This window comes from Mobula birostris, chromosome 3, assembly GCF_030028105.1.
Source record: "Mobula birostris isolate sMobBir1 chromosome 3, sMobBir1.hap1, whole genome shotgun sequence".
In the NCBI taxonomy this organism is placed as follows: domain Eukaryota; kingdom Metazoa; phylum Chordata; class Chondrichthyes; order Myliobatiformes; family Myliobatidae; genus Mobula; species Mobula birostris.
In genome coordinates, this window is record NC_092372.1 from 118881837 (window position 1) to 119026015 (window position 144179).

The 144179-nt window shown below is 41.3% G+C and overlaps 1 protein-coding gene across 3 annotated transcripts; it reads left to right on the top strand.

The window, feature by feature from the left end:
• Nucleotides 1-15996: 15996 nt before the first annotated feature.
• On the top strand, nt 15997-120351 carry csde1 (cold shock domain containing E1, RNA-binding). Of its 3 annotated transcripts, XM_072253257.1 has the most exons (21): nt 15997-16099; nt 24195-24543; nt 38455-38599; nt 39950-40148; nt 44045-44154; nt 48648-48746; nt 56521-56618; nt 62086-62167; nt 63205-63333; nt 64295-64420; nt 65319-65531; nt 65786-65926; nt 67398-67562; nt 86043-86150; nt 89350-89525; nt 95997-96109; nt 102868-102987; nt 104109-104287; nt 107136-107299; nt 116724-116856; nt 119362-120351. In XM_072253257.1, exons 3-21 carry the CDS (start codon nt 38462-38464, stop codon nt 119407-119409), a joined length of 2541 nt encoding a protein of 846 aa, XP_072109358.1. In that variant the 5' UTR covers nt 15997-16099; nt 24195-24543; nt 38455-38461; the 3' UTR covers nt 119410-120351. The 3 variants fall into 3 exon arrangements, with proteins under 3 accessions (XP_072109358.1, XP_072109359.1, XP_072109360.1); XM_072253258.1 differs by lacking the exon at nt 48648-48746; XM_072253259.1 differs by lacking the exon at nt 38455-38599.
• Nucleotides 120352-144179: the final 23828 nt, after the last annotated feature.

A 144179-nucleotide genomic window follows, 5' to 3' on the forward strand; every position in this document is an offset into this window, starting at 1 on the left:
CAGAATCGAAAAGGGTGAACACAGGACTGAAGGTGTTATATTTGAATGTGTGCAGTATACGGAATAGTGTAGATGAACTTGTAGACAGTTACAGATTGACATGTAGGATGTTGTAGGCATCACTGAATCGTGGCTGAAAGAAGACTACAGGATACACATTGTATCAAAAAGACAGGCAGGAAGGCAGAGGGGGTGGGATGGCTCTGAGGGAAAAAATGAAATCAAATCATTGGAAAGAGGTGACATGGGGTGGGAAGATGTTGAATCATTGTGGATAGAGCTAAGGAACTGCGAGGGTAAAAAGACCCTGATGGGAGTTGTATACAGACCCCCCCAAACAGTAATAAGTATGTATTCCACAAATTACGTGATAGAAAATGCATGCCAAAAGGGCAATGTCACAATAGTCATGGGGGACTTCAATTTGCAAATAGATTGGGAAATAAGGATGGTGCAGCATTCCAGGAGGGGGAATTTCTAGAATGCCTACAAGATGGCTTTTCAGAGCAGCTCGTGGTTGAGCCCACTAGGGGATCAGCTATTCTGGATTGGGTGTTGTGCAATGAACCAGATTAGAGAGCTTAAGGTAAAAGAACCCTTAGGAGAAAGTGATCATAATATGACCAAATTCACCCTGAAATTTGAGAAGGAGAAGCTAAAGTCAGATGTATCAGTATTACAGTGGAGTAAAACGAATTACAGAGGCATGAGAGGGGAGTTGGCCAGAATTGATCAGAAATGAACACTAGCAGGGATGACAGCAGAGCAGGAATAGATGGAATTTCTGGAAGCAATTTGGAAGCCACAGGGTACTTGTATCCCAAAGAGGATGAAGTATTCTAAAGGAAAGATGACACAACTGTGGCTGAAGAGAAGTCAACACCAACATAAAAGCAAAAGAGAGGGCATATAATAGTGCAAAGATTAGTGAGAAGTTAGAGGATTGGGAAGCTTTTTAGCAACGAACAAAAGGCAATTAAAGAAGTTATTAAGGTAAAGATGGAATGCGAAAGGAAGCTAGCCAATAATATTAAAGAAGATACCAGAAGTTTCTTCAGATACATAAAGTGTAAAAGAGAGGCAAGAGTGGATATTGAACCACTGGAAAACAATTCTGGAGAGGTAGCAATTGGAGGACAACAAACTAGCGGATGAACAGAATAAGTGTTTTGCACCGGTCTTCACTGTGGAAGAAAGCAGCAGTACAGTGGAAGTTACAAGGGTCAGGAGGCATGAAGTGTGTGAAGTTACCATTACTAGAGAAGAAGGTTCTTGGGAAACTGAAAGGTCTGAAAGTGGATAAGTCACTTGGACCAGATGGAACACACCCCAGGGTTCTGAAAAAGGTGGCTGAAGAGATCGTGGAGGCAGGGCAATTGGCCAGGGTCTTCACAGACACTCTTAATCCATCCCTGGCCCAGGCAGTCATTCCCACAAGCTTCAAGGTCACCACCATCGTGCCAGTGCCAAAGCATTCCACTGCCACAGACCTGAATGACCTCCGTCCAGTTGCACTCACCCACATCATTGCAAAGTACTTTGACAGACTGGTTCTATCACATCTGAAATCCTGTCTGCCCACTACCCTGGACCCCCATCAATTTGCCTATTGCACCAACAGGTCACCAGAGGATGCCATCTTCACGGCACTTCACTCTGCCCTGACCCACCTGCACAGTCCAACTCTTACGTCAGAATGCTGTTCATTGACTTTAGTTCGGCATTCAATACTGTGATCCCCTCCAAGCTGATCGCCAAACTTCGCCGGTTTGGTATCAGCTCATCCCTCTGCAATTGGACATTGGACTTTCTGACTAACAGACCCCAATCAGTTAAGTTAGACAACCTCTCCTCCTCCATTCTCACCCTGAACACCGGCGTGCCTCAGGGCTGAGTGCTGAGCCCTCTTCTGTACTCCCTTTTCACCTATGACTGCATTCCTTTATATGGTTCTAACTCCATAATCAAGTTCGCAGACAACACCACAGTAGTTGGCCTGATCAGAGGGGATGACAAGACGGCCTACAGGGATGAGGTCCAGCACCTGGCTGCATGGTGTGCTGACAACAACCTGACCCTTAACACCCAGAAGACCAAGGAGATCATTGTGGACTTCAGGCATGCTAGGAGCCACACTCACATCCCCATCTACATGAATGGAGCTGTAGTGGAGCATGTATCAAGCTTCAAATTCCTTGGTGTCCACATTTCCAAGGATCTCACCTGGTCCCTGAACTCCTCCATCCTGATCAAAAAGGTGCAACAGCACCTTTATTTCCTGCGGAGCATCAAGAAAGCTCACCACTGTCCCAGGATACTGATGGAATTTTACTGCTGTACCACTGAGAGCATACTCACCAACTGCATCTCAGTGTGGTATGGCAATTGTCCCGTATCAGACTGCAAAGCACTCCAGCGTGTGGTGAAAACTGCCCAGCAGATTATCGGCACCCAATTGCCCACCATTGAGAACATCTACCATAAACGCTGCCTGGGCAGGGTGAAAAGCATTATCAAGGATGCATCTCACCCTAACCATGGACTTTTTACTCTCCTCCCATCTGGTAGGTGCTACAAGAGCCTTCACTCCCACACCAGCAGGCACAGGAAGAGCTTCTTCCCTGAGGCTATGACCCTGCTGAACCTCACATCACAGCGCTAAGTAGTATTGCATCCATATTGTACTGTCTCAGTAGTTTTATATTTGTGTGCTGTAGCACTTTTTAAATTCACAGTTATTTTGTAAATAACACTGTTCTTTACATTTCTGGTCAGATGCTAAGTACATTTCATTGGCTTTGTATCTGTACTCAGCACAATGACAATAAAGTTGAATCTAATCTAATTAGTAATGAGCTTTCAATAATCACTAGGTTCTGGGATGGTTCTGGAAGACTGGAATATTGCAAATGTCACTCCAATTTTCAAGGAGGGAAAGAGGCAGAAGAAAGGAAATGATAGATCAGTTAATCTGACCTCAGTGGTCGGGAAGATGTTGGAGTCGATTGTTAAGGATGAGGTCTAAGCATACTTGGAGGCACATGGTAAAATAGACCGTAGCTAGCCTGTTTTCCTCATTTGTCTTGCCTGACAAATCTGTGGGTATTCTATGAAGAAGTAATAAGCAGGACAAACAAAGGAGAATCAGTGTACTTGGATTTTTTATAAGGCCTTTGACAAGATGCCCATATGAGGCTGCGAAACAAGCTACAAGTATTACAGAACAGATTCTAGCATGGATACGGCTGTGGCTGATTGGCACGAGGCAAAGGGTGGGAATAAAGGGAGCCTTTTCTGACTAGCTGCTAGTGACTAGTGGTGTTCTTCAAGGGTCTGTGTCAGGACCGATTCTTTTCACATTATATGTCAATGATGGAATTGATGGCTGTGTTGCAAAGTTTTCAGATGATATGAAGGTAGGTGGAGGGGCAGGTGGTTTTGATGAAATAGAGAGGCTACAGAAGGACTTAGACAGATTAGGAGAATGGGCAAAGAAATGGCAGGTGGAATATAATGTTCAGAAGTGTATGGTTATGCACTTTGATAGAAGAAATGAAAGGTTAACTATTTTCTAAATGGAGAGAAAATACAATGATCTGAGATGCAAAGGGACTTGAGAGTCCTTGTGCAGGATTCCCTAAAGGTTAACTTGCAGGTTGAGTCTGTGATGAGGAAGGCAAATGCAATGATAGCATTCATTTCAAGAGAACTAGAATATAAAAGCAAGGATGTAATATTCAGTCTTTATAAAGCACTGTTGAGGCCTCATGTGGAGTATTGTGAGTCAGGTTTGGGCCCCTTATCTTAGAAAGGATGTGCTGTAACTGGAGAGGGTTCAAAAGAGGTTCACAAAAATTATTCCAGCATTGAATGACTTGTCATATAAAGAATGTTTGATAGCTCTGGGCTTCTGTTCACTAGAACTCAGAAGAATGAGGGGTGACCTCATTGAAACTTATCGAATGGTGAAAGGCCCTGATGGAGTGGATGTGGAGAGCATGTTTCCTATGGTGGGAGAGTCCAAGACCAGAGGATACAGCCGCAGAATAGAATGGAGATGAGGATGAATTTCTTTATCCAGAGAGTGGTGAATCTGTGGAATTCTTTGCCACTGGCAGTTGTGGAGGCCAAGTCTTTATGTATATTTAAGGCAGAGGTTGATAGGTTCGTGATTGGTCAGGGCATGAAGGGAGATCAGAATCAGAATCAGGTTTATTATCACCGGCATGTGACGTGAAATTTGTTAACTTAGCAGCAGCAGTTCAATGCCATACATAATCTAGCAGAGAAAGAGAGAGAGAGAGAAAAATAATAATTAAAACAAAACATAATAGTAAATAAAAAAGTAAATCAATTGAGTATATTGAATAGACTTTTTTAAATGTGCAAAAACAGAAATACTGTATATTAAAAAAGTGAGGTAGTGTCCAAAGCTTCAACGTCCATTTAGAAATCAGATTGCAGAGGGGAAGAAGCTGTTCCTGAATCGCTGAGTGTGTGCCTTCAGGTTTCCGTATCTCCTACCTGATGGTAACAATGAGAAAAGGGCATACCCTGGGTGCTGGAGGTCCTTAATAATGGACACTGCCTTTCTGAGACAGCGTCCATGAGGAAAAGGCAGGAGATTGGGGCTGAGAGGAAACTTGGATCAGCTATGATAAAATGGCAGAGCAGACTTGATGGGCAAATGGTCTAATTCTGCTCCTACATAGAGACATAGAAAACCTATAGCACAATACAGGCCTTTCGGCCCACAAAGCTGTGCCAATCATGTACTTACTTTAGAAATTGCCTAAGGTTACCCATAGCCCTTTATTTTTCTAAGCTCCATGTACCTATCTAGGAGTCTCTTAAAAGCCCCTATCGTATCCGTCTTCACCGCTGCCGCCGGCAGCCTCTTCCACGCACTCACCACTCTCGGCAAAAAACATACCCCTGACATCTCCTCTGTACCTACTTCCAAGCACCTTAAAACTGTGCCCTCTCGTGCTAGCCATTTCAGCCCTGGAAAAAGCCTCTGACTATCCACATGATCAATGCCTCTCATCATCTTATACACCTCTATCAGGTCATCTCTCATCCTCCGCCGCTCCAAGGAGAAAAGGCCAAGTTCACTCAACCTATTCTCATAAGACATGCTCCCCAATCCAGGCAACATCCTTGTAAAAGTCCCCTGCACCCTTTCTATGGTTTCCACATCCTTCCTGCAGTGAGGCAACCAGAACTGAGCACTGTATAGCTGCAACATTACCTCTTGACTCTTAAACTGAATCCCATGGTTGATGAAGGCCAATGCACCGTGTGCCTTCTTAACCACAGAGTCAACCTGCGCAGCAGCTTTAAGTGTCCTATGGACTCGGACCCCAAGATCCCTCTGATCCTCCACCCTACCAAGGGTCTGACCATTTATACTATATTCTGCCATCGTATTTGACCTACCAAAATGAACCACCTCACACTTATCTGGGTTGAACTCTATCTGCCACCTCTCAGCCCAGTTTTGCATCCCATCAATGTCCCGCTGTAAACTCTGACAATGCTCCACACTATTCACAACACCCTCAACCTTTGTGCCATCAGCAAATTTACTAGCCCATCCCTCCACTTCCTCATCCAGGTCACTTATAAAAACCATGAAGAGAAGGGGACCCAGAACAGATTTCCAAGGCACAGCACTGGACACCAACCTCCATGCAGAATATGACCCGTCTACGACCACTCTTTGCCTTCTGTGAGCAAGCTAATTCTGATCCACAAAGCAAGGTCCCCTTGGATCCCATGCCTCTTTACTTTCTCAATAAGCCTTGCATGGGGTACCTTATCAAATGCTTGCTGAAGGCAGTGCGACAGTGTGACCATCAGAACCATGTTTCTATTCCTTTTCCAGCTCCAGCTCCAGCTCCCATTCACTTGCATTATCTTTGATGCTCTGGAGACTCGTTTCAAGTTACGTTTCCACATTACCTAGGCAGCGTAGAAAATGCCTTCAGCCCATTCTATTCTCCTACCACCCATCCTATTCTCCTACCGCCCACCTGCACTAGTAGCAATTTACAGCAGTCCAATCACCTCACAGAACATGTTGGCTTGTGGGAGGAAACTGGAGTGCCAGGGGGAACGTGAACTCCACATGGACAGCACCAAAGTCAAGATTGAACCTGGATCTCTGGAGCTGCGAGTTATCCACCAGTAGTGTTAACCACCATGCCTCGGTGCAACACATTGTGCCATTGTGCAGAGCGGCCACACCATTCAGAGTGCAGGATATGACCAGATGATTATCTAAAGCGTACGCAAATCTAATAGGAGGACAAATGAGAGGGATCCAGGCTCCTGCTCATGATGACACAGGGCAGTGATTCTTATCATCAATGTTCCCTGTAATTTGTGATGACCAGTGTGTGCAAAAATCTTCTGCTGTGCAATTTTCAGCCCAGTGACAACATATACACACTGAATATACATAGAGGGATTCATTTTAACAGCTAGTAAAACACTGACAATAAGAACTTTGAGCTCCTCTGGGTTTGATTGTTTTTGCTCTCGTTCATCTGCTCTCTCACCAAACATATGTCTTAATGTGATTTGCTTGCTAAATGACACTTTAAGAAGTCAGGTTTCCAAATGTCACTCCACTTCTTCCCACTTGAAAATTCTCCAGCAACTTTTGCATCGTGACAATACACGCAGGTAACACCAGTTTCTGTATTGTACAGAAATATTTCTCGTAGCTGCACGTTCCTGACCTCAAGAGCTTTCAGTGTAGCAGTTTCTCCTGTTTCATTAAGCCATTCCTCTTTACATGAACCAGCAGGCCTTTTCAACTTCACATACTTTGCTTCCTTGGAATAGTGAATCAATAATTTCTTCAATAAAAATAGTATAAGTCAGCCAGTTCTAAAATCTGCAGATAAATCATCACAAACTCTACGTTGCCAACACTGTCTGCATCAGAAACTGGAAAAGGAAATGTGATTGTGTACAATCATGAAATATACTTAACATGCCCACGAGGTAGAGCACGACAACCTTTTGTGCGCAATTTAAATTCCTTTGTGCACATGCACACGTTAGAGGAAACATTGCTTGTAGTACCTCAGTATTTTGGGTTTTGCCTTCTGAAATGGCAAAGGTTGACATCATACGATGCTTTTTTTCTGTAATATGGACATTGAACAATCATCAATAAGTTTCCACCAAAGACTATCCAACTATTGCAACTGCAGCATTGAAGCATTGAAGACGATAAGGCACAGGAGCAGAAATAGGCTACTTGGCCCATCAAGCCAAATGGTTGATCCATTTCCCCCTTAACACCATTCTCCTGCCTTCCCTCCAAAGCCTTTCATGCCTTGACTAATCAAAAACCTATGAACCTCTGCCTTAAATGCACCCAGTGTCTTGGCCTCCACGGTCGCCTATGGAAAAGAATTCCACAGATTTACCTCCCTTTGGCTAAAGAAATTCCTTCTCATCTCTGTTCTAAAAGGATGTCCCTCCATTTTGAGGCTGAGCCTCTGGCCCCAGACCAGCAGTCCAATATCTAACCTCTCTTTTACTCTTTATATATCTGAAGAAACCTTTGGTATCACTTTTGATATTATTGGCTGGCTTACCTTCATATATTATCTTTTCCCCACTTATGATTTTTTTTAGTTGTCTTTAGTTGGTATCTAAAAATTTCCCAATCGTCTAACTTACCACTAATTTTTGCTCTATTATATGCCCTCTCTTTTGATTTTATGTTAACTTTGACATTGTTGTCAGCCATGGTTGTGTCATCCCGCCTTTAGAGTACTTCCTCTTCTTTGGGATGTACCTATCCTGCGTCACCTGAATTGCTCGCAGAAACTCCAGCCACTGCTGCTCTGCCATCATCCCCACTAGTGTCCCCTTGCAATCAATTTTGACCAGCACCTCTCTCATGCCTCTGTAATTCCTTTTACTTCAATGTAATACTAATACATTTGACTTTATCTTCTCCTTCTCAAATTACAGGGAAAATTCTATTATATGATGATCACTAAGGGTTCCATTACTTTAAGCTCCTTAATCAAATCCAGTTCATTACACAACACCCAATCCAGAATAACCAATCCTCAAGTGGGCTCAACCACAAGCAGCTCTATAAAGCCACCTTGGGGACATACCGCAAATTCTCACTCTTGGGATCCAGCATTAACTTGATCCTCCCAATCTATCTGCATATTGTAATTCCCCCATGACTAATGTAACAATGCCCTTACAACATGCTTTTCCTATCTCCCACCATAGTTTGTAGACTACATCCTGGTTACTTTTCAGAGTCCTGTATATAGCTCCCGTCAGGGTCTTCTTACCCTTGCAGATACTTAACTCTACTTACAAGGATTCTATATCTTCTGATCCTAAGTCACCTCTTACTAAAGATTTGATTTCATTTTTTACCAGCAGAGCCTCTCCTCCTCCTTAGCCTATCTGCCTGTGCTTTCAATAGATAGTGTATCCTTGGATATTAAGCTCTCAACTCTAATCATTTTTCAGCCATGGTACCCACAACATCATACCTGCCAATCTCTAACTGCAGTACAAAATCAACTAACTTATTTCATATACACCTTAAGTCCTGTATCCGACATCCTTTCCAATTTTGTCCCATTACGCTTCACCTCATCTCACTGACTGCAACCTTGCCCTATCACCTGCCTGATCTTCCTGGCATTCACTATACACTAACTCTTCTTGTAAACCATATCCCTACTCTCAGCCCTACCACCCCGGATCCCATCCCTCTGCCAAATTGGTTTAAACTCTCCCCAACAGCTCTAGCAAGAATTTCAGTCCCCTGGATTCATCCCTTTTGTACAGGTCATACCTTCCCCAAAGGAGATCCCAATGATCCATAAATCTGAAACCCTGTCCCCTGCACCAGTTCCTCATCCATGCATTTATCTGCCAAATCATTCTGTTCTTGCCCTCAGTGGTGTATGGCACAGGCAGCAATCCAGAGACTGATACGCTGGATGTCCTGCTTTTCAACTTTCTACCTAGCTCTCTACATTCTCTCTTTAGGACCTCTTCTCTTTTCCTTCCTATGTCATTGGTGCCAATATGTACCAAGACATCTGGCTGCTCACCACTCCCCTTCAGAAAGTCATGGACATGATCTGAGAGGTCCCTGATCCTGGCACCCAGGAGACAACATACCACCTGCGTCTCATCATCATGAATGCCAAAGCTCCAATCCTTCAGTAAGTTTCAAGCCCATTCCTGACTAGCAACTGTCTTGTCCTCAGAGACAATGAATTTCAGGATCTGTTCAAGTGTCCGAACTATCGTATAAGGGTGCTGTATTGCAACAATGGCTAGATTTAATACATCTCTGTGAATAGATATTCATTTACGTCATACAGTAAAATAACTATGAGTGTGAAAGATGATGTAAAAATGAGATTGGAAGGCAAATACATTTAAGATAGTGAGCCACACTGAGTTAACATAGGAACATAACTTCAGTATGTAGTGTGTCGAGTATCTCCATGTGACCTGCTACTGTCCCTGAATTATAGAGCAGCTGTCTTGCTTCTAAATATATCAAACCACATCACAAGCACCTTCCTTTGATTGGAGGTTAATGCCATTGCCATGAGCCCGACCAAACAGCAACAGGGCATTCACACATTAGCTCTTGTTACTAAGACCCATAACTGAGGATTTTCAGCAATAATACATTTATATTTCCACTCTTATCTTCTGGTTGAGAATCGGGTGAACAATCAAAGGCCGGACCGAAGGTTGGATTTGTTTCTCTCGCTTCCCCTTGCTTGACCTTACAATGCATACTTTCCAGATCATGTTTATGTTTCTGCACTGGAGGTACAGTATGTCATTGCTGCACACTAATCTGGTAACCTAGCAATGGAAGTACATATTGTGCAATCTAAAGGGTCATGCTTCAAGCAAGCAAAACAAGGATTTTTCCATGCATACACCAAAAGGAATAACTATTGTGGCAATATTCATTTTCTGAGTTTATGAACATTCATGTTTATTATCTCAACTGGACATTTGTACCATGATGTTTGGATTACTAAAATAAATAATTACATGGACAAATATTCTCAAAGTAGAGAGCAGATGCAATTGTGTCTTTCCCTCCAAAGTAATTTCAGGACCTCAGAATTCTTCCTGATGATTAAATGTTCACACAACAACATAGTTCAATAAGTTGTGATGAAATTGCAATGATTTCTAGATACTATTGATACTACCATGTGTATTTTAACACATAAAATACAAACTCAAAACAAAATCCTCAGAATTAAAGGATTTTATAAATTTTTGTATTGTTTGTATGATTTGCCTCAACCTTGTGGGAACAGACACTGGGTGCTCCAGGCATCTCAAAATGAACTAAAAATAAGACCACAAGATATAGGCGCAGAATTAGGCCATTTGGCCCATCGAGTCTGCTCCGCCATTCAATCATGGGATCTGATTGAAACGTATAAAATCCTAAAGGGATTGGACAGGCTAGATGCAGGAAGATTGTTCCCGATGTTGGGGAAGTCCAGAACAAGGGGTCACAGTTTGAGGATAAAGGCGAAGCCTTTTAGGACCGAGATTAGGAAAAACTTCTTCACACAGAGAGTGGTGAATCTGTGGAATTCTCTGCCACAGGAAGCAGTTGAGGCCAGTTCATTGGCTATATTTAAGAGGGAGTTAGATATGGCCCTTGTGGCTACGGGGGTCAGGGGGTATGGAGGGAAGGCTGGGGCGGGATTCTGAGTTGGATGATCAGCCATGATCATAATAAATGGTGGTGCAGGCTCGAAGGGCCGAATGGTCTACTCCTGCACCTATTTTCTATGTTTCTATGTTTCTAATCTCCTCCTCAACCCCAGTTCCTGGCCTTCTCCCGTAACCTTAGATGCCATGTCCAATCAAGAACCTATCAATCTCTGCCTTAAATACACAAAACAACCTGACCTCCACAGCTGCATGTGGCAACAAATTCCATAAATTCACCACCCTCTGGCTAAAGAAATTTCTCCACATCTCTGTTTTGAAAGGGCGCCCCTCTATCCTGAGGCTGTGCCCTCTTGTCCTAGACTCTCCCACCACGGGAAACATCCCTTCCACATCTACTCTGCCTGGGCCTTTCAATATTTGAAAGGTTTCAATGAGATCCCCCTCATCCTTCTAAATTCCCTAAGCCCTTTGAGTGTTATGTGAACTGCGATTGTCGTTTCATTTTCATGGTTAGCAAATTCCAATTTCTAGGATTAGTTATTATTATTTAGTTTAGTGTACACAAGCTGCTTAGGGACCCGGCCACCATACTGTCATGGAGAGAGAGAATTGGGAGAGGGAGAAATTAAGCTGATTATGGTGTAGCCAAATGCCCGTAGTGAGGACTACAGGAAACTGATACACACACGTGTTTAATTTGAGTGATCAAAATCGTATTTCTGTCCTATCGCTCATTTAGCTCTGTTACTACTGATTATACACATTGTAATTTGAAGGTTCACTGCAGAGTGAAGAATAAAGGGCTAAACATGTAATGCTCAGGGGGAAGGAGCACTTCACTGTCTTGGCTGAGATGTTAAGCCTGCCTTCATGCAAGGTTCTCTGGTGCTACTTTGAAGAAGAGCAAACTGTTCTTTCTAATTCCCTGACCAATTTTAATTTCTCTATCAAGGTCATTAAAACAGATTGTGTGGTTATTCTGACATTACTCTTTGGCAGTAGCTGAATGCAACATATCCTACATTACTGCCAGTTCAAAAACATACACTGCTGGCTGTTAAACATTTCTGGGTGCCCAGGATTGTGAAAGATGCTCTAGAGATGCAAGTCTTTCCATTAATTTTTTACACAAGCCTCCAAGTTCATTGATTCTGTATGCATAATTATAAGTTGGGGACTTCCGTTGAATGATTTTCAATCCATTCACTTGGATGTCTGTTGGTAAATATCTTAAGACACAGAAATATATATCAGGTCAGGGTGAAGCTAAGAAAGCAGTTATTTGCAATATCAGGCATATTGTAATTAAAGGTCCATTTATTCAGGAGAGTGCAATTGCAGTTTAACTTGCTGGACCTTGCTCTATCACCAATGCACACTCAGAATTGTGCTTGACATTCAGGAGCACTGAGAGGATTCTCCAGACCCTGGAAAAAAGGGAGATGGGAGTTCAGCAAAGATCACAAGGCATTGACAGCTGTTGGTATGAGCTGCAGCGGCAGTCAAATGAATATCCTTTCCCAAATGTCACATGCTATCTCCCGAGGATTGTCAAATCAAGAACATGGCCCCATCCTGATTAGATTTTTAGGCTCTGCCATCTGAGAAACAAAAACGTCCTCATGGATTCACAGGAACATTTTCAAAGAGGAAAATGTAACAGACATATATTTTGGAAAATGATCAAAGGTTTTGTCAAAAGGTTAACGGGAAAAGAGACACAAGGGCCATTGAATCATGTGGCATGGAAAGAGGTCCTTTGGTTCACCGCATCAAACACACCTTCCATTTATTTTCCCCACAGCCTGGCATGGAAACACTGACACCCTCGAATGGAAAATCCTACAAAAAGTACCAGAAATGGCCTCATCCATCACGGGTAAAGCCCTCGCCACCAATGAGAATGTCTGTACGAAATGCTGTCACAGGAAAGCAGCATCTGTCATCAGGGACCCTCACCACCCAGGACCTGCTCTCTTCTCACTGCTGCCATCAGGAGGAAGGTACAGGAGCCTCAGGACTCACACCACCAGGTTCATGAACAGTTACTACCCCTCAACCATCAGGCTTCCGAACTGAAGAGAATAACTTCATTCGCCCCAACTTTGAAAGGTTTCCCACAACCTATAGACTGACTTTCAAGGGCTCTTCATCTCATGTTCTCAATATTTATTGCTTATTTTTTATTTATTTGCAATTTGCTGTCTTTTGAACACACAAGTTGGTGCAGTTTTTAATTGATTCTGTTATGGTTATTTTTCTATTATGGACTTATTGCGTATGCCTGCAAGACAATGAATCTCAGGATTGTATATGGGGACATATATGTACTTTGTTAATAAATTTACTTTGACCATTTACAGTGACTCCCTTCCCAGATTCTGCCACATGCCCACATCTGAGGGGAAATTTATGGTGACCAATCTGCACATCTTTCGATACGAGAGGAAATCTTGGACGCCCACAGCAGATAAACGTTACTCCACACAGATCACTGGAGATCAGGATTGAAGTCATGTCACTGGAACTGAGGCACTGCTCTACTGGCTGTGAAACTGTGCCTTTCGTTTTTTTTTCTGGTGGACAAATTCATTATGGTGCTTCATTGCAGGAAGGATGTAGAAGCTTTAGTGAGGACTCAGAGAGGATTTACCAGCTTGTTGCCTGGAGTATAGAGCATGTCTTAGGGGGATAGCTTTAGCAAGCTGGGGCTTTTCTCTTTGGAGCAAAGGAAGATGACAGGCAATTTGACAGAGGTGTACATGATACAGCCAAGGCCTATATCCCAGTGCAGGAATGACTAATACAAGGGTTCATAACTTAAAGGTATTTGGAGAAAACTACAGGGGGGGGGGATGTAGGAAAGACATTATTTTTACACAGAGAGCATGGGGTGGTGGTATAGGCAGACACAGTAGAGTCTTTAGTTAGGCACATGGATAAAAGTAGATTGCAGGGATATATGAAAGGGAAGGGTTAGGCTGATCTTGGAGTAGACTTTGAGGCCAGCACAACTTCATGGACCAAAGGGCCTGCACTGTAAACACAAAATAACCTGCAGATGCTGGGGTCAAAGCAACACTCACAACACGCTGGAGGAACTCAGCAGGTCGGGCAGCATCCATGGAGAAGATCGGTCAACGTTTCGAGCCAAAACGTCGACCGATCTTTTCCACGGATGCTGCCCGACCTGCTGAGTTCCTCCAGCGCGTTGTGAGTGCTGCACTGTACAGTACTGTTCTGCTTTGTGACTGATACCATTGGTTCACGAAGAGGTTTCGGAGGTCAGGCACAAAACCGGTGAACATAAGGCCATTAGTCCTAAAGTAATTTAATTTGCTGATGACAGAGCGCCAAATCAACCTGTTCTGCTGCCTTGAAAATTACAGTGCTGGAGGAGGTGCAAGGGGGATAAGGCAATGGAGAAATCTGGCAATAATAACAATTTTAATCATGATTATGGCTTCATCAAATGATATTGTAGGTGAACAACCTGGTTCCGTTTCAGAAGGTTGCCGAGGTGAGGGATCTTGTTATCAGCTCAGTGGAGTTGGGAAAAACAACTAGTACTGCATGCCATTCCGGCAATCTGAACGAGGGAAGAGTAGAACAGTGAAGCCATGCAAGTTTAGTATTGTTGGATAGTTTATCTGTGGAAAACATAGTACAGAGACCAGCCTACATCAACAACCTGGTACCTTGGCATGCCCTATCTTGAAAGCAAGTAGATCCTAAGACCCTTAGGATTTCCAGCAATGCTAATGCTAGTGTCCTTACAATAGTGCTCTATAACATTAGTTCTTCACAACTCATCATAAATAAATGCTCTCAGAAAGAAACATATGCACTATTCTTCTGTAGACTGCTATTCAAAACACAAGTGTAATGCCAATACTTTCTTTCCACATTGATGCAGTTATAAAGAAGGCAAGACACCGGCTATATTTCATTCGGAGTTTGAAGAGATTTGACATGTCAACAAATGCACTCAAAAACTTCTGTAGTTGTACCGTGGAGAGCATTCTGACAGGCTGCATCACTGTCTGGTATGGAGGGGCTACTGCACAGGACTGAAAGAAGCTGCAGAGGGTCGTAAATCTAGTCAGTTCCATCTTAGGTACTAGCCGACAAAGTACCCAGGACATCTTTAGGGAGCGGTGTCTCAGAAGGACATCGTCCATTATTAAGGACCTCCAGCACCCAGGGCATGCCCTTTTCTCACTGTTACCATCAGGAAGGAGATACAGAAGTCTGAAGGCACACACTCAGCAATTCAGGAACAGCTTCTTCCCCTCTGTCATCCGATTCCTAAATGGACATTGAACTCTTGGACACTACCTCACTTTTTAATATATATTATTTCTGCTTTTTACACAATTTTTAATCTATTCAATATACATGTACTGTAATTGATTTACTTATTTATCATTATTATAACATTTTTTTCTGTATTATGTATTGCATTGAACTGCTGTTGCTAAGTTAACAAATTTCACGACACATGCCAATTATAATAAACCAGATTCTGACTTAAGTCCATCTGGAGAAGTGTCCAGAGGTTATTTGATCAAATAGCAATTTTAAGTGTATACAGCTAACATAAGAGCAATGTGTGCCTAATCTCTCCTGTACCAGAATTCTACTAGAAATTTGAGGATTGGTTAACAGCCAGGCTTCACTTCTTTATACATTAACCTATCCTAAATGATATGTACACGCTTTGGTTTGAACAGCTCCAAGGCTAAGGAGCTTTCCCTTTTTACTGGCAACTTCAGCATCATATCCCATTACAGGATATAGAATCCACCGACAACAATGCGAAGTCATTTTGTATTCCACCTTCAAAACGACTTGTGGAGAACGACTAAACTGTATCACGACACTCCAACTGAACAAACGAATCCACTTGAAAGAAAAGACCTCCTGGTACCAAGTTAATAAGCTGCCTTACTAATCCTGCCCTGGCAATAACTCTCTGCTTCTCTCTCTCCACAGATGCATGCTGTCTAGCATTTTCAGCTTTTGTACAGAGTGAAGAGGATAAGTGGGATGTTTGTAAATGTAGATACACTTGAATTGTAGCTTTGGAACCGGTAATGCAGGGAAAGTCGATGCTGAAGTATCCCTGGCCGGGACAGGCACGTACACGAGCATGGTACGCTCACGCCAGCCAGCCGCAACCGCGACCCGCCCGGGACACACACGTACACGAGCACGGCACGCTCACGCCACCCAGCCGCGACCGCGGCCCACCCGGGCTCGCGCGTGATTTGGCCGGGGCCCCCGGACACTATCGCGAGATTTTGATTTATTCCGACGTAATGTGCCGTGCTGCTTATGGCGGCGCTGGAGTGCTTCTGCTGTTGGGGTGAGTAGTGGCGGATAAACGGCTCCCGCCGGTTCGTCCCCTCTTCACAACATCACTGGCCGTGAAGGCGGTAAGGCCAGCGACATGCGGCAAGGAGCGGCGAGTGTTTGGCCGACGGAGGGTGGTGGCAGGGTTTTCCGGCCCAGCACGGCCTGGCCCGGCCCGGTGGAGCTGCGCCACCGTGGGGGAGCGCCTGCTGTTTTTGTTCGTCATGTTTCTCCGCGCTGGTGGCTGACAGCGCTCCCTGAGTGGTCCTGGTGGATACATTGGGCGCTGCCCGTTCCCTCCCCCTCTGGGGGCTCATTTGGCTTCTTTAGACGTTATTTTGTCCAGTCGGAAGCCCCCACCCCTCCCCCCATGAAATTTTCTTAACGTGTGTGGAGAGCCCCTTTTTATGGATTGACGTTGATAAATGTAGCCGAGGACCAATCGGGTCCTGGCAAAGAGGCAGGACTTCCTGTACTTAAGCTGCTCTGTCTTCGTTTCCGGGCTGGTGGGCGTTCGGTCATGAGTTTAGACTACAAATACCATCGTGCATGGCGCTTGCTTTTTCCCCTTTCCGTTCGGCATTGATCCTATGCCCAAGTAGGTGGTATTGCGCAACCCTGTTAGTAGGCTGTAAACAGACCAGCGGGGCCGCAGCTTCACCGAAAAACTGATTAATTCGGTTGCTTTGGATTTGTTATTTGTCATTCTAATGCATTTTCGGGATAAGTACAGAGCAAACGTTTGGGTAGCGTTGGAGCCGTATGTGTTTGATAACGAAAGGTTTCGTAGAGTTATAATTGTTGAAATGTGAACAATATTCAAATACGTGCATGAATTATTTGTCTTGTAACTATAAATAATTTCCAAGATAAATTTTAGAATTTTTTGTTGATGAGTACGGGCATACTAGGATGGAAGCAGGATGGATTTTTTAAATGGCTGAGATGTCTAAAGGCTGACACAGCACATAACGAACGAACGTCGATAATGTTGGGCTCATGAGCATTGAGTTAGAGCCACAGGTGAGAGCTGAGTAGCTGGTCACAGGCGTCAGTGTCTACACCCCGGTACACCGCTTCGAAGGGGGGGGGGCGGGGGCGGGCGCGGCCTTGTACCTTGGTAAGATGAGGACGAGCCTGTCCTAGTATACGGAATCAGTTAGAAAGGCTGGGCGATCGGTGAGATCCAGGAAGGCTTGCCAGCAACGCTCCGTGGAAAGGGAAGAGTGTGACAAAGTTCAGAAGACGTCATGATCATCCACTGTAACTAAGGAAGACCCCCACTTTAAGAACTCTCCCGCACAGATTTTCTGTCACCGTCAGACAACGATGGACAATGACTATAGCTTTAAAGGGTAGGCAGTCTAGGACACAAGGAGCAGCTTAAAGGGCGAGATTGCATAATCAGAATGTTTATTATCACTGCCTAATATGTGGTTTGTTTGCAGCACCATTACAGGGCAAAGATGTAAAGGCCATTACCCATTCAGAAACTGATGGTGCAGGGGAAGAAGCTGTTCCTGTAGTGAGTGTGGGTCTTGTGGCCCCTGGACAGTAGTATTGGAAGATGGCATGTTCCAAATACTGAGGGTCCTTAATGATCATACTGCCTGGAGGCATTGTCTTGAAGTAGGAAGGATGTCCCTATGATGGAACTGGCTGTCTCCAGTCCTTGTGTTCCTGTACATTGGAGCCTGTATACCAGGCTGCGATGCAACCAATGCTGTCCACATTACACCTTAGAGAAAAATACAAATGTCTTTGATATACCAAATCCCCTCATTCTTCAAAGTAGAGCTACTGCCATACCTTGTTCATGTCTGAGGCCCAGACAGAGATGCTGACCCTTTGAAGAGGACTAGTGTGATTTTCTGTAATCTGCAATCAATCCGAGTCTTATGTTGAGTGCAGGGCCCTTGATGCAACACCACTCAACCAGCTGATTTTTCTCCTGTATTGCCATCTGACATTTCACCAATGTTGTCTGAATTTATAAATGGTGATTAAGATTTGTATATCTGGTTGGGGTGTGTACTTTATCCTTGTGTCTGGATTAACAGGTATTGTGTTGGTAGGATTGTCATTTTGCTTAAAGGGATTCACTGGTGGTCTGATTCCTGGGATCTAAGGATTTATGGTTTGCTGATGCAGCACAGTAATAGGCCCTTCCAGTCCAATGTGACCAATTAACCTACTGACCTGTACATCTTTGGGATATGGGAGGAAAAGTACCTGGTCACAGCAAGAGCATACAAACCCCTTATAGTCAGAAGCAGGATTGGACTGTTACTGGCACTATAAAAGCATTATGCTATCCAAATAGACTGCCCTAAATTATGTTGTTCTATTATCAAAGTGGTACAGTTTGGATTTGTTTCTTTTGAAATGGGAGATATTCTTGAAGCATACAAGATTCCAAGGGGGCTTGATTGGATAAATGTTGAGATGTTTCTACTATGTGGAGTGTTGAACAAAAGGACATTCTTTTAAAAACGACATGTTTAGTAAGTCTCCTGAATTCCCTCCTCCCACACCCCCAAGGGTGGTGGAAGTCAGATCATTCAATAAATTTAAGGTGGAGAGGGATAAATATTTGAAAGTTCAAGCATTTTGGGATTGTGATGAACTGGAGGTTAGCGTAGTTCACCCATATTGAATGGCAGGGCAGATTTGAAGAGCTGTGTGGTTCTCTCCCTCCTTGATTTAAAGATGCTCGTGAGAAGGCTGCTAGATCTGAGAACCAGCAAATCTTCTGGTAGAGTTCATTTGTGCATTGGTAATAGAGTTCAGTTTTTGTTTCATCGTTCAGTTGTACAGTAGGGTGTCTCTTCTAAGATCAAATGTATTTACTGTTTGGCTCCCTGAGCTCATAGCTTGAGATCACTTGCGAGCAGTTAAAAGGCAATGATGCCTTGAGTTGAAATGTGAGTAACGTATATTTTTGAAAAGGCTATCTTGTTTAATCATTGTCTAACTAGTTTTTATTCAGTGTTTATTTGGAAATTGAATTTAAATTGCTAGCTGCTGTGATACATTTATGCTTCTTTCAAGGCCAGTAGTTTTGGGGATGTCTGTATCATTCAGCGAATTGCCCATCAAGCCACTGTGATCTTGCTACAGATTGTGTGGAGGCTATTGCAATTTCTCAAAACTTTTCACCTTGATTGTCAACCTCCAACACTGCCATGCCCCTCCCTATTTCTGCATCTCCAGCTCCACACACTATTTCCAATATACTTTTAATATCAAATTTGGAAAGCTATTTGTTTAGAAAGTACTAACCTGGTTTGTTATAATTGTAAGATCACAAATTACTGAATTTCAGAAATTTTACTTCACATACCATTCTTTTTCTTACTTGTTGCACGCCACCTTTTATAATGTCATCCTTGATTATTGACAACCTTTCCTGCATTCTGGGTATTTAATCTTGTGCTGGAGTATTGTCATTGTAGAAATCATTCAAATTATGGATTGTTCTATCCTTTGATAGAACTCTGGGTAAATTTTGAAGGTGTGGCATTGATGTTGAATTTGTTTTTTTTATCATAATTGTTAGAAATCCAATTTAACAAGTGCCAATTAAAATCTATGCACAAACTCAGTTGTCATAACATTTTGAACATGAACTGGAGAACAAACTTAAGGATATTGGGTTTGTATTTTTTGGTTTATAGAATTTTGGGTAGTGTAGAGACTCAGCTTGGCACCTTGAGTGTGTCTCCCTGATGAAGTTTAAGGGAATGGGGGATTCTCAGATCCCTGTAAACAATGGATTCAGTACTGACTATGTCTGTAACTGCAGTGTGTTTGAATAATGTCTCAGAGCTGCCTTCTTTGGAGCAAGATGATTAAAGTTCACTCAGATCCACATCAGATGTCTCTGGGCTTCTCACACCTTTTGATTTTGACAAAAAGCAGTACCTGATGGAAATTAGACAGAACATTCCTTTCTTAATTAAAGCACAAATTTGACAGATGTTCTTATCTTTGCCATTAAGTTTTGGCTCCAGCAAACCAGGTAGGACATTCCTTTCTTTAAATTAGGTGGCTGGAATGGTTATCAAACTGATTGTACTTTTGTATCAATAGTCCACTGACTTGGCCAGAATAGTTATCAAACCGATTGTTCTCTGTATCACTAGTCCACTGACTTGGCCAGAATAGTTATCAAACCGATTGTTCTCTGTATCACTAGTCCATTGACTTGGCCAGAATAGTTATCAAACCGATTGTTCTTTTGTATCGGTGGCCTTATAACTTCTGACAATTCTGACATCGGGCAGTGAACTTGTAGAACCGCCGGGGAGATGAGAAAGGGTCTCTCCCTGATGTCGGATCCAAGTTCACTCGCCGGCTGAGCTCGAAGAAGTAAACAGGTGAAAAGATAAGTAATGATCTTTTTGTGCTGTCGTTATTTGATCCAGCAAAGTTACGTTTACATCCCAATGATAAACTGGGGTAATTCATTTTAGTAATGTGATTTATGATGCTGATACTCAGCAGTTTTCCCAAGAATCAAAATTGAAACTAATTTTTAATTTGCATTACATTAAGAAAATACAGATAGTCTTTGAATCTCCTGGCTTATTATCTGGCTCTTGCAGTTTGTTAATAATAGGCTGCATTTCCTCTAATACCATGGTTTCCATCATGAAATAATATTGGTCACTAGAATTATACCATGTACTCAATAAAGTTTTGCACTACCATTTTGACACTGAAAGCAAAGAACATTAGTTTACTGAAATGAGTAGGCCAAGTGAATTAATATTTCCTTGAAGCACTTTAGGTCACTCCCATTATCCTTCACTGGTGTCTGTCTGCAAGTTCAGATATGATTTATGACCTGGTTATACTTGTACTCCTTCAACCTGGACATGGCCAGAAGTGGAACTGCTTTAAGGGATACATCATTTTGACCACTAGTAAATCTCATCTGACTTCTCTTCCTGATCTTTGCACTGCAGGCCAGAAGCCTGCTCCGGTTGGCTTTACTTGCCTGATACTCCATTTAAACCTGCCTGAGTGGTCAGTGATCATTTTTCAGTCTGACTCGCTATCCACTTTAAATTAACCTGTTTGTTGCTAAATGGATTTGCAGAATTAAAATTGCTGCCCAAATGGGTTTTTGCGAATCATGGCCTCCCTTTCTCAAATCCACGGCAATCTGTTTTCTTGCATGGTTATGGCATTTGCAAATATATGGCAGATTGTTGATAAACATGAACAGAAGGAAGCCTAGGATTAATTTATTATGACTGAACTCAACTGGGATGCAGTCTAAATCGAGACTCTGCATTTGTTGGCTTCTGCCATGTTCCAATGACACCCAGTCAAACTTGTGGAATAGCTGGTTTAGTTTCTGGAGAAAGTCAATATTGACTAAAACTGCTTTTCATTTAGTGGGCAGGATATGTCAAGTATGGAACCAGTAAAGGAACAAACTGTATTAGACAGACTGTTGCATTTTTTTTGTGACTTAAGGGAGGGAAATTGTGTTTACTTTGTCACTTAGACTGGAGGTTGTGAATTTCCTTTTACAATAATATGAAGAAGATTGACTAGATTAATTTCTGTCTTGTTGATGTATAGTTCCAGAAATGTACTGTCTTGTCTTTCAGGTTCAAGTGATAATCCCATTGTAATGTTCCAACCACTGAATTTTTCACCTGTTCTTCAGGAAATTCTATTGTACATTCCAATTTATAAAGTTTATTGAATCAATTTTGCAGATGCTGGAACTTGGGTAAAAACTGAACCTTGATAAACATAAGAGCGATTGATATGTGGTGAAGGAATTATAATTCCTTAGAATGGGACTATATTAGCATTTCAGATCTTTTAAAAGAACAGAAGGAAACAGAGCCTGCAGAGTGACTTAGATAGTTTAGGGGAATGGACAAAGAAGTGGCAAATGAAATACAATGTTGGAAAGTGTATGGTCATGCACTTTGGTGGAAGAAAGAAACAGGTAGATTATTATTTAGATGGGGAGAGAATTCAAAATGCAGAGATGCAAAGGGACTTGGGAGTTCTAGTGCAGGATACCCTAAAGGTTAACTTCCAGGTTGAGTCAGTGGTGAAGAAGGCAAATGCAATGTTGGCATTCATTCCTAGAGGTATAGAATATAAGAGCAGGGTTGTGATGTTGAGATTCTATAAGGCAGTCATGAGACCACACTTAGTGTTCAGTTTTGGGCTACTTATTTTAGAAACGATGTACTGACGTTGGAGAGGGTTCAGAGAAGATTCGCGAGAATGATTCCAAGAATGAAAGGGTTACTGTATGAAGAATGTCTGGCAGCTCTTGGGCTGTATTCCTTGGAGTTCAGGAGAATGAGGGGGGATCTCATAGACACATTCCAAATGTTAAAAGGCTTGAACGGATTAGATATGGCAGTTATTTCCCATGGTAGGGGAGTCTAGGACAAGAGGGCATGACTTCAGGATTGAAGAATGTCTATTTAAAACAGATGCAGAGAAATTACTTTAGTCAGAAGGTAGTGAATCTGTGGGATTTGTTGCCATGAGCGGCTGTGGAGGCCAAGTCATTGGGTGTATTTAAGGCAGAGATAGATAGGTTCTTGATTAGCCAGGGCATCAAAGGGCATGGGGAGAAGGCAGGGGAGTGGGGATGACTGGAAGAATTGGAGCAGCCCATGATTGAATGGCGGATCAGTGGTGGTGTGGCTTGGATTATGCACGACTTTGCAGAGTACTTAGTCTTAAGAATATAGGGTGGTGGAAAGGGCAGATTTATGGCTGGATGAAATTTCATTCCAAACAGTGCAATATAGTTAATAAACAAAAACATCCTAATTTTCTTAATTTTAGCTCTAGTCTTAAGAACCATACAGGGTATGGGGCAGTACATGGTTAACATCTGGACAGGATCATGACTTACAAATTGGATTAGTATTTGGGAGAGGGAGCAACTGCAAAGGTATAGCTGTGTAAGATTAAACTATAATCCTCTTTTAGGAGAACAGACAAGACACCCTTGCTATTCCTTGCTATTGTAATTAATTCCACAATGCTTTTGAACTCATCATGGTGTTGAATTGGAAGAATTTTTATTTTGTTTTTTCAATGATTTCAGTTTAAATGTTTTGCATTTTAGGAAAAGAGCTTTAGTTTCCTCGTTCATCCAGTATTTATTTATTTTCATGATCAGGAGCATGATAGTTGCTCTCCATTTACTTGCATTAACTACCCTCTGGTATTTTAACCCAGTTACTAATTTCCAGAAGTGATCTTAGATTGGCAAATTTGTAATTGGGGGGAGATGAATTGGAATGAAATGTAATCCTGTCCCTGTTTAGCATCTGCAAGAAGATGCAGTGCAATTGAAGTCACTGACCATGAGCTTTTTCCCCGTTCTTCCTTTCCTCACCCATGTAATGTCTCATGGATATTAAGACAATACACGTGAGGAGAAATCAAGCTAACTTCTGATTATAATTTATTTTGCCACCATACAAACCTGGGTATTGCAAGAGATTGGAACAATCAATAAGAATTAAGTAGATGTAGTATTTTAATTTCAAACGGTTTGAGTTTTGCTTACTGATGTGCAAGATGCAGTTAGTCTGCAAAATGCTCTTGTTCTTTACAGCAGATATAGTTTCAGTTGCCTGCAAACTTTGTTTTTGATTGGGTGCCTTGGTGGTGTAGTGGTTCACATGACACTATTACAGCTTGGGGACTCGGAGTTCCGAGTTCAATACTGGTGTTATCCATAAGGAATTTGTACACTCTCAGGGGAATGTGTGGCTTTTCTCCTGGTGCTCCTGTTTCCCACCACAGACCAGACATTCCATTCAATAGATTTACTGATCATTGCAAATTGTCTCACGATAGATTGATTAAATTGGGGGGTTGTCCGGGGTTGCTTGGTGGTGCAGTTCAAGGCCTATTCCACGCTGTGTCTCTAAATGAGAACATTTTGTGTTGGCAATTGACAACTGGGGACAAACATTATTAAATCTGCAAAGGTTCCTTGAACCAAGATGTTGAATCTGATTCTTCCTTTATGGATGCTGTTTAACACTGAGTGCTTCTGCTTTTTGTTTATCAATTTAACATTGATTTTATTATCTTTCCAGTATGAAGTGAAATAGAACTGAATTTACCATCTGAAACTGCTGCTTCAAGTTCAGATCACGTTGACAAATAAAAATAAGCTGAAACAACCAAAGAGCAAACTGCAGCTAAAGAAAGCTTGATCTGAAACCGAAGTTTGTGCCTACTCAACAGCCTACAAAGAGCACTTCCCACCGCTGCTAGACCTTCTACACTTCTTGTTGCTGTCCTGGGATGCTCTCTAGTGCAGCAAGAATAGGAATTCTCTGCTAGCTTAGTAGATCCTGTCTCTCTCCACCCAGCATTTGTAAACTTCGAGCGTGCGATAAACAGATTAGACGGCAGTGAAAGTGCAATATTCAACATTTCAAGGTATGTTATCCACTGATTTTAACTTGACGGTAAGCAAGTCTAATTTGAAATGTTTGTATCATGGTTGGGGGGGGGGTGGGTTGGTTAAATCAATTTACAATATAGAGAAACGTTTTTACTGAGACCATTTTACCTTGGGTTTTCCTGTAATTTTTATGTTCCTGTAATTAAGGCATTGATGGGTCAAAGGTGGACATTTAATGGAATTAAGGGTATTGCCAGTAATTGAGGAAAATGTGAGGACTCATTTGAAAGTGGGTATTAGTCCATGTGGGTATTTATTTGAACTGCACCTGCCCTTTTTAAAGACTGATCTCCAACAAGATAGACGCAATTGGCTAAGTTTGCCATCAATGAACTTGCTAGTTGACAAGACTAATCAACTTTGTATCATTGACCTAATAATCATGTGATGTTCGCAGCTTACTCATTCTCAATTATGCAAAGTCAATATCAATGGCAATAAACTTCATTGCTGACATCAGATGTCCAACATGTAATCTCAATAGAATGAATGATGGAGTTGATCGGCTCATTTTGTATGATCTGTTTCTAGCTTGTAAGCAATCTGTTCTCAAAACTGGTAGTTTTCAAATATTCACAGAAAATAAAGGCAGAAGAGTAGACTGTTTGGCCTGCATTCATGATGGCTAGAAATGAATTTTGGGTTAATCCCATTATCCAACTCCTGGTTCATATACCTGCTGGTTGTTGTTCTTTACGTCTTCATTTAGAGACTTTCTAAATCTCTTTTCTGCTCCTCTATCCTTGAGCAGCCATGTTCAATGTTGAGTCAATTTCTTTTCATGATTCTCTAAACCTTCTAACAGTTAAATCTAGATCCACACAGGACAGCCATGTAGACACATTGTTTTCCACTTGCTCTTGCTCCGTTGAACTTCATACCTCCGTCCTGCTTCCCCTTAGTCATTCCCTTCCTACTTAACTCTGGGACATCTTTCATATCCCCTCTACCATTTCCATTGCAGGGGTTTTAGTAAAAGTTTCATCAATTTGAGTGCTGACCAGTAAACAGGAAGCATATTCATCCACCTTAAGAAATGGCAAAGCACTTATGCTTAGATGAAATTCGGAAATAAGTCTGAGAGATGAAACAATAAACAGTTCAGTGAAGATGGTGAACACTGCAAATTCACTGCATTTTGCAGTTAGTATTTAATTCAGTTTTAGATCTCATTGGTGATTGGCAGTTATTGAAGTTTTGAGATATTCATAGACTCTTGACATTAACCAGTTAGCAGATTGTGTAAGCCACCAGGTTACCATTTTAAGTTTGCTCTGCTAATGCCATGAAAAATTATATTCCCCAAATTTAGTTCTAACACAGCATAGAAAAGCTTGAATACGAACTCAAACTTTCTTTGGTTTGAATCATTCAGTGTTAAAATTCAGTTGCTACTAGCATGCAATAGTGCAATTATGAGCATTCGTTGTCATGACTATTGATTCAGTTAATATGAATATTGAAAAATTCTAGTCAAGTTTGAGTTCTTTTGGCTGTGTTCTTGAACTTCTATCTCATGGCAGATAAAATGGTAAAATGGCAGGAGTTTCTGCCAGCTAAATTTACTTTTTGAAAAGAGTATTTTCTATTGTCATGCTGCTGGGAACTTTCAAAATTGGCAATACTTCTGTCCATTGTGTAAAAAAGCATTTTTTAACATGCAAGTCTTCCTGCATATTTGCTCAGTGGGCATTAAGATTTGGCCGAAGGTAAAGCAAGATAAGTATTACAATAGGTAACATTGATGACAAACTATGTTGCTATGTTTTAGCAGTATAAGTGACTTCCTCTGCATTTTGTTGGGGGTTCTCATTCCTAATTCTCTTGCATTCCAAATAATGCAGTATGATGTGTTTAAAATCCTAGTGCACTTCATCCCTATGTTAAGGCAGTGTTCTGTTTGTAACTCGTCATTTGCAAGTTGGAGATACAGCCATGAACTGAGTTTTCAAGTGGTATAAGATACCTGTAGAAGACAAATCAATACCACTGCCTCCCAAATGCTCAGCATATGTGTGGCAATACATACAGTTGCAAGAAAAAGTTTGAGCCCTTCACAGTAACTTAGTTTTCTGCATTAATTACTAAATGTGGTCTGATCTTCATCTAAGTCACAGTAATGAACAAACACAATCTGCCTAAACTAATCACAATAACACAATTATACTGGCATGACCAATTATTCTTTTCATGTCTTTATTAAGCACATTGTTCAATCATTCAGTCTAAGCTGGAAAAAGTGTGAGAACCCTTGATTTAATAACTAGTAAAACCTGTGGCAGCAATAACCTCCACCAAATATTTCCTGTAGCTGCTGATCAAACTTGTACAACAGTGAGGAGGAATTGTAAACTATTCCTCCATGCAAATCTGTTTTAGTTCATCAATATTTCTGGGATACGTTGACTCTCTTTCAGGTCATGCCACAGCATCCTAACTGGGTTAAGGTGTGGATTCTGACTTGGCCATTCCAAATCATGAATTTTCTTTTTGACCCATTCTGTTGTTGATTTACTCGTGTTTCAGATCATTGTCTAGTTGCATTATCTAACTTCTAATCAGCTTCAGGTGATGGACTGCTACCCTGACATTCTCCTGTAAAATGGCTTGATACAATTTTGAATTAATTGTTCCCAGCCCAGGCCCTGAGGCAGTAAAGCAGCCCCAAACCATAATCTTCCTTCCACCATGCTTCACAGTTAGGGGTGAGGTTTTGATGTTGGTGTGCAGTGCCCATTTCCCTCCAAACGTAGCAGTGTGCATTTCTGCCAGAAAGTTCAACTTTAATCTCATCTGTCCACTGAGTATTGTCCCAGAATTATTGTGGAACATCCAGGTGGTCTTTGCAAACTTGAGATGTTCCACATTGTTTTTTTTTCGGAGAGCAGTGGTTTCCTCCATGGTGTCCTTCCATGAACGCCATTCTTGTTCAGTGTTTTCTTATTGGACACATGAACAGAGACTTTAGCAGTTACTAGAGATTTCTGCACTTTTTTCTGTTACCTTTGGGATCTTTTTCACTTCCTTCAGCATTGCATGTTGCGCTCATTGGCGTGATCTTTGCAGGACGCCCACTCCTAGGGAGAATAGCAACAGTACTGAATTTCTCCATTTGTAGATTTCTCACCAAGGACTGATGAATATTCAGGTCTTTAGAAAAGGCTTTATAGCCTTTTCCAGCTTCATGCATCTTCACAATTCTGAGGACCTCTGAAAGTTGTTTTAATTGAGGCATGTTGCACATAAACAGTTTCTGGAAAAGCAAGCTCTATCAGTAACCTGACATTGTTTGTTTTATAGGACAGGGCACCTCTACAACCCACACCTCATCTCATCTCATTGATTGGAACACCTGACTCCAAATGGCTTTTGTAGAAGGCATTATCCCTGAAGTTCATATACTTTTTTGAGCCTAGACTGATTATTTAAATGGTGTACTCAGTATTGACGAGAAGTAGGAGTTTGTGTGTTGTTAGTTTAGGCAGATGGATTTGTCCATTATTGTGACTTAGATGATCGGACCACAATTTATGAGTAATTAATGTAGAAAGCCAGGTTATTGCCAAGGGTTCACAGACCTTTTCTTGAAACTACAAGTTAGATGCTCATATGCTGGCAATGTCCTGTTGATGCTTGCAGCATTGGCATATTTGAAGGGAAAAGAAGACTTGTAGGGAATGGGTGTAGATAATTGGAATGCCTAGTGTAAGATTCAGTTCTGTTTTCAAAAACTTATTGGGTGTTGTAAATTTCATCACCTTTTAAATACTTCTGGTACCATTGTGTTCATTGTGAATAGTAGTAGTTTTTTGGTGTCCTACATTTCTTGATCTTTCAGATTTAATTATTTGTTAATTGAGTAGGATTTCTGAGTGATCCATGAACACTGTCTCACTATTCCTTTTACACTAATTTTTTTTATCGTAACTTGTAATTTACTTTAAGATCATAAGACCTTACTGCACTGTACTACTACCATAAAACAAATTTCACAAATGTCAGTGACAATAAAGCTCATTCTAATGTTTCAGTACATCAGACTGAGGCTTGTTGTCACTGTTACTTTTAATACAGAATTTTTTAATTACTTTGATAGGGAATTTTTCCAGTGGTGCAAGCACTTGAGGTTGTTCATGGGAGGGCTTGGATTTTTTGCTCTTTGAAGTGGCAGAGATAACTGGCTTATTCAGTCGGCAGCATTCCTGGCCTTCTGGAGTTGCATAACTTGATCTTGCGAGTAGTACGTTTGTAAATGTTACTTAACTTTGTACCATGTACTGGTCTCTCCATCTGGTCCCTATAGTTCAACAAATTTAAACTTTCCATTATTCATGAGAGTGCATGTGAAGTTTTCTACTTTCCACTTATTTACCGAGCCAAAATTTCAAAATCTGCATTTCTAGTAAAACATGAGCATTTTTAATTTGTAGCACTTTTTCAGTGTCATTTCAGATGAATGGAGTTAACCTACAGTGCACAAAAGTAATCTTTTTGATTTAAAATGGTGGAAATCATACCTCATCTTGCTCCCTGTTATGATTGCTCCCATGTTCTTAAAGACTACTTTGATAAGGATGATACTGCAGGCAGATCCTATACTCATTTTGAAGTTTTTATTTTCCTTGGCCTTTTATGATGCCACTGCCACTGTGTGGGTACAGTAGAGGAAAATGCTTGTTGGAACTTGGGCCATCCGAAGAGACCTATGTATGTGTGCAGAAGTTTCTATGCATAATATAAGATTCCAGGTTAGTCTAACCTACACTTGCACTCTTTCCCTCAATCAAAACCTTAGCAATTCCACAGGGGAACTATCGCCTTCTATCTTGTATCCCATTCAACATGGTGTTCAAATTTGAAATAAGCACACTTTAGTGGGTGCAGAATCCAGGCTTCTGAAGCTATATATGGTTTGTAACTTGTTTCACAGTTAGTACTATAAAATTCACTGTAGTGTTCAAATGACCCAATAGTTAAGTATGCTTGAAAGTTGTGCATTTTGTTTGTATAGGGGTTGCTTAATTCAAGCTATTGGATTAAACTACTTTTTTTAAAAATGGTGTTTTTAAATATTAAGCCTCAGCTAAGGCTTCAGTTAGTGCTGTCTCTTGGTTAGAGTGAAATAAAATTGGAAACAACAGGAATTCTGCAGATGCTGGAAATTCAAGCAACACACATAAAAGTTGCTGGTGAACGCAGCAGGCCAGGCAGCATCTCTAGGAAGAGGTGCAGTCGACGTTTCAGGCCGAGACCCTTCGTCAGGACTAACTGAAGGAAGAGTGAGTAAGGGATTTGAAAGTGGGAGGGGGAGGGGGAGATCCAAAATGATAGGAGAAGACAGGAGGGGGGAGGGATGGAACCAAGAGCTGGTCAGGTGATTGGCAAAAGGGATACGAGAGGATCATGGGACAGGAGGTCCGGGAAGAAAGACGGGGGTGGGGGAACCCAGAGGATGGGCAAGGGGTATATTCAGAGGGACAGAGGGAGAAAAAGGAGAGTGAGAGAAAGAATGTGTGTATAAAAATAAGTAACAGATGGGGTACGAGGGGGAGGTGGGGCATTAGCGGAAGTTAGAGAAGTTGATGTTCATGCCATCAGGTTGGAGGCTACCCAGGCGGAATATAAGGTGTTGTTCCTCCAACCTGAGTGTGGCTTCATCTTTACAGTAGAGGAGGCCGTGGATAGACATGTCAGAATGGGAATGGGATGTGGAATTAAAATGTGTGGCCACTGGGAGATCCTGCTTTCTCTGGCGGACAGAGCGTAGGTGTTCAGCAAAGCGGTCTCCCAGTCTGCGTCGGGTCTCGGCAATGTATAAAAGGCCACATCGGGAGCACCGGACACAGCATATCACCCCAGCCGACTCACAGGTGAAGTGTTGCCTCACCTGGAAGGACTGTTTGGGGCCCTGAATGGTGGTAAGGGAGGAAGTGTAAGGGCATGTGTAGCACTTGTTCCGCTTACACGGATAAACTTATCCACTGATGTCTACTATAAGCCTACTGACTCTCACAGCTATCTGGACTATTCCTCTTCTCACCCTGTCTCTTGCAAAAAACGCCATCCCCTTCTCGCAATTCCTCCGTCTCCGCCGCATCTGCTCTCAGGATGAGGCTTTTCATTCTAGGACGAGGGAGATGTCTTCCTGTTTTAAAGAAAGGGGCTTCCCTTCCTCCACTATCAACTCTGCTCTTAAACGCATCTCCCCCATTTCACGTACATCTGCTCTCACTCCACCCTCCCGCCACCCCACTAGGAATAGGGTTCCCCTGGTCCTCACTTACCACCCCACCAGCCTCCGGGTCCAACATATTATTCTCCGTAACTTCCGCCACCTCCAACGGGATCCCACCACTAAGCACATCTTTCCCACCCCCCCTCTCTCTGCATTCCGCAGGGATCGCTCCCTACGCGACTCCCTTGTCCATTCGTCCCCCCAATCCATCCCCACTGATCTCCCTCCTGGCACTTATCCATGTAAGCGGAACAAGTGCTACTTATGCCCTTACACTTCCTCCCTTACCACCGTTCAGGGCCCCAAACAATCCTTCCAGGTGAGGCAACACTTCACCTGTGAGTCGGCTGGGGTGATATACTGCGTCTGGTGCTCCCGATGCGGCCTTTTATATACTGGCGATACCGGACGCAGACTGGGAGACCGCTTTGCTGAACACCTACGCTCTGTCCGCCAGAGAAAGCAGGATCTCCCAGTGGCCACACATTTTAATTCCACATCCCATTCCCATTCTGACATGTCTATCCACAGCCTCCTCTACTGTAAAGATGAAGCCACACTCAGGTTGGAGGAACAACACCTTGTATTCCGTCTGGGTAGCCTCCAACCTGATGGCATGAACATCGACTTCTCTAACTTCCGCTAATGCCCCACCTCCCCCTCATACCCCATCTGTTATTAATTTTTATACACACATTCTTTCTCTCCTTTTCCTCCCTCTGTCCCCCTGACTATACCCCTTGCCCATCCTCTGGGTCCCCCCCCCTTGTCTTTCTTCCCGGACCTCCTGTCCCATGATCCTCTCGTATCCCTTTTGCCAATCACCTGTCCAGCTCTTGGCTCCATCCCTCCCCCTCCTGTCTTCTCCTATCATTTTGGATCTCCCCCTCCCCCTCCCACTTTCAAATCCCTTACTCACTCTTCCTTCAGTTAGTCCTGACGAAGGGTCTCGGCCTGAAACGTCGACTGCACCTCTTCCTAGAGATGCTGCCTGGCCTGCTGCGTTCACCAGCAACTTTTATGAAATAAAATTGGCTTAGGTTTTCGCTGGTATTAGCAATACAATGTCTGATGGGAAAATGGATCAGATTTGGGTGCAGTAGAAAAGATTGCATACTTGACCACTGCTATACCACAATTAGGAATGCTTTCCATTCGTTGCCTTGACCTCATTTTAGGAAATCTGATCACTTGGCTGTCCTCCTCCCACCTGCGTACAGGCAGGCACTAAAGAGTAATGCTCCAGAAATGAGGACAACAAAGAGGTGGTTGTAAGGAGGCAGAGGAGTGGTTATAAAATTGTTTCGAGTCTTTGGAATGGACTTGTCAGAGGATCTGAACGAATATTCCACAGTTGTCGCAGACTTTATAAAATCAGTCGTAGACAGGTACTTCTCAACAATTTTATTCAGTCTTCCTCGCCCAGAAGCCCTAGATGAATTGAGATCCACAATCTACTGAGGGCCAGATCAGTGGAATTTGAGCCTCAAGACCAAGTTTTTTAAAAAAAATCCAAGTACAATGTAAAGCCATCTTGCATACAAAGTAGCAATTCTAGACCAAACTTGAATCACTGAAAGATGCTTGATGGCTGTGGCGGGGCTTGAATGTCATCACTTCCTACAGAGTGAAACCAAGCAACATGGGTGACAACAAGGTTTTACTCCCAGATGCGCTCAATGCCTTTTATACTGGCTTTGACTATCAAAACAGGGAGCTCCCCCAGCCCCTGATGACCTTGTAATTTCAGTCTCTGAGGACAATGTGAGAGATTCCTAGATGATGGTGAACCCATGAAAAGCAGCTGATGATTGAAGATCTGTGATGATCAACTGACTGGAGTGCTCACTGCTATCTTTAATCTCTCACTTCAGCTGTCTGATTTACCCACCTGCTTCAATTATACTGGTGCCCAAGAAGATTATCCTAATGACTATTGTCCAGTAGCACTTGCTTCCACTGATGAAGTATTTAGAGAAGTTGGGATGAAACATATTAACTACTGCCTGATAAATGACTTGTATCTACTCCAGTTTGTCTACCATCATAACAGGACCACAGCATTTCATTGAATTCTGGGACATCTGGACAGTGAAATGCTCTTTGACTACGGCTTGGCATTCAATACCATCATCACTCATAAATCAATAAGCTTCAAAACCTAGACCTCAATACTTCATGCAACTGAATCCTTGATTTCCTTATTGCGTGAACTTTAGTCTTTTTGTACATTAGGTGTTTGATGGTTTTTAATGGGTCCTATTGGGTTTCTTTGTTTTTGTGGCTACCTGTAAGATGACAGATTTCATGGTTGTACATAATATACTTTGATAATTTTCTTTGAACTTTGATTATATTTTGACTTGGAGTGTAAACCAGTGTTAGATAAAAGGGACATTGCTATCTCCTCTGAAGTTATTGTGTTCTACTTCGGTGAGGAAGAACAGGAATAAAAGTGTGTATGGCATTGTATTGGACACTTGAGTTTGCAGTGCCATTATCTTCGGCAATTCCCACAGCTCTTAGGTCTAACTTCACAAGCACTTGTCTATTAATTGTACCTGTTATAAATAGTAATATGTTCCTGATGTACAGTTCTGGAGAACAAGTATCTAATATTCTGGTTGCATTTCACAATTAGTGATTTGATCAGCCATTCTGCTTGGTCTTCCTGAGTCTACTTATGAAGCTGAATCTCTGAACTCATGTCTTTGCTTTAACTGTATCTTATGTAAAAATATGCCAAAGCACTTCAAATAAATAATTACATTATCATTTGCATAGTATTTATGACCAAAATGTAGTGTATGCGCAGACTGTATATTTCACTACAACATGTTTTCCCTGGAAATCTGTGGTATCTCAAGAAAATAGTTGAATGGTTGCAAGTGGAAACCAGAAAAAAAAAGTCAAGAATGACATGCGCTTGAGCCCTCCTTCAACTGAACCTATATAATCTACAGCAGGGATTCCCAGCCTGTTTTATGCCATTAAGCAATGGGTCTTTGATCCCTAGGTTGCAAACCCCCTTGCCCATAGTATTAGGAATTTGCTATTGACCCAAAGTGGATGTAATACTGTGAAACAGTAAGGAAATGGTGTGAATATTAGTTACTATCATAATTGATACTTCCTCTTGTGACTTGTATTTGTAAATTACCTGACATGAAAAGAACAATTGACACCATGGTAGTGTAGAGGTTAGCACAACGCAATTACAGCTTGGTGTCGGAGTTCAGAGTTCAATCCGAGTACTCTGTAAGGAATCCGCGTACATCTTCTCCATGAAATGTGTGGCTGTTCTTCGGGAGCTCCAGTTCTCTTCTCCCTTCTCTCTCCCCCCCCCCCCCCCAGTCCAAAGATGTACTGGTTAGTAGGTAAATTGTCCTGTGATTAGGTTAGGGTTGAATCAAGGGTTGCTGGGTGCTATGGTTCGAGGGGCCTATTCTGCAAATTATCTCTAAATAAACAAGGATCTAATGCTTTCCTGGCTTGTATGGTGAATAAACTTTTCTTGGGCTTCCAGCCAGGTGCAAATATTGGTTATAATCAACGTTACAACGACAAACTCTGCCATTTTCATCAGGTATGATGCTTGGGCATGTCTAGCCCCATCGTCTGTCTCCCTGGTGGTCCTCATCAGGTGGGATATCAGAAACCTGTTTGATGAGGATTAACTGCTTGCTGTCACCAAGCAAGTCTACATTTAAATGTAATCTAAAAGGGACTGTCCACAACATATAACTTTGTATATGTATGAAAATCTGATACTGATTTTGAGCAAATTTTATTGCAATTCTTTTAATTTCTCTGCTGGGAATGACAATTTAACATCTGCATTTTTATTTCCAAAAATAAAATCCCATTTTATTTCAGATATGTGAGCTCTTGTGCTTAAAACAATCTTCAATTGCATTCTTTGTACCAGTTACCCATGGTTAGTTTTTTACTGTTTATATTATAATTTACCACTGTCCATTGACTGTGCCAAAATGTTAACTTCAAGGAAATTAATCTCAAAAGAACTCTTAAGAAATTTGGTGTATCCCAAGAGTCAAATAGTGATGTTGGAAGTGTAATTAGTGCTGGAAATTTTCGAGCCTGTGCGGCATCTGGAGAGAAATACTTTTTTCCAGTCCTTTTCTGAAACGGCCTTTACCTATACATGTGTCAAGAAACAAGTTGAAAGAAGGAAAGAAAATTAGTTATTTACAAATTTCCTGAAAAAATATTTGGTATGTTAAACTTTTGGGTAATTATTTACTTGAGGGCAAATTTCTATAAACCTTAGTGGCTGTAATATGGTAGTCACCTGTACAAACAGGAAATGTAATGGTACAAAGGAAAGAAAGTAAATCCACTGTTGGAAAGCAGGGATTAAATGTGCGGTTTGTTCTTTATTTACACCTTTTTAATATCCTAGAGTGCTTCACAGAACAACCTTGATTTGACATTGATTTGAAAGAGCTGTCAGGGCAGGTGGTGAGCTTGATCAAAAGTCTAAAGCTTTCTCAACCTTTCATCAAGGAATGCAAGTTTGGAAAAGCTTTGGAAGCTTTTTTTAATTATGTAGCTGGGGTCCACAGCAACTAAAGCAACAATTAGCAGTATTCTGTTGGACCATTGGAGTGATGATGATAAGGGATGCTAGCTTCATCCAAAAGTTTTAATAAAACAACAGTATTGAGCTGCTTTGTGGGTGAGAACAAAATTGTACACTTTACTGAATGGGGTGGCTTTGTTCTTGGCTTGTGTGTATATATGATCTCCCCACTTGGTTATCAACATTTGTGGAGTGATGACACTGCAGTAAAAAATAATTGCTTACTTGGTCCAAAAGTATTTGAATACCAAAAAGATATTTGAGATTGAAATTTTGCATTTAATCTCCTAGTTGCCAAAGTTAACTTGTTGAAAAGTTAACTAACCAAAAGCGAATTTTCAAGTGTAAATTCAGTGGACTTTGTTTTCAAATAACGTTGGTGTTGGTATTTAGTATAGTTCTGGCTATAACTAGGTATTGCTTTGGGAAAAGATGTAATTGATTAGTGCCTTTTTTCTAGTTTTCTAGCCATTGATCTTACTGGTTTTAATGCATTCACCACTGCTTTTGAGAAGGTGGTGTTGAGATGAGATTTCCAAGCCATGTTCTGCAAATTGAAGTCTGTAGCTGGTGTTCTCATGCCTGTTTTCCTTATTCCTGTATTGAGATCACTAGTTTGGGTTGTGCTGTTGGAAGTGGCTTGGCCAAGTAACCCACCATTCGCCTACTGACGCAACCGATGCGACAGATGATGCAATAGCCACAGCTCTACACACTGTTCTTACACATCTGGAGAAGGGTAATATGAGAATGCTATTCTTAGATTACAGTTCAGCATTCAACACTATAATTCCCTCCAGGCTTGACAAGCTTGGAGACCTCAGCCTTGACCCTGCCTTGTGCAGCTGGATCCTATACTTTCTGTCAGATCACCAGCATGAGGTAAGAGTGGGCTCCTTCACCTCTGACCCTCTGACCCTCAACACAGGTGTCCCTCAGGGCTGTGTACTAAGCCTCCTCCATTACTCCGTCTATACCAATGACTATCGCCACCCACAGCTCCAATCTGCTAACTAAATTTGCTGATGACACTGCACTGGCTTAATCTCAAATAATAATGAGGCAGCCTACAGACAAGGAGTCATCACCCTGACACAGTGGTGTCAAGGAAACAGCCTCTCCCTCAATGGCACAAAAACTAGGGAGCTGGTTGTGGACTACAGGAAGAATGGAGACAGGTTAACCCCTATTGACATCCATGGATCTGGGGTTGAGAGGGTGAACAGCTTTAAATTTCTCAGCATAAACATCACTGAGGATCTCACGTGGTCTGTGCATACCAGCTGTGTGGTGAAAAAGGCACCTCTTTCATCTCGGACGGTTGAAGTTTGGTATGGCCCCCCAAATTCTGAGAACTTTCTATAGGGGCACGATTGAGAGCATCCTGACTGGCTGCATCACTGCCTGCTATGGGAACTGTACTTCCCTCAATCGCAGGACTCTGCAAAAAGTGGTGCATACGGCCCAGTGCATCTGTAGATGTGAACTTCCCATTATTCAGGACATTTACAAAGGCTGTATAAAAAGGGCCTGAAGGATCATTGGAGACCCGAGTCACCCCAACCACAAACTGTTCCAGCTGCTGCCATCTGGGAAACAGTACTGCAGCGTAGAAGCCAGGACCAGCAGGCTCTGGGGCAGCTTCTTCACCAGGCCATCAGACTGATTAATTCATGCTGACACAACTGTATTTCAATGTTGACTGTCCTGCTGTACATACTGTTTATTATAAATTGCACATTTAGGCATAGACATAACATAAAGATTTTTACTCATGTATGTGAAAAATGTGAGAAGTAGTCATTCACTTCAAGGTTACTGCAGTGCATTTTGTAACTGTCGTACCATGGTGTGCTGTCGGTGTCATTTCAGTAGATGGGATGCTGTTTCCATAGTGTTAAGCTTAAATGGCAGCTGTTGCACCTACCCAAGCAAGTGGATATGATATCTTGCTCACAACTTGTACCTTGTAGATGGTAAAAGATTTTGGTGTCGGAGGTGAGTACCCCAACACTGACTTGCTGTTGTGACTGCAATATTTGTAGGTGAAATGTAGGTAATACTCCTGTTGAATTTCTGTTCGGATGTGAGACGCATCTGGATCTTAATGGACAGTTGTCAAATGTTCTAAACTGCTTGTACTTCTATGCAGCTGATTTCGAAGCAGCTGACCTGTGGAAAACTTGAAACTGAAGCTGATTCGGATATTGAGCACTTAATGCCTCTGAACCTCATTTGTTTGCGTTTTGGTAAAATTGCTATACTCACCACTTAAACAAGCTACTGAGCTTCAGAAATGTTGGAATAGCTTTTTCTATCTTTCTCCATTGTGCCCTCTGCCCCTCCTGTTCTAACTGTAGCCGGCAACAAATTCACCCTTTAAGCAAACTTAAAGCTTGGGTGCAGTTCATCTCTTTTGCTTTGCTGACGGTAAGTGAGAGGTTGTTGCACCATTCAATCAGATTTTGATTCTCCTATGTGAACCAGCGTGGATAACTTCATTCACCTCAACTTTGAACTGATTCTATGATCTGGGACACTCACTTTCAAAAACTCTACAACTCCTGTTTTTTGTATTTATTTAGTTTACTTTATATTTGCACATTGTCCTTTGCCCATTCGTTGCTAGTCTTTGTGTAGTTTTTTACTGATTCTATAGTATTTCTGTTCTACCGTGAATGTCTGCAAGAAAATTAATCTTAAGGTAGTCTAGGGTGACATTTATGCACTTTGAATTGAACTTTAAACTGATCTTCACCCTGGTGGCTACAAGATTTAAAAGGGTCTTTCAATTACCTTGCCATGAGCACCAATTGGCTGAGACCATTAGTAGATTAATAATGCAATTTGGTATTTCCTAAACTGCATTGCTCTGCTCTTTGCTAGATTGAGCTAGAGAACATTTCTGGAATTACGGGTTTTATCCACTATGTCCAGATATTATGGCAAAAGTTTTAGTTTGTGGTGAATTTAATGTTTTTTTTAAATAGATATTGATTACAAAATGTGACCAGGTTTGTTCTGTAATACTTTACCTTCATACTCCAGCTGTAAAATGGAGAATCTCTACGCCGTGTCTTCAGAGCATCTCACACCTTCAGCTTCTCATAATCTCTGTCACCCTCTTTCATCAACACGTTCTGCCTCAATCAGTGCTAAAAAACAGAAGAGAATTCCACTTTATCAGAGATCAGTAAGTGGGGAAGGTTGAGTGTTTAATCCTGTGTGCTAACAGCATGTGGTAACAGCAATAGTTTAATTTTGGTTATAAATAACAGTTGCATGGACTGAAGTTCAATGCTTTTGGTTTAAACTGAGTCATTAGATTTGTAGCTGGTAATATAATCTAGTACTTAACTAATCAGCCACTTCGGTCTTAATCTTGTAAATCTAAATGAGAATTGAGTATGTGGTTCTGACATGACTAACTATTGCTGGCTTCAGAGGTCTTTGAAGCAAAATATCTACACCTGGGATGACTTGCATCTTTTGCATGAGCACCATATTTAAAAGTAATTTGTACCCAAGATCCATCAGATGTGGAGAGAATAGGTTAATGTTTATGATACAGATTTTCAGCATTAAAATGTGCTAATTACTGCTGAAGAACGAATCTTAGCCAAAATAATCATAGCAATTTTTACTTAATGAAATTCTAAGTCATACTTAGCATGAAGAAATTGAGATTTTGTTGAATATTTGAAATACTACCATTCAAATGTTGCACCCTGTTATTTTTTTGGCTTTCTTAAGTATTAGACTTGCCTCAATGGTTTCAAAGAAAATTTAGCAAGGCTAGGGCAACTTGGGTTTTTTGAATAGAAGCAAGCATTTCTGGATAGTAATAGTTCTTGATGCTCAAAGCAGATTTGTATTGCTAATTAAATGCATATTAAATTCAAACTTGTGATTATATTGTTCTGTTTTTGCTTCACTTATTCTTGTCGCAGATACTGTGATCATCTAAACTTTAATCTTCACTCGAGTTGTTAGTTGGGATGACATTTCATTTGTTTGCATGAAGATTAAATTATCCTTATCCCAGAGACTTTAGACTTGAAATGTGTATATGTTAATGCTGAAATCTAGAATGCAGAGTGATCTACATTTTCGGCATCCTTGAGTAACATCATTAACAGCTTTCTTACCTTTAAAGAAATATTCTTTCTGAAATACTTGAATTTTGTAGCAGTAAATACTTAAAATTTAACAATATTATAAAATAACACATTGTATCCTAGCCACCACAACTAACCACTTACTAAGAACTTGTATGTGGTGAGTAACTGAAGAATGTTGAATATTTGCTGAAAGTGTACTTTCACTGCCTTCCCCTCACAGCACAAATTGCTTTCTCATGATTTCTACATATGTGATTTTTGAATTTATTAAACCTGTAAGTTTAATAATGGCTTAAGATACTGGTTGTCTGTAATCATTATCACTGTTTACACAATTAGTCTGCTTTGGTTTGCAGTGATTATAGGGTACAGTTTCTGTTAAATTCATTATTTCAATAATATCTTTTATATTCTTGTCACAGATGAGCTTTGATCCAAACCTCTTGCATAACAATGGCCACTCTGGTTTTGCTAATGGTACCTCAGGAGCCCTGCGTGAAACAGGCATTATTGAGAAACTGCTGTCATCGTATGGTTTTATCCAGTGCACTGAACGACAAGCCAGGCTATTCTTCCATTGCTCACAGTACAGTGGTAATCTTCAAGATCTGAAAGTGGGAGGTGAGAAATTGTCACTGCTTGATATGTATAGTACTCCAACTAGAGGAACTTCTACAAAGATAACCTTGTTTTATAGTTTTGCTCTTAGGTGGAGTTATGTTATAAGCAGGGCTAAATTATTTCAAGATCATTTACTTCAAATCAGATGAGCAAGTGTCTTGAAATGTGAATGTCATGTTGCTGTTAAATATTGGATATGTTTTAAATGAGCACCATTTTAAATGTTGCATAATTAAACATTGTACGTGGGCAGTATATTAGAAACATAAAAAACCTACAGCACAATACAGGCCCTTCGGCCCACAGAGTTGTGCCAAACATGTGCCTACCTTAGAAATTACTAGACTTACCTATAGCCTTCCATTTTACTAAGCTCCATGTACCTACCTAAAAGTCTCTTAAAGGACCTTATCATATCCACCTCCACCATTGCTGGCAGCGTATTCCACGCACTCACCACTCTCTGCGTTTTTTTTTAAACTTGCCCCTGACATCTCCTCTGTACCTACTCCCCAGCACCTTCAACCTGTGTCCTCTTGTGGCAGCCATTTCAGCCCTGGGAAAAAGCCTCTGACTATCCACACAATCAATGCCTCTCATCATCTTACACACCTCCATCAGGTCACCTCTCATACTCCATCGCTCCAAGGAGAAAAGGCCGAGTTCACTCAACCTATTCTCATAAGGCATGCTCCCCAATCCAGGCGACATTCTTGTAAATCTCCTCTGCACCCTTTCTATGGCTTCCACATCCTTCCTGTAGTGAGGTGACCAGAACTGAGCACAGTACTCCAAGTGGGGTCTGACCAGGGTTACATTACCTCTCGGCTCCTAGATTCAATTCCATGATTAATGAAGGCCAATACACCGTACGCCGCCTTACCCACAGAGTCAACTTGTGAAGTCAAGGGACTAAGAGCACAACTGTTTTTCTTCCCAGCAAAGTATGCTGAGGCATTCAGTGCTCAGCTCTCCATCAGCCACAGTTGTTATGGAATAGGATTGGTCACAGAGCATAGTTTGGTGGGGCTCTTTTACAGTAAATCTGTATTACCTGAGTTTAGAATTTTGTTTTGGCAGACTTCTGCCATAAATCAGAATTCTGTGTAAACATGGGACAATGCATAAGTTAATTAATGAAGTATAATGCAACGGTGATTGAGAAGGAAAACAATAATAAAACTCATTGCCTTAAAGAACCTCAAGTATTCCTGTGTTTAAATTATGAGGGTATACAGAACTGTAGGTTGTTTTTCTTTTAAAACTGAAGGGTTAATCTGAGAGCTTTTCCAAGCTTCACCATTAATTGATATAGGGAAAATGTCTTTGCAAGTCATAAATGTGCTTATTTTCTTGGGTGGTAGATTTGCATCTGTATTTGTCCAGTCAAAGCGGCGGCCACATTCAGTAGTTTAGAGCATATAGAACCATCTTCCTATTTCACAAGGCAAGTTTTAATCTAGTGGACTTCTAAAGGTCAGAAATTGGACTATGTATTTATAGAGACTGTCTTTATAAGTATTGCTTAAAATCTAATTAGAATACTTAAGATTGTCATTCACCTTAAGAATTGTGACTTCTGATTATTTATCTTAGTGATTGCAGCTAGCACCTAATGCAGCTGCAGTGTGTTGAATGGACAGAGGGGATTGGATTTGAATTCAGGGGAATAGTCTTCCCTGATTTTTAGTTCCCTATATGGGAGCCAGCTTCCTCCAGGCTTCACAATGTTATCTGTGATGTGCTGTGGCATTTATGATTGATCGAGTTAAATTTTAGGTGATCCTTGGGATCATTAAGCAACTTGACATGGTAATGCTGATGAGAATATTTGGAGATGATTGTTCTTGTTGGTATTGGTCATTGACTGTCAAGATTCAGACCACACCAGTTGCAGCGTCAGGCATGGAATCTTTGAGGAAATGTGAATGTGGAACTGAGCATCGCAATCAGTGGATGTGCTTATGACCATATGATGGAAGGGTATTATGGATAGTGCAGCTAAATACCTCAGAACACTGCTCTTCAGAGGTCCTGGATATAACTGGCCCTTAAATGATCGTAACCATATTTTTTTTATTCCCATCCATGTGAATTTATTTGCCCTCCTTGAACCTATACTATAGTGACTGTTCTGGGTAAAAGTCCAAACTTTCTGATTCTGGCATGGGGAAAACTTAAGTCATTCAGCCAAGTACTGTCCTGAGAGGTCACTCTTTTTGCTTTCTTGGAAATAAAGGTGATCACTTACCTGCATTTCACTGTAACACAGACACTTCCATTGAATCTCATGATTTAAGTAAGTGTGTTCTACTAAGATTTTTTCATCTTTAAGGCCTGTTTCTGTGCTGTAATTGTTATATGGTTATATATGGTTAAAACATCGTACTGTCAATTACTAGTGACCCACAACTGTAGACAGCATAAGTGAAGAGGACAAGACGTGTAAAAGGAACATATAGTTTAAGTCAGGTGATACTGTGGGGTAATATGATTGCATTAATTGGGTTGACAGTTGCAGTTCAGGCCCTTCTTGCCATGCCCTCTCCTGCCTGATCACACGAGTAGCTTTTTTGGAGTGCAGCTTGTGCCTTTCATTTGGGACAAGGATTTGGAGAATGGATATTGGGGAAAGAGCTGAGGTTTGTGATGTAAACACTTTAAGGGAGTAATGAGCTAAAATGTTACTTGATGGAAGTGAATGAAACAGAATTACCGTAAGGAGCTTGCAATAGCTACTGCAGCTCCCCATAGTGCATTGCTTCAGACAAGATGCCCTGCCTGTACATGAGAACTTTCCATTGGTGTGTTTTCAATTGGGTCCACACTATGGTTTCACTGCTGCTTGTGCCCTACAACCCATAAAAGATCTGATGTTCTCCTCATTCCACCACAGATCTTGCTATGTCCCACCTTCTGCAGAATTGTTTTTCAATATTTACCATGCTATTGTGTTTTGAAAGCAGTGCTCCCATGTACTTTTCAAGAGAAAGCTAAGGCTTTAAAATTCTGCTGATGCAGTTCCCTGGGGCTTGTATTTCCTACAGGAAAAGCCAATGTGTTGTAAACATTTCCTGTTAAGCACTTTCATAAATGTAATGCGGCATCTGTCCTGTTTGGGAATTGTTTGAGTTCACGCACATGTACGTGCCCTTAGCAATTTCTTATAAGTAAAAAGGATGGTACACCTTTTGCCGGGTTGATAGTTAAGCAGTAAATCACTAATGCAGTAACCCAGATTTGTGCTCATTAATGTGATTTTTTTTTTTCCCCCCCCATCTTCTCTGACACATTTGCCTGCTAATATAGTACTCCTACATTTAAAGATGAATCTACACTCTGATTTTGGAGTTTGGACTGTGCCCAACATACTTCCTGGCTCCCTAGGTATTCTTTACTGGCCTACCACATCAATATTGTTGGGAAGTTGGTCATTTCTGGAGCTACACCCTCCAGAATGCTCCTACGCGAGTCCTGCCTTCTTCCGAATGTTATGGTTTGATCCTTTTGAGAAGTTTGTATTTAAGAATTTCTGGCCCAGTTTCAGGCTCTTTGTAGGAAGCTTGGTGCCAAATGAGAAATCAGTTTTGTCTCTGTTACATAACTGTTAGCCCGCTGTGTCAAATTTAGCTGGGTTAGGAAGTCTAAGAAATTTGTATTACAATCTTCCCCACCGTGCAAATCTGCTGAGTTGGGCTAAAATTCATAGAGCATTGGCAATTAGAACACCCATTGTATTTGACAAATTGCGATACATGTGCCCACATGTCCACTTGTTGCCTGCTTTGGTAGACTAACTGAATGTAAGATGGTAAAGGGAGCACTGCAACTCAGTAAAAACATTTGGTGTAGTATGACAATTTAATGCCTTGATAACCAATCTAAATCACCTGCAGATGATGTGGAATTCGAAGTGTCCTCTGACAGACGGACTGGAAAACCAATTGCTGTCAAATTGCTGAAAGTAAAACCTGAAATTTTGCCTGAAGAAAGGATCACTGGTCAGGTAAAACTCATTACTGCATCCAGCCTTTTGTAGTGCGGTGGGGGGAGGAGGGAAGAATGTTGCCAGCACCTTTATTGAGAAGAGTAGATGGTAACATGGGCTGAATATAAAATCGCATTAGTGAGCATGGGCGCTTGATCATCAGTGCAGACACCCTAGGACCAAAGGACCTGTTTCTGTGCTGTAATAGTGACTCTTCAAATTTCGTCACTGAGCACTATTCTGTTAAAGCTACACTTCTGAATCTAAGCTTGCAACACATTATTTGCTCCATCCTGAATTTAATTTGATTTATTGAGAATTGAAATGGATATCTTTTGGAATAATTCTTACCATTTCAAAATGGATTGGAGTTTTTCTCGTCATAACAGCATGCAAGTCTATTTTCAAATCTCAAATATTAATGCTGGTGATAGGTAGTGGGTGAGGGAAGTCAATACTTTAAATTCTTTGTTCTCCACATACCATATGTAGTTCCATTAAGTCAATAAATTCAATGGAATGCTGATGTTTGAATTCCTGCTCCTTTGAGAGAATACCTTGTCTGCATCTCCCACCTGGTGGTATTGAATTAAATTGTCCTCTCTTGGGCTTAGACTTGAGGATCCATCTTTGAAACTTCATATAATCTTCAGCTGGATGGGACTTGAGTATGCATTGTCCACAAATCATGCTTGCTGATTTTTCAGTTTTATTTTTCTTGGGGGCCCTAATTTGCAATATGTTAACTGTTTTTAAGGAGCCACAGTTGGATTGGATTTGAGCTGATGGGAAAGTCAAAATTCACAGAGTGCTGACTTTCTGAACAACTTTCATTGGTGGTTTCCAGAGAGGATTCTTTCCACCAGTTTTAGCTGCTCTTCGTGCGTGATCTTTACTCGCCAACCCAATCTGTGTGCTCTTCTAATGCAATGAACTTCTGGTGAAATACTGCCTTTGTCCTTCAGGCACATCCAAGCATTTTTATTCCTTTTGCTGCATTTTTTAAGTTTATTCTAAAGTTGCTGTGTGTACTTGCATTTATCAAGGTGAATGGGCCTTTTAAAGTTGACACTTAAAGCAAAGTCAGCTCTTGACTGTCAGTAGCTTTAATTTTTGCTGTCATATCTGTCGAAGCTCTAGTATTTGGGTGATGGTGTTTTCACTTCTGTAGTGTGCACCAGGATAGATTTTCTCGGGGGGGGGGAGAAATCCTCTTGTTCCTTGCATTAAAAGAGTTATTTGTATCACCTTGTGTTCATTAAAGATTTTCATTTTGAGATTAGTTACATTGTTTGAATCACAACACAAAGTAACTTGCATCTTTGTTATGAAATGAAACATTTTGGGGGGTGGATGAGTGTTTACTTAGCACTGCCAGACTTGTTATTCTTTTGGAACATGGATACTTGGACTAAAGACCATGGCCCTTAATCAGATTGATTTAAAAACTTGCAGAACTTGTTCACAAGGAAGCAGTTCTAACATCCACAGAAAACTATTTTGGTCAATTGCTGGCAAATTCTCTTGCGAGTTCCAATATAAAGCAATACTTGTGAAAGTCATTCAAGGAAGTGTATACAGAAGTTCTATTTCCTTCAAGCAAACACTCTTGTTTTTGTGTAGCTGTACTTGCACTGAAGTGAAATGATTGTGGCTGAGGAAGGGTATAAGCTGATTAATTCCTCTCCATTGTGCCTGTTTTTTTCTGGTCCATGTTCATTTGTGAAAAAATGAGTGTGTCAAGAAGTGCAAGTGAGTTGGCATGCAGTAGCTTGCTAAATACTGTTGGACTACATTATTTTTGCTACATTTGGAAAAATAGCTATTGCGCTAATGGTCAGTGTTACTGGTCATGTTTATAGGTTTACAGATGAGCTTCATTACCACTTTTGGGCACTTCTCCTTGTTCTTTAATAAAATAAATTGGGTTTCTTAATTATGGCCTATTAGATTAACATTACAGACCCTGTTTTGTTAAGGATGTCTTATTTTTGCAGCTTGTTTTCAATGTGGCTGTGAATAGTTATGGTATTTGAGCTTATCTGTTTGTCATGAAGAGAGGAAAAATGAACTTTCCCAATGGAGTTGCCCTTTAGTTGAAATGAGCTTCTATTTGTTTGACTTTCAGGTATTCTAAGCCAGTCTTTATCGTTCCCTTTTATTTTCTGACTGCCTCAAATTTTATAAAACTAAGGCTGAGTAACCCTATTTAAGACTAGCGTGCTTGTGAGTAATAAAGTAGCTTAACTACTTGGTCCTAATTGGTCTGCTTTGTCTTGGGATGAAGAGGGTAGTTGCATGGTAGGTGAGGCAGTCTTGTAGGTGATTGTGGTCTCAAGTGTGCTTTTCATCCTCTTCAGCTTGACTTGAATCCCTGCACCAAAAAGTGAGCAGGAGGAATTTGTATTCACCTTTTTGCGTGTAGCTTGTGCAAATATGGGCTAATCTGAGGAAGTAATCCAAACAGACGTTAAAGGAAACGGCACATATCATGGGATTCAATCATGTTTATAGATACAGTTGAAAGAATAATCTTTATTTGGGTACTATTTTAGTACTGCTATCAGTTGGTCAGCATTAAGGTAGTTGAATTTTGATAAATTGAGTGCCTTGCTCCTTGGGATACTTGAAATTTTTAGCAATCAAAATTAAGACAAGCAACTAAAGTGTTCTAATAAAAATGAACCAAAGCTTGCCCATTTTGCCAGGGGAGAAGCAGCTGAAGTCATTTTGAAGGCAGATAAATACCTAACTATTCTAGGTCAATAGATAGTCATCTAAGTAGAAGGATTAAGAAGAATTTTAATCTTTGAACAATCGAGAAGAAAGAAATTGAATTAATAACTTTTGTTCCTAAAATAGAGATACTTGTTATTTCCTTCAATAATTGAAAATGCATTTTAACTTGTCCTCATATTTGATTTGAATCTGGAATCCAGCACATCACTAAGTGTGAAGAGGTATTCTCATTTTTGGTAGCATCATGAGTTTGCCTTGCGTACAGTTTGTAATATACTACTATAGTCTGCAATGTTTATATAAAAATGGTGTAGAACACTTCCATTGTGATGCATAAGAACTATAAACTGCATTCTGTACTCTAGTAGTGAGGCTGAATGGGTAATCTGTTCCTAAAATTATGAAGGGGGAGAAAAGCAGTAAGTGTTAGTATGTTTTTTTTATTTGCTTGCTAAGTCTGTATAAAAAATGGGAAAGTTTCATTCTTATGGCTTGAATGTCAGCCAGTAGGGCGAGTGACCAGCTAGTCGTGATGTTTTATTTGAGATTAGTGATTTGTGGTAACATTACAATTCCTACATTTTCAATTCTAGTTTTACCTTAATGTTGACCAGAAAGTCCTTATTTATATTTTTGTAAATGCTATGATTTGGCTACTGATTGATCAATATTAGCTGATTAGTCTTTCTACTGGTTTTGAGGTTTTGTTGTGGAGATGCACATGGTGTATGGAGGATTACTGTTGCGTCTTTAGTTTCATGCTGAAGTTGCACTCAACTTATTGGTCCTTTATTCATCATCTACCAGTTCTAGACCTTGCTTCAATAATCAGGTCCTTGTATCTAGTCTTCTATTTTGTTGTACTCTGTTCCTGCTTCTAGGAAGCTCAGTCTGATGTGCTGTGGCTTTCTTAGTGCAAGTACCCTTCTCAAAATTATAAACTTAGTGGGTTTGAAGTGGTGTAACTTGAAAGAGGATTTTAATAATAAACATGTTTTCATGTGAAATATTCTAATCACTTTTATAGCAATGTAATTGAATGTAGGTCCAAGCCTCATAAGGAGGAATTGGGGTGGATGGCTTCAACCTTATGAAAAATATATTTTGAAGTGGCAACTAGGTAGTTGAAGGCATAACCATAAGTGGCAGAGTTGCTGACTAAAGTTGGGGATGCTCAAGGGCAAATCTCTTAAAAGGACAGGTGAATAGTGATTACCCCATTGCATAATTTTTTTCTTCCCCCATGGTATGTGGAGGATAATGTTTCAATGAAACTATACCTAAATAGTAATGCAAGTTACTTTTACGTAATGTAACTATGCAAGTTACCTTTATCTAATCATTAGAATCTAATGGAACATTGTCATCAAATATTCTGACTGTCTGCAAAGTTGTAAGAGAACCTTGTAAGATAACTGTTTTTGCCAACAAATCATCTGGAAATCAGGGGTTGAAAAGTTAGATGTAGCAGTTTGGAAATGGACACTGACTGGAATTTTAATCATTCTGTCAGACCTTTACGGGTCTGTTAGTTTCAGTACCGAATTACTGCTGCTTGATATGTATAATGTAGAATAGTGGCAGAAATCTGGTACTATAATGTCAAGATTTTTTTTTCTACCAATTCATAAAGACATTGGAGGAATATTTTCTGCTGGTCTAAACCCAAAACTAGACACACCTGGTGTCTTCGACCAGCGGCATTTTCAACCCCTGGAAAGCCTTCATGTACACTCCTGACATTATTCTTTGTTATGTCATGGTATGTCCAGGTTGTCTGTGCTGCTCCCCTTAACCTTGAGAACAAATCTGGGCTGAAACCTTCATCTCCTGGTCAGACTTCAGGCAGTGTGTGCTATGAACGCAATGGGGTAAGATTGGATTTTGTCTTTCCAGGTAATAAATTATCTTTCAGGTAGGTTGCCCATGCAGGCACCTGAGTTTAGACATGCATGCATATGTCAGCCAGATTGCTATTAAATTAGATGGTTCCTATAAATATGGGTAACCACTTGCCTCAAATTAAATTCCACACCCCATTATCTTTGTGCTGATTTTGGTTTTAATCATTTCGATAGCATGTGAACAAAATTCATGGAAAAATGTTCCTTCAGCACTTGTTTAATTTTAAATAGTTCAGTCTTTGCAAAATTAGTCTAAAATCTAAAAATGTTCAAAATTAAGCAACAAATGTTTGCCAAGAGCATGAAAATATCTAAATGTTGAATTTAAAGTATTAATCAAGTTCTATAACTGCAGGACTTTAGCTCAAGCTTCTTCCTTCAGTGAATGCTGTGCATGTTTTTTAACAAAAGGGAAATGGTTTACCTTCTAAAAATACATTTCATTCCCTGAAACATTGGATCCTTTAGGGTATTTGCAACATTAATATCAGTATTTTTACCTGCAGATGATGTCTTATTAGCAAGCTCCAAGGTGCCACCCTGTTCTGGTTTAAGGGAACAGTATCTATTTTTATATGTATATTTAAAAAAATAGAGTAGATGGGGTGAAGGGATAAGATAAGCACATGTCATGAATTTCTGTGTCCCAGAGGTGTATAAGTTGAGTGCACTAGATTGTTATAGACTATTTTGTGTTTGGTCTTTTGGTTGCTTTTTTGGAGGGGGGGGGGGCAAAGCTGTCTTTAATAAAGCTGTGGGAAAAATTAAGTAATGAAGATATAAGTGCCTGTAAATAATGTTTGTGTGCTGCTGAAATCACAATTGTTTGTCTGGGCTCTATTTTATCTTGCTATATTTGGCCCCTTGGTCCTTGCTGTTTTTCTTTGAAATGAAAGATTTAACTGTCAATTCATTTGGCGAATCTTCTAGTGGGGGGGGGGGGGAGAGGTTGTTGGGAGAGGGGTAGGTAGGTGAGTGGCTGGCTTCAATAAATTTTAAAGCTGTATACTTCAAAATGTTTCTTAGTCTTGTTCCAACATCATTCGTGTATTTCAAATAAACGTTCTGCAGTTAGTGAGCCAGAGTAATTGTAAAGTTCATTTCAGTTCATTAATTTGATGGGGTTGTGAGGAATAATAAGTCAGCCATGATGGTATGAATGGCGGAGCAGACTCGATGGCCGAATTCTGCTCCTATGTCTTACGGTCTTATTCCATTTTGCCTAATGTATTGTTTTTTCTCATGTTAAAAAGTTGGTCTCTGGAACTTGAAACATGACTGTAGTATTATGGAAAATGGTTTAAATATATCAATGGCCACATGCAGAGTATCTGAAACTGTTATACTGACCCATTACAGGGGTCATCATTGCAAAAGGTTTCTGATTTCTTTGCTTCAGCATTTGCTGACAGAAGAGCCTTGAAAGATTTTTTGCTCAGTTGCCACAAGGTAGAAATGAGAAAAGCAAATGGATTTCAACCTCTAATCAACTACTTTGGAAGAAGAGCAAAATTGCCCCAGATTTTTAAATCTAATTTTTTAGTTCAGTTTGAATTATCCTCTACATACCATGAAAGACTCCTGGCAAATCTACTTGGAAGATTTATTTAAATCACAGCTCCGCCCCCCCCCCCCCCCCCAAACACTATTGCTGAGTATAGTTTAATCTGTATAGGATAATGGTGGAAAGCTATAAATGTACAATCTTTAGATACTGAGTTTGTGTTTAAACTTGCATTAAGTTTTGCCGAGTTTTTGAGAAATTTTCCTTTAAGTACTAATTTCCAAATGTACAAGTCTAAATTTTGTTGTTCTCTGCTTTATACTGTTTGAGAAATAACCGTGATTTCCTTTTTAGGGGCAGGTTTGTTAATTTCAGTACTTTGTTCATACATTTCTGGACTATCACAATTTTAGTATAAAGTTGCTTTGGCTAAAAATTGATTTCTCCCTAATTGGGTGGTGGGGCAAATTAGCTTGAAAGCTTCATTCTTGTGGTTCAACTAGATATTGATCGAATGGGAAATGAATGTCTGCCACTTTATCTGAACACCGAAAGCCCATTTGACATTTTAACGTCATTGTGGGACATTCTCAAGAGCTAGTTCCATTAATGACCAGGAACAGTTAGGGTGCACAGCCCTTTATTATACTAAGAGCTGATCTTTTTTATTATTTTAACTATTTGAGGTGGCATACAGTGGGAGTTTCAACCACTAAGAAACTTGATGTAAAATGATATTCTACTTATCTGAATTTGATGCTAATCATTTTGTTCCAGATCCTTTTCCTTATTACGTACATTTAGTAGTGTTGCATTGCCTTGTTGTTTACTTTAGTAGACATCTAATCTAAGATTTTGATTGGATGTCAGCTTTTAGTTACGTGTAGCACCTTTTTAAAAGCAAGGAGAATTTGCTTAAACCTAATTTGTTGGAAGATAAAAAATGGTTATTGCTGCTGCTTTGGCTTCAGGGACCCACTTCATTTGTGATTTCAGATGCTGTGTGGGGTTTGCACATTCTCTCTGTGAGTCAGTTTCCTCTTGGTGTTCCAGTTTCTTTCCACGCCCAAAGATAGAAGATTGATTGTTTGCTACAAAATACCATTAATATAGGCTAACACTGAGTTGAAAACTGATAGGAATGAGGTTAAGTTGGTGTTTGGGAGAGCTCCAATGGACCTGATGGGCTGAACACTTGTGTAATTACAGTACAAGAAGAAAATAGATCAGTGGAGGACAGTTGGATTTGCTTTTACACTGTGGTGAGTCTTGGATCTGCTAATCATGGAACAGTCCCTAGTGCAGGAAGGGGACATTTGACTTGTGTTTGTGTCTAATAACACTAAGATGGAATAGAATATCTTACTTTTGGATTCATTTTGGTTGTGGTTATAATAAAGCATTGCATATGGGCACTGTGGATATGATATGAACAGTCATCCTGTATTTAGTTGATACATTAAAACATAGTTCAGCAAAAAGACTCATTTTCCAATGAAGAAATGGAGAAGAGCCAATGGTTAGAATTTAAGTGCTGCAGGAGTGTAATATTTGCTGCTGAACTGTTTAGTACTGTGTGCTCGTGCACAGCGAGTCTGCCATCAGATACCCAAGGGCCTGGTGGAGAGTGCACAAAGGAATTCAGTAAATTTGGGAAGAATGAGGAGTTGATCTTAGTTCAGAAAGAGTTGGAGCAAAGTCTGCTGCTATTGGAAAATGCAGATGACTGAGTTGTGAGGTTGTGAAATCAGTGCCTGGGGTTGGGTAAGATATTGGATTTGGCATTTAAGGTGGGGAGTTTGTGGTGATTGGAAACATGGGGGGTGTGATTTGTCAGTGGATAAAGGTTTGAACTGTGTTGGGAACATGAGCTGGGATGCTGTTCTAGAGTTTTGGGCTGTTGAGAAGTGGCAATGGTAACATGAGGTAAGGAAGCTGAAACATCAATACCATATGAAGAGGGGTCCAGTGTAGTTTGGAGCTGGTCTGGAAGCCTCTTCCCTTTTAATCTGTGCTACTGCAGACTGTGTTTTTGGACACCTGTGGGTCACTAGCAGTCAGTATCCTCTGTCATTAGTATGAAAAGTTTAATGTTTTTGACATGGAAAATCTATGCAAGTATTTATAATGTGAATTAGCTGGTCAGATTTCTGGACTATTAATTTTTACTGGGAAATTGCTTTGTGTTACATGCGCTGGAAAGTAGCACAGGTTTCAATTTGGTAAAGATTGTTCCTTGTAGGGAGATGAGTGCATAGATCAGAGTTATTGATGGACCGGACAATTGATTCAAATAGTCGACACTGCACTTAATATGTCTGCACTTGAGTCCTGTGAAAAATTCAAATCTTTAATCAGAGCAATGTGCAGATAACCAGATATGAAGGGGGACACACAAAATGCTGGAGGAACTCAGCAGGCCAGGCAGCATCTGTGGAAGAGTAATGACATTTTGAGCCAAGACCCTTCATCCAGACTGGAGAAAAAAGATGAGTTGGATTTTTTTTTTAAAGTGGGTGGGAGAGGAGGAAGAACAACAAGGTGGTAGGTGAACCAGGTGGGGGAGGTGGTGAGAAAGAGCTGGGAAGTTGATTGGTAAAAGAATTACCGGGTTGGAGAAGGGGTAATATGATGGGAGTGGAGACAGGCCATGTCTCTGGAGGAGCACCAGAAGATGATGTTCGAGTGAGAGATGGGAATGATTGGGGGGGAGGGGGCATTACTGGAAGTTCAAGAAATCAGTGTTCATGCCCATCAGGCTGGAAACTACTCAGATGGAATACAAGGTGTTTCTCCTCCAACCTGAGTGTCACCTCATCGAAACAGTAGAGGAGGCAATGGACTGGCGTGTGGAATGGGAAATGGAGCTAAAATTGGCGGCCACTGGGAGGTTCCACTTTTTCTGGCAGACAGAGCGTAGGTCCTCGGCAAAGCAGTCTCCTGGTCTGTCAGGTCCCACCGATATACAGGAGGCCACACTGGGAGCACAGTAGATGACCCCAACAGACTCACAGGTAAAGTGTCACTTCACCTGGTAGATCTGTTTGGAGTCTGAATGGTAGTGAGGGGGGCAGGTGTAGTACTTGTTCAGCTTGCAAGGATAAATGCCAGGAGGGAAATTGGTGAGGAGGGATGAACAGACAAGGGATTCGTGTAGGGAGCAATCTCTGCGGAAAGCAGAAAGTAGGAGGGGGGTGCTTTATGGTGGGATCCAGCAGGAAATGGTGGAAGTTAGAGACTGAGGCTGGTGGGGTGGCTAGAGATGGGCGTCAAGGTAGACCTGCGTGAAATGGAAGAGGGCAGCATACATAGATGGTGGAGTAAGGTAAGCCTTTCCCTTTGAAGAACATCTTGATTCTTGAATGAAACTCCTCATTCTGGGAGCAGATGCGGCAGAGATGGAGAAATTAAGAGAAGGGGATGGTGTTTCTACAAGTAACACTGGGAAGAGGTATAGTCCAGGTAGCTGTGAGAAACAGTGGGTTTATAATGGACATCAGTAGATGAGTTGTATCCAGAGATAGATTGTGAAAGGGGATGGAGATGTCAGAATAGGGCCGGGTAGAAGGCAAAGTTGAAGTTGACGAGCTCCATACGGGTGCAGGAAGTAACACCAATGCAGTTGTCGATGTAGCATAGGAAAAGTTGGGGAGCGATACCAGTGTAGGGCATTATTTATAAATATGAAGGGCATTATTTTTAAAAACTTGTAATATTTTACTAAACAGGAAATACTCAATGTTCAACAGGTAAAGCAGCAACCATGGAAAGAAACATTTAATATTTCAGTCCCATCAGAAATGGGAAAGAGATAAAGGAAGTTTAATTTCTAGAGTCGTAGAGATGGCATGGAAGCAGGCCTATAAAGTCCAAATAAACCCCTTTTCACAGTATTCCATTTTCCCCAACATTCCCATCGCCCTACTCCCCTCCCACCACAAAGATTCTGTTACTCTACCACTCATCTGCACTGTACTAGCTTGGACATATTCCACATGGTTGTTGAAAAGGTGGTGGAAAAAAAACGACAAACTTGAGCACCTTGGTTAGGTCCAATGGGTTAATGGGCATTTAGAGTGTGATTAGGCTTAATTGAGTAGTGGTAATTATAGAGCTGTGGAATTTGCCCAGTGTCAGACTGTGATGAAGGGGAGAAGGCAGCTAAGCCAATATCATGGATGATTTGCAGCAGAAGTGGCTAGTTCTGTCTTTGCATACAGAAGAGAAGCTACCTAAAGTTGTGGAATTCTTTATCGATTCTAGAAGGCTGCAGCATTCCCAGTGGAAGATAAGGCATTATCTATAAAGGTTTTTGGACCTTGTTATAACGATGCAGGAAGCCACAGGTCAGAATTAGAGTGAAATGAGGTGGCAGGTGACAAACAGCACTTAACAAAGCAATTGCAGTTTTAGTTTCAATGATGGAAAGGAGTGCATATTGTGAACATGAAATACATGATTCTCATTGTGCATAGGGATTATGGGCTACATGTTTGCTTCTGTTTAATTGGTGTTACTCTGTTCAGCTTCTACTTTCATGTGTTTAACATGGGGAAAGAAGACAGATTTAAAGGCAAAAAAGGCAGTTTCTTTAACCCTAGGTCTTTTTGATAGCTTGTAGAAAATGCTGTATTCTTGAATCTTCCCTGCTGAGTACATCTGCTTTAGTAGCTGCCCTAACTCGCGTTAGTTAAAGGAACAGTGCATGGTTTGCTTGAACGGAGGGAGAAGAGTGTTGCCACTGCTTAATGTCAGGTACTGTGCCATCACTCAAGTAGATAGGCAACCTGGTGACAAAATCCTTATAAATTATTGCTGTTCAGTCCCTCATCTCATCCACTGAACACTTGATATCTATAGTCTTTCCAAAAATGTAAAAGTGCAATCTCTGTTATATAGTCTTAAATAACTGAGTTTCTTAAGTTGCCAGCTTTATCTTGCAGGGAATTACTACTGCAGCTACAATTTCTATAGAACTGCTGTCCCATTTCCCTCTGCTAAATTGGAATTTCTTAATATTGAGTTGTCATTTGAAGTATGTCAATAGGGAAAGCAATTATGTACAGAAGAAAGTAAAACTTAATTCACAAATTCAGAATGCGTGTATATGGGAGACTGACCTTTTGAGGAATTTCATATACCTCAGATGTCACAGGTGGGCAGTGTCTTTTTCTACACAGCAAATATCTTTATCACCTTTTCGAAAGTGCTTTGGGAGGAAATTTGCCTTTCTTAATGTTGCTGTCAAACTTTTGCACTATCATCAAGCATTCTTGTTAAATAATATGTACCATTTCAAGGCTATAACCTGCTTGCAGCATCAGAGGATTGGTAAACTTGGTATCTTGTTGGCCATTTTCAGTGCTATAGCTTGGAGAAAATGAATTTTGCATTTTATGGTGTTCTAATAATTTCATAATCAGTTATTTGAGTGGATTTGTTTAAATTTTGAGTGTCTTCTTACCTCTGAGCTGTGGTTTTTATTTTGAACCAATTGACCTTAAAATTGTTTGCTCATATTGCTCCTCTGTATCTCCACATAACTAATTTCTTGATTTTTTAAAACTGTGTCTTTGGTTGAATGTCTGAAGGTGGTGAAGGAATGTGAAACTGTCACAACTTGTCCAAGAGGTCAATCAAGCATTTTGCCAGCTTGTTAAAGGTGCAAAGCCTTTTAGACAAGTGATTTTAAAAAAGCAGTGAGTTTGGGAGGTTTGGAGAGAACAGCAGTTATTGTGGTGCTTTATGTAAATAACTCTTTAGAAGTTGAAACAGCATTTCCACTGGTGTTTCTTCAGTTTAGGTTTTATAAAAGTGCAAGATTTGATATGCTGGCCATCTTGTAATCTTAAGAGTTTCAGCATCCCATTGACCTTGGTGCTCTGGATTTGGGGTAGTTAAAAGCTGACTGACCAGGGCCACATTTAGACAAAGATGTTTGGGTAAAAGTAGAATGACACTTGATTGAGTCGCCCTGTATTCAGGTGAGATTGAGACTGCTTTTGTCACTCGTGCACATTTGTATCTAATTGTTTAAAAAAAAAAGTAAAAGCATTGCAAACCTAAGCCAGCAGGTGAAAAATGGACTAACATCACTTGGTGTACTTTCCACAGGTCATTTAAAAAATCTTGGCATGCAAATCTGACTTTTTTTTTTAATCTTTTTAACAATCTAATTTTTGTTGTTCTGTGATTGTATTTAAACTACCAGATCTAATTAATTTTTTTTTCATTTAGGAAGTGTTTTATCTGACATATACACCTGAAGATGTTGATGGAAATGTCCAACTTGAAACGGGAGATAAAGTTTCTTTCTCCATGGAAACAAATAAACAGTACGTATGCTTACCTTGGTTTGCCCATTTTGGTGCTTGTGATTAAACATGTTGCTTGATGATTTGAACAAAACATAATCCCATATTCTGAAACTGTTAATGTCCTAAATAGCATGTATCGGTTTCATGAATGCTTGCTTCCGCTCAAATTTTGCTACTAAGCTGTGTTGATCTCCAATAGTATGCCAACAAAATTCACTGGTTATTTGAGAGGTCAGATGTAACTGAAGGATCAAAATGACTGTATAAACCTCCTGTACTCATATTTTCTCCCAGAGCAGGTTATTTCAGAGGGCATTTAAGAGTCAGCCATGTTAGTTCCATGGTCGTCAATCTGTTCCAGAATTTAGGTCCAGTAAATTAGAATGAACTGACTTACCTCCAACTAAAGAATTCTATTTCCTCTCATCTGCCCAGGAAAACAATCTCATCATAACAATACAATGTAATTTGTAAGGACATTGATGCAGTATTGCATTATAAAAATGTGACTTTTAGGAACTCAAAGCAATTTTTTGTTTATCAATACTAGATTTTTGGATGGCTTGCTATACTAAGTCATTTGCAAGGCTTATTTTTATTTTGCTATGTGGATTGACATTCTGATATCCTTATTCGGTTTGGAAGAATTGGTCTTGCAATGGGTCCTGGGCCATTGGCACCGGTGTCGTCACAAAGCAATATGTGGTTAAGTGCCTTGCTCAAGGACACACACACTGCCTCAGCCAAGGCTCGAACTAGTGACCTTCAAATCACTAGACGAACGTCTTAACCACTTGGCCACATGCCAACACAATTAAAACTTAATAGCCTAGTTATATTTTATGCACTGACCTATGAAGGCAGTCATACAATGTGCCTTCATCACCCTATTGACCCAGGTTACAGCTTTCAGGAAACTGTTCTTGAACCCCTACGACTCTTATCAATGTTTCTTAGTGCCCTACATTTTACTGTAAATGTATTACCACTGATCTCAGCCACCCTAACAATGCAGGACCTTGTCAAATGTCTTACAAAACTCCTTTTTACACAATCTTCAATCTCTTTTCTCACAACTTCAAAAAAAAAAATCAAATTAATGAGACAAGATTTCACCCCCAGGGAAAAAAAACATGCCATCTCTGATCAGCCCCAGCCTTTCCAAATGTACATAAACCCTGCTAATGGATTTTCTCCAATAATTTCCCTGCCACTGATAAAAGCTCATTGGCCTCTAGTTGGTTTATCCCTGTTACCCTTCCTTATTTGAGCATCAACTATTCTCCAGACTTCGAGTATTTGAACTGTGGATAATGAAGATTGTCAGGGCCTAACAATATCCTCTGTTTTCCATACCATTCTGAGATTTTATCAGACTCTTGGAATGTAAAAGTGAATAAATCCTAAGGCGTCTAGTACCTCTAATTTAAATTGTCAACATACCCCTTCTTGAATCGTGTTCCATCCTGAGCCTTGGTGAATATAACAAGTAGTATTTATTTAGGACATTGCCCACATCCCTTGGCTCCCCTTTGGTTCATGAGAGGGCCCACTCTTTCCCTGACTAATGTTTTGTTCCAAATATACTTGTAGAATCTTACCTGCCAAATATTTCATGACCTCTGTTTGCCCTAAGTTTAAGTACACTCCTTGTAGATAAGGCATTATTCAGCATTCAGGTCTTATGTTGTAGCCATTTTGTTAGATTTTTAAAATTCCTTGCTAGGTGCCAGTTTTAGTCCAGGTAACTGGAACTGAAGATATTGCCTATAGAGGTAGTTTCATTTGATACCCAGAGTAGCCTGTTCCTGTGAACTAGCTTTTGCTAGCTGGCATGCAGAATATATTTTTACTTCTAAACCTTGGTGATTAAATTTCAACAATATCATTGGAGCTTATGATACCCCACGCAACCCAAATGTGCTGGAAATCACTGGGTTAGACTGTTTGACAGTAACTGGTCAGGATCCACTGAAGAATTTACTGAAGAATTTTGTTTTGTTCTATCTGCCTTTAACTCAGCCTTTCTCAACCTTTTTACCCTGGACGAACCCTGGAAATAATTCTTGGGTCTTGGGGAACCCTTGTATTTAAAATAAATAAATTGTATCTACATAGAAACATAGAAAATAGGTGCAGGAGTAGGCCATTCGGCCCTTTGAGCCTGCACCCCCATTCAGTATGATCATGGCTGATCATCCAACTCAGAACCCTGTACCAGCCTTCCCTCCATACCCCCTGATCCCTTTAGCCACAAGGGCCATATCTAACTCCCTCTTAAATATAGCCAATGAACTGGCCTCAACTGTTTCCTGTGGCAGAGAATTCCACAGATTCACCACTCTCTGTGTGAAGAAGTTTTTCCTAATCTCAGTCCTGAAAGGCTTCCCCTTTATCCTCAAACTGTGACCCCTCGTTCTGAACTTCCTCAACATCGGGAACAATCTTCCTGCATCTCACCTGTCCAATCCCTTTAGGATTTTATACGTTTCAATCAGATCTCCCCTCAATCTTCTAAATTCCGACGAGTATAAGCCTAGTTCATCCAGTCTTTCATCATATGAAAGTCCTGCCATCCCAGGAATCAATCTGGTGAACCTTCTTTGTACTCCCTCTATGGCAAGGATGTCTTTCCTCAGATTAGGGGACCAAAACTGCACACAATACTCCAGATGTGGTCTCACCAAGGCCTTGTACAACTGCAGTAGTGCCTCCCTGCTCCTGTACTCGAATCCTCTTGCTATAAATGCCAGCATACCATTCGCCTTTTTCACCACCTGCTGTACCTGCATGCCCACTTTCAATGACTGGTGTATAATGACACCCAGGTCACGTTGCACCTCCCCTTTTCCTAATCGGCCACCATTCAGATAATAATCTGTTTTCCTTTTTTTTGCCACCAAAGTGGATAACTTCACATTTATCCACATTAAATTGCATCTGCCATGAATTTGCCCACTCACCCAACCTGTCCAAGTCACCCTGCATCCTCCTCACAGCTAACACTGCCGCCCAGCTTCGTGTCATCCGCAAACTTGGAAATGCTGCATTTAGTTCCCTCATCCAAGTCATTAATATATATTGTAAACAACTGGGGTCCCAGCACTGAGCCTTGCGGTACCCCACTGGTCACTGCCTACCATTCGCAGTACATTAGTGTGATCAGTAAAGTGTAAATATAATAATACAAAAATAATTGTCAAAGTTCTTTTGAGTAGAGATTGAATTTTTAGCCAACCTTTCTTGGGGGGAAAAAAAACTAGTTAAGCTTAGCTTCCCTTCCTTGAAATCTATCTCTTTCCCTTTCATAAATTTTAAAAACTCGTAGGCAAGCATAATACATCTCTGTTAAATAACTGGCTTAAGCCAAAATGGGATTTAATTTTTCTAAAGGCAGGCTCAGTAGATCTAAATTAAATAAAGGTTATAAATTGATTTTAATGCTATTTACAACACATTGACAATGTTGAATAGTAAAATTCCAAAAACCGTAAGCCAAGGCAATATGAATATAGCCGAAGACACAGTTTTATAAGCATTTTCTTGGTAAGTGACGTGATCTGGCTCAAAAATAGGTTCAGCATGTGAAACCTGTGCTTGTTTTTTGGTTGCACAAATACTCAATTCTGGGTTGAACTTGATATAAGCACATGCATATTTTACCTTCAACTGAAATAAGACTATATTTATCCTTGCTGTTTGCTTGTTAAACAAGAAAAAGTTTGTGTTCAAATGTAAGAAGGTGAAAACTGTGGCAAAATATTCATAGCTTTCCTATGGATGGTAGGATACTCTTCCGGAGAGATCCAAAATTTGTCCGTGGCAGGTCAGTAAATCTCACCTTGAGTGCACAATCAGGCTGCAGCTCAAAGTTCTTCCTTTTCTCTGAAAGTCATGTTCTCAGGCTAAGCAGGAGATTCAGAGGAAGGGTCCCACACCCAGTCATACACTTGCATTGAAAGAAGGAAAAATACTGTACAGTTTTGTTCTGCAGTCCTTCCAGCTGGCTTTCAATAAGATTTGAAACTTTCTGATATCCTTCCTCGCTCTCAAGCCCAAGCAGCAATGGGAGCATTTCAAGATTTTTTCCAAAGTTTCTTTTTAGATCCAAGAATCTTGTTACTTGAAGTCAAAACATTTTCTTGCAGAGAGTTGTTTCACCTGGTACATATGATGAAAACTGTCTGCCAGGTAGGCTAGTTTCTGCAGCCATTCCACCTTCAGCAAAATCTGGTCTATTATTTTACTGAAACTACTGCAATCCTCCTCTCAGCTCAACTACCCTGTTGAGAACTCTTCCTCTGCTAAGCTACTGGATTTCTGTATGTAGTAGGAGTATGGTGTGCTCTTTGTCCATGTTTTCAGTATTTAAACATTCTCGAATGAACTGGTCTGTTTAATAAAGTTAACCATTTTTGTAGCATCATCCAGAACCTTCTGCATTTCATCTCCAAGGGTATTTGATATCAGCAACTCTCTGTGAAGAAACCAGTGTTTTGTGACAAAGTCAGGATTTTTTTTTAAACAAGAGAAATGAAACCTCTTATGGAGCCAACCATTAATGAGGTACCATCAGTACAGATGCCAACAGTTCCTCCAAGATAGACATGTTTCCAGATAGGAAGACAAAACATTAAATATCTTGGCCTTTGCTTTTATTTGGCAGCTTTTGCAGCAGTAACATATTTTTCTTGAATTTCACCATCATTCACAAATCTTACAAATGCTACAACGTGACAGTTATTGGTGAAATCTGTTGACTCATCAATCTGGATAATTCGGGAGGGAGAGGCTGATGACACAGCCCAAGTTGGGTGAAGCCATTCACTGCTTGGAAAATACACTTCACGCTCTTCATCAGCTTACCATCCTCCCCTCTGTGCACTACAGCACTCACCAGTTATCAACAGCCTTGCCTGTCTCATGTTGAAAACTGTGAGAATGGACTCAACCAAATAAACACCATCCTACTGCACAGTGCCGTACTAGGCTGGGAGACCACTGCCCACCACTGCAAATGCTCAAAACAATGTTTATTTTAATCGCAATCTATCACAGAACCCTGGTTCAGAAGCTCTGCTTTAACTTGTCTGCAGAAGAATAATGTTGAAATAAATTTTCATTATTGGAATACTTATCACAGCATCATTGAGAGGGTTTAACTGTATTCAAAGAAACAGATTGCAGTTCTAATATTCCTTGAATGTATGGATATAATTTAACAAGTACAAATGGGATTTCCATTTCTTGTGATAAACTGTTTATTCAGCAAGTTCTGGCCCAGGTGTTGTCATTGCTCAGCTGCTCACCAATTGAAGTGGCACAAAATTGTACAGGTTACTTGTGGATGTTTTCTGCATACATTGAATCAATTTTTGATAATTGAATGTAAGAAATAAGCAGAAGTTGGCCACTCAGCTTCTCACTAAATTTAGTTCAGTAATGTACATGATCTCTGCTAACTACAGATCATTGTATTTCTCAGTACTGGTGCTGTAAATGCTCACAATATTGTACTGGTGAAGAAGAAACAGGGCCGATGTCAAGGAGTAGTTTGTGCTATGAAGGTATGTTTCCCATTTATACTGGAGGAGATGCATGCAATGTTTTTATGGAAAGCTGGAAAATTTCCATTGAAAGGAAGATGGCAGATTTGTTTATTTTTCCTAACTAAAAAATTTACAGGGGCAAAAGTAACACAATTTGTTCTTGAAAAAAATCAAGAATGGTTGATCTTATCAGAATCTGGGGAAAATATGGATGCATTTAATATTCTAAATGTATATTTGCTTAAGTATTAAAAAGTTAAGAGTCAAGTTTTGGATATAAGAAATGGAAAAAGTAGGATGTTACCTGTGGAGCCTCTTCTAGTCATTTGGATCATGTTTTATTTTAATCTTGAATCCACTTTCATATTCAGTCCCAGTGTTCAAATTTCCTGGATTTTGGGAAGGTTGGGGAAAATCTCATGCTGAAGATATTCTGCTGTTTCTTTAATATTCTAAGACCTGTTTTGTTTTGTTTTGGGGGGGCGGGAGCTAAATTGTCTGTTCCTGGCAGTAACCATTTTATTTGAAAAGATGTTTCAGAAGTGTATGATGGATTCTTGAATTATAATCAGTGACCGCTGGAGCAAGTTACTTTGCTTAAGCCTTTTTGATCATTCAGATGATCATGTCCAGTCACTGTGTCCTCTAATTCCCTGAAGAAAGTTACCAGATCTAAAAACTGTAGATACAAAATGCCTTTTAAAAATTATCCTACATCTTATTCGTTTGAAGTCATTTCAGATTGAGTTATGAAATACTGTAAATGTTATATCAAAAACCTAATTTTTAACTCATTCCCATCTTATTTCTTTCTCACTTTAAAAATGAAAATCGAGTGTGTATCAGAGAGCATGCAAATAGAAGGCATCTTTTCTGTATTTGGCTAAATTTGTATAGCATGGGCAAATGGTTATGCTATTGCAAGTGTCTGCTTGTCAAGAAAGGATAATTATTGCATTTATTGTTAAGCCAACATAATTGAATCATAACATCGTTACATGTTTAATCTAAAGATCTTGTATGTGTTAACAATAATTGTTTACTGAAATTCCCAGGAAGCATTTGGATTCATTGAAAGAGGTGACCTTGTGAAAGAGATCTTCTTCCATTATAGTGAATTCAAAGGAAATCTGGACACGTTGCAGCCAGGGGATGATGTGGAGTTCACTATCAAAGAAAGAAATGTAAGTAGTATTTAAAATGCAAAAAAAAACTATAAGGTACCTGCACGTTTGGCTGGTTAATCCACAGAAGCTGTACTTTCTGGGATTCAATGAAGATACTCTTTCAAGAAACAACACTATTTCAGTGTGCTTACTCCGAGACTATGCTAAGGTAGTTAATTGGTGTAAGACAGATTGTGGTAAAAGTTTTTTTTGGAAAACTGGAAGGGAACAAGCATTGCACTATTTCTGAACTCCAGTTTAACCAACTTGATTGCCCAGTATATCTATTAAGTTGCTGAAGTTGCAAAAGGACTTCCACCCATGTTCCATGGGTTTCAAGTGAAATATTAGTTTGACCCACTTTATTGCTTTAGTGGAATGATCAACCTGGGCATTCAATATTTGGTAATTCATTCTGCATGATGGCGATAGTAGACTTCAGAATGCTTGGATTATTCTGCCTGCATTCATTTGCCTCTTTATTAAAATGTATTTTTTAAATTTCTTTCTAAAGTAAGCTGAGAGCAGTATATCTGCTTTCCTATTTGTAATCCACTCCAAGCCATGTCTATTGAGCATTAATCTTAGGTAAACATTAAGTTACCATGATGCATTTAAGTGGCGTGTACTACTGAAGGTGCAGTAATGTGACTAATTTCTGTAATAATCAGAGCCATCTGGGTTATGTGGTGTCTAGTTACAAAAGATTTCAGATTTGCTATTACAACCATCTTAAAGGGGTAGGATAATTATAATTTCATGAGCAATTTGCATTTGTGGATATCCTGAAATGTATGTGTTTCATGATGCTCTTGCTGGTCGGAAGATAGCTTTAATTATTAGAATGTTTCTAAATTTTTTCTTCACCTTGATGAGCTGCCAGTATAGAGTTAGTACAAAGTGTTAAGTGCTCTCAGTTAGTAAACTTGAGCTTTAATAAAAACACAATGGTCTAGTGATTTTTTCCTCCCTCTGCTAGGGAAAAGAAGTTGCCACTGAAGTAAAACTGTTACCCCAAGGAACTGTTATATTTGAAGATGTTAGTATTGAACAGTTTGATGGAACTGTCACCAAAGTTATTCCAAAAGTATCCAGTAAAACCCAGGTAAATCGTGTACAATTTCACTATTTCACACATTCATGTACATGTTTTTAAATATAGTTTTATGATGTAGTAACAAGTGTTCTCTGTGGCAGAAGTATGGCAAATTTGCTGTTATACATTTTTATTTTTTATGTGTGTTGCTTGAATTTCCAGCATCTACAGATTTCCTCATGTTTGCAGTTATACAATATATTACTGTTTATCATGTTAAATATTTGGTAATTAGCAAAACTAAATATTTTAACAAAAATGACATTAACAATTTTTTCAATAAAGTTGGAGATGGGAAAGTCAGAAACGTGCTGAAAAGTACAATAATTCTGTATGCCAGTATGTAATGGCTGAACAAATGACAGTAAATTTCAACAAATAACAGTACATTTGAAACTTAAAATAAATATAAGGAAATGAATTGTATAAACTATCCATCAGGTATGGAGTAATCATGGCTAATCTTGGTCAAAATCTTACTTGCTTTGAAGTTTCTAACTGAGAAATGGAATTTATTGTGGATTAATGCCATTAGGTGGTGTTGAAAAGGCATCATCAGTTAGTCACTCACTGATAATAGCAGTAATTAATGCTATCATTGGTTTCAACTGCTTAGTTTGTGGGGTCATGTGACAGTGGTATCAAAATATTCGAACATTAATAAAATAAGTGCAAACAAATGAGTAAAACCACAAAATATTCCAGTACATATATAAACATCCTTTTGCAAGTAATTGGTCCATAGACAATTCTAGTTACTGATAGCCTGGACTCTTCTCTGCAAAAATGTTTCTCTATAGTTTTGCTCAAATTACATTACTTGAATTTGCTGTTTCTCTAATAATTACTAATGATAAGACATCTGTCACTTTTATCTACTAAGCGTTGCAACTATTTTTAATTGTAGACTGATCCTTTGCCAGGACGTATCAAAGTAAACTTTACCATTTCCAAAGAGCTTCCCTTTGGAGATAAGGATACCAGATCTAAAGTTACTCTATTAGAAGGTGACCATGTCAGGTTTAATATCTCTACTGATCGACGTGACAAATTAGAACGTGCTACAAATATTGAAATTCTGACTGATTCGTTTGAGTTAACTGGAGAAACTAGAGAAATGGTAAGTTTAAAATCTTTTTAACAATTAATACAAGTAACCTGTTAAAATACATCTAATTATTAATGACCTTAAAAGCACTGGTGGTTTGGAAGGGGTGGTAAATGATGAGATGGGCGTAACATTGGGAGCACAAGTATAGATGAGAAGTTTATCGATTTAGGATGACAAGAACTAAAAATACTTAAATAGCACTGAAAGTATTTATAATTGTGTATTCTCTCCCTGATGAGTTACAGGTTCTCTTGTTTTTATAGGGTGTGATTGCAGCTATGCGCGATGGATTTGGTTTCATTAAATGTGTAGATCGCGATACTCGAATGTTCTTCCACTTTAGTGAGATCATGGATAGTCTGCAGCTCCACATCTCGGATGAGGTTGAATTCACTGTTGTCCCTGTAAGTGATTTAGTTTTTGTATTAAGTGTTTTTATTAGAATCTAAGTTGTTAGCTGATAAAGGAGCAACATCCCTGTCCTCTAATCCTTGGTTTGTTGAACACACTGTGTAAAGGTAATTTACACTGAAATTGTCTGTGTTAACATTGAAAGTTAGTTTGATAACACATTCAATGAGCTTAACTGCCATGTTAACCAACATGGTACTTTATGTGCAATACTACTTAACTTTGGGTTTATTTGGAGGAATGCTAGTTCTGATAAATGTGGAATGGTGCAGTTGATTGACTGAACTTATTGTTGGTTCCTCAATTTAGCTTCTGACAATGGAGCATCTTGGCTGTCAGAAAGAATGGTATCCCAGGGATCACAAAGTCCTTTACTAAAGAAAAAAATGTGAATGCAGTGGAGATGTTTTTTTGGGGGGGGGGGTTCAATGCAAATGAACAAAAGTTTGAAATTTCTAATGATAGCAAGTTGCTTGAGGCAGACATTTTCTATAGTTTTATCCTTGTCCACTAAATTTACCACTAGGCATTCATTGTTTTAATTTAATGAAAGGGTAAGATTTACCTTGATAGAAGAAAACCGACCTACAGTGAAGTAACAGCATTATGCCAAGATTGTCAGATGTGTGTTAAAAATGTAAAAGATTAGTCTTGGATTATGCATCAATACTCAGATTATTAGAGGTATGTTTGGGGACCTTACATGGTTCTCTGGGTAGATGATCAACTGTAAGAATGAAGATGCAAGATTGGAAACAGGTTTCAGTATTACTTGGTAGAATGCATCTAGTTAGTGATTACCAAGATGCAGACATATTTGCTAGAAATGTGCATAAATTGTGGGACTGTATCACTACAGTTCAACCACCTACCCAGAAATTGACCAGTATTTAATATTCGTGACATGAGTCAAGACCCCTCAACCTGAGGTCAACCATTTGTGATCACTTTGGCTTTTCACTAGCTACATTACCATGGAATTCATAAGCCAGTAACTGAGCAAGTGTAGGACTTCAGTGCAAGATTAAAGAGGAAGCTTATTTTTAAACTGAGTTTTGGCTTAATTTCACAGCAATTAGGGGCTTGGGGCATTTGAGGAATGATCTAGATAATCATTTGAAGTTGTGTTACTAAGGATTATTGGTAAATGATTCTAGACTTTTAAACTATAAATCATACTTTTAACACAGATGGTGTTTGAATCCTAGGCGGTTTTAAATGTAGGAGGGACAGGAAGGCAATAGGCCTGCAAAATAAAGCTTAGTCTTTCTGCTTGAATGGTGCTGGAAGATGAAAGCTTTCACATTTATGGCACTTTTAATCAGACCAGTATTCACATTATTTCTTAATTAAGATAACTTTCAAAATATTTAGTCTGTAGATTACACAGTAAATTTGTATAGCAGTACATTCCTTGTGTCTTTGTCTTATTTGTGAAATTTTCATGTGTTTATTTTTCCTAAGGACGTTCTTTCAGCTCAAAGGAATCATGCAATCCGTATTAAAAAGCTTCCAAAAGGGACGGTGTCATTTCACACACAGTCTGAGCAGCGTTACTTTGGAATTGTGGAGAAAGAAGCTACCGGTTCAGTATCCAAATCCACTAGCCCTGTTAAGAGTAAAGAAAAGGTAACATCAATCAAAGGAGTGTGCAAATATTGAGCACTACTTGGCTGGACTTGTACAAGTTTGGGATGATGGTTCTATAAACATTTTAAGGTGCCTTGTGGATATGAAGAGAACTTTAATTCTATACCTAAAATGATTACAGTATGAATGTACAGTACTTTGAAATATATTTATAAGTACCCTGATCAGCATTTTCAAAGTAAATTTTCTCGTGGGTCAATATAGAGGTAACGGTCATATTTTAAAACCAACAGATTTGAATGTGAAATGAGTAGTTTTTAATCATGAACTGTAATATAACAAAGTTGTTTCGTACATGTCCCTACCTTAGAAATTACTGGGGTTACCCATAGCCCTTTTTTTTTTTTTTTTTTTTAAAGCTCCATGTATCTATCCAGAAGTCTTTTAAAAGACCCTATCATATCTGCCTCCACCACTGTTGCCGGCAGCCTATTCCACGCACTCACCACTCTCTGCGTGTTTTTAAAAAAAAACAACTTGCCCCTGACATCTCCTCTGTACCTACTCCCAAGCACCTTAAACCTGTGCCCTCTTGTGGCAGCCATTTCAGCCCTGGGGAAAAAGCCTCTGACTATCCACACAATCGATGCCTCTCGTCATCTTCTACACCTCTGTCAGGTCACCTCTCATCCTCCGCCGCCCCAAGGAGAAAAGGCCGAGTTCACTCAACCTATTTTCATAAGGCATGCTGCCCAATCCAGGCAACATCCTTATAAACCACCTCCGCACTCTTTCTACGTTTTCTACATCCTTCCTGTAGTGGGGCGACAAGAACTGAGCACGGTACTCCAAGTGGAGTCTGACCAGGGTCCTATGTAGCTGCAACATTACCTCTCAGCTCCTAAATTCAATTCCACGATTGATGAAGACCAATACACAGTATGCCGCCTTAACCACAGAGTCAACCTGCACTGCTGCTTTGAGCGTCCTATGGACTTGGACCCCAAGATCGCTCTGATCCTCCACACTGCCAAGAGTCTTACCATTAATACTATATTCTGCCATCATATTTGACCTACCAAAATGAACCACTTCACACTTATTTGGGTTGAACTCCATCTGCCACTTCTCAGCCCAGTTTTGCATCCTATCAATGTCCCGCTGTAACTTCTGACAGCCCTCCACACTATTCACAACACCCCCAACCTTTGTGTCATCAGCAAATTTACTAACCCATCCCTCCACTTCGCATCCAGGTCATTTATAAAAATCACAAAGAGAAGGGGTCCCAGAATTGATCCCTGAGGCACACCACTGGTCACTGACCTCCATGCAGAATATGATCCGTCTAAACCCCTCTTTGCCTTCTGTGGGAAAGCCATTTTTAGATTCACAAAACAATGTCCCCTTGGATCCCATGCCTCCTTACTTTCTCAATAACCCCAGGAAGGAAGGAAGAAGGAAGTCTGAGAGTCGGAGCGGGAGTGCGGAGGAAGACATTTTTGAAATTTTCGGTTTTTTTTTCTCCAACGGCGTTCTGAGAGGCGGGACTGCGCAGGCGTGTGACGTTGGGCTGTGCAGCGCGGCAGATTTAAAAGGAACAGAGCCTCATACAGTGGGCAGCGGAGTTTGCAGGTGGTGGAGTGAGCCGGGAGCAGAGTGAAGACTTAAGGGCTTCGGCTCAACGGCCTTAGGCGGGAACGGGCGAGGCGAGGAAGGTTTGGTATTCATTTTTTGTTATTTGAGGAGAGGGGCAGTATGAGTATCAGGGCAGTTTGTTGTTCTCGGTGTCGGATGTGGGAGGCCCTGGAGTCTCCAAGCCTCCCAGACGTCTACATCTGCGCCAAGTGCATCGAGATGCAGCTCCTAAGGGACCGCGTTACGGAACTGGAGCTGCAGCTCGATGACCTTCGTCTGGTCAGGGAGAGTGAGGAGTTGATAGGAGTTACAGGCAGGTGGTCACACCGGGGCCGCGGGAGGCAGACAAGTGGGTCATGGTTAGGAGGGGGAAGGGGAAGAGTCAGGTAATAGTACCCCGGTGGCTGTGCCCCTTAACAATAGGTACTCCTGTTTGAGTACTGTTGGGGGGGACAGCTTACCTGGGGGAAGCGACAGTGGCCGTGCCTCCGGCACAGAGTCTGGCCCTGTAGCTCAGAAGGGTAGGGCAAGGAAGAGGAGGGCAGTTGTGATAGGGGACTCGATAGTAAGGGGGTCAGATAGGCGATTCTGTGGACGCAGTCCAGAGACCCAGATGGTAATTTGCCTCCTTGGTGCCAGGGTCCGGGATATTTCTGATCGTGTCCAAGATATCCTGAAGTGGGAGGGTGAGGAGCCAGAGGTCGTGGTACATATAGGTACCAATGACATAGGTAGGAAAAGGGAAGAGGTCCTGAGAGGAGAGTATAGGGAGCTAAGAAGGGAGTTGAGAAAAAGGACTGCAAAGGTAGTAATCTCGGGATTACTGCCTGTGCCACGCGACAGTGAGAGTAGGAATGCGATGAGGTGGAGGATAAATGCGTGGCTGAGGGATTGGAACAGGAGGCAGGGATTCAAGTTTTTGGATCATTGGGACCTCTTTTGGCGCAGGCGTGACCTGTACAAAAAGGACGGGTTACACTTGAATCCTAGGGGGACCAATATCCTGGCAGGGAGATTAGCGAGGGCTACTGAGGTGACTTTAAACTAGAATGGTCGGGGGGTGGGAATCAAATTAAAGAGGCTAGGCGAGAGGAGGTTAGTTCACAACAGGGGGATGGGAACCAGTGCAGAGAGACAGAGGGGTGTAAAGTGAGGGTAGAAGCAAAAACTAGTAAGGAGAAAAGTAAAAATGGCAGGCCGACAAATCCAGGGCAAGCATCAAAAAGGGCCACTTTTCAACATAATTGTATAAGGGCTAAGAGAGTTGTAAAAGAGCACCTGAAGGCTTTGTGTGTCAATGCAAGGAGCATTCGTAACAAGGTGGATGAATTGAAAGTGCAGATTGTTATTAATGATTATGATACAGTTGGGATCACAGAGACATGGCTCCAGGGTGACCAAGGATGGGAGCTCAACGTTCAGGGATATTCAATATTCAGGAGGGACAGACATGAAAGAAAAGGAGGTGGGGTGGTGTTGCTGGTTAAAGATGAGATTAACGCAATAGAAAGGAAGGACATAAGCCGGGGAAGATGTGGAATCGATATGGGTAGACCTGCATAACACTAAGGGGCAGAAAACGCTGCTGGGAGTTGTGTACCAGTAGTAGTGAGGTTGGAGATGGTATTAAACAGGAAATTAGAAATGTGTGCAATAAAGGAACAGCAGTTATAATGGGTGACTTCAATCTACATGTAGATTGGGTGAACCAAATTGGTAAAGGTGCTGAGGAAGAGATTTCTTGGAATGTATGCGGGATGGTTTTTTGAACCAACATGTCGAGGAACCAACTAGAGAGCAGGCTATTCTGGACTGGGTTTTGAGCAATGAGGAAGGGTTAATTAGCAATCTTGTCGTGAGAGGCCCCTTGGGTAAGAGTGACCATAATATGGTGGAATTCTTCATTAAGATGGAGAGTGACATAGTTAATTCAGAAACAAAGGTTCTGAACTTAGAGGGGTAACTTTGAAGGTATGAGACGTGAATTAGCTAAAATAGACTGGCAAATGACACTTAAAGGGTTGACGGTGGATATGCAATGGCAAGCATTTAAAGATTGCATGGATGAACTACAACAATTGTTCATCCCAGTTTGGCAAAAGAATAAATCAAGGAAGGTAGTGCACCCATGGCTGACAAGAGAAATTAGGGATAGTATCAATTCCAAAGAAGAAGCATACAAATTAGCCAGAAAAAGTGGCTCACCTGAGGACTGGGAGAAATTCAGAGTTCAGCAGAGGAGGACAAAGGGCTTAATTTGGAAGGGGAAAAAAGATTATGAGAGAAAACTGACAGGGAACATAAAAACTAACTGTAAAAGCTTTTACAGGTATGTAAAAAGGAAAAGACTGGTAAAGACAAATGTAGGTCCCCTACAGACAGAAACAGGTGAATTGATTATGGGGAGCAAGGACATGGCAGACCAATTGAATAATTACTTTGGTTCTGCCTTCACTAAGGAGGACATAAATAATCTTCCAGAAATAGTAGGGGACAGAGGGTCCAGTGAGATGGAGGAACTGAGCGAAATACATGTTAGTAGGGAAGTGGTGTTAGGTAAATTGAAGGGATTAAAGGCAGGTAAATCCCCAGGGCCAGATGGTCTGCATCCCAGAGTGCTTAAGGAAGTAGCCCAAGAAATAGTGGATGCATTAGTGATTTTTCAAAACTCGTTAGATTCTGGACTAGTTCCTGAGGATTGGAGGGTGGCTAATGTAACCCCACTTTTTAAAAAAGGAGGGAGAGAGAAAGCAGGGAATTATAGACCGGTTAGCCTAACGTCGGTGGTGGGGAAACTGCTGGAGTCAGTTATCAAAGATGTGATAACAGCACATTTGGAAAATGGTGAAATCATCGGACAAAGTCAGCATGGATTTGTGAAAGGAAAATCATGTCTGACGAATCTCATAGAATTTTTTGAGGATGTAACTAGTAGAGTGGATAGGGGAGAACCAGTGGATGTGGTATATTTGGATTTTCAAAAGGCTTTTGACAAGGTCCCACACAGGAGATTAGTGTGCAAACTTAAAGCACATGGTATTGGGGGTAAGGTATTGATGTGGATAGAGAATTGGTTAGCAGACAGGAAGCAAAGAGTGGGAATAAACGGGACCTTTTCAGAATGGCAGGCAGTGACTAGTGGGTTACCGCAAGGCTCAGTGCTGGGACCCCAGTTGTTTACAATATATATTAATGACTTGGATGAGGGAATTAAATGCAGCATTTCCAAGTTTGCGGATGACACGAAGCTGGACGGCAGTGTTAGCTGTGAGGAGGATGCAGGGTGACTTGGATAGGTTGGGTGAGTGGGCAAATTCATGGCAGATGCAATTTAATGTGGATAAATGTGAAGTTATCCACTTTGGTGGCAAAAATAAGAAAACAGATTATTATCTGAATGGTGGCCGATTAGGAAAAGGGGAGGTGCAATGAGACCTGGGTGTCATTATACACCAGTCATTGAAAGTGGGCATGCAGGTACAGCAGGCGGTGAAAAAGGCGAATGGTATGCTGGCATTTATAGCGAGAGGATTCGAGTACAGGAGCAGGGAGGTACTACTGCAGTTGTACAAGGCCTTGGTGAGACCACACCTGGAGTATTGTGTGCAGTTTTGGTCCCCTAATCTGAGGAAAGACATCCTTGCCATAGAGGGAGTACAAAGAAGGTTCACCAGATTGATTCCTGGGATGGCAGGACTTTCATATGAAGAAAGACTGGATGAACTGGGCTTGTGCTCGTTGGAATTTAGAAGATTGAGGGGGTGATCTGATTGAAACGTATAAAATCCTAAAGGGATTGGACAGGCTAGATGCAGGAAGATTGTTCCTGATGTTGGGGAAGTCCAGAACAAGGGGTCACAGTTTGAGGATAAAGGGGAAGCCTTTTAGGACCGAGATTAGGAAAAACTTCTTCACACAGAGAGTGGTGAATCTGTGGAATTCTCTGCCACAGGGAACAGTTGAGGCCGGTTCATTGGCTATATTTAAGAGGGAGTTAGATATGGCCCTTGTGGCTACGGGGGTCAGGGGGTATGGAGGGAAGGCTGGTGCAGGGTTCTGAGTTGGATGATCAGCCATGATCATAATAAATGGCGGTGCAGGCTCGAAGGGCCGAATGCCCTACTCCTGCACCTATTTTCTATGTTTCTAACCCTTGCATGGGGTACCTTATCAAATGCCTTGCTAAAATCCATACATACTACATCTACTGCTCTTCCTTCGTCAATGTGTCTAGTCACATGCTCAAAAAATTCAATCTGGCTCATAAGGCACAACTTGCCCTTGACAAAGCCATGCTGTCGATTCCTAATCATATTATACCTCTCTAAATGTTCATAAATCCTGCCTCTCAGGATCTTCTCTATCAACTTACCAACCACTGAAGTAGGACTCACTGGTCTATACTTTCCTGGGCTATCTCTACTCCCTTTCTTAAATAAGGGAACAACATCTGCAGCCCAATCCTCTGGAATCTCTCACGTCCCCATTGATGATGCAAAGATCGTTGTCAGAGGCTCAGCAATCTCCTCCCTCACCTCCCACAGTAGCCTGGGGTACATCTCATCCAGTCCCAGTGACTTATCCAACTTGATGCTTTCCTAAAGCTCCAGCACATCCTCTTTCTTAATATCTACATGCTCAAGCTTTTCAGTCCGCTGCAAGTCATCACTATAATCATCAAAATCCTTTTCCATGGTGAATACTGAAGTAAAGTACAGTCGGCCCTCCTTATCCGCGAGTTCCGCATGTGCGAATTCCCTGAACAATGCAGTATAACAACTATTTTACATAGCATTTACATTGTATTAGGTATTATAAGTAATCTAGAGATGATGTGTTTGGGATCGAAAAAAACGCAAGTTCTCTTACTAAGTAAGTCGGAACAGGTACATCCGGTATTATGTAGCGTCAGTTAGTCAAACGTTTGTCTTAGTTTTACCTTTCTATGCATATAAAATACTTAAGCGTTATGTTTCAGCACTGGGCTTGGGAACTTCCGTTCCCGAGTTTGATCCAGTGACAGATCGCTCCCGAGTGCACTGTCCATCTCTGCCGGGTTGATGTGGAGGATCAAAACCCCAAAACTCAATAATTAAACCACTGCGTTGCTTAGTAATAATTGTAGCTTTAATCGGGCAGGGCCTTTCTCGTTTTATCCTTTAAAGTTGTTCCGATCATTGACTGACTGTAGCCTAATGCTTTTCCAATGGCGGATGGCGTTTCACCTCTTTCCGATCACTTTATTATTTCCAGTTTATTTTAAATCGTGATTATTTTCGTGAACAGAAACACTGCGGATTCAGAGCTCCACCATCGGGTCCTAATGCTGACCGCACTGAGACAGGTTAAATAAGGTCCGGGGTTGCGCTGGGTCCTAAGGTCCAGAGGGGTCCCAGAACCAATCCCTCGCGGATAAGGGCCGACTGTATTCATTAAGTACCTCTGCTATTTCCTCCAGTTCTATATACTTTCCCACTCTCACACTTGATAGGTCCTATTCTTTCACGTCTTATCCTCTTGCTCTTCACATACTTGTAGAATGCCTTTGGGGTTTTCCTTAATCCTGCCTGACAAGGCCTTCTCATGGCCCCTTCTGACTCTCCTAATTTCCTCCTTAAGCTCCTTCCTGTTAGCCTTATAATCTTCTAGATCTCTAATATTACCTAGCTCTCTGAACCTTTCGTAAGCTTTTCTTCTTGAGTAGATTTATTACAGCCTTTGTACACCGCGGTTCCTGTACCCTACCATAACTTCCCAGTCTCATTGGAATGTACCTATGCAGAACCCCACACAAATATCCCCTGAACATTTGCCACATTTCTTCTGTACCTTTTCCTGAGAACATCTGTTCCCAATTTAAGCTTCCAAGTTCCTGCCTGAAAGCCTCATAATTCCCCTTACTCCAATTAAACACTTTTCTAACTTGTCTGTTCCTATCTCCAATGCTATTGTAGAGGAGATAGAATTATGATCACTATCTCCAAAATGCTCTCCCACTGAGAGATCTGACACCTGACCAGGTACATTTTCCAATACCAAATCAAGTGTAGTCTCTCCTCTTAGAGGCTTATCTACATATTGTGTCAAGAAATCTTCCTGAACACACCTAACAGACTCCACCCCATCTAAACCTCTTGCTCTAGGGAGATGCCAATCGATACTTGGGAAATTAAAATCTCCCACGATGACTATTATTACACCTTTACCGGATCTGTTTCCCTATCTGCTCGATATCCCTGTTACTATTGGGCGGCCTGTTTAAAAAAAAACAACTCAGTAAAGTTATTGACCTCTTCCTATTCCTAAACCTGTACCCACAGAGTCTGTAGACAATCCCTCCATGACGTCTACCTTTTCTGCTGCCGTGACACTATCTCTCATCAACAGTGCCACGCCCCCACCTCTTTTGCTTCACTCCCTGTCCGTTCTGAAACATCTAAAACCCGACACTTGAAGTCACCATTCCTGACCCTGAGTCACCCAGGTCTCTGTAATGGCCACCACATCATAGCTCCAAGTACTGATCCACGCTCTAAGCTCATCTGCTTTGTTCACAATACTCCTTGTGTTTAAATAGACACATCTCAAACCGTTGGTCTGAGCGTGCCCCTTCTTTATCACTTGCCTATCCTCCCTCACACTGTCTCCAAACTTCCTCTATTTGTGAGCCAACCTCCTCTTCTCCAGTCTCTTCAGTTTGGTTCCCACCCCCAACAATTCTAGTTTAAACTCTTCCCCAGTAGCCTTAGCAAACCTCCCAGCCAGGGTATTGGTCCCCCTGGGATTCAAGTGCAACCCATCCTTTTTGTGCAGGTCACACCTGCCCCAGAAGAGGTCCCAATGATCCAGAAATCTGAATCCCTGCCCCCTGCTCCAATCCCTCAGCCACGCATTTATCCTCCACCCCATTCTATTCCTATACTCACTGTCACGTGGCACAGGCAGTAATCCTGAGATTACTACCTTTGCGGTCCTGCTTCTCAACTTCCTTCCTAACTCCCTCTAGTCTATTTTCAGGACCTCTTCCCTTTTCCTACTTAGGTAATTGCTGCCAATATGTACCACGACCTCTGGCTGTTCTCCCTCCCACTACAGGATATCATGGACACGATCAGAAGCATCCCAGACCCTGGCACCTGGGAGGCAAGCTACCATCTGAGTTTCTTTCCTACGTCCACAGAATCACCTTCCTGAGCCGCAGTGCCAGATTCTGTGCCATAGGTATGGCCACTGTTGCTTCTCCCAGGTAGGCTGTCGCTCCCCCCCCCCCCCCCCCCCCAATAGTACTCAAACAGGAGTACATATTGTCAAGGGGTACAGCCATAGAACTACTCTCTAGTATCTGACTCTTCCCCCTTTCCTCTCCTGACTGATATCCACTCGTTTGTCTCCCATGTGAGCACCTGTCTATATCTCTTTTCTATCACCTCCTCGCTCTCCCTGACCAGACGAAGGTCATCGAGCTGCGACTCCAGTTCCCTAACGCAGTCCCTTAGGAGCTGCAGCTCGACACACCGGGTGCAGATATGGCCGTCCAAATAGTTGTCATACCCAAAATGTACTGGTGTCCACGTGTACTATAATCCAGGCCTTGCAAATACACTTGCAAAATGGGTTCAAGGCAACAAGTAGGATGTCGGCATGAATTCAACTTGGTGACAAAAGGGTGTACAGATTTTTTTTGGGCGAAAAGTATCCATGAAAATTTGCAAAGTTTTTGCTTTCTACTGTATTTAAACTTGGACCATCAGATTATTTGTAAAACAAAAAACTGGGGTGTTTTGAAACTGAAGTCCTGGAAATATTTTGAAGCGTTTAAGAACTTGTTAATTGAATCAGATTTATTAACATTGACATCGTAGTGAAAGATATTTTGTGACAGCAGTACAGTGCAATAGACAAAAAATTACTATCTTGCATAAGAATATTTTAAAGTGCAAAAGATTGTGACTTGGTGTTCATAGGTTTATAGACTATTCAGAAATCCGGTGGAGCGGAGGTGTCTGTTCATAAAAACGTAATCTTCAGGCACCTGTACCTCTTCCCTGATGGTAGTAATGCTAAGAGGCCATGTGGCAGATGATGGTCTTCAGTAATACATGCTGCTGTGAGACACCACCGCCTGACGAAGACTTTGATAGGAAGAGGATTGTATTGGAACTGTTGTATTTACAACCCCGCAGCTTTGGCCAATCCTGCACATTGACTAGCAACTTGACAATGCTCTCCATGGAACAGCTGTAGAAATTTGCTGGTCTTTTACACGCCAAATCTCTTCAAACGCCTCATTGCCATTGCTCTACTGCCTTAATTGCATCAATATGCTGAGCCCTCAACAGATCGTCCAGAATGAACTTACTGCTGCACACCCTTTTTCACTGCTGACCTTTTGATATGGACCAATTAGGGTTCTCCTGATTGTGTTCTTTCATTCTCTTCTCTCTCTCCCCCCCACCGAAGTTCACAAACTATGTGGAGATGTATCCAGATCTATTTGGAGATGGTGTACAAGAATAGGAAATGAAGCGGTGGGTGGGGGGGGGGGGGGAGCTGAACACCTACAGCCTTATTTCTTAGCTGGCAAATGTATATGGTTTTGTATTATTCTGCCATTGAGTCATTAGGATGTGCTCAAGAATACTCTCGGATTCTAATTTATCCAGATGGTACAGGTCTTGGTCTCTGCTCAACACAAATCAACTTTCCATTGGTAACTTTCTGTTTACACCAATATGTACTGTATGGAATATTGCATTGGCAATGACATTCAACTGCTCAGCATTTGCCTTATTTGAGTTTTGGTAAAAATATTTATAACCTACACTGCAAACTCATTTTCTGTGCGTGGAGAATTCACGTTCAGGATGAGGGAAGAATGGTATTTTCATATTTGAAACCTCTGGTGATCATTATCACTTTTAATATTATTTGCTGATCAGAAACATTTCCATGCCATTGTACTTTTCACTTCCATTACTTTCTTTTAGTATTTCAGAGTGATTAAACTGTGCTTGTTATGTAAATAAAATATTACTGGGAGGAAAGGGGTGCCAGTGGAAAAAATTATTTATCAGAGCTTGTGCAGTCTGAAATGCTGTGGATGTGGAGCTGTCCTTAATCATGAGGCCAGGCTGCTGATGTGGGGGGAAATAATTTCTGGTCAAAATCTATCTGTTACAACTAGGAAAGGGGAAGACTGTTTTCACACTAGTATTTTTAAAGATAAGATAGTTGATCTCAACTATAAAGTTTGCTTTCAGCATCTTTTATATCAGAATCCAAAACATCTCCAGTTTTAATTTTAAATCTTTGAACCAAAATTCAGTTCTCGGATCTCAAACAGTGGGACAGATAGTTTGCCTAATGCCTAATTGGCATGGATTACACAGTTGAGACCAGAAGACTTGCTCTTCCTAGAAGGTCCTTAACATTAAGTTGATTTGGCTTGCAATAAAATTCCTATATGCTCTTGCAGTGGGTGGATAAACCAAGGCAGAAGTTAATGTCCCTTCTGCTACGTCAACTCATAAATTACCTTCAGCACACATGAAAGTTGCTGGTGAATGCAGCAGGTCAGGCAGCATCTATAGGAAGAGGTACAGTCGATGTTTCGGGCCAAGACCCTTCGTCAGGACTAACTGAAAGAAAAGCTAGTAAGAGATTTGAAAGGGGGAGGGGAAAATCTGAAATGATAGGAGAAGACAGGAGGGGGAGGGATGGAACCAAGAGCTGGACAATTGATTGGCAAAAGGGATATGAGAGGGTCGTGGGACAGAAGGCCGAGGGTCTATAATTTCTTCAGCTCTTCAACTTTTCGACCACACTTCCTGACAAAGGGTCTCAGCCCAAAACGTCGACGGTACCTCTTCCTATAGATGCTGCCTGACCTGCTGCGTTCACCAGCAATTTTTATGTGTGTTGCTTGAAATTCCAGCATCTGCAAATTTCCTCGTGTTTGCGTTTTTAAATTACCTTGTCAGTGATAGATTGACATACTCTTACTTGCTGAGAAGCCCCCTCGCTTCCAATCAGTTTGGCTTTTATGGTAATTCAGTGGAAGTGTGCAGTCTGATTTTAAAACTGAGTTTGGCAAGTGAGCCGCACCAGAAGAGGTCCATCTATTTGGCCCAGAGAAATTTTTATAATCTCATTTCATCGCCTTTGTGAGTCTGTGCAATCATGATTCCAATTCTGAACATGAACTTGCTGTAAACATTGTAAAATGTGGCAGCAAACATTTTATTGGCAGGGCTGATCTGCTCTTCTCCCTTAATGGGTCCAATTTTCCTTATTCCAGCACTGGCAGCTTTTATTTTCCTGTTCACCCTCCAGCAGCTGTCTTGGCCTTCACCTCTTCTCTTCTCTCCCCCACCTCCCCCCCCCCCCACACACCTGGTTCTATCTCACCCTTCCCACTTCTCTTCATAGCTGCTATCTCACCCTCCACTCAGTCCGAATACATGTGTACAGACAACAGTTAAATTGAGGGTATTGTACATAAACTGATTCAACAGTAAGCTTGGAACAGGCTTTTCAGGTGAACTGGTCCGTGCTGACTGTAACATTCTTCCTGCTTGTTCCAGATTTCTGTGTTTGGCATATAACCTTCCAAGCCCTCTCCCAACATTACCTATCCAGATGTCTCTTAAATGTTAGAATTGTCCACAGCTTGACCACTTTCTGTCACTCATTCAGGTACTCAGTACCCTGTATAAAGTTAGCTCAGGTATCTTAAATCTATCCTCTTGTATCCATGCCTTCCACTTTTGGACTCTGCAACCCTGGGGGAAAAATTGTCCATCTTAACCATGCCCTTCAGATTTTATAAACTTCTGAGTTCACATCATTCTCCTATGCTCCAAGGAATTGATCTAACTGAGGATTTAACATGAATTTAAATAAAAACATTCCTCAGGGTAGCATATGAGCTAGATGTAAGCGCACCTTTACACACTAGCTAGTGCAATCTCCACAAAATTGCATTGAAGATCAACTGAAGATTTGGAAAACCCAGTTGGCTGTTGTTTAGTAAGTATTTTTAGGTTTACAGAACCCTGGTAGAGACTGTTTTGGTTAATTATTGAGACCGGTCATCCAACAGCATCCTCTGAAATTCAGGTGAAATGGTAATCTCCTATTGCTATTTTCCAGTTCTATAAAATCGTTATAAAACAGCCATTCTATTCAGATGCTGTAATTGATAGAATACTTTGCCTTATAAAAGCATGTCACTAAGATCAGATTTGAACAAAATTGAGAAACCTAATTTTGGATATGTATGGTTTGTGTGATTTGCACATTAAAATTTTTAAAAAGAAAGATATTTGGATTAGTTTACTAAAGAACACTTCCTTCCTGAAATGCCTTGCAGGCTGTTTGTCGGTAAACTTGTTTAAGAATGCAGGGTGAATAGTGTTAACCAAAGAATTATAAAGCAACTTGAGCAAAGTAATTGTTTAGAAAAAAGACAATAAACTCAAGGAACAGAGGAAAATGTCAACAAAATGCTGGAGAAGCTCAACAGGTCAAGCACCATCAATGGATAGAATAAACATTTGATATTTCTTGCTGAAATGTCAATTGTTTATTTCTGTCCTTGGATGTTGCCTGACCTGCTGAGTTCCTCAGGCATTTTGTGTGTGATGCTCCAGTTTCCAACATCTGCAGAATCTCTTGTCAGAAGTAAAATGAAAACTTGAGCTGAAGCAAAGTAAGATGAGGTAACAACCTAAGGGTTGTTTGCATATTAAGAGTCTGCTTACTTTAGACACTGAAACTTGTGCTCCTAAGAGGGTTTTGCCTTGGGTGTAATGCTTTCAAGCAAAAGTTGAAAGGATCATGGATAAAGCGGTCAGCAATTCATAAAATGCATGAGTTTTGGTAGAATTGAGTGACCTCAATCGATCTGCATGAGTGACAATTGACTTTGCTTTGTAAATGGTGTTAACTTTGCAGCTGTATTCACTGGTCAAGTGTGGTATATTCTGCCGCATATTGCTTTCTCAAAGTATTGTCAGTGGTGAAGTGCTTTGAGTTGGGAGTAAGTAATTTGTATCTGAAAACCCTGCCTTTGCAGTACTCTTCATTACCCCAGCAGCAAGCATTGGTTCAGTTAACTTCAGTGGCAGTGTTATTAAGGCATAGTGGTTACATTCTATGTTACAGCAGATGGTCATAACATGCAGCCAGTGCCAGGTAATTAAATCAAGCTGGAATGCTGTCTAAGGTATGTGAACAAGGACAAATTTGAGTTGATCAGCTGAGCACTGGTGTTATCAAGCATTCACACACCAGAACTTGAAATGATGGCAGTATTATTGATAAAGTGGTTTGAACTCAGGACAGTGGTCTGAAGAGTAGTAATGATTTTGTTGTTTGTGCTTAGACCGCAAGACATTGGAGCAGAATTAGACCATTCAGCCTATCTGGGCTGGTGGCTGATTTATCATCTCTCGTAACTCCATTCCCTTACCTTCTCATCTTAACCATTGACATCCTGTCTAATCAAGAACTGACCAACCTCCACTTTAAAAATTCTCAATGACTTGGCATTCACAGACATCCATGGCAGATAAATTCCACAGTTGCACCCAAATGTGGCTAAAGAAATTCCTCCATCTCTGTTGCAAATGGACATCCCTACATTCTGAGGCTGTGCCTTCTGGGCCTAGATTCTGCTATTAAAATGAAACAATCTCTCCACATACACTCTATCTGGGCCTTTCATTATTTAGTAGGTTTCAATGAGATCCTCCCTCATTCTTCTAAACTACAGTGAGTACAGGCCCAGAGCCATCAAACGCTCCTCTTATGTTACCACTTTTAATTCCCAGGATCATTCTCATAAACCTCTGGACCCTCTCCAATGTCGGCGCATCTTTTAGATAAAGGGGCCCAAAACTACTCAATACTCCATGCAGTCTGACCAGTGCCTTAAATCCTCAGCATTACATCCTTGCACGTATATTTTAGTCCTCTTGAAATGAATGCTACCATTGCATTTACCTTCTTTGCCACCAACTCAAACTGCAAGTTAACCTTCAGGGAATCCTGCTCAAGGACTCCCAAGTCCCTTTGCACAGCTGAGTTTTTGAATTTTCTTCTCATTTAGAAAATGGTGTGCCTTTTTTTATTCTATTAGTGCATGACTTGATACTCCTTACATAATATTCAATTGGCCACTACTTTGCCCATTCTCCCAGTCTAAGTTCTTCTAAAATCTCCCTGCTTCCTAAACACAATCGGCCCCTCCATCTGTCTCCATATTGTCCACAAACTTGGCTACAAAGATGTCAATTCTGTCATCCAAATCATTGATTTATAACATGAAAAGAAGTGGTCCCAACACAGACCCCTGCAGAGCAGCACGAGTCACCAGTTCCCTTTATTTCAATCTTTGCCTCCTGCCAAGTCAGCCAATCTTCCATACTAGTATCTTTCCTGTAACACTAGGGGCTCTTAGCTTGTTAAGCAGCCTCATGTGCTGCACCTTGTCAAAGGTCTTCTGAAAATTCAAGTACACAACCTCCACCGATTTCCTTTGTTTATCCTGCTTGTTATATTTCTTCAAAGAATTCCAATAGATTTACCAGGCAAGATTTCCAGGAAACCCTGTTAACTTTGGCCTATTTTATCATGTGTTCCCTCAAGTACCCCAAAACTTCATCCTTAATAATTGACTCCAACATCTTTCCAACCACTGAAGTCAAGCTAACTGGCCTGTAATTCCCTTTTTTCGGCCTCCCTCCCTTAAAGAGCAGAGCTATGTTTGCAGTTTTCCAGTCCTCCAGAATCTAGTGATTCTTGAAAGATCACTGCTAATGCCTCCACAATCTCTTCAAATATCTCTTTCAGAACCCTGGGGTGTTGTCCATCTGGTCCAGGTGACTTGGCTACCTTCAGACCTTTTAGTTTCCCAAACACCACCTCTTTGGTAATAGCAACTACGCTCACTTCTACCCCAACATTCTCAAATTTCTGGTATACTGATGCAAAATAATTGTGAAGTTGTCTGTCATCTTTGTCTCTTCCCTCCATTACTATCACTCCAGTGTCATTTTCTAGTGATCAAGTATCTACTATCTACTCTCACCTCTTGCTGTTTGTATATCTGAAAAACCATTTGGTGTCCCCTTTGATATTAGCTAGCTTACCTTCAAATTTCTTCTCTCATTATGGCTTCTAGTTTCCTTCTGCAATTTTTAATGCTTCCCAATTCTCCAACTTCCCATGAATTTTTGCTGTTATATGCCCATGATGCTCTTGTGCTGTCTTTGACTTGTAAGTCACAGTTGAGTCATCCTCCTTTTAGAATACTTTGGATGTATCTATCCTGCGCCTTCTGAATTGCCCCCAGAAACTCCAGCCATTGTGGTTTGCCGTCATCCCTACTAGTGTCCCCTTCCAATCAACTTCCCCATGGCTATCACAAATTTGCCCTTTTTAACTTGCTCTTTCTATCTCCCATGGTAATTTCTATCCCACATCCTGGTAACTGTTGGGAACCCTGTCTATAACTCCTATCAATGTCTTTGTCCTTGCAGTTCCTTAAATCTACCCACGTGGGTTCAACATCTTCTGATCCTTTCACTTCTTTGTAAAGATTATATTTTTTTTAACAGTGCCACCTCACCTTCTGCCTACCTGCCTGTCTTTTTGTTAGTGTATGTATACTTGGATGTTAAACTGCCAACTTATCTTTTTCCAGTCACGATTCTGATGCCCACAATGTCATACCTACCAATCTCCACCTGCGCGACAGATTCTGCCTTATTCTGAATACTGTGTGCATTCAAATATAAAACCTTCAGTCCTGTATTCATCACCCTTTTTTATTTTGACACCTTTTACACCGACTGAAACTTTGTCCTGTCATCTGCTTGTCCTTCCTCAGTCTTACTACTACTACTACTTCTTCTTCTTCTTCCTCCACCCTTAACTCCTGGTGGGGTTCTCGGGGCGCTGTCACAGCAAGTTTTGCACCAGCTTTTTGGTGTGCTCATCATGCGGTGTGTCTTGGGCATCTGAAACCTGGTGGAGCCCAACCCTCTTCAGGTTTGACCACAGCCAATTTCCTCCAACTAGGTGGCTCGCCTTGGTCATGAACACGTGGCCGTTATAGTTCATCTGAGAACCTTTCCGTCCCGGCTGGTGACTTCATCATGAAGGTCCTTCGCCCAGTGGTGCTGTGTTAACACCACCCCCTCACCTGGTTTAGCCCGCCAGCTGAAGCAGTTTACCAGGGTATGGTGCTTGCAGCCAACACGTGAGAGATTTAGGAGATGGATGGGGACCAGTGATGCCCATCCACCATGTCTTGTAGGGAGCAGCATGCCAGACATCAAAGGTACTACCTCTATCCAGAGCCCCCATACCCCAGTCTTACTACACTGTATAACAACTGCCTCAACCTCAGCTCTATCACTTGGATTCCCATTTCCTCTGTCAGATTAGTTTAAATCCTACCCAACAGCTCTAGCAAGCCTATCCACAACGATGTTGTTTCCCCTCAGATTCAGGTGTAGCCAGTCCTTTTTGTTGAAGTCGTACCTTCCCCAGAAGAGATCTCAATGGTACAGGGTTTCAGATTTTTGGATCAGTTTCTCAACCACTCATTCATCTGTTATATCAGCCCACTTCCCCCCCCCCCCCCACTAGCACATGGCTCTGGGAATAATTTTTAGTGATTATGACTTTGGCGATCCTGCTCTTCTCTAACTCCCTATGCTCATTGTGCAGAATTTCTTTCCCCCTTTCTACCTATGTCATTGAAGCCAATGTGCACCACTACCTCTAGCTGCTCATCCTCCCTCTTGAGAATATTCTGCAGCCACTCTTGAGACATCCTTGACCTAGCATTGGTAAGCAACACACCATCCTGGCTTCACAAGGTTCTCCCATCCTGATTCACATAATTAGAAATAGAACAGATACAAAGGGCCAGATCAAGGTCATGGCTGATTTGTCTACCGTAGTTGTTTTCCTCCAGTATTCTTCTCTTCTTCCCCCCCCCCCCCCCCAACTTGATATCAAGAAATAAATGCATTTCTTTGCAGAGACCTGGCAGCCTCCACAGCCATACAGGGTAGACAATTGCAAAGATACGCCATCCTCTGCCAGAAGAAATGTCTCATCTCAATCTTGACCAGTTTCAAAATGGACTACCACTGTTCCTAATCACTGGTGGTATCAACTTCCATGCATCTTTCCTATAATGTCTTGTGAGAATTTTGTACAATTCAGTGGAATTACCACTCATTCTTGATTGGGTGTAAGACCAAGTATACTTAAACTCTCCTTCATTGGCAATCATCAGTATTTTGACCCAGTGCCCCATGCAATCCCAGGAATCAATCTGGTAAGCCTTTCCTACATTCCTTTACTTGTCTGTCTTTAAAAGGGGTATACAAGATTTGTACATTTCAGAATCTGTTTTTTTTGCAGGACCCACTGTAATTGGATCAAGAAATCTTGTACTCTAGTGTTCAAATTCTTTGCAATGCAAGCCATTGGCACTATTCCTTATTGTACTTGTCCACTCACTTTCAGAGATTTTGTATGCAAGGGCATGCCCTTCCCTTGTCTTTCCCTATGTGCTGTTACTGAGGACATTTTTCAGTACCACATTCAAAATGGCAATATCTTTCACAGGCAAGCAGCATTAAATTTGAGAAAAATACATAAAAATTAACTTCTAAATTGTTAAAATTGAAAAGTTTATATGTAGATTTTAAATTGTGAATTTTTTTGGCATGGTGCATTTAATGAAAGTAGTTACATTTTTTAGGAATCTAATGATAAAGACTTCTGCTAACAATCTGATTAATGTGCTATCTGTGTGCTAACCATTGTTGCTGAAGTTTTTCTGTTGTTGTTCTATAGGACTGTGAAGAGGGAGTAATTGCATATGATGAAGCTGGGATAAGAATGACTGTACCATACCATATAAAGGAACTGGAAGGGTGTGCAATTCCACAGCTTGGTGATAAGGTACATGAAACTTTTTTACAGTCAATGTTACCTTTGCTAGTCAGATTAAAATGACAGCTCTTAAGATTTAATAGGAAACCAGATTTTAGTCTCGTTAAACCTTAGTTCAGTCATCACTGAAAAAATCTTGTGAAGAGTTTAAGGTGCTTTATTGTAGAATTTTAAACACAAAACAAATTCTTCCTTCCATACAGTTTTAATAAAATATTTTGAGAAATCACTTCTAAGAATTGAGACATGGGGATTTGAGATTGTATGGTTTGAGGATTGTTAGAGGATTCTGGAATAACTGCTAATCCAGGGAAAGGGGGGAAATTGGAGGTGAAGTGGGCTGGTGAGGAGTGTGGAAGCATTTTCAATAGTAGCTTACAAAATGTGGGATTCATTTAGCATTTTCTGATCTTCAGTCCTGTTTGTCCTTGACAGTGGTGGCTCGCCACCACTTTAAGCAGTTGCTGTCAGTATAGCAAAGGTACTGACACAATTTGTATGCTTAAGGATAGTGTCTACCTGTGAGCAAGCATATCTCAAGGTTGTATAATTTATACATTCTTTGAGAATAAATGAATCTTGGATATTTGTCTGTTGGCAGTATGCGATTTTTTTTTTTTTTGAAGGTTTCCATGTGCTTAGTGCCCTTCAGGTTTTTATGGAAGAACATTTTTCCCTAGATTGGATTCAGCTTGTTGAAGCTGCACTTTTTCCCATCACAGTTAACATGTTGATAAAAGAGCTTTGCAAAATCAGGAAACAAATCATGAAGTAGCTTTTGCCGTTTATTGCCAGTTCAGTTTCCTGTCAATGAATAATTGTTTCTATCCCCCACCCCTCTCTGAGGATTGTTTTGAGTAGACATTGTGATAATACTGACTAATAAAAAGGGTGCTCTTGACTATTAACAAGCTCTTAATAATGATGTTTACCTATTTTCAGGTTCATTTTGCCTCCATTTAAATTAAGGAGATGCAGAGCCACCAGGTGGCTATAGTTGAGAACAGCAGAGTTATTTGTCAATAGTTTTTTGTCCTGTAAGATTAGATTTAAAAACAATTTGTTTTGGCTATGTTGCCTAGAGCTATATTTACTGCAAGCAAGAAGTATGTTCCTAATGGGTGTTCTCATTGTGTATTGTGGCAGGATGTATAACATTTTCAAACTCTCTTGTCTTTAACATAGGTATTGGTGCACACATCCCTGCACATTTTTGTAAGTGCAGTTATTGCTGAATTAGTATGTTTACAAGTCTGAGTCCAGTAAGATTTATGTAGGAAATTGTCTTGATTGCAGTTTGTCTTTGGGAGAGTGAAGCAAGATTTCCACTGCAGTGCAGGTGTCAATTTCTAATCCACTATGCCTGACATTATTGATGCATACTTCTACAATCTTGCTTGTGAGAATGTAATGGACAACAGCCCTATTCTCCAATTCCCTTTCTCTTCAGTTTGTCTTCAGAATAGGATAAATCGAAAATTTGTATTCCTCTTCATTGATAAATAATATAGTTTCAAATAGCCAATTCAAACTCAGTTGCAGTGGATGACAAACATGATATTCATAATGCTGCAGTCTGCTAGAGAACCATAATCAAGGAGCAAGGAGTGAAGAGGAAGGAATTGTCAACATTTCAGGTTGAAACCCTGCATCAGGACTGAGCGGTGGGGGAGTGGTAGGTGAGGAGAACCAGAGTGAGGGTTGTAGTAGTAGTTGAGTGTTCTTCCTATGCCATTGAGTTTGCCACTCCCACATGGGAGGAGGTCATATACTGTACAACCAAGGTTATCAGTAAAGCTCAGTTGTATCCTGCTGGTGTGCTCTGCACTTGCCCTCAAAGAACACAACAAGATTTACCTGAAATTGGAAAATTCAGTGTTCATACCACATGGTTGTAGGTACCCAGATGAAGTGTTATTCCTGTATTTTACATTGGTCCTCATCCTGGCAGTGGCAAAGACCACAGATGTACAGGTCATTGTGGGAAGGGGTATTGAAATGGCATGCAACTGGGAACTTGGGTTGTCCATTACAGACAGTGCGGGCACTCTGCAAATTATCTGACCTTGATCCTGTTGATGTAGAAGAAGCCGTATCAGGAGCACTGAATGCAATAAACCGTTTGGAACATGAACCTCCAGTTCACCTGAAAGCACTGTTTGGGTCCCTGAGGCGTGGTGGTGAGGCAGGAGGTGTAACAAGGAGTGCTACACCTCATGTGTTCATAGGGGAAAATTGGGAAGGTAAGTGGTGAGAAATGGGTGGCTGGTGGAAGGTTTTTGTTCCTATGTGCAGATATGATAAAGGGTGTATTGGATGTAGAGGCTGGTGGGGAATGAAGCAAGGTCTAGGATGACTATACCTTCCCTCTGCCCATTTTATCATTGGAGAGCTTGTAGCAGTAGTTCCAACTGAAGCTCTCAGTTTACGGTTCTCTCAATGGAGCAGTGTTCAATGTTTGGCTGAATGAAGGGTGTTGCTGATGTATTACATTATAATAAGGGGTACGTTTGTAAACTGAATCCATGTGGTATATTCTAGCTTAAAGCTTATGTCCATCCACTGCATGCTTCCCTCTGAGGAATTTCTGTCTTTGGATGCCTTCACTTGTAAATATGCCCCTACCTACTTGGCATTGTTAAAATGAAACATTGAATAGTATTTGAATTGTCTCCTGTATGAAGCAGCTGCATATGTTTTGCAATTGATATGCGATTAGGAATAGGAATGTCTGCTCTACTTGGGAACACAGTCCTCTTCAAATGGCCCACCTGTCATCTGATGTGGGGAAATTTAAGTCTAGCTGATTAAAACCTGATTTTTATGGGCCTTGGGCCACAAAATTGTAGTGCCTCATCTGATTTGAGTGGACTGGTGCCTCTCAATATTTGTTATAAAAAGATTAAATAATACAATACAGTGATATATTATTGCAATTCAGTGTTAAACTTGCAAGGTAGTTTCACTCACTTAACCAGAGTGTCAGTGATCAATTATTCATTAGCATTACTTGTGAAATGAGCTAACAGCTGAATAAATTGTTAACTCACTAAGTATCTTTTGGACCTATTGCTGTTCTGTACCGTTATGTGCATTTCCATTGATAGATCTGTGCTAGCTTTGTACAGATAGTTTGTTAAATGGGCATTGATTGTCAATTTAATTACTACTTGCTTAAAGTAGCTCTTGTCTCTAATCCTTCATATAGATTGAATTTAGCATTTGTGAAGTTAAAAGAACTGGTCTACAGAGTGCAGTATCAATCAAAATTCTAAATCGTAACCCCAGTGCTAAGAGACTTGTAGGATATGTGGCAGCATTGAAAGATAACTTTGGTTTCATCGAAACTTCTCAACATGATCAAGAAATTTTCTTTCACTACAGGTGAGCAACATATTTGACACTTGCACTGCACTTACAGAGCATGACGCTGTTCATAAAATGCTTTAAGCATTGCCTTTTCTCAGCAAACTTGTTTACATTGGGTGTGCATTTTGCTAAAATATTTGCATATTTTGTAATATTTCCAGTGTTACACTTTATTGTTACTTTTGAAAGTGAGTATTTTCAGATTTGCATTAATGGGGAATTTGGAAACCAGGTTTTGGTCACTTGTGGGAGAGTTTAGAATAGAATGATGTCTCTTTACAACAGATGAGCAGTTTCATTGCCACAGACAGTTATGGAAGCCAAGTTATTGGGTATATTTAAAGTGGTTGGTAGGTTCTTGATTAGTAAGGTGTCAAAGGTCATAGGGAAAAGGTGGGAGAATGGGCTTGAGAAGGAAAGTCAGCATGATGGAATGGTGGGGCAAAGGCCTAAGTCTGCTTCTGTATCTTGCAGTCTTATGATCTACTGAGAGAGATCTAACTAGATGAAGAACTCCTATTGGTAACACTGACCTCTTCATTGAGCAGTGTGGAGTGCAGACGTATTCAACCAATGGGTCAGACTCGTTTTATATCTGACCTTTAAACTTCATGCCAGCTGCAACTGGTGTACATAGTATAGAAACATAAAAAATAGGTGCAGGAGTAGGCCATTCGGCCCTTCGAGCCTGCACCGCCATTTATTATGATCATGGCTGATCATCCAACTCAGAACCCCGCCCCAGCCTTCCCTCCATACCCCCTAACCCCCGTAGCCACAAGGGCCATATCTAACTCCCTCTTAAATATAGCCAATGAACTGGCCTCAACTGTTTCCTGTGGCAGAGAATTCCACAGATTCACCACTCTCTGTGTGAAGAAGTTTTTCCTAATCTCGGTCCTAAAAGGCTTCCCCTCTATCCTCAAACTGTGACCCCTCGTTCTGGACTTCCCCAACATCGGGAACAATCTTCCCGCATCTAGCCTGTCCAATCCCTTTAGGATCTTATACGTTTCAATCAGATCCCCCCTCAATCTTCTAAATTCCAACGAGTACAAGCCCAGTTCATCCAGTCTTTCTTCATATGAAAGTCCTGCCATCCCAGGAATCAATCTGGTGAACCTTCTCTGTACTCCCTCTATGACAAGGATGTCTTTCCTCAGATTAGGGGACCAGAACTGCACACAATATAACCTAAAAGGGCTGCTCACTCTTGATAGGAAAGATACATGCCTTGTCTTTGCATTTAGCTTAAATTAAAGCACTATAATAGTATTTACATTTTGATTCAAATCTGTTTGAACAATTTTTGAAATCCCTAATTAAGGCAACATGTAGAGGTGATAGAGGGCTGAATAAAGGTCCCAGTTAGGGCTTTGGTGCTCGAGGTTCAGTTACCACGAGAGTTGTTCACCCACGTAAGACTGCTCAGGCTGCCTGGGTACAGCTTCATTACTCCTGCAGGACTGCAAATAGTAAATGCAAACTTGGAAGCAGTGTGCTGAGGGTGTGGTTGGGTTGAGGAGAATCTGGATCAGGGAGGGATTGTCTTGTATTCTAAGCAGTGCATCTGTGTGGGGGAGAAATGGTGGCTTTTGTTACTTTAAAAGCTGTTTAGCACAGCCATGATCATAATAAATGGCGGTGCAGGCTCGAAGGGCCGAATGGCCTACTCCTGCACCTATTTTCTATGTTTCTATAACATTGAGTACAAATAAAAACAATGTTAGAAATTGGCATCTATGCAATAAAATGGTTATCACTTCCTTATTCTTCATCAAAATAATGTTAGTTTTTACTTACGGGAGGGATATAATAGGGTAAAGGGAATATTTATGAAGGAGTGAGGCCAGGATTGGCCAGGTAATTCCAATGTTTCATTGAATGAGGAAAGATGTTGTTCAGTAGCACATTTTATCCAAAAGTTCATTCTTTTTCATGACAATAGCCACTCTAGAATCATCTAACACAAATGTGCCTTTCCAAAATGCCATTGTATGCTGTTGTAAAAGTCTTGCAATGAATATGCTCAGTGAAACAAAGTTAATTGATACCCAAGCATTAGACAGTCTGGTACCTTTTGGATACATTTAGACATATCCATAAATGACAGAAACTTTTTTATAAATGTAAAACAACTTTGGCTTTGCTAACAAGATTTATTGTAGCGAGTCAGATTTTATGGAAATCTTGGCTGTTACAAGATTTGAAAATGGAAGCATTGACTTTGCCATTTCGTGATGCAGCTACAATCTCATCCATATCGGTGTTGAATTCATTTTGTTCTAATCCTGTTTGAGACAGCTCTTAACAGTGATGTAGTACTTGCTGAGGAACAGTAGACTATAGGATTTAAGCACAATTTGGTGAAGTATATTGAGACTGTGGTATAATTGGGAGCAGACCAGGTTTTTTTTAAAAATCGAGTCTTTATCATCCTACCTGTAAGTTGGAACATCAGCCTAATTTGAGCTTGATCTGACTTGTGTTCAAATCTAAAATGACTTCCTGTTTAGAAGTGAAAATCTTTTTGGACAGGATGTTGCAAAGTGCATGGTTAACCTTGGCAAAGCTATATGCATTTAATTTAAAATGTGGTATTGCTGATACTGAGCTTAGTTTTTTAGTTGACATTGGATGTTTAACTATCAATGTCAAAGCAACCGCACTGGTGAATCAGTTTGACTGTATCTTAGACCCATGCAAATGTTAAACCTCTTTCCCCTGCATAAATCTTCAACTTTAACCAAACCAAGGCACACAGTTGATTGCCAAAGATGTATAGAAATCAAAGTGGGTATTTCATCCGTTTGTGCATATCTGGAGCACACAAATGACCTGCTTGATACAATATTTTTTATTTTCACTACTTGTTTCCATTTTCAAACTTCTTTTTTCCTTCAGAATATCCCCAAGAAATGATAGCAGATCCTCCACAAAAGGAATAAGTGCCTTGTAAAACTATTCATCCCCAACTCTTCACACTAATTAGTATTACAACTAGGGATTTTGATCAATTTAACTGAGAATTTTTATTTGTGAATCTCATGCTCCTTTTTCACAGAAGAGCCCAAAAGACAGGGACAACTATGAAGCATGAAAAACTGAAGTGACTGCAGTTCAAAAGTATTTATCCCTCTCTGCTCAGTTGAACCATCTCTCACAGCCTATTACAGCCAGTAGTGTTTTTATATGAGTCTCTACTAGCTTTGCACAATGTGAAGGAGTATAATTTGCCCATTCCTCCTCGCAAAATTACTCAAGCTGTGCAATGTTAAGTGGGGAGTGGTGGTGGATAGCAATTTTGAGAGCTTGCCAAAGATGGTCAATTGGATTAAGGTCAGGACACTGGGCCGCTCAAGGACATCAATTTTCTTCATTTGAAGCCACTCATGGTTTCTCAGACAGTGTGCTTTGGGTTGTTATCCTGCAGAAAGACTAACTTCCTCCCCAGTTTCAGCTTCTGGCAGAGGTCAACAGGCTTTTATCCATGATCTCTATATTTAGCATTCATCTTTCTATTAATCCTGATCAGATTTACAGTCCTTGCTGCTGAAAAGCATGATAGTATGATGCTATGGGGATGCTTTTTCAGCAGCAAGGCCTGTAAATCTGATCGGGATTGATAGTTTAATATCTCCATCAAGCCTTGGGGCTGGTGTTACCTGGCTGATGGACAGTATTAGACATGCCACACATACCACCTAGTTCTGAGGCTAGGAAGTTCCACTTTTAGTCTGATCCAACCACAAGATCTATTTCAGCATCTTTATTTTATCTTCTAAGTGACGCTTTACAAAAGTTTTTATGGGCAAGGATATGTCTTTGTTTCAAGCCAAGGCACCTTCATTGCTACTCTTACATAAATGTGCAGTGAATGGTGCAAGCTGAATCATCTGCAGCTCAACATCAGAAAGACACGGGAGATGGTGATGGACTTTAGGAAGACTAAGCCTGCACTGCTCCCTGTTACTATTGGTGAGGACATGGATGTGGTGAGGACCTACAATTACTGGGGGTGCACTGGATTACTGGATTACTTGAGTGGAGCACCAACACACAGGCTGCGTACAAGAAGGGCCAGAGTCTCATCTACTTCCTGAGGAGTCTGAGGTCCTTTGGAGAATGCGGGCCTCTCCTTCACATGTCTGTTGCCAGTGCAATCTTCTGTGCGGTTGTATGCTGAGGCAATGGCATTAACACGGTGATGCCAACAGACTCAGTAAACTGATTAGAAAGGCTGGCTCTGTTATAGAAGCCTTGACATACTGGAGGCTGTGGCAGAACAAAGGACCCTTCAGAAAATCCTGGCAATTCTGGACAATGTTTCTCACCCTCTGCATCCCACCCTGGCTGAACAGAGGAGCACTTTCAGTAATAGACTTAAGACAACTGCACTGCTGCAAAGAGCACTCTGAGGTCATTTTTACCCTTGGCTGTTAGGCTCTATAATGAGTCAACCAAAAGCTAGGGAAGTGATGACCTGTTAGACTGTTATTAACCTTTGTTTACTATACCCTGCTATTGCAGACAGTGTGCAGTACTACCATCATTCCTATCTGGGAAATGTGAATGTGCACCAATGCTGTATAATATGGTAACTGTACCACCATCTTATCAGTGTAAACTTGGAAGTCTTTTAGATCTTTAATCTTTGACTTGTAAATCTTGCACATCTTATTTTTAAGGTAACTTTTTATTCCTCTCTCCCAGTATGTGTATATCTGTGCACTTCTAATGCTACTGTGACAATGTAATTTCCCTTGGGATCAGTAAAGTATCTAGCCTTTTTTGTGCAAGAACTTCATCTCCAGTTGTAGCCACTGACTTCTGCAGCTCACTCAGTGACTGTTGGTGTCACAGTAGCCTCTTTCAAGTGCTTTTGAGATGTGCTTCTCTGTTTCCCTAATTTGCCTTTAATGCTCTTTTGTCTTCATTTTGGTTTGGTCTGTTGAAAATCTACCTTTAGGGGGTATTATTGAGCTGATCTCCCAGTTTTCTACATCAACAAATTGGGTGACTTGGTAAGATGATACACAGTATTGCACCTGAGAAAAGTTAGTATAGGAACTACAAAGCGGATGAATACTACTTCAGACACTCAATTTTGGTTTATAATTTTTAGTAAATTGTTGACGGGTTTTGGGATTTCTCTTTTGATTTGACATGATACACAATGTTTTGTACATTAGTGCAAAAAATCTTACTTCAAAGTGTTAAGTTTAGAAAAAGAGAAAAATGTGAAACTAAATGTTGGGGACTGAATAATTTTTCAAGGCACTATTCTAGGAGTGAATTTAAATGTAGCAACTTTTTCATTGGTGCTCAAACAACATTGGCAAAGCTATGTTTTCTGCCCAGTTAGTTCATACTGAACATTGTGATGATGCTATCATAGCGATACTAGTGGATTCCAAAATACTGCCTCTATTTTATTTCTTTTTTAATTTTATTTAGAGATGCAGAATGGAACAAGGCCTTCTGGCTCAATGAGCCATGTAGCCCAGCAACCCACCTATTTAATCCTTGTCTAATCACAGGACAATTTACATTGACCAATTAACCTGCCAACTGGCTTGTCCTTGAACTGTGGGAGGAGCCAGAGCACCCAGGGGAAACCTACATGGTCATGGGGAGAACTTGCAAACTCCCAATAGGCGGTACCAAAATTGAATCCAATGCCCTTATCTGTGACAGTGTCACACTAACAATAACATTACAGTGACAACCCTGGTAGCGTAGTGGTTTTGAATACGGTTATCACATCTGTTGATTCATTTGAGTTCCCAACACCCAACTCCAGTTCAAACAACAAAATTTAACAAACTAAATTATTGTAAGTGAAGTAGAATATCACATTGTGATTTTCTTCCCTGTTCATACTGCATTGTTCTTTCACTATTTTAGCCAGTTTGTCATGGGGAAATGTTTCTGCACGTTGTCCTCAGTAATCTCTCTACATCAAGAATTTTTGGCTGCATGATATAGTAAGATCCATGTTCTTGCATTCATCTGAGAAATTTTTGGAATGCTGTCGTTTTTAATCCATACACCTGGATAGTTGTATATAAAACAGGAAATGTTACTGTGGCTGAGTATCTCTCAATTGTAATGGTTCAGCACACAACCTAGAAATCACCTATAATCTAAAGCACTTTGACAGTGATTACAGTGTTCTCAGGTTGCCTTGTAATCAGGTTATTTTAGTGTTTTTTGGAAATGTTTGTCTGTCAGCTCTGACCAGCAGTTTTGAAAATAGTGTAAATAGTTTATGGTTACTTTAGGACCATTAAACATGGATACAAGTATTGTGGGGTGATTTAAATGTATTTTAAGCGGGCTGGTTTAATTCATTCTTGTGGACAGTATTTGACTATATTGGTCTTGGCACAAAATGGATATAGATGTCTGTGCTGCATGCATTTCAACACTTGGGCATTACTGTGGCTCTACTAACATTTTGTGCATTGATATTCCAATTCCCAGTGAGTTCTCGGGCGATGTTGATGAGTTGGAAGTTGGAGACATTGTAGAATACAGTTTGTCAAAGGGAAAAGGAAACAAAGTGAGTGCTGAAAAAGTTGCCAAGATTACAGCAGGTAAGAAACGGATCATTGTCATCACTTTTTGGTTAAATATGGTTGGATAAAATTTCATTGCATGTGAGGAGGCAATTTTAATAAGACTTGATTAGTTATATGCTTTGAGTGCTTAAAATCTGGCCAAAATTGACCTAATCAGATTCGTTTCCATGACCTACATCCCCGTATTCAAAACCTGTCACAACTAGATTCAATTAGGTGACCTGCAGGCCTGTTATACCTTGAAGTTGTTGGTGTTTCTATCTCAACTACACTCAGTGTTAATAGTACATAAAATCTATAATCGGTGACCTGGTTATCTTCTGTTATTGTGCTTGTATTTAAAAACTATGCTTTATTTTATGATTGTTATTCTAAATCCATTTAAAAAATGATATTCAAATTTTCATTTTAGTTAATATTTTGGGTGTATTGATCAGAAAATTGTATTTGTACCTGACAAGTAGTTTTAAAAAAAAATTCTGATTACTGTTTTTATTCCCAAAATCAATCCACATTTCCTTTTGCTACATTCAGATTTTTAAAATGGCCATTGTTCAACTGAAAATCAACATTACATATTCTATCCTTGTAATCTTTGCCTTTGCATCCAATGGCTTTTTCTGTTTAGCCTCAGTGATGGCAGACTGACCACAGAACTCTAACCCAGTGCATGAACCTTACAGGTTGTACCAGAATTGCCTGGCCAGTTTTCCTGTAGATCATCCATTTGAAATATTGATGCATTCTGTTTTTGCTCTCTACACATTACTATTATTTATCCAATTGAAAAGCTGTACTTGCCCTATCACGTTCCCTCTCCCAACCCACCCTGCTGCTCAGTTCCGTTGAATCTCTGTCCCGTCATGGATGCTGTCTGATCTGAGGAGTATTTTTCATGTTAATTGAGTTTCTGGCAATTGCAATTTTTATTTTTGTTTCATTGAAATTTTTCCTTGGGAAATTTGATAAACTGAACAGTAATCTCCCTCAAGTCATGCTTGTCAGGTTCCACCAAACAGGCTATTATGGCCAAGTGTTGAATCCTGTATTGTCATGCAGTAGGGAGGTTTAACTTCTCAAGATTTCCTGTGCTCTTTACGTTAAGGACTGAGGGGAAATCTTCCAAACTGAGATAGTTTGATAAAGTGAAATATATTGTATGATGTTAGGAAGGTCAAGGTTTAGGAGAGATCTGTTAATCTTCAGGAAAATGTAGTAGAAGCAAGATTTTGAGCTTTAAAACGTGAATAAGCAAAGATATTAAAAAGAAACCAAGTTCTTGAAGTAGCTTGGAACTGGGCTGTTTGTATTGAAGGTTCTGGAATGTAGTTGTACTAACTTCTTTGGAAAATCCTTCAATGGAGCATTTTAAGTACTTTGTAATGTAAATTCATATGGACTATGCTATGAATATTTCACCAATTGCCTCCTGACTTTAAGGAAGTTATTTTTTTGTCAGATAAGACCATAAGAGCAGAAGTAGGCCATTCTGCCCATCAAGTCTGCTCCACCATTCAATCATAGTCTGATCCAATTCTTCCAGTCATCCCCAATCCCCTGCCTTCTCCCCATACCCTTTGATACCCTGGCAAATCAAGAACCTATCTATCTCTGCCTTAGATACACCAATGACTTGGCCTCCACTGCCGCTCATGGCAATAAATTCCACTGATTTACCACCCTCTGACTAATGTAATTTCTCCACATCTCTGTTCTAAATGGACGTCCTTCAATCCTGAAGTCATGACCTCTGTCCTAGACTCCCGTACCATGGGAAATAACTTAGCTATATCTAATCTGTTCAGGCCTTTTAACATTTGGAATGTGTCTATGAGATCCCCCCCCCCCCCCCCCACATTCTCCTGAGCTCCAGGGAATACAGCCGAAGAGCTGCCAGACAATCCTTTATTCCTGGAATCATTCTCGCGAATCTTCTCTGAAACCTCTCCAATGTCAGTATATCCTTTCTAAAATAAGGAGCCCAAAACTGCACAAAATACTCCCAAGTGTGGTCTCATGAGTGCCTTACAGAGCCTCAATATCACACTATAGAAATGAATGCCGACGTTGCATTTGCCTTCTTCACCACCGACTCAACCTGGAGGTTAACCTTTAGGGTGTCCTGCACAAGGACTCCCAAGTCCCTTTGCATCTCTGCATTTTGAATTCTCTCCCCATCTAAATAGTCTGCCCACTTATTTCTCCCACCAAAATGCGTGACCATACACTTTCCAACATTGTATTTCATTTGCCGCTTCTTTGCCCATTCCCCTAAACTAAGTCTCTCTGCAGGCTCTGTTTCCTCAACACTACCCGATTCTCCACCTATCCTTGTATCGTCGGCAAATTTAGCCTCAAATCCATTAATCCCATAGTCCAAATCGTTGTCATACATCGTAAAAAGTAGCAGTCCCTCTGTGGAACTTCACTGGTAACTGGCAGCCAGCCAGAATAGGATCCCTTTATTTTAGATTAGATTATGAGAACACTCAGTCCTCTTATTGTCATTTGGAAATGCATACATGCATTAAGAAATGATACAAAGTTTCTCTGGAGTGATATCACAGAAAACAGGACAAACCAAAGACTAGCACTGACAGAACCACGTAATTATAACATATAGTTACAGCAGTGCAAAGCAATACCATAATTTGATGAAGAACAAACCATGGGCACGGTAAATAAAGTCTCAAAAGTCCCTGAGCCGATCGACTCCCGAGTCCCCGATAGCAGGCGGCAAAGGGAGAAACTCCCTGCCACAAACCTCCAGGCACCGGCAACTTGCCGATGCCTTGGAAGCAGCCGACCACAGCCGACACTTGAGTTCATCCATCCGAAAACTTCGAGTTTCCGACCAGCCTCTCCGATACAGCCTCCTGAGCGCCTTCGACCTCGCCCCAGCCGCTGAAACAGATTTCGGGGCCTTCTGCTCCGGAGATTCCGGTTACCATGCAGTAGCAGTGGCAGCGAAGTGGGCATTTCAGAAGTTTTCCAGATGTTCCTCTGCACTCTCACGTCCATCTCCATCAAATCAGAATTGTGCACGGTCCCCTACTTGACAGATAACAGACATCACCACTGAAGTGGCTGCGCGCACTGCCGTCGCACTGCCATCTTCTCCTCCTCCCACTCTGTTTTCTGCCAACAGCCAATGCTTCGCCCCCATTCTAGTAACTCCCCTGTAATTCCAAGGGCTCGTATCTTGCTAAGCAGCCTCATGTGCGGCACCTTGACAAATGCCTTCTGAAAATCCAAGTACACCACAACTACTGCATCTCGTTTGTCTACCCTGCTTGTAATTTCCTCTAAAAAATGGCAGTAGGTTAGTCATGCAGGATTTTCCTTTGAGGAAACCATGCTGTCTTTGGCCTATCTTGTCATGTGCCTCCAGGTACTCGATAATCTTATCCCTAACAATCGATTCCAACAACTTCCCAACCACTGATGTCAGGCTAACAGGTCTATAGTTTCCTTTCTGTTGCCTCCCACCCTTCTTCAATAACAAAGTAACATTTGCAATTTTCCAGTCCTCCAGTACAATGCCTGAACCTTTCAATTCTTGAAAGGTCATTGTTCATGCCACCACAATCTCTCCAGCTACTTCCTTCAGAACCGGAAGGTGCATTCCGTCAGGCCCAGGAGATTTATCCACTCTCAGACTAAGCTTCCAGAGCACCTCAGTCATAATTTTCACTGCATATACTTCACGTCCCTGACATTCTTGAATGTATACTGCAGATGTCTTCCACTGTGAAGACTGATGCAAAATGCGCATTCAGTTCCTTTGCCATCTCTGTGTGTTTCTCATACAATATCTCCGGTGTCATTTTCTATTGGTCTCTTTTACCCTTTATATACTTTTTTAGAAAAAAGCTTTTAGTATCTTCTTTGATAGTGGTTGCCAGCTTCCTTTTATAATTCATCTTTTTCTTCCAAACGACCTTCTTAGTTTTCTTCTGCAGGTTTTTAAAAGCTTCCCAATCCTCTATCTTCCCACTAGCTTTGGCTTCCTTCTATGCCCTCTCTTTTGCTTTAACCTTGGCTCTGACTTGTCAGCCTCAGTAGTGTCCTTCTTCCATTCGAAAATTTCTTCTTATTTGGAATATATCTGTCTTGCTCTTCCCTCATTTTTCGCAGAAACTCCAGCCATTGCTGCTCTGCTGTCCTTCCTGCTAGTGTCCCTTTCCAGTCAACTTTGACCAGTTCCCCTGTCATGCAGTTGTAATTTCCGTTATTCCTCTGAAATACTAACACATTGGAATTTAGTTTCTCCTCCAATTTCAAAGTGAACTCTATCATATTGTGATCACTGTTTCCCAAGGATTCCTGAACCTTAATCTCTCATCTCTGGATCATTGCATAGCTGATCCCCTAGCGTGCTCAACAACAAGCTGTTCTAAAAAGCCATCCCTTAGACATTCTACAAATTCTTTCTTGAGATCTAGTACTAGCCTGGTTTTCCCAATCCACTTTCATGTTAAAATCCCTAAAGATTATCATGACATTGCCCTTCTGACACACCTTTTCTATCTCCTGCTGTAATTTCTAATCCACATCCCAGCTGCTGTTTAGAGGCCTGTATACAACTGTCATTAGGGTCCTTTTACCCTTGCCATTTCTTAACTCAACCCATAAAGACTCCACACCTTCCGAACCTATGTCATCCCTTTCTAATGATTTAATATTATTTCTTGTACACAGGGCCACACCACCCCCTCTGCCGACTAAACTACCTTTCTGATACACCGTATATCCTTGGACGATTATAGGAACAAGACTTGTACTTTACATGTTAGGGGTTCACTGAACAAAATGGAAGCCCTGCAATCAGTGTTTGTAACATTCAAGTGCAAATGTTCTATCTATGTCTAATTTGGTTCACTGAGGATCACAGTATGGTGATTATAATGCTACTTATGCATCTTAGTCCTCGGGGACAAAATGTTTTTAAAATTGTGAGAATTTGATTGAAATTTGCATTTAGAACAACTGAGAGTTATCAAAGCTTTTGTTTCCTGTGTTTTCATGTTAGGAAATGTTAAATAAATGGCTCTTTCATGTTCTGAGTTTTTCAAAAATGTAGTGTTTTTTGGCATTAAGAGTTTAAAAAAAAAATGAAGGAACAGCAGAATCAGGTTTATTATCACCAGCATGTGACATGAAATTTGTTAACAGCAGTTCAATGCAATACATAATAGGCATCTGTTAGTCTCATGAGACCATGGATTTGCACCTTGGAAGGGTGCAGGCCTGGGCAAGGTTGTATGGAAGACCAGCAGTTGCCCATGCTGCAAGTCTCCCCTCTCCACACCACCGATGTTGTCCAAGTGAAGGGCACTAGGGCCGATACAGCTTGGCACCAGTGTGGTCGCAGAGCAATGTGTGGTTAAGTGCCTTGCTCAAGGACACAACACGCTGCCTCAGCCAAGGCTCGAACTAGCGACCTTCAAATCACTAGAGGAACACTTTAACCACTTGGCCACGCACCAACACGCAATACATAATATAGAAGAAAAAAAAACCATAATAAGTAAATCAATTACAGTGTATGTATATTGAATAGATTAAAAATTGTGCAAAAAAAACCCCTATATATTTAAAAAATGAGGTAGTGTTCATAGGTTCAGTGTCCATTTAGGAAATGGATGGCAGAGAGAAAGAAGCTCTTCCTGAATTGCTGAGCGTGTGCCTTCAGGCTTCTGTACCTCCTACCTGATGGTAACACTGAGAAAAGGGCATGTCCTAGGTACTTTGTAGGCAAGTACCAAAGATGGAGCCGATTAAATTTACAACCCTCTGCAGCTGCTTTCAGTCCAGTGCAGAAGCCCCCCCGCCAATACCAGACAGTGATGCAGACTGTTAGAATGCTCTCCACAGTACATCTGTAAAGGTTTTTGAGTGTACTTGTTGACATACCAAATCTCTTCAAACTCCTAATGAAGTATAGCCGGTGTCTTGCTGCCTTTGTTAAATCAACAATAAAACTATTTCAAGGTCATTGACAAAAAAGTTGTCTCCATGATTGCTTTGTTCATGTAGTCTGTTAACATCCATTGAAATTTGTATAAGCAGTGCATTCAGGCACAATACCAAATTTTTGTGTTAATTCTATCCTTGTAACAATTCGTATAAAGAGAAGGTAGATGTTTTTCACAGAACCATCAGAGATTAGTTTTGCTTATTGAAGTTTTTAAAGCACTAGAAACTTTGAAGTAAATAGATTCTGCTGCCAAGTAAATTTGGGAACCTATATAAGTTCCCTTTGCAAGATGAAGACTGCAATTCCAAATGCATAATCAGAATGTTCTTGGAGTTCCAATGTTTAATGTTTTGAAAGTGGAAAGATTTGAGATTCATTAGTGCTAATCTACAGAAATGTGATGCAGTGTTGGAATCTCATTTACTTCAAAAATTGTTCTGTTATTTCAAGGTTTTATCTCATTTTTGATAGTGATTTAATCTGACAAAAAAACTGTTTTAAAATCATTTTAGGATGCCAGATGTTAACCTTGATTAGTATTAACTGCAGGAAGAAGAGACGCAGTATCCTTGATTTATCTTAGTTGAAAGTATCATGTGGCAAGTTTGCAGAACCCTTGCATCTGCCATTTGACTGGTGTGGCATGTTTCAAAACTGACAAAGTGTATCTGGGGAAATTCATATTGCTGCAAGTGGTTCTTTCTCAGTTTCTGTTGCTACCAGCTGCTACAGTTTCAATGGTTGTTGTGACAATTTATTATGTTCTCCATTTTGAAATGTTTTCTACTTGCAGTAAATGGTCCCAGTGACGAAGTCTATCCAACAGTCTATACTGGGAAAGTGTTGAGGCCATTGCGTAGTGTCGATCCACAGCAGGCAGAGTATCAGGGACTTGTTGAGATTACGGAGGAAGGTGAGTTTTTCTTGTGTGGCTGTATTATTTCAAAATTGCTGAATCTATCCTTTGAGTGTTAAAGTAGGTTATGAGCATTTCATATGATTGTGGACATGGGTGGGAATGCTAGACTAATGATAAAAATATAGTGGGGAGGGACTGCTAGCTCTAGTGGATAACAACTGTTTAAAACTTCATCCATGTTTTGTTCCTAGTCAACCAGCTATCTTTCATTGTGCGAACTTCAGTTTCTTTAAATACTCCTGCATCAAGTGGTTTTCAGCTTTTACTCCTGTTTTAATAACTTGCATTAGCATTTGGTTCCCAGATCCCCTCATAACTTTCAATGTTTAAAACTCTTTTGGACTTCCATTTTCACTGTAATATTTCCCAGCCCTGGCCCTTTTTCCCCAAGTTTTGTTGATTATCCTGTTTTCTTCCTCTTTCACCCCTCCCTACCATTGATGGCTTGTCACTAAGTGACTTCATGTGCTTAAACTCAATCTTCCTGTATTCCTTTACAATTTGCTTTTAAAATGCACCTCTTAGCAAACTTGGTTGCCACTTTGTTTACAGTACTAAAGCATTTTTTCTCTCAAGTTGCTATTAAAACTTTCAAAATTCTGATATCTCAGTTTGAGAGTACTAAAAAATTAATCAGGATAAACACCTAAGTTGGGCATTCTTCTCATGCGTTTCTCAATTAGATATTCTGTTCTTTAATCCTACTTTGTACTCAAAAACTAAAGAATATTAATGTTTAGTTTTCAGTTTGTTTTTGCCACACATTCAATTTTCTGATCTTCGAACCTGAAAATGTGGCTTGCAGTGCTACCTGTTACAGTGATTTTTCAATGTAAACTAAAACCCTTGTCTGTTCCCTCAGTGTTTCTATTTTATGTAGAAAATCATTCAAAAGCAAAGGGCATTTTTTTTTTTAAACATCCGTAACAATGATGCCCCAGTCACTTCTGGCTTCAGGACTGCTCTTCAACTATGCCTACAAGTTTTGTTTTCCTTCACCATAGCTAAATAAGCACAGCAAACCAGCAAAATCAAAGAATTTTTCACAAATATTAATAAAAATATGCAACAGATTGTCACATTTATACTCTTCATTAATGAATGTGCTCTTGCAGGGACTATGAAAGGTGAAGTATATCCTTTTGGCATAATCAGTTTGGCAAACAAAACAGATTGTCTTCAGAAGGGAGAAACTATCAAGTTCCAGCTGTGCACTGTGGCTCAAACAGGACAAAAGTTGGCCTACAATGCCACACCTTTACGAAGAGGCACTGTGGACTGTGTAAAAGACCAGGTGAGAATTAATGTTTGGTTTATTTCACCTGGGTCAGCACCTGGGCTTTCTGGTGTTTTTCCTCTAAGGCAGTCAAATTTCTGACTTTCCAGTTGTATTTAAGTTGGGTATATGTACCCATGTTTGTCAGTGAGACTGCCACAATAACAGACAATTAGACCAACTTAAACTTATGCTTTTTTTGAGGTGTGGACAGGCCAACAACTTCCTGCCAATGTCTAACTGATCCCTGTGCTTTGTCAACCACCTTCATTGTTCACAACTCCTCCAGTCTTTCTCATCTGCAAATTTAATATCCTATCCATTTACATTTTCATCCAGGTCATGTATATACATCCCAAATAAGAGGCCCCAGCACTGATCCCTGCAGAGCGCCACTAGTTACAGACCTCTAACCAGAGTAACACCCACTACTACCATTTGCGGTCTGTAAGCAATCCAGTTCTGAGCCTAAACTCCCGAGTTATCATGGATCCAGCGCATCTTAATCTTCAGGACCAGCCTACAAAGAGGGACCTTGCCCAAATGCCTTAAAATCCACAAGGACTTCAACCACTGTCCCGCCTATGTCAATCAACTTCGTCATCTCAGAGCTCAGTTGAGTTTGTAAATTCGAACTGCTAGCTCTAGTGTATAACAACTGTTTAAAACTTCATCCACAATTCCCCAATTCAGCCATGCTGATTGTCCATATTCAGGCCATGCTTTTCCAAGTGTGTATGAATTCTATCCATAAGACCTTAAGACATAGGAGCAGAATTAGCTATTCAACCCCTCTAGTCTGCCCTCCCATTCCATCATGGCTGATCTATTATTCCCCTCAAGCCTATTCTCAACCCAGTAACCTTTGATTCCCTAACTAATCAAAAGCCTATCAAACTCTACTTTAAATATATACGACTTCGCCTCCATAGCCATTTGTGATAATGAATTCCACAGATTCAAAGCCCTCTGCCTAAAGAACTTCCTCATCTGTTCTAAAGGGACAGCATCATATTCAGAGGCTAAGCCCTCTGGTCTGAAACTTCCCTGCTTTCACTGGCCTTGAAGGAAACAAGTGGCTCAATTTTGAAGTGGAGGATGATGCTTAAGATTTGCCTTAAAATATCCCCTTGAGATAGCAGTGATTTGCTTCCACCCCAGTTCTGTACAGTGGAGATGCTTGCATTTGAATCCTTCATACAGTGGTCTTTATACACCTGCTACCATAATGACTTGAGCTACTGACCCAATGGAAAAGTGCAAGACATTTGGAACTACTTACTGTAGAAAATATAAATCATACAAAATAAAGACATCGAACTTATTATGAGAGCAGCTCAAAGTATCCTGCGTAGCCCTGCAGGGATGGTTTCCATGGGATTATTTAATTTGCGCTGGATTTTTGTAAAGGGTGTATTGAGGGGTGCAGGTTTCACTAACTGCACTAATAGATCCATGCACTGCTAACTTGGCTCCATCACCTCTCTCCAACAAGCACAGAAAATTGAAGGAACCTTTTGCTGAATTTGTATTCCCACTGACAGTCAACAAATCCTAAAGTTTAGTGTAATGTTGAGAAAAAGTGTTAATTTCTATTACCATGTCAGAGGATAAAATTGGCTAATTAAGATGCATGTTAATAATTTCCTTGAAAATGTGCCAAATAGCAGTATTTTTTTATCTTGTGAATCAGTTGAAGGAATTGCTGCACAAAAACATATCATGGGCGATGAGTGACTTGACTTTAAGTTTACTTCCTTCCATAAAAGCAAAATGGGGAAATAAACTGGCAGGTATGCTGAGCAACTCAGTCTTGTAAAGGTGAAAGCAATACAGGAAGCATTGAGCAGATCATTGCTTCGGCAAAAGAAACATCAACTCTGATGCATCCTCATCCCCTCTCATCTTTCCTACCATCTCCAGATCCACAAGTAGGACTGTTAAAGTTAATTCACTGTTTCAGCATGCTCTCACCTTAGTAAGCTCATTTCTTCCTACCTTGATTCCATCCTCACTTCCATGGTAAGTGGCATCTGAAGACCACAAGATGAGCAGGATTAGGCTGTTAGCGCATTGGGTCTTCCCCACCATTCCATCACGGCTGATTTATTATCTCTCCCAACCCCATTCTCATTCTCTTGCCTTCTCCCCATAACCTTTGACACTCTGACTAATCAAGAACCTATCAATCACCGCTTTAAATATAAACCCCATGACTTGCCCTCCACAGATGTTGGTGACAATGAGTTCCACATATTCACCACAGATTCATGAATTCGAGTTTCTAATTTCCTGGTCTTGCTCAAGTCAACAGCTAGTGACAGTTCCTCTTGCAGGGACTCCAATCCACTCTGTTGGTTCCTTGTCTGCTTTGCATTCTGTAGTGAGATTTTCTGTAGTTGCATACCTTTTTAATTTACCATCCCACTTTAACCTCTGTGACGTCTGGTTATGATGCAGGTTTCAGAAACAATACTACATTTGTTTGAGTACATTGTAGCCTTCCAGCCTGCACTGCGGCTACAATGGCAAGTCCTTTACCTGGTCCCATTCAATCTGCAAGTACCTGCCTTTCACCCTATTATAGCAATTGGATACTTGTCCTTGCATATAATACTTCATTTAAAATACAAATTATGAAATTCCAATAACCAGTTTTATCACAGTGAGGGGTTCCTCACTCTGTGCCTCTTGCAGTTTTTTACTCCATGTTTTTGCTCTTTTTGGTTTATTTTGCTAAAAACTGCTATACAGGAAAAAAAATTAGGCGTTGGAATCTGAATTGGAGTTTGTGTACTTTGTAATTAGTTGTTTAAGCATGTGAATACTTGGGTAATGAACATAATTGTGACTTGTGTTTTCCCAGTTTGGATTCATTAACTATGAAGTTGGTGATGGTAAAAAGCTGTTCTTCCGTGTGAATGAGGTGTTGGATGGTGTGGAGTTACAGCCTGGAGATGAAGTTGAATTTTCTGTCATCTTAAATCAGCGTACAGGAAAGTGTAGTGCCTGCAATGTATTCCGTGTCAGGTAAGCTGCTGGTAAACCCAAATCATTGTTATCAAATAGTGCTAAATGTTCTTCGCAGGTGGCGTGTTCAGTAGTTTGTCTTTTTGGGATTTAAATGACATACAGTTGTAATTTTAATTCAATACCAAGTTACATTTGCATTGTTTTTCACAATCTGTTTTGGCAGTCTGCAGTGCTGGATCAAATCCAGTTTTAACTCTGTGAAGTCAAACATGTCCATTGTAATGCACATATGTCCAACCCATGTGTGTATAAACTGGCTCAACATTGCAAGGACACCTTGCTGTTTCTGCTGTCTCCTCCTGGCAGCAATTTTTCACATCAGTTTGTGCTAAGGTAATTGGATTGAGATTTGTCTCATTTCATTCAAGGTCCTTGGAGCAAAATCAGTAATTCAGATGCTGAATGTGGCTATGCTTCCCTGTTTGGAGGCTTAAAGAGCTTCTTTCCTGAGTAGCAGGATTATGATTGCTATCTCTTCATCTGAGAGAACTGGAGTTTTTGGAAGATGAGTGTAGACCATCCGTGGGTTATATCAGTGACATTTTTGAAGATCTTGGTGATTGCTTAAAAAAATAATGTACATTGTCTTTTAATATTCTGTGCGTTAAACTTTGCCACCTCATTCCTTGAAGTAACAATTTTGTTTCAACTATAATTCTATATTGAGGCCATTCATGTAAAATACTATCAATATAAACCTTCGGGAGAGTTGCTACTGGTTAAACCACAGCTGAACTGCTCTTGTGTTACATGTGTAAGATATTTTAGTTTGCTTACAACTATTTTGCATAACACTTGAAATTCACTGAGTACATTTTCATAAAAGCAATCTTATTTTATGTTACCACTTAAACTGAAATGGCTTAATTCTAAATGCAATTTAGTAGTGCAATTTATTCACTGTTCTGGACTATTTTAATGGCATTTCTTGGGAGTTGGGTGCTGAAGAAATAGAAGCTTACTAGCCTTCCTAAATTGATCCCTTGTGTCTATGCTAGCATCTGACATTTCTCAAATATTTACTAGCTGCATGAGAATTGTGTACACTTACCAAATAAGAGCTTACTGAACATCCATAATCTCTGCAGCTGCTTCTTTAAATTCTAGGATTTGAGTCATGAGATTTCAAGTACCATTAGACAAAGGAGCAGAAGTAGTCCATCTTGCCCATCGAGTCTGCTTCACCATTCAATCATGGCTGATTTTTTTTTTTTGCTTTCTCCTCCTCAACCCGAGTTCCTGGCCTCCACAGCTGCATGTAGTAACAAATTACATAAATTCGCCACCCTTTGTCTAAAGAAATTTCTCCACATCTGTCTTGAAAGGGTGCCACTCTATCCTGAGGCTGTGCTCTCTTGTCCTAGATTCTCCCACCATGGGAAACATCCTTTCCACATTTACTGTGTCTAGGCCTTTCAACATACAAAAGGTTTCAATGAGATCCCCCCCCACCCCAACCTTCTGAATTCCAGTGAGCACAAACCCTGAGCCATCAAATGTCCCTCATATGATAACCCCTTCATTCCTGGTATCATCCTTGTGAACCACCTCTGAACCCTCTCCAATGCCAGTAAGATGAGGGGCCCAAAACTGTTCGCAACACTCAAGGTGAGGCTCACCAGTGCCTCAGCATCACATAACCTGCTCTTGTATTCAAGACCTCTTGAAATGAATGCTAACATTACATTTGCCTTCCTCACCACCAACTCAACCTGCAAGTTAACCTTTAGGGTGTTCTGCACAAAGACTCCCAATTCCCTTTGTATCTCAGATTTTTGGGTTTTCTCCTCGTTTAAAAAAGTCTGCACATTTATTTCTACCATCAAGGTGCATGACGTGTGTTTTCCAACATTGTAATTTAGTTGCCACTTTCCTGCTCATTCTCCTAATCTGTCCAAGTCCTTCTGCATCCTACCTGTTTCCTCAACACTACCTGCCCCTCCACCAATCTTCATAGCGTCTGCAAACCTGTCAAAAAAAAACATCTATTCCATCATCTAAATTTATATACAGCATAAAAAGAAGTGGTCCCAACACAGACTCCTGCAGAACACCATTAGTCACTGGCAGCCAACTACAAAAGGATCCTTTTATTCCCACTTGCTGCCTCCTACTAATCAGCCAATGCTCTAACCATGTTAGTAACTTTCCTGTAATACCATGGAATCTAACTTAGTAACCAACCTCGTGTGTGGCACCTTCTCAAAAGCTTTCTGAAAGTCCAAATATACAACATCCTCTCCATCCACTTTCTCCCTCAGATTTCAAGTTGAACCCAATCATATTGTGATCACTGGTTCCTAAGGGTCCCTCCCCCGACCTTTCCTCCCTCCCCCGACCTTTCCTCCCTCCCCCGACCTTTCCTCCCTCCCCCGACCTTTCCTCCCTCCCCCGACCTTTCCTCCCTCCCCCGACCTTTCCTCCCTCCCCCGACCTTTCCTCCCTCCCCCGACCTTTCCTCCCTCCCCCGACCTTTCCTCCCTCCCCCCGACCTTTCCTCCCTCCCCCCGACCTTTCCTCCCTCCCCCCGACCTTTCCTCCCTCCCCCCGACCTTTCCTCCCTCCCCCCGACCTTTCCTCCCTCCCCCCGACCTTTCCTCCCTCCCCCCGACCTTTCCTCCCTCCCCCCGACCTTTCCTCCCTCCCCCCGACCTTTCCTCCCTCCCCCCGACCTTTCCTCCCTCCCCCCGACCTTTCCTCCCTCCCCCCGACCTTTCCTCCCTCCCCCCGACCTTTCCTCCCTCCCCCCGACCTTTCCTCCCTCCCCCCGACCTTTCTTCTGAGGTCACCTATGGCTCCAGTGAGATGTCACTTCTCTAGAAAAAATTAGAAGTGATATTTTTGACCCTTCGGTTAAATTTGAAGAAACTTGGGAACCTTTTATGCAACATTTTCAAATGATATAATCTGACCTTTCCAAATTTTTTTTAAACTTAAATCAGATGAGTAGAAGGGCGGAGTTGACGACATTACTGAAAGTGTCTGATTCAAGATATTGGTCTAGCCCTGTTTTGTTCTGTTTCTTTTTATTTTCTTTCTTTTTCTTTTGGGGATTTTTCTTTGTTTATATATTTTCTTTTTTTTATGATTAATTTCATTATGAGTTTGGAAGTCTATTATACCTATGTTAAAATCCTCTCTGTATATGCTGATTAAGATTATTCCAATCTCTTTGTACCAACTTTGTTATTTAGTTTATAATTTTGAAAATTAATAAAAAGATTTAAAAAGAGATGTCACTTCTCACCAGGGTGGCAGCATGGCCTTCGTAGTTCATGGCTACTGAGAATTGAATCAATTCCTGAAATCCATTGTCCCTATAATCATCACTCTACATTCCTTTTTTATTTGCTTATCTTAAGTGGTTCTCTTTAGGATGATGCTGCTCCTTCATCCTGAAGTGTTTGCTCTTATCCACATAGACTACAAGAGCCTTACACCTACTTGACAAATGGCCTGATGCTATCCTTCTGGATTTTAAAACTACCTACCCAGTCAATCCTGTTTTTTTAAAAATATGCTTGATGTAGTTTTGGGGGGGGGGTGCAACGAGAGAATATTTGAAGCATTTAAACAGAATACCTTTCAATTACATCTATGGAAACAGTCAACATTTGAGCTCAGACCCTTTATCAGAGCTGGAAAAGGAGGGGGGGTGCTACAATAATGTTGGGGGAGGAGTATAAGCTAGTACGTGGTAGGTGAATCCAGGTGGGGGATGAAGTAAGAAGCTGGGAGGTGATTGGTGGAAAAGGTAAAGGCTAGAGAAGGTATCTGAAAGGAGTGAAGGGGGGCACTGGGGAGAGGTGATAGCCAGGTGAGAAGAGATAAGGGGGTGCAGAGTGGGGAAATTAGTGGAAGTTGGAGAAATCAATGTTCATGCCATCAAGTTGGAGGCTATCATGGTGAATTATCAGGTATTGCTCCTCCAACCTGTGAGTGGCCTCATCGTGGCAGAAAAGGTGGCCTAGGACAGGCTTGTCTGAATGGGGCTGGCAATTGAGATTGAAATAGTTGGTCACCGAGAAATCTTTGCTGATGGAGGAAAGGTGCTGAACAAAGCAGCCCTCCAGTCTGCCTCAGGTTTCACCAGTGTAGAGAAGACCACTTCGGGAAGAATACATTTGCAAGAGAAGTGTTGCCTCATCTGGAAGGGCTGTTTGGGTCCCTGAATGGACAGTTGTAGCATTTCTACTTGCAGGGATAAGTGTCAGGAAGGATATTAGTAGGGAGAGATGACTGGACAAGTGAATCACAGGGGGAGTGATCTTTAAAAGAAAATAAATAAATAAAAATGTTTGGTGGTAGGGTCCTGTTGAAGATGGCGGAAGTTGTGGAGAATGATGTGTTGGATGCAGAGGTTCGTGTGGTGATAGGTGGGGACCAGAGGAACTGTTACAGCAGTGGGAAGGTAGGGTGAGGGTGGATATCTGGGGAATGGAAGGGATGTGAGTGAGGGCAGCATCAATAAAGAGATATTTCTGTCCTGGAATGGAAAGCTTCATCCTGGGATCCAATGTGGTGGAAAGAGTTAGTCAAGATAACCATGGAAATTGGTAGATGTATAAAATATATCGGTAGACAGTTTATCCCCAGAGATGGAAACAGATTGAGAAAGGGAAGCAAGTGTTGGAAATGGACCAAGTGAATTTAAGGGCAGGCTAGAAATTGGGAAGCAAAGTTGATGAAATTGACAAGCTCACATGAGTGCAGGAAGTAGAATCAATGCAGATGTCAGTGTAGCACAGAAAGTGTTGGGGAGCATTTTCAGGGAAAGTTTGGAATGTAGACTGTTCCATAGTCAACAAAAATGCAAGTGTTGCTGGGCCCATGAGCATTGCTATGCCCTACCTCTTGAGTTTGCGGAAAGTGGGAATATAGAAACATAGAAAATAGGTGCAGGAGTAGGCCATTCGGCCCTTCGAGCCTGCACCGCCATTTATTATGATCATGGCTGATCATCCAACTCAGAACACCGCCCCAGCCTTCCCTCCATACCCCCTGACCCCCGTAGCCACAAGGGCCATATCTAACTCCCTCTTAAATATAGCCAATGAACTGGCCTCAACTGTTTCCTGTGGCAGAGAATTCCACAGATTCACCACTCTCTGTGTGAAGAAGTTTTTCCTAATCTCAGTCCTAAAAGGCTTCCCCTCTATCCTCAAACTGTGACCCCTCGTTCTGGACTTCCCCAACATCAGGAACAATCTTCTTGCATCTAGCCTGTCCAATCCCTTTAGGATCTTATACGTTTCAATCAGATCCCCCCTCAATCTTCTAAATTCCAACAAGTACAAGCCCAGTTCATCCATTCTTTCTTCATATGAAAGTCCTGCCATCCCAGGAATCAATCTGGTGAACCTTCTCTGTACTCCCTCTATGACAAGGATGTCTTTCCTCAGATTAGGGGACCAAAACTGCACACAATACTCCAGGTGTGGTCTCACCAAGGCCTTGTACAACTGCAGCAGTACCTCCCTGCTCCTGTACTCAAATCCTCTCGCTATAAATGCCAGCATACCATTCGCCTTTTTCACCGTCTGCTGTACCTGCATGCTCACTTTCAATGACTGGTGTATAATGACACCCAGGTCACGTTGCACCCCCCTTTTCCTAATCGGCCACCATTCAGATAATAATCTGTTTTCCTATTTTTGCCACCAAAGTGGATAACTTCACATTTATCCACATTAAATTGCATCTGCCATGAATTTGCCCACTCACCCGACCTATCCAAGTCACCCTGCATCCTCTTAGCATCCTCCTCACAGCTAACACTGCCACCCAGCTTCGTGTCATCCGCAAAGTTGGAGATGCTGCATTTAATTCCCTCATCCAAGTCATTAATATATATTGTAAACAACTGGGGTCCCAGCACTGAGCCTTGCGGTACCCCACTAGTCACCGCCTGCCATTCTGAAAAGGTCCCGTTTATTCCCACTCTTTGCTTCCTGTCTGCTAACCAACTCTCCACCCACACCAATACCTTACCCCCAATACCGTGTGCTTTAAGTTTGCACACTAATCTCCTGTGTGGGACCTTGTCAAAAGCCTTCTGAAAATCCAAATATACCACATCCACTGGTTCTCCCCTATCCACTTTACTAGTTACATCCTCAAAAAATTCTATGAGATTCGTCAGACATGATTTTCCTTTCACAAATCCATGCTGACTTTGTCCGATCATTTCACCACTTTCCAAATGTGCTGTTATCACATCCTTGATAACTGACTCCAGCAGTTTCCCCACCAGCGACGTTAGGCTAACCGGTCTATAATTCCCTGGTTTCTCTCTCCCTCCTTTTTTAAAAAGTGGAGTTACATTAGCCACCCTCCAATCCTCAGGAACTAGTCCAGAATCTAACGAGTTTTGAAAAATTATCACTAATGCATTCACTATTTCTTGGGCTACTTCCTTAAGCACCCTGGGATGCAGACCATCTGGCCCTGGGGATTTATCTGCCTTCAATCCCTTCAATTTACCTAACACCACTTCCCTACTAACATGTATTTCGCTCAGTTCCTCCATCTCACTGGACCCTCTGTCCCCTACTATTTCTGGAAGATTATTTATGTCCTCCTTAGTGAAGACAGAACCAAAGTAATTATTCAATTGGTCTGCCATGTCCTTGCTCCCCATAACCAACTCACCTGTTTCTGCCTGCAGGGGACCTACATTTGTCTTTACCAGTCTTTTCCTTTTTACATATCTATAAAAGCTTTTACAGCCCATTTTTATGTTGCCTGCCAGTTTTCTCTCATCTTTTTTCCCCTTCCTAATTAAGCCCTTTGTCCTCCTCTGCTGAACTCTGAATTTCTCCCAGTCCTCAGGTGAGCCACTTTCTCTGGTTAATTTGTATGCTTCTTCTTTGGAATTGATACTATCCCTAATTTCTCTTGTCAGCATGGGTGCACTACCCTCCTTGATTTATTCTTTTGCCAAACAGGGATGAACATTTGTTGCAGTTCATCCGTGAATCCTTTAAATGCTTGCCATTGCATATCCACCGTCAATCCTTTAAGTGTCATTTGCCAGTCTATCTTAGCTAATTCACGTCTCATACCTTCAAAGTTACCCCTCTTTAAGTTCAGAACCTTTGTTTCTGAATTAACTATGTCATTCTCCATCTTAATGAAGAATTCCACCATATTATGGTCACTCTTACCCAAGGGGCCTCTCACGACAAGATTGCTAATTAACCCTTCCTCATTGCTCAAAACCCAGTCCAGAATAGCCTGCTCTCCAGTCGGTTCCTCGATATGTTGGTTCAAAAAACCATCCCGCATACATTCCAAGAAATCCTCTTCCTCAGCACCTTTACCAATTTGGTTCACCCAATCTACATGTAGATTGAAGTCACCCATTATAACTGCTATTCCTTTATTGCACACATTTCTAATTTCCTGTTTAATACCATCTCCGACCTCACTACTACTGTTAGGTGGCCTGTATACAACTCCCACCAGCGTCTTCTGCCCCTTAGTGTTACGCAGCTCTACCCATATCGATTCCACATCTTCCCGGCTTATGTCCTTCCTTTCTATTGCGTTAATCTCTTCTTTAACCAGCAACGCCACCCCACCTCCCCTTCCTTCATGTCTATCCCTCCTGAATATTGAATATCCCTGAACGTTGAGCTCCCATCCCTGGTCACCCTGGAGCCATGTCTCTGTGATCCCAACTATATCATAATCATTAATAACAATCTGCACTTTCAATTCATCCACCTTATTACGAATGCTCCTCGCATTGACACACAAAGCCTTCAGGCGCTCTTTTACAACTCTCTTAGCCCTTATACAATTATACTGAAAAGTGGCCCTTTTTAATGCTTGCCCTGGATTTGTCGGCCTGCCACTTTTACTTTTCTCCATAGTACTTTTTGTTTCTACCCTCACTTTACACCCCTCTGCCTCTCTGCACTGGTTCCCATCCCCCTGTAGTGAACTAACCTCCTCACGCCTAGCCTCTTTAATTTGATTCCCACCCCCCAACCATTCTAGTTTAAAGTCACCTCAGTAGTCCCCGCTAATCTCCCTGCCAGGATATTGGTCCCCCTGGGATTCAAGTGCAACCCGTCCTTTTTGTACAGGTCACGCCTGCGCCAAAAGAGGTCCCAATGATCCAAAAACTTCAATCCCTGCCCCCTGCTCCAATCCCTCAGCCACGCATTTATCCTCCACCTCATCGCATTCCTACTCTCACTGTCGCGTGGCACAGGCAGTAATCCCGAGATTACTACCTTTGCGGTCCTTTTTCTCAACTCCCTTCCTAGCTCCCTATATTCTCCTTTCAGGACCTCATCCCTTTTCCTACTTATGTCATTGGTACCTATATGTACCACGACCTCTGGCTCCTCACCCTCCCACTTCAGGATATCTTGGACAAGATCAGAAATATCCTGGACCCTGGCACCAGGGAGGCAAACTACCATCCGGGTCTCTGGACTGCGTCCACAGAATCGCCTATCTGACTCCCTTACTATCGAGTCCCCTATCACAACTGCCCTCCTCTTCCTTGCCCTACCCTTCTGAGCTACAGGACTCAGAAGGGTAGGGCATATCTAGAAGAAATTGTTGAGGATCAGTTCCGTCAGACGGAGGGTGATGGTAGTGGAGGGGATCTGGTCAGGTCTGCTGTCAAGAAGGAAACTGAGACCTTTAAGGCCTTCTCAATGAGGGATACAAGTGTTTAGGGACTGGACATCCATGGTGAAATTGAGGTGGTCAGGAAATTCAAAGTTTTTGAGATTGAGAGCATGTGATGTGTCACAGATATAAGTAGGCAGGGACTGAATCGAAGATAAAATGGAGTTGAAGTATGTGGACATGAGTTCAGTGGGGCAGGAGTAGGCAGAAAGAGTTTAACAAGAGTAGGGGAGCCAAGATCCCGGTGTTTGGGGAAATAGGACCCAGGCACTGAACCATTGGAATTTCCAAGCTGTAATAATTTCATGCCTGGCTGTAATCTCACTTCTGTGTTTTACTTTCTCATCTATTCATGGTAACCTTTCAGTCCTAACTTTATCAAATGTCTGCCAATGTTCTGAATGGTTGTTTGATTGTTTACAATCAATGTAATGAGAGCAATTCAAGATGCACACTTTTACTGACTGTTACCATGCCAAATTCAACAATTTCCCTTGATGGAGAATGTCAGTTCCTGAGTTAGAACACAAGTTCAAATCCTCCTTCAATTCCTTGCTCCAGTACTGTATTAGTTATTAAAGAGTTGCTTTATCTACAGTTTATCTATCTTTTCTCCAAATAAACAAATAGGCTAATCTAAGTTTAGTAAGAAGAATTCTGACCTAATGGTTCTACACTTTATTGCCAGAATATACCTATAATCTATGTATGCTATCATAGTTGTGAATCCTAATAATGCGAATTTCTCACGGTGTGTCTTTCATCTTTTTAGTGAAGGTGTCAGGCCTGTGGCAGCTCCACGTCCTGATCGTTTAGTACATCGTCTGAAGAGTATCACCTTGGATGACGCAAGTGCTCCAAAATTAGTTGTGCTTCGCCAGCCGAAGGGACCTGATAACACCAAGGTAAACACTGAACATCATCTCACGTGTTATTGCCGTTGACAACATTACCCAGATACCGCTCCCTAACATCATCTCAGCATTGCAAATGAGCAAGTTGGTTAGGAACCTTCATGAACATTTGGCAGAGTACAGGAGTTAATTGTACTTTTAAAACGTGAAGGTGACATGGTTTTCAAAACAATACTGCATTTTTTGGGTTGAGGATTTACCTAATGACTGTTGCTTAAGCTGCAAGGTGGAAATCTTAGAATAGTAGTGCTAGAGGTATTTACCCCACAACAGAAAGGGTTATACAACATGTAAGCTACCAAATCTCTATACATGCACGTGCACACCAACAAGAAAGAAAAATTTATGAATGCTGAATATGGCTGAAACCAAGAAACGTATAGAAGGGTGACATTGTAAAGGGAATTGATGTACTAAAACTTGTAGGTAAAGCCAAGGAAGCTGTCAGCATTTTTTGTATAAAAAGAAAGGGAACAGACTATCTCTAGTTAGGGACATGTGGTAGCAGAAGTTAGGGATACTTCTCACCGCCACGATAAAGGCAAACATTGAAGTTAGTCAAGTTGCTTGTTAAATGTGATTTTAAAATATGGAGAGCAAATATTAAGGGTCCAGTAACTTAAAGTCCCAGTCCCGACAAATGTATCCCAGGTAATGGAAGCGTGAGGAAATGGCTTCTGCTCGGGCTCTTTTCAACAACCCTGTTGGTTTTATATTATACTGTCTTTAAAAGGGATCAGACAAGATTTACAGGCTTGTTGACCCAATATCCCTACAGTGAATTACTGGAAAATAGATTTAAGAAAGTATTGTTTAAACAAGGACAAGACACATGGAATTTAATTTTACTGGATTTAATAGCAGTTGTTTCTGGGATGAATGTAGGTGATGAAGTCTTTATGGATTTTCGTAATTTGTTTGTTTTATGTGGCAAACTGGGGGGAATGCAGTTGTGGAGTCCATTGTTTACCTTAATTTTTAAAATTTGGTCATTAGTATATTAAGGTACAGACATATTCAGTGAATTTGAAGTTTTGCACTTGATCTTCTGGTAAGATGGCAATGCATTCAGATGCAGCAGCCTCTCATTCCAGCCAGAGATGCTTTTGTCTTTTTTTCCCGGTCACAAGACACTGTCGGACATTAAGAGCTGCAAGTACTGCAGGTTCAGCCCATCAGCTTGTTGCTTGTTAGCAGGGGAGCTAGGTGTTGCTGCCTGCCACAGAAAAGTGGCTGAGTCAGTGTGCAATCTTAACAACGAGGATTGTCTTAAACGCTTTACTTGTGATTGCAAGACCTGCTCACTGGTTTATTGTTGAGACCAGCAGGGGAGCCGTGTGGCCTCGGTTGTAGCGTGGACTGGGCCGCTGACCAGGAGGGGAGAGCCCGCTGCTGGTGTGGTGTGTTGTCTATAGGACAGGCCCCTCCCATCGGTGCTGCTCTCCAGTATTTGCCCGGTGGAAGACGGGCTGATTGCCTACAGCAGCCAGGCACTGGCAATCTACAGGACGTGACTCTGAGGGACTTGAGCTATACTATGTGTGTGACTATATTTACTGCTACCTGATCAATTCTGTCACCTTCTCTTTCCTGAGTATTGTCTTGATTTCTCAAACTGCTGCACTACAAGTGTTACCCCAATATCCAATAAAAGCAATGAATGGAGATGTAGATGTGCTGTGGACTTCCAAAGCACTGATATATCTTCTGTCCTCTTGGTTATTCAGCAAGGTTAAATCTGAGCAATGGGAGCCTGATCAAGAGGAAATGAAACTTGAGTTGTATTTGGCGAACAGCATGCATCCTCCCATGAGTTTTGTGTTTTCTGCTAAAGAATAGGTTCATAGTTTGGAAGAACCAAAATTCAGCCCACTTGTCAGGCTTGTAAATAATTTGTATTTGATGTGGAACTGAACCAAAAATATTGTAGGTTTGACAGTGTCAGTGCTAATTTTTGGCTGGAGTTGCAGTAGGAGTTCTACAGTTTTTGTTTACTTGTGGAAGTGTTTTCTTTGTAAAATTTAGATTTCTGGTTTCTGTCTGAGTTTTTGGGAGTTTAGGATTATGCTGGTTCCCCATAGTGGCCTGTTGGTAACATCTGGAATGAAGATATGTTGATTTAGTTTGCCACCTGTTGAACCACTCTTCCATTCAGTGAAGTGAAGGTTGAGTGGGGGAGGGAATGGGCTGTTTCTGAATCAAACAGAGTTGAGCACTTGCAGTCTGTCTCCCACCTTTGTGTTGTTTTTAATCACATTAACGGTTACTTGTTTGACTTGCAAATGAAGGCTAAAAAATCTTCCAGATTTGCTTAGAATTAGTAGTTACAGTACAAAGACTTGGGCTCCTGTGTTTTATTATACTGACTTCCTGCCATCTCAGCAGTCTAACCAATTTTTAAAAATAATTCTAAAGTCCAAACTTGTCAACTTGTCTATCCAGTTTTTCTGTGACACCTTTGAGGAAATTAACTATTTTGTTTTTTTTATTTTGCAGGGATTTACTGTGGAAAGAAAGATTCGTCAAGCCGGAGTGATAGATTGATTTCTTTTCTTCCCCCAGCAAGCACATTACCCAATGCAGTATCTTTGGGGAGGGGAGGGTTTACGCAAGGTTATCTGCCTCCACCACCCTCTGTGTTCCCTGGTCCAAAATGGAAATGGAACACAATTTATCTACTTTCAAGCAAAACTACAGTTCTACCACTTGTCTGTGCTTTTATCAAAAGCTTAAAAAAAGTACAAAATGAAGCAAAAACAAAAAAAAATGGTAACGCACAGGCTCGGGGCAATGAATGAGCAGAAGCCTTAGTTTCACAACCTTATAGAGCTTGATTTAAAATCAAAAAGCATCTTACATCAATGCTAATTTGAAATTTAAGTTTATTTGCCTTTTGTTAGTAATGAGAGAAAAATCTGTGAAAAAAGCTATACAACTGAAACTTGAGTGCCATGAGTGCTGGCTTTCATTAAACCTTTCAGTACAACTTTGATGCTGTGGAGCACTGCAGCCTTGGAACACATTTTCCCAATCCCAGAAACTAACAGATTTGTGCCTAAAGGAAAAAAAACACAAATATCACTGTTATTTCCCCATAAAAGGCACCCTGTGTAATGCCGAATGGAAAAGGAAGTGGCTGAATTTTTTTAAAGTATATTAATGCATCAATGTGGAAATGTTAATCGTTGGTACTGTACATATATATATGCCTTTTGCATAGAAACAGGGAGACTAGTTGATATCAAGCATTAGTAATCAAAAAAAAACTGGTCGGTGTTCCTATACCAAATAAGATCAGGAATTTAATTGATGTTGATGTGGGACAGAGGCAGGGTCCTGTTTCTGTTTTGCCTCTGCTCACAGTTTGCAGTTGTCTAAACTGGAGAAGGTTTTGTTCTTGCAAGAAGGGAAAACAACACCTGCCTTTCTCCTGTGTCTCTGTTAATGGTCATGAAAAAAAACTAGAATAAAAAGTTTTACCATAAATTTTGAAATCTTGAGTGAATTTTGTCTACGTGGATGACTATACGTTATCATTCAGTTGTTTGGTGATACGACTTGGTTGATTTAGTGTAGGTCCTAACAGTAGTAGTGAGGTTGGGAATGGTATTAAACAGGAAATTAGAAATGTGTGCAATAAAGGAACAGCAGTTACAATGGGTGACCTTAATCTACATATAGGTTGGGTGAACCAAATTGGTAAGGGTGCTGAGGAAGAAGATTTCTTGGAATGTATGTGGGATGGTTTTTTGAACCAACATGTCGAGGAACCGACTGGAGAGCAGGCTATTCTAGACTGGGTATTGAGCAATGAGGAAGGGTTAATTAGCAATCTTGTTGTGAGAGGCCCCTTGGGTAAGAGTGACCATAATATGGTGGAATTCTTCATTAAGATGGAGAGTGACATAGTTAATTCAGAAACAAAGGTTCTGAACTTAGAGGGGTAACTTTGAAGGTATGAGACGTGAATTAGCTAAAATAGACTGGCAAATGACACTTAAAGGGTTGACGGTGGATATGCAATGGCAAGCATTTAAAGATTGCATGGATGAACTACAACAATTGTTCATCCCAGTTTGGCAAAAGAATAAACCAGGGAAGTTTAGTGCACCCGTGGCTGACAAGGGAAATTAGGGATAGTATCAATTCCAAAGAAGAAACATACAAATTAGCCAGAAAAAGTGGCACACCTGAGTACTGGGAAAAATTCAGAGTCCAGCAGAGGAGGACAAAGGGCTTAATTAGGAAAGGGGAAAAAAGATTGAGAGAAAGCTAGCAGGGAACATAAAAACTAACTGTAAAAGCTTTTACAGGTATGTAAAAAGGAAAAGACTGGTAAAGACAAACGTAGGTCCCCTACAGACAGAAACAGGTGAATTGATTATGGGGAGCAAGGACATGGCAGACCAATTGAATAATTACTTTGGTTCTGTCTTCACTAAGGAGGACATAAATAATCTTCTGGAAATAGTAGGGGACAGAGGGTCCAGTGAGATGGAGGAACTGAGGGAAATACATGTTAGTAGGGAAGTGATGTTAGGTAAATTGAAGAGATTAAAAGCGGATAAATCCCCAGGGCCAGATGGTCTGCATCCCAGAGTGCTTAAGGAAGTAGCCCAAGAAATAGTGGATGCATTAGTGATAATTTTTCAAAACACTTTAGATTCTGGTCGACTTCCTGAGGATTGGAGGGTGGCTAATGTAACCCCGCTTTTTAAAAAAGGAGTGAGAGAGAAACTGGGGAATTATAGACGCGTTAGCCTGATATCGGTGGTGGGGAAAATGCTAAAGTCAGTTATCAAAGATGTGATAACAGCACATTTGGAAAGCAGTGAAATCATCGGACAAAGCATGGAATTTGTGAATCTTACAGAATTTTTTGAGGATGTAACTAGTAGAGTGGATAGGGGAGAACCAGTGGATGTGATATATTTGGATTTTCAAAAGGCTTTTGACAAGGTCCCACACAGGAGATTAGTGTGCAAACTTAAAGCACATGGTATTGATGTGGATAGAGAATTGGTTGGCAGACAGGAAGCAAAGAGTGGGAGTAAACAGGACCTTTTCAGAATGGCAGGCAGTGACTAGTGGGGTACCACAAGGCTCAGTGCTGGGACCCCAGTTGTTTACAATATAAATGACTTAGACAAGGGAATTAAATGCAGCATCTCCAAGTTTGCGGATGACACGAAGCTGGGCGGCGGTGTTAGCTGTGAGGAGGATGCAGGGTGACTTGGTTAGGTGAGTGGGCAAGTTCATGGCAGATGCAGTTTAATGTGGATAAATGTGAGGTTATCCACTTTGGTGGCAAGAACACGAAAACATTATTGTCTGAAGGGTGGTCGATTAGGAAAAGGGGAGGTGCAGCGAGACCTGGGTGTCATTGTACACCAGTCATTGAAAGTGGCCATGCAGGTACAGTAGGCGGTGAAAAAGGTGAATGGTATGCTGGCATTCATGGCAAGAGGATTCGAGTACAGGAGCAGGGAGGTTCTACTGCAGTTGTACAAGGCCTTGGTGAGACCACACCTGGAGTATTGTGTGCAGTTTTGGTCCCCTAATCTGAGGAAAGACATACTTGTCATAGAGGGAGTACAAAGAAGGTTCACCAGATTGATTCCTAGAATGGCAGGACTTTCATATGAAGAAAGACTGGATCGACCAGGCTTATACTCACTGGAATTTAGAAGATTGAGGGGGGATCCTACTGAAACGTATAAAATCCTAAAGGGATTGGACAGGCTAGATGCAGGAAGATTGTTCCTGATGTTGGGGAAGTCCAGAACAAGGAGTCACAGTTTGAGGATAGAGGGGAAGCCTTTTAGGACTGAGATGAGGAGAAACAACTTCACACAGAGAGTGGTGAATCTGTGGAATTCTCTGCCACAGGAAATAGTTGAGGCCAGTTCATTGGCTACATTTAAGAGGGAGTTAGATATGGCCCTTGTGGCTAAAGGGATCAGGGGGTACAGGGTTCTGAGTTGGATGATCAGCCATGATCGTACTGAATGGTGGTGCAGGCTCGAAGGGCCAAATGGCCTACTGCACCTATTTTCTATGTTGCTATCCTTGCTACTATTAAACTGAGGAACAGCCAAGAACTTTATAGCTGAAACTAAAGATTATCAATAAAATCCTGGAAAGGGGTCATATTTTGTCATCACCAAGTCGCTGATTTTTACTGATACGGAAGTTTTTTTGTAGAAGGAGTAACAAGTAGAAAGTGCTATCATGAAATGCTTAATACAGAAGTTGGCCACCACACAGGAATCAACCCTTCAACTGTTTGCATTTAATTTGATGACTTTAAAACAACTACTTCACAGGAACACAAACAAAATCTGACAGCAAACTGCTTGAGAACAATGTAGGTGAACAAAAATTTAAATTACAAGGGAAGTTTGATAGGGAAAGAATTCCAGAGATATTCTCATTGTCCCATCACTGGACTCTATCTTTAGGCAATCAAAATGACATTCCAAATCCTGTATGTAGCATTTGGTCAGAAATTTGGGGAAAGAATAAGCTTTGAAAATGTTTTACAATAGAAGTGTGAAGTTGGAGGCCGTACATTAGCAAGTTAAGGTGGTTGGTGAGCTGCACAAATCACAAGTTAGAATATGGGGAGTAATTCAGGGTATCTTAAGTTAGTGGATGTAAAACGACAGACTTTTGTGGAAAGAACACTAACAAGAATGTGGGTGAGAGGTTTTGTTGCAAGGGAGCTGAGGAAGAAAGACATGGTATGTTGGAGGAGGAAGTATTTGTTGGAGTAGATTTTATAGACAAAACTTCATCTGCCCACACCAAGATGATACACCAGGGTTGATTTGGGCAGTTGCCAGGAAGATATGAAAGATTATAGGGCAAGTTTGTGCTGGAGACTAAACACTAGCTTGGGTCTGAAATCCAGCTGTTTTTTTTTCTATTTAATATGCAGCCTGACAAGCAGTGAACAATTGGAGATGGCAGACACACAAATAGGAACTGCCATTGCATACATGCAACCTGCCATTTTTTTTACGTCCAAAGAGCAGAATATAGGCTTTATGCTGTGACCTTTTGGTAGTTTTAACTGAAAGTGAAAAGCACATGATCAAAATTAAGGGGTTCCTTGGGGAGTAAGCCTGTTGAAAAAGGTAAACTCAGTAGCTGGAGGATAAAGGAGGACAAATGGGGGTGGAAATGGTAAATTTGAGAGCTGGGGAAAGTTGGAAGCCACATGTTGAAAGTAAGGGCTAGCTTTAGGGAGAAACATCCAGGTATGATGAAACTTTGCTGAACCAGATCTGGAACTGCATTCTTTGCGAGATAGAACAAATTTTCAGCACTTGGATTCATGCAAGTGAAAGTGAACTATGGCAATTTTAGAGGAACTGAGGCAGAAATTTTACTGGAATGAGGATAACAAAGATGGAGAAGTGAGTAGTAAAGCTAAATCACTGGCATGTTTGGGTAAATATGGAGCCTTCCTCAAACTTTTTAGCCTGGAGGAACCCTTGAAATGGTTTTCAGGTCCCAGGGAACCACCATGTGGAAAAAATTGTATCTACAGCTCACGGTATGTTAATGTGATCAGTAAGTTGTAGATAAAATAATCCAAAGTAATTGTCAATGCTGTTTTGAGCAGTGAATGAATTTTTAGCCAACCTTTTTTGGGAAAAAAACAGGTCAAACAGATTTTTTGAAATGAATCTTATTTTCCCTTAAATTTTAAAAGCTAACAAGGCAAATATAATTTCTGTTAAATAACTGGCTGAAACCAAAATGGGATTTAATTTTTCTTAAAGTTGGCTCTGTGGATTTAAGACCATAAGACAAAGGAGCAGAAGTCGGCCATTAGGCCCATTGAGTCTGCTCCACCATTTTATGAGCTGATCCATTCTCCCATTTAGTCCCACTCCTCTGCCTTCTCACCATAACCTTTGCCCTGGCTACTCAGATACCTTTCAATCTCTGCCTTAAATATACCCAATGACTTGGCCTCCACTGACACCCGTGGCAACAAATTCCACAGATTCACTCTGGCTAAAGAAAATTTCTTTGCATCTCTGTTCTAAATGGGCACCCTTCAATCCTTAAGTCATGCCCTCTCATACTAGACTCCCCCACCATGGTAAACAACTTTGCCACATCCACTCTGTCCATGCCTTTCAACATTCAAAATGTTTCTATGAGGTCTCCCTTCATTCTTCTAAACTCCAAGGAGTACAGTCCAAGAGCGGACAAACGTTCCTCATATGTTAACCCTCTCATTCCCGGAATCATTCCAGTGAATCTTCTCTGTACCCTCTCCAACATCAGCACACCCTTTCTTAAATAAGTAGATCAAAACTGCCCACAGTACTCCAAGTGAGGTCTCACCAGCTCCTTATAGAGCCTCAACATCACATCCCTGCTCCTATACTCTATTCCTCTAGAAATGAATGCCAACATTGCATTCGCCTTCTTCACCACCGACTCAACCTGGAGGTTAACCTTAAGGGGATCCTGTACGAGGACTCCCAAGTCCCATTGCATCTCAGAACTTTGAATTCTTTCCCCATTTAAATAATAGTCTGCCCGTTTATCTCTTCTACCAAAGTGCATGACCATACACTTTCCAACATTGTATTTCATTTGCCACTTCTTTGCCCATTCTCCCAATCTATCCAAGTCTCTCTGCAGACTCTGTTTCCTCAGCACTACCGGCCCCTCCACCTATCTTTGTATCATCAGCAAACTTAGCCACAAAGCCATCTATTCCATAATCCAAATCGTTGATGTACAATGTAAAAAGAAGCAGCCCCAACACGGACCCCTGTGGAACACCACTGGTAACCGGCAGCCAACCAGAATAGGATCCCTTTATTCCCACTCTGTTTCCTGCCAATCAGCCAACGCTCTATCCACGTATGTAACATTCCTGTAATTCCATGGGCTCTTATCTTGTTAAGCAGCCTCATGTGTGGCACCTTGTCAAAGGCCTTCTGAAAATCCAAATATACAACATCCACTGCATTTCCTCAAAAAACTGTAATAGGTTTGTCAGGCAGAATTTTCCTTTAAGGAATCCATGCTGAGTTCTGCCTATCTTGTCATGTGCCTCCAGGTACTCTGTAACCTCATCCTTGACAATCGACTCCAACAACATCACAACCACCAACATCAAGCGAACAGGTCTATAATTTCATTTTTGCTTCCTTGCCCCCTTCTTAAATAGCAGAGTGACATTTGCAATCTTTCAGTCCTCCAGAATCATGCCAGAATCTATTGACTTTTTGAAAGATCATTGTTAATGCCTCCGCAATCTCCACAGCTACTTCCTTCAGAACACGAGGGTGCATTCCATCTGGTCCAGGAGATTTATCTACCTTTAGACTACTCAGCTTCCTGAGTACTTTCTCTGTCGTAATTGTGACTGCGCACACTTCTCTTCCCTGCCACCCTTGAGTGTCCGGTATACTGCTGATGTCTTCCTCAGTGAAGACTGATGCAAAATACTCGTCCTGTTAGCCCTGACGAAGGGGCTTGGCCGGAAATGTCAACTGTACCTCTTCCTAGAGATGCTGCCTGGCCTGCTGCGTTCACCAGCAACTTTGATGTGTGTTGCTTGAAATTCCAGCATCTGCAGATTCCCTCGTGTTTGCAAAATACTCATTCAGTTCCTCCACCATCTCCTTAACTCCCATTGCAATTTCTCCAGCATCATTTTCTATCAGTCCTATATCTACTCTCACCTGTCTTTTACCAATAAAGCCATGCCACCCTCTCTGCCTACCTGCCTATCCCTCCGATACATCGAGTATCCTTGGACGTTCAGCTCCCAGAGACATGCATCCTTTAGCCACGTCTCAGTGATGGCCACAATATCATACATGCCAATCTGTAGCTGTACGACAAGATCATCCACCTTATTCCTTATGCTGCGTGCATTTAAGTATAACACCTTAAGACCAGTATTTGGTACTTTTTGCTTTGATTGCGCTGCAACTCATCCCAATGGCTGCAAATTTGCCCCATCACCTGCCAGTCCTTCCTGACATCTTTACTGCTCACTGTCTTAGATTTATTTCTGTTTTCCCCCTCCTGCTCTATCATTCCAGTTCCCAACCCTCCCTAACAGCTCTAATTTAAATAAAGATCGCAAAGTTTAATTAATGTTATTTACAAGATGAAAATTTATTGACAATGTTGAATAGTTTTTAGAACTTTACTATAAATCAAAGCAATATGAATAAAAATATAGCCTAAGGCACAATTTTATACAAGAATTTGAAAAAGCATTTTCTTACTAAGCGACATGTCAGGCTCAAATATAGGCCCAGCATATGAAACCTGTGCTTGTTTTTTGTTGCACAAATACTCAATTGTGGGTTCAATTGAAATGAGAGTATTTCTATCCTTCCTCTTGATGCTGCTTTTTAAACAAGAAGCTTGCTCGCACATGTAAGAAGTTGAAAACTGCTTTCCTGTGAATGGCAGGATACTCTCTTACAGAAATCCAAAATTTGTCCAGGGCCAGGTCAGTAAATCTCACCTTGAGTGCACAATCAGGCTGCAGCTCAAAGTTCTTCCTTTTCTCTGAAAGTCATGTTCTCAGGCTAAGCAGGAGATTCAGAGGAAGGGTCCCACACCCAGTCATACACTTGCATTGAAAGAAGGAAAAATACTGTACAGTTTTGTTCTGCAGTCCTTCCAGCTGGCTTTCAATAAGATTTGAAACTTTCTGATATCCTTCCTCGCTCTCAAGCCCAAGCAGCAATGGGAGCATTTCAAGATTTTTCCAAAGATTCAATTTCCCTTTAAATCCAAGAATCGTGTCACTTGAAGTCGAAACATTTTCTCCAGGGCCTTACAGAGAGTTGTTTCAACGGGTTCATATGATGAAAACTGTCTGCTGAGTAGGCTAGTTTCTGCAGCCATTCCATCTTCAGCAAAATCTGGCTTATTTTCTTGAGACTACTGCAATTCACCTTGCAGCTCAAACACCCTGTTGAGAACTCTTAACTTTCTTAAGCCACTGCATTTCTGTATGTAGCAGGAGATTCGAGCTCTTTGTCTAGGTTTTTAAACGTGCTCGAGTGAACTGGTTTTTGTTTAATAAAGTTAACCATTATTGCAGCATCATCCAGAACTATTTCAATTCATCTGAGTTTTTAATATTAGCATCCCTCTGCAGAGAAAGCAGTGTCATGACAATGTCAGGATTTTCTTCTTTAAACAAGAGAAAGGAAACCTCTCACGGAGCCGACAATTGATGAGGGACTATCAGTACAGGTGCCAACACAGTTCCTCCAAGACACTTTCTGTTTCCAGAGATGAAGACAAAATGTTAAATATATCTTGGCCTTTGCTTGTTTCTGGCAGCTCTTTGCAGCAGAAATCTTTTTCTTTAATTTCATCATTTACGATTCTTATAAACGCTACAACATGACATTTATTAGTGAAATCTGTTGACTTATCAACCTGGATAGGTAAGCTGTTTTTCAGTTTCTCTCAAAACCATCATGTGGCATGTCATCAATACGTTGACTTATTGTACTGTTTGAGTGTGAAACCTTTTCAATTTCTCATATTGCATTTTGTCCTAGCATTTTACCTACTATAATCTTATATACTAGTGTTAATTAGGTTCTCAACAACTGTGACTTTCCTTTTCTGGGTAATAAGTTCTGCTACTAAATAAATTTTGCTTCCTGAAACTTTTTATTGACTGTGACTTTAACAAAAGCTTTTCTCTTGTTCTGAGATTCCAATAGCTGTATAAAATAATCAGCACTCTGTGATTTGCAGTTAAGTGTTTGTTCAGTTTTGCTGGAGGCACTGCTACATTTCTAAGTTGTTTGCCACAGACTAGGCACAATGCAATAGGACAACTTGGATCACCAGTCCATGTAAAGTATATTGATAAGTAGCTTTCATTGTAAATACGGACTTATTTCTGTCCATTGTTGCACTAGTACAGTGAAATGACTCAGATTGTACTTTGTCATCAACCTTATCAGAATTGCCCATAGGCCTAGAATCTTCCTCGTCAATCTCACAACTCCCCTTCAAGAATAGCCATATAGGCGCTAGGAAGTTTACTATTCAGAAATGTGACTGGGCAGGTTACATAATTGTCCGGCACCTTTCATGAACTCCATTTCCCGGAGCTCTGTTACACAATTATTGTACTGATTGTGCACCATCTTCCTCGTTTTCCTGACATGGGATATCATGGTGTCGTGCAATACACAACCAGCCACAGGGACTCTCTATTTAGGATAGACATGGCATTTACCAGGAAGAAAACCTTGAACTGGTGCAAGTTGTACATTTTAAGTCAACGTGGGTAGGTTGATGGACTAGAATCATTGTGTAGGGTCACAGACTTTAGACATCCATAAAGGCAGAAGAACTGTGGATTTCACCTACCAGCTGTTTTAACCCAAAGCACTCTGTACCCCAGTATTTCCTGCTTGTGATACATTCACCTGTCTTCAGGAACTGCAATAAAATTGGGAATGTAAAGTTGCATACAACTGAGTTTAAGCTTCAGGTGTTCAGGGATGATTGAGACATCATGCTTAACATCACAGGAACACTTGGATTATCCATATTGAAAGTTAACATATAACGTTTCCAAAGTGCCAAGTCAATGAGCAAAGTCAGGATGAGGCAAATTTGTCACCAAGTAAGCCACAACCGCTACATTGCTAGCATTTCTAATTGGGTGGGTTAAATAGATGGAGTTCACTGCCAAATTGTTCTCCCCAAATAGCAGTATTTTCTGAATTATTTGAGGTCATTCCTTCTGAACTGTTACCAGTGTTGAAGCATTTAACATATTTACCTGCATCTACATGTTCAAGAAAATTTATTTGTACCATCTGTTTGAGAAACAAGTTAACATCACAAAAATTGGAGAAAATTTTTGCCTTATTCCTGTTAGCCCCCTAGGTCCAGAATCCCCACAAGAGAAGTCCTCCTCACATCCACCCCCTCTCAGGTTGTTGTTGTTCATTCAAGTCACCTTTCATTTCCAAATTCTTATGGATTCTAGTCTAGACTGGTCAATCTTTTCTTTTAAGTGCTGTTTCAAGTATTAGCCTAATCAATGTTTTCTAAATTATTTCCAATTTATCCTTAAATAAGGAGACCAAAACTGTACATGGTGCTCCAAATGTAGATTCACCAGTGCTTTCCCTAACTAAAGCATATTTTCCCTAAGGTTGTATATACTTCCCCTGGGAAGAAACCATAACATTATTTCCTATCCTGATAGCTTACTATAGACTTCCTTGCTATTTTTTCCTTTCCTTCCAAAATGGTCAATCCCGCGTTGTTCCATTCATTTCTGTCCACCCTGAAGAAAATATGGGAAAGTCATGTCCTCTTCGCAACCTAAAAGATACAAGTATGTCCAGAACTGCACAGTCTAAATAGGAATTGCACACAATTCTTAAAGAAACATGACAATAACTACCACATCCCTCCTGTGTTAATTAAAAGCAACAATCCCATCCTCATAGAAATTGTAACAATGTGATATAAAGACAATGTGAGGAGTTGATGCTGTGTCAAAACTCAGCACAAGATCAAGTACCTGAGATTACTTAGAACATTACATTTGGATCTGAATTTCATTTACAATGAAATCATTCCCGGAACTGTCAAACTGCAGTGATTGGAAGGGAAATGCCCTGCCTTGTCCTCACTGAGTTACAATCAGGTGATGGTAAAGGTCAGTGACAGAAACTCCACATTGATTTGCGAGTTGCAGAACTTCACTTTCATCTGTGGTCAGAAGCTTGGACAAGTTCTGAGTTGTTATTGATTCTTGCACGAGCTTCAACACTCTTCAGAGTTTGCTGGCTCAAGTAGTTGGGTGTCCTCTATAACTTGCCCTGTTGCAGAGCATTCTGCTTCTTGAGGGAAACACTGCTGAACTGCCTGACAGTGATGCTGGTAGATGTTCTGGGATTTCAGCTCTGATGTTTATCTTCCTCTTTGACCCTACTCACAACAGCAGCTTGAACTCTTCCAGCTGCTCTACCTTCTGACTAATTCAGAAACTCTTCAGTTTCATATCTTTTCCAAGAGAAAATTATTTGGGATAATGTGCTGCTGATCTGCAAGTTGCTGCGGACACGTTCAGTGTTGATCCACTGTTTTGTTTGCTTCTTGCCTCGTGCGTTTGAACACGATTGCCTCATAAACCACATCTGTAGTCTTGTAGCTGTCTCTTTTACATGAAAAAACAAGAGAAAGTCTGCAGATGCTGGAAATCCAAGCAACACCCACTCAGCAGGCCAGGCAGCATCTATGGAAAAGAGTGCAGTTGATGTTTCAGGCCAAGTCCCTTCATCAGGATGTGGATAGCAGTTGTAGGTGATAATGTTTCAGAAATATCCCATAATTCTTCAGCACCACTGAATATTTCAAGTACATCATCCTTGATTTCAAATGCTATTATTTTTCATTCTAATAAATGAAGCCATGTCTGTCAGACAGACCCCAAATGTCACCAAAGTTCAAAGTAATTTTATGATTAAGAGTATGTGTATTTGGGCCAGCCATTGCAACAGTGGCGTCAGCACTGGGCTTCAAGATGGATGGTCTTGAGTTCAAATCTGGGCAGCAGTAGTGTCTGCGTGGAAGAACGGCCTGACAATCTACTTCTATATGGACTTCCAGTGGACTATTCACAGTGTCGCACAACTCAATAGCAACTCAATGGCGCTCGACAAAAACCCCTGAGATTTTTTTGTGTGGCCATTCACAGTAAAAGCATGAAACGCAGTAGAGTCAATGGGAGACTGCACCCACAACAGGGCAGACAACTAACGTGCAAGAACACAAAAAAATGTGCAAATACAAAATGAAAGAGAAAAAAATATAATAATAAAGCAATAAACATCAAGAACTTGAGATGAAAAGTTCTTGAAAGTGAGTCTAAACGATATTATTCTCCTTGAAGGTGTGTCCATGGGAACAATTCAGCGATGGGGTAAGTGGAGTCATCCCCATCTTAACAATATGTGAAATGAAGAGTTGGGGCAGAGCATGTACTGATACCACTGTTTGTTCAAACATTTTGTGTGTTGCTAACAATAATAACATCATCATTCCCTCCCTTCACCTCCATCTTCTCACCCTCCAGTTTCTTGGTCCTGATGTGGCAATGATGGAAAAACAAAGGACAAAAACAAAACAGCAGAAATGTAACTTGCATTGTTGGTCTCTACAAAGGGGATCACCGGTCATCGATTAAGCAAACCAGGAAGATCTTGTATAGTCTCTGCTCATGACGCCTTAATGCTCTCTTGGCCCATGAGGAGAAGGGGGAGGACTATCTTTCTCCTGTCTGGTGTTGCACCTCCTCTGTTTCCTCCATGTTTTGGCCTCAAAAAAGGGGAGATGAGGGACATTGAATAACCTTGTTGATAGGTTGACAGATTCTTGGTTGAAAAGAGAGAGAGAGTTGTTCAACACAGACACCTTGTTAAAAAGAGAGAGCGAGGCGAAGACTACTCACAGTTTGTTTACACTTTTGCAAGGACACTAGCAGCTTCCAAGTTCTTACAGGGAGAAAAGGGAGGAGCAGCTTGACGGACGGTTGGTGTTCAACACGGTGAGATAAATAGGAGGTCAGCTGTTAGACCTGGAGACACATGGGTTTGGACACTGAATGAGCTTGGTTGTGCCCACAGAAAAGGTGAATTTTTGGAGGATCGATCAGTGGCTCTCACAATGTGAACAGGGTGTGATCAGTGGGGAGCTATTCATGTTTCCAACCCTCGCCTGGGTTGATAGCTCCACCACAGAAGAACAGTCCCCTTTGTTGTGGTCACAGCCAGTGACTTGTAAAGGATTTCGGAGGACAACGGGAAGATCGACGGCGTCAGCTCGCCTGAAGACTCAAATCTCTCTTTCTCTCTCTCCATCACTACTCAACTCAATACCACGAACTGAACTGAACTTTACTCATCATCGTAAGAGTATCTATTTACCCCTTGACTTGAAGAAACTTGGTTTTCATATATTTCCACACTTACTTATATATAATCATTGCTAACCTGTTTCATTTATCTGCATTTATGTCATTGTATTGCGTAGCACTAATAAATGCCATTAGTTAATAGCAATACTGGACTCCAAAGTGTTTTCCATCTCTGCTGGTTCTTTAACCCGTCATGGGGTTCGTGACAAGGGTATCAAAGATTATGGGGAGAAGGCAAGAGAATGGGGTTGGCTAGGATCAAATGGCAGAATAGACTCAATGAGCTGAATAGGCTAATTCTGCTGCTATGTTGAATGGTATTATCCTATATTTGGAGGTTTACCAGTGTGTAGAGGATCAAGGGTGACTGTTGGGTCAGAAGCAGCAGGATGTTTGATAGATTGTGTGTGTGTGCACGTCTGTAGATTAGGTCTGTATTTTCAGTAGTCTGCGGGTCACCTTCACGTACATAGGTCATGAAATTTCTTGCACAGTATTTCACTGTGCAGGGATTCTCACTCCTGGAGTGAACAAGCCTCTTCCTGCTAAGCTCCTGTTTTGGTCATACTGCTGGGTCCCACTCCCATTGCTAAGAAAATGTGTCTCTTTCTCTCTCTCCCCTTGGCCTCGCTCTCCTCCACAGCAGCAATGGTGCGTACTGCTGACATGAAGAGTGTAGCTTTTAAGAACTGTCACTTGTCCTGCTGTAGTAAAGTTGTGGCTGGTTGCGTCCGGAATCTCGTGTTGGAGCTGCTTTCTGAGAGACACTGCATAACTGATTTCAATCAATCCAATGATTACTCAGTAGAGTTTCACATCATTCAAAAATAGGTGCATCCAAATCCTGGTGGATTTGATTGAAGTTGGACTTGAGGGCTGGCATGCACAAAACATGTTAAAATACCAAATGATATATTAAGCTATCTCACACTTCCCCTCAACCATCTCCATCTTTTTCCACCTGTCTCGATCTATCATTCACCTGCCACAGTCTCCACTCACCACCCCTGCTTGGCACTACCTGCCTGTCATCCAGGAAGATAGGAATACAGGAGGAAGAAAGCTAATGTAACTGTCTAGGAGCTTTTGTGGGAATGTACCTAGAATGCTGTGTGCCTTTCTGATTTCCTTATCTAAAATAGCATATACTGTCTGTAGAGAGAGTGCTGCAAAAATTTACCAGGTTAGTCCCTGTGAAGACAGGTGTGTCATACAAGATCAAGTCTCTTTCCTCTATAGTTTAACATAACAAGGTGATCTCAGTCAAATGTACAAAATAACCATGATGCTGACGCAGGACTGCACCGGCAGATTCAACATCAAGTTCACTGATACTACACTGGTCGGCCTCATCAGCAACAATGACGAGTCAGCACGCAGAGAGGAGGGAGAGGGGCTTGTCAAATGGTGTGGGAACAACAACCTGAGTCTCAGCGCAGGCAGAAGAGGTGATTGTGGACTTCAGGAAGGCGCCTGTCGACCACTCTCCATTGCACAACAGGGCCTCTGCTGTGGGCACAGAGAGGGAGATGTGCACATGATGAATCTGACCTGAACCCACATCTCCTCACTGAGGAGATGGAGGTGAGCAAGGTCCTCTGCCCCCATTCTAACAACTTTCTACAGGAGTACCATTCAGAGTGTTCTGTTTGACTGCACCATTCTGTGGTACGGAAGCTGCAGGGCATCGAACTGCACTACCTGACAGGGAATAGTTAAAATCTCCAAGACCATCACCAGGGTCTCCCTCCCCGTTATTTGTGACATTTACCGGGAGTGTTGCAGATGAAGGGCCCAAAGCACTGTTGAGGATCCCTACCACCCATCCCACAATCTCTGACCCCCTGTCGTCAGGAAGGAGGACTAGGACTGCCAGAATGGATAACAGCTTCCTCCTGCAGGCTGTGAAACTGATGAATACCCTGCCACAACCAAGATCACTGGGTCAGTGGGTGTGTTGTTTACTGTATCTGTACAGTCTACTGTTTACTTGTGCTGCTGCATTTTGAATTAATTTGAATCTTTAGAGTTAGTGATGGAGAGGAGGTCACTAAACAAACTGTTATCTATTACAACACACACACAAAATGCTGATGGAACTCAGCAGGCCAGGCAGCATCTATGGAAAAACATACAAACGACATTTCAGGCTGAAACCTTTCAACAGGTCTCAGCCCAAAAGGTCAACTGTATTCTTTCCCACAGATGTTGCCTGGCCTGCTGAGTTCCTCCAGCATTTTGTGCGTGTAGCTTGGATTTTCAGCATCTGCAGATTTTCTCCTGTTTGTTATCCATTATGGACAATCAGGCACATCCTCTCCATGACCTACTGAATCAGCAGCGGAGCACCCTTTTGAACAGCATCATTCAGGTACACTGTCACAAGGATTGTTACAGAAAATCTTTCCTACCAAGTGCAACAAGCATATACAACAGCACACATCAAAGCTGCTGGTGAACGCAGCAGGCCAGGCAGCATCTCTAGGAAGAGATACAGTCGACGTTTCAGGCAGAGACCCTTTGTCAGGACTAGCATATACAACAGTTCATCTCTGTGCAATGGGAGAACATACTTCATAGTACAATAGACTCCATCGTATTATTTTGTACATTATTATTGCACAGTATTGCAAATTATTGCACATTGGTAAATTATTATTGCATCTATTATTATTCTGCACTCTCCTATTAAAGCCTGCACACTACTAAGTGCATTTTAAATGTTACAGCTGTAATGAAAGAATTTCCCACTCGGGATCAATAAAGTACTTATTGTTATTATTAACTTATTTATGGAAATATTTTGTTTTATGTGCTGTGTGTGGTGCACCATGGTCCAGAGGAACGTTGTTTCATTTGGTTGTATGTACAGTCAGATGGCAATAAAGTTGAACTTGAAAATTCTGACAAGCCTTGGCGAGGTGGGTGCAGAAAGGATGTTCCCCAGAGAAGAAGTCTGAGACTCTGATTCACAGTCTCAAAGTAGGAGGAAGGTCAGGGGCTGCAGATACTGGGATCTGGGCCTGCAGGAAATCAGTGGGTCGAACAGCACCCATCCGTGGCAGGAAAGGCACTGTGCACATTTCAGGTTGAAACCCTGTATGGGGGCTGAGAGTGGAGAGGAAAGATGGCCAGCAGAAAGCAGGGGGAAAGGATCCTGAGGGGACTGGTAGACCAAAGAGGGAGATGAGAAGTTATGTCGGGGCAGTGACTGTGGCAGGTGAATGATAGATGGAAACAGACAAAATGGGAGAGGAAAAAGAGAGAAAAACAGGTGGGCAGGGGAGTGTGAAAAGGTTAGACAGCTTGAGGAAGGCCATTTAGCTGTGAAATGAGCAAAATTATTTTCGCTGCAAGGGTAGAAGTCTTCAGATGCCCAACAATTTTAATGACAATGTTTGTTCGAAAGGAGGTAGATCACTGAAGAGATTTGGAGAGGGAGTTCTTGAACTTGGGACCATGGTGTCTATAGGCAAGAAGTGGATTCATTTCATTTGCTGATAACCTGATTCAAACCGGAAGAGCTCAGCTATTCAGGAGGACCCGGTGGATGATGGAGGTGGTGATGATAGGGAATTTGAAACCAAAGGCTGAGACGTTTACAGACTGAGGGTTTCTACCCAGTAGTCAGTGTAAGTCAGGACCTGGTGCACAATATGTTTCTTGATGTCAAGTTGACAAGTTTGAATGAGAAAGACATTGGAATTCATTAAACCGGAGAACACTGGAAACACTCAGCGGGTCAGACAGCATCTGCGGAGAGAGAAACAAAGCTAGTGTTTCAGGTCAGAGAACATTCATCAGAACTGAACTAGTTTCCAGTTGGGGGAGGGGGGAAGAGGACAAAAGGAAGATTTCTAATACAATGAGGCTAGGATTACTCAATCGATCCTAGTCCCTGGCTATAGATTAATGAGGGCAGTTAGAGAGAGAAAGAGAGGGCTTTGTACTTTGGAGTACTGTTTAAAAGCAACAAAGGCAAGAGTCAAACAAGAGAAATTCTGCAGATGCTGAAAATCCGAACAACACACACAAAATGCTGGAGGAGCTCACCAGGCCAGGCAGAATCTATGGAAAAGAGTAAACAGTCGATGTTTCCGGCCAAGATCCCTCAGCAGGACTGGAGAAAAAGAGATGAGGAGTCCGAAGGTGGAGGGAGAGGAGGAAAAGTGGAGGAAAGGCAGGAGGAGTGGTTTCGGCACGAGAGGAGTGAGCATGGTAGAGTCACACGGGGTCTCGGTGACGGGCTTGTCACATGGGGTCTTAGTGACGGACTGTCACAGGGGGTCTCGGTGACAGACTGTCACAAGGGGTCTCGGTGACAGACTGTCACATGGGGTCTCGGTGACGGGCTATCACAGGAGGTCTCGGTGACGGACTATCACAGGGGGTCTCGGTGACAGGCTTGTCACAGGGGGTCTTGATGACGGGCTATCACAGGAGGTCTCGGTGACGGACTATCACAGGGGGTCTCGGTGACAGACTGTCACACAGGGTTTCGGTGACAGACTGTCACAAGGGGTCTCAGTGACGGGCTATCACAGGGGGTCTCGGTGACAGGCTTGTCACAGGGGGTCTTGATGACGGGCTATCACAGGGGGTCTCGGTGACGGACTATCACAGGGGGTCTCGGTGACAGACTGTCACAAGGGGTCTCAGTGACGGGCTATCACAGGGGGTCTCGGTGACAGGCTTGTCACAGGGGGTCTTGGTGACAGGCTGTCACAGGGGGTCTCGGTGATGGGTTTGTCACAGGGGGTCTTGGTGACGGGCTATCACAGGGGGTCTCAGTGACGGGCTTGTCACATGGGGTCTCGGTGACAGACTGTCACAGGGGGTCTCGGTGACGGGCTCTCACAGGGGGTCTCGGTGACAGGCTTGTCACAGGGGGTCTTGGTGACGGATTGTCACATGGGGTCTTGGTGACGGATTGTCACAGGGGGTCTCGGTGACGGGCTATCACAGGGGGTCTCGGTGACAGGCTTGTCACAGGGGGTCTCGGTGACGGGCTGTCACAGGGGGACTCGATGATGGGCTGTCTTAGGGGGTCTCGGTGACGGGCTGTCACATGGGGTCTCAGTGATGGGCTTGTCACAGGGGGACTTGATGACGGGCTAGCACAGGAGGTCTCGGTGACAGACTGTCACAGGGGGTCTCGGTGGGGGGATGACTGTGATTGAAGATCAAATGTAGCACCAAAGTTCTGTAGAGTCTGTTTCCGTTTCACTGACCAAAGAGAAGGTTGGGGAGTAGATTTTTATGGTGTATACTGATGCTTTGGTCCTTTTCCTTGGTAAATACTGAAGCAAAGTATTCATCCAAGTACTTCACTCACATCCTCTGCATCCAAGCAAATAATCCTCTCTTTATCTTTGAGTGCTCCCGCCCTCTCCATAATTATCCTCTTGCTCTTGATGCCTTAGGATTCACCTGAATCCCACTTGCCAAGGACTTTTCATGGCCTCTCCTGGCTTTCCCAATTCTCTTCTTTAGTTCCTTTCTGGCTTTTTTCTACTCCTTTATAATACTTTTATTTCACATTGTTGTTGTGTTTTTTTCTCCCATTTATCACCATGCAGTCCACGGGGAAATCCACTCCAATAAAACACCAGGAGACCAGAAGTTCAGTGCTGAGTGTATGAATACATTAGGGCATTTAGAGGTCAAGGAGGAGGAAGTGTTGGGCCTCCTGATGAGTATTTAAGTGGATAAGTCCCCAGGGTCTGATAGGCTTTACCATAGGTTGTTGAGGGAGCAAGAGGTGAGATTGCTGGGCCCTGGACCGGTATCTTTGTATCGTCTTTAGCCACAGGTAGGTTATGCTTACCAACTTGACTGAGTTTTTTGACAAGGTGACAAGAGAGATCAATAAGGGTGAGGCAGTGGATGTTGTCTACATGGATTTTAGTAAGGCATTTGACAAAGTACCTCATGGGAGGCTAATTTAGGCCACTTATATACATTACAAACAGCAGAGGTCCCAGCACAGATCCCTGTGGAACACCATTAGTTACAAACCCCCAGCTCAAATAAGTCCCATCAACCACTACCCTCGGTCTTCTCTGCACAAGCAGTTCTGAATCCAAACAGCCAATTCTCTGCAGATCCCATCTTAACTTCGGGATTAGCCTCCCACCAGGGACTTTGTCAAACACCTTACTAAAATCCATGTAGATAGCATCCACTGCCCTACCCTCACCAATCTCTCTCATCTTCCTGTCAAAAAGCTCAATCAGGTTGGTAAGGCACGACGTGCCTCACACAAAGTCATGCTGCATCTCCCTAATGAGGCCATGGATTTTCAAATGTTCATATATCCTATCCCTAAGAATTTTCTCCAGCAATTTCCCTCTGACTGACATGACAGTCACTGGTTTATAATTCCCAGATTCTCCCTTGTTCCGTTCTTAAATACAAATGCAACAAGAACCTTTCTCTGGTCATCCGGGACCTCGCCTGTGTCCAGAGTGGACACAAAGATACTGGTCCAGGGCCCAGCAATCTCATCTCTTGCTTCCTTCAATAACCTGGGGTAAATCTCATCAGGCCCTGGGGACTTAACCACCTTAATTACGAGGCCCAGCACATCCTCCTCCTTGACCTCTAAATGCCTGAACATACTTATACACTCAGCAGTGATCTCCTGGTCCTCCATACCCTTTTCCCTTGGTGAATACTGAAACAATGTACTCATTAAGTACCCCACTCGCATTCTCTGCATCCAAACAAATGTGTCCTCCTTCATCTTTGGGTGGTCCCACCTTCTCCCCAGTTATCCTCTTGCTCCTGATGTATATATAGAATGCCTTAGGATTCACCTTGATCCTACTTGCCAAGGACTTTTCATGGCCTCTCCTGGCTTTCCAAATTCTCTTCTTTAGTTCATTTTGGCCTTCTTTATACTCATATGTTTCCTTTGGTCCTGACTTCTGAAACTTTACATACTTCTCCTTTTTCTTCTTGACTAAGTTCATCGCCTCTCTGGACATCCAAGGTTCTCTTCCCTTTCCATCCCTGTTCTTCCTACTAACAGGAACATCCCTTTCCTGTACTCTGTGCAATTGATCTTTAACCACCCTCCACATGTCTGATGTGGATGTGCTAGAGAAAAGGTTTTCCCAAATAACTCTCCTTAGTTCCTGCCTAATACCCTCATAATTTGCCTGAATCCAATTTAAAACTCTCCCACAAAGACCACATCTGCCCTTACCTATAGCTATCCTGAAAGTTACGGAGTTGAGGTCGCTGTTCCCTGACTGTTCACCCACTGAAGTCAGTCATCTGACCAGGTTCATTATCCAACACCCGTTCCAGTGCAGCCCCTCCTCTCATTGGACCATCCACATATCGATTTCAGAAACCTTCCTGGATACTGTACACTTCACAAATTCAACCCCATCTGAACCGTTTACACTAAAAGTGTCCCAGTTTATATTAGGGAAGTTGAAATCCCCTATGACAGAAATCCTGTTATTTTTACACATCTCCTTCATCCGATTACATACAGTATCTGTTACTCAATGTCCCAGTGGTCATTAGGGGGTTTGGAGTACAATCCTATCAGTGTGATTGCACCCTTCCTGTTCCTGGGTTCCACCCAAATGGACTCAGTGTCTGACCCCTCCATTATGTCTTCCCTGAGTGCAGCTCTGATATTGTCCCTGATTAGTGGTGCAACTCCACTTCCTCTATCTTTCTAAAACTTTGAAAACCTGGTACATTAATGACCCATTCCTGCCCCTCTCTCAACCACATTTCAGTAATAGCTACAACATTTTAGTTCCATGTACTGATCCATCACCTTTACCCATAATATTCCTAGCACTAAAATATACGCACTAGCTGACCCATCATACACGGGGGACAAGGGGATGGCAGATGAACTAAATAAGTATTTTGCATCAGTCTTCACTGTGGAGGACACTAGCAGAGTGCCTGATGTTGTAGTGTGTGAAGGAAGAGAAGTGGGTGCAGTTACTATTACAAGAGAGAAGGTGCTCAAAAAGCTGAAAGACCTAAAGGCACATAAGTCACCCGCACCAGATGAACTACACCCTAGGGTTCTGAAAGAGGTAGCATTAGAGATTGTGGTGGCATTAGAAATTATCTTTCAAAAATCATTAGACTCTGGCATGGTGCCAGAGGACTGGAAAATTGCAAATGTCACTTCACTCTTTAAGAAAGGAGGAAGGCAGCAGAAAGGAAATTATAGACCAGTTAGCCTGACCTCAGTGGTTGGGAAGATGTTCGAATCAATTGTTAAGGATGAGGTGATGGAGTACTTGGTGATACAGGACTAGATAGGACAAAGTCAGCATGGTTTCCTTCAGGGAAAATCCTGCCTGATAAACCTGTTGGAATTCTTTAAGGAGATTACAAGCAGGATAGATAAAGGGGATGCAGTGGATGTTGTCTATTTGAACTTTCAGAAGGCCTTTGATAAGGTGCCACACATGAGGCTGCTTACCAGGTTACGAGCCCATGGTATTACAGGAAAGTTACTAACATGGTTAGAGCATTGGCTGATTGGTAGGAGGCAGCAAGTGGGAATAAAAGGATCCTTTTCTGGTTGGCAGTCAGTGACTAATGGTGTTCCACAGGGCTTGGTGTTGGGACCATTTCTTTTTACACTGTATATAAATGAATTAGATGATGGAACAGATGGCTTTGCTGCCAGATTTGCAGATGATACGAAGATCGGAGGAGGGGTAGGTAGTGTTGAGGAAACGAGTAGGATGCAGAAGGACTTAGACTGATTAGGAGTATAGGTAAGAAAGTGGCAAATGAAATACAATGTTGGAAGATGCATGGTCATGCGCTTCGGTAGTAGAAATGAATGTGTGGACTATTTTTTAAATGGGGAGAAAATCCAAAAATCTGAGATGCAAAGGGACTTGGGAGTCCTTATGCAGAACACCCTAAAGGTTAACTTGCAGGCTGAGTCAGTGGTGAGGAAGACAAATGCCATGTTAGCATTCATTTCAAGTGATCTAGAATAAAAGAGCAAGGATGTGATGCGGAGGCTTTATAAGGCACTGGTGAACCCTCTCCTTGAGTATTGTGAATAATTTTGGGCTCCTCATCTTAGAAAAGATGTACTGGCATTGGAGAGGGTCCAGAGGAGGTTCACAAGATGATATGAACGTCTGATGGCTCTGGGTCTGTATTGGCTGGAATTTAGAAGGATGAGAGGGGATCTCATTGAAACCTTTCAAATGCTGAAAGGCCTAGACAGGGTGGATGTGGAAAGGATGTTTTGCATGGTGGGAGAGTTTAGGACAACAGGGCACAGCCTCAGGATTGAGGGGCGCCCTTCAAACAGAGATGCAGAGAAATTTCTTCAGCCAAAGGGTGGTGAATTTGTGGAATCTGTTGCCACATGCAACTGTGGTCGTTGGGTGTATTTAAGACAGAGATTGATAGGTTCTTGAGACAAGACCATAAGACCATAAGACAAAGGAGCAGAAGTAGGCCATTCAGCCCATCGAGTCTGCTCCACCATTTTATCATGAGCTGATCCATTCTCCCATTTAGTCCCACTCCCCTGCCTTCTCACCATAACCTTTGATGCCCTAGCTACTCAGATACCTATCAATCTCTGCCTTAAATACACCCAATGACTTGGCCTCCACTGCTGCCCATGGCAACAAATTCCATAGATTCACCACCCTCTGGCTAAAAAAATTTCTTCGTATCTCTGTTCTGAATGGGCGCCCTTCAATCCTTAAGTCATGCCCTCTCATATTAGACTCCCGCATCATGGGAAATAACTTTGCCACATCCACTTTGTCCATGCCTTTCAATATTCGAAATGTTTCTATGAAGTACCCCCCATTCTTCTAAACTCCAAGGAATACAGTCCAAGAGCGAACAAACGTTCCTCATATGTTAACCCACTCATTCCCGGGATCATTCTAGTGAATCTTCTCTGTACCCTCTCCAACGTCAGCACATCCTTTCTTAAATAAGGAGACCAAAACTGCCCACAGTACTCCAAGTGAGGTCTCACCAACACCTTATAGAGCCTCAACATCACATCCCTGCTCCTATACTCTATTCCTCTAGAAATGAATGCCAACATTGCATTCGCCTTCTTCACCACCGACTCAACCTGGAGGTTAACTTTAAGGGTATCCTGTACGAGGACTCCCAATTCCCGTTGCATCCCAGAACTTTGAATTCTCTCCCAATTTAAATAATAGTCTGCCCATTTATTTCTTCTGCCAAAGTGCATAACCATACACTTTCCAACATTGTATTTCATTTGCCTCTTCTTTGCCCATTCTTCGAATCTATTCAAGTCTCTCTGCAGACTCTCTATTTCCTCAGCACTACTGGCCCCTCCACCTATCTTCGTATCATCAGCAAACTTAGCCACAAAGCCATCTATTCCATAATCCAAATCGTTGATGTACAATGTAAAAAGAAGCAGCCCCAACACGGACCCCTGTGGAACACCACTGTTAACCGGCAGCCAACCAGAATAGGATCCCTTTATTCCCACTCTCTGTTTCCTGCCAATCAGCCAACGCTCTATCCACGTATGCAACTTTCCCGTAATTCCATGGGCTCTTATCTTGTTAAGTAGCCTCATGTGTGGCACCTTGTCAAAGGCCTTCTGAAAATCCAAATATACAACATCCACTGCATCTCCCTTGTCTAGCCTACTGGTAATTTCCTCAAAAAATTGTAATAGGTTTGTCAGGCAGGATTTTCCTTTAAGGAAACCATGCTGAGTTTTGCCTATCTTGTCATATGCCTCCAGGTACTCTGTAACCTCATCCTTGACAATCGACTCCAACAACTTCCCAACAACTGATGTCAAGCTAACAGATCTATTATTTTCCTTTTGCTTCCTTGCCCCCTTCTTAAATAGCGGAGTGACATTTGCAATCTTTCAGTCCTCCGGAACCATGCCAGAATCTATCGACTTTTGAAAGATCATCGCTAATGCCTCCGCAATCTCCACAGCTACTTCCTCCAGAACACGAGGGTGCATTCCATCTGGTCCGGGAGATTTATCTACCTTTAGACTATTCAGCTTCCTGAGTACTTTCTCTGTCATAATTGTGACTGCGCACACTTCTCTTCCCTGCCACCCTTGAGTGTCCAGTATACTGTCGATGTCTTCCTCAGTGAAGACTGATGCAAAATACTCGTTCAGTTCCTCCGCCATCTCCTTATCTCCCATTACAATTTCTCCAGCATCATTTTCTATCGGTCCTATATCTACTCTCACCTGTCTTTTACTCTTTATATACATTCAAAATCTTTTAGTATCCTCTTTGATATTATTTGCTAGCTTCCTTTCATAGTTCATCTTTTCCCCCTTAATGACCTTCTTGGT

Coding starts and splice junctions, on each gene's coding strand:
- csde1 (XM_072253257.1), top strand. CDS start 38,462: ATGGAGAATCTCTACGCCGTGTCTTCAGAGCATCTCACACCTTCAGCT. Junction 56,619..62,085: donor TCCATGGAAACAAATAAACA/GTACGTATGCTT, acceptor TGTATTTCTCAG/TACTGGTGCTGTAAATGCTC. Junction 64,421..65,318: donor AAGTATCCAGTAAAACCCAG/GTAAATCGTGTA, acceptor TTTTAATTGTAG/ACTGATCCTTTGCCAGGACG.